The sequence below is a fragment of the Sminthopsis crassicaudata genome, chromosome 4, assembly GCF_048593235.1.
Source record: "Sminthopsis crassicaudata isolate SCR6 chromosome 4, ASM4859323v1, whole genome shotgun sequence".
In the NCBI taxonomy this organism is placed as follows: domain Eukaryota; kingdom Metazoa; phylum Chordata; class Mammalia; order Dasyuromorphia; family Dasyuridae; genus Sminthopsis; species Sminthopsis crassicaudata.
The window spans coordinates 1,851,179-1,995,357 of record NC_133620.1 but is presented as its reverse complement, the minus strand read 5'-3'; positions in this window follow the sequence as shown (position 1 = coordinate 1,995,357).

Here is a 144,179-nt window from a genome sequence, read left to right as displayed (position 1 = left end):
TTATTCTGAGCCCTTCAGAGGAGCTAGATCGGACCATTGCATTTGTAATGTAGTTTCTACTCCCTGAGATCTTTGAGCATTTCTCCATGGAGCTTCACATCTTAGTTCTTCTTCATGATCAATCTCTTCTCAGATTTGCTCTCAGCTTCCCATCAAGAACCCTCCTTCTGTAAAATAAGGACTATTGAGAACTTTATGTCATCAAAGAACACATGGCAAAAATAATACACACACTCAAGGCAAAAGAATGGTGAATAAAGATGGACATCATAGCCCCTGTAATTCAGAAGCCTCATTTCTGCTTTACAGAGTAATTAGTGCAATCAGCTGTATTAAGAAGCACAATCATATATTAGCAAGCTTTGGATAATCCATCCCAGAATTAAGAATAAGGTTTGGACATTTTATTGAAAGCAGGTCAGAATCAGAATGTCAGATTTTTAGTACTGAGGGCAAGTGGACAAGGAGAAAGAGGAGGAGTTATATAGCACAATCAATACCTAAACAAATGTCCTTACTGCACCATTTCCTTCAATCTAGCCTTTGGTTAGGGACCACTAGGTTAGGAATCTCACCACCTTCCAAGATAAAACACATGTTCTTTGAGTGGCATTTAATTATTGGAATTTTCCCTCAATATTCAACTAAAGTTTACTCCACTGAAATTTGTATACATTGTCCCCAGTGCTTCTCTCTTAGACTGAAAAGAAAAAAAACCCTCTTATTAGAAATAGTTTTTTTTAAAATGCTTTTAATTATCAATTATCCCTGCTGCATTCTTCTCTTCTTCAAACCAGACATCAGTAGATCAACAACAAATATTTTTACACATCTACTACGTAGTGGGCACTATGCCAAGTAGTTAACAGAAACAATTTTCCCCTCAATTACATGACTTCAAATGATGACATGACTTTATAGAAACCATATTTTTACCCAAATGAAGGTATAAAATATGTGCAAAACAAATAAATAAGTTAAAGTGGTAATGAATTACCATCACCTCAGGGGAACAAAATGACTAAAATTCAAATCTAATTTTGGATATTTGCTAGTTAGAAGATCCTGGACAAGTCACAAATCACTTCACTGCTAAATACATTTATTTTCCTGGGGAATCTTTGAGTTCGAATTTGATGCCCTTCCCTAACTTACTATAAGATTTTGCATTTCAGAACAGGTGGCAATGTGCATTGGTGAATAGTTTTCTCAATAGACTATCTTAACAGAAAATAAATCACATATTTCACTAAAAATACTAGAAGCTTACCTATCAGATTAATGGGGAGGGGAAGTATTTGTGACCAAAAAAGAGAAAGAAAACATTACAAAATACAAAGTGGACAATTTTTGATTACATTAAATTTAAATAAGATGTGCTCAAACAAAACCAATGCAGCCAAAATGAGAAAGAACACAGAAAGATAGGAAACATTTTTTACAGCAAGCATTTCTGTTAAAGACCTCATTACTCACATATAGAGAAAGAATTGATTAAAATTCATAAGAACACAAGTTATTCCCCAAGTCAAAGGATATGAACAGTTTCCAGATGAAGAAATTAAAGCTATTTATACTCAGATGGGGAAAATGCTCTAAATCACAATTGATTAGAGAAATGCAAATTAAAACAACTCTGAGGTACCACCGTACAGCTGTCAGATTCAGCAATATGACAGAAAAGGAAAATTATAAATATTGCAGAATGTGTGGGAAAATTTGGACCTTAATTCCTTGTTATGAAGTTGTGAACTAATCCAAACATTAGAATTATGCCCAAAGAGTAAATACACACACATACACACACACACACACACACACACACACACACACACACACACACCCTTTGACTAGCAATATCAGAACTAGGTTTATATTGCAAAGATATCATTAAATAAGGAAAAAGGTCCTATAAGTACAACAATACCAGTTTATTTTTGTGGTTGTGAAGAACTGGAAATTGAAAAAAATACCATCAATTGGGTTGTGATATATGGATGTAATAGAATATTATTGTCCTATAAGAAATGATGAGTAGTTGGATTCCAGAAGGAAAAAGAACTGGAAAGTTACATGAATTGATACTGAGTAAAGTGAACAGAACTAGAAGAACTTGGTACATAGTAGCAGTAACATTTTGTAATGACTAATTACAATTGACTTAGCACTTCTCAGCAATAAAATGATCCAGGACAATTACAAAAGATTCATGATGGAAAATGCTATTCACATTCAGAAAAGTAACTATGGAGTCTGAATGCAGTTCAAATATATTATTTTCACTTTTGAGGGAGATGTCTTTTCCCTTCTGTTCTGTTTCTTCTTTTACAACATGACTACTGTGAAAATATGTTTCCATGATTTCAGATTTATGACCTATATCTTATTCCTTGCCACCTTGGGTAGGGGAGAGGAAAGAAATCTGAAGGAGAGAAAAAAATCTTATAAAAATAAATGCTAATTATACTTTAACATATTTAACATATATTGGTCAACCTGCCATCTGAGGGAGAGGGGGGTAGGGGGAAGAAGGAGAAAAGTTGGAACAAAAGGTTTTGCAACTGTCAGTGCTGAAAAATTACCCATGCAGATATCTTGTAAATAAAAAGCTATAATAAAAAAAATGTTAAAAAGTATCTTTATATATAATTGGGAAAAATTAAATGCTATTTGATAAAAAAAATTGTAAGTCTGTCACAGAAGTTTGTCATAAATGATTTTTGAATGACATGAGTTAAACTCAATTGAATGAAACAAGCGTGGGTTTCTGTTTGAATCTATAATGTGAATTATTTAGAGGTTTCCCCCTCTTTTTCCTTGTGAAAGGAAGCTAAATTGTTGGAAATCTGAAAGCAATAATGAATATATCCATCATTTCCAAATTCAACTATGTTCCAATGTGGCCAAAAATCAGGAAAACTGATATCTGGAATATATATATATATATATATATATATATATATATATATATATATATATATATATTTGTCATTTCTATAGGAAAATCAGGGGGTTTGCTTATCACCCAAATAGACAAATAGCTTGTTATTCTGGTGCAGTACCTGATTTGAATTTCTAGTTGACTGTGTATGCTCTATAGTACATAAGGTCACTAAGAAAGTAAATAGTCATCAAATTTACATAGTGGAGCATTGCCTTTTTCCTGATGAATAGATGAGAAAAGAAAAAACTGACACTATACCTAGTTTCTTTATCTAGTGAGTATTATAATCTGAAATGAAGTGCAAGCACTGCAACAAATACCCCTTCCGTCTTTCAACCATCATTGTTCTTTTTTTTATGTTAAGCATGGCAAAATAAATGTTAGATGCAATAGATGGATATGTATTTATCTTGCTACACAAGAAAAATCAAATCAAAAAGGAAAAGAATGAGAAAGAAAATAAAATGTAAATAAACAACAACAAAATAGAAAGAGTGAAAATGCTAGGTTGTGATCCACACTCAATTCCCACAGTCTCTCTCTGGCTGCAGATGACTCTTTTCATTACAAGATTTTTGTAACTAGCTGGAATCATCTCATTGTTGAAGAGAGTCACAGCCATCAGAATGGAACCTCATATAGTATTATTGTTGCCATGTACAATGATCTTCTGTTCTACTCATTTCACTTAGCATCAGTTCATGTAGGTCTCTTCAGGACTCTCTGAAATTATCCTTCTGGTCATTTCTTACAGAACAATAATAATTCCCCAACTGATGGACACCTACTAAGTTTCCAGTTTCTTGCCACTACAAAAAGGGCTGCCACAAACATTTTTGCACATGGCCTCCTTTAAAATCTCTTTAGGATATAGGCCCAACAGAGACACTGCTGGATCAAAAGATATGAACAGTTTGATAGCCTTTTGAGCATAGTTCCAAACTGTTTTCCAAAATGGTTAGAACTGTTCACAGTTCCACCAACAATGTATCAGTGTCCCAGTTTTCTTATATCCCCTCCAACATTCATCATTATCTTTTCCCATCATTTTACCCAATGAGAAGTATGTAGTAGTATCTCAGAGTTGTATTAATTTGCATTTCTCTAATAGTGATTTAGAGAACCTTTTCATATTACTAGAAATGGTTTTAATTCTTCATCTGATAATTGTCTGTTCATATCCTTTGACCAATTATCCATTGGAAAATGCCTTGAATTTTTTATAAATTTGAGTCAATTCTCTATATATTTTAAAAATGAGGCCTTTATTAGAAACTTTAAATATAAAAAAAAATGTTTTCCTAGTTTATTGCTTCCCTTCTAATCTTGTCTTCATTAATTTTGTTTAAATAAAAACTTTTTAATTTAATATAATCAAAATTATCTATTTTGTGTTCAATAATGTACTCTATGTCTTCTTTGGTCATAAATTCCTTCCTTTTCCACAGACTGGAGAGGTAAACTATCCTATGTTCTTCTAATTTGCTTATAATATTACTATGTCTAAATCATGACCTCATTTCGACCTTATCTTGACATGTGGTATTAGGGGTGGGTCAATCCCTAGTTTCTGCCATACTAATTTTCAATTTTCCCCAGAAGTTTATGTCAGATAGTGAGTTCTTATTCCAAAAGCTGAGGTCTTTGGGTTTGTCATACACTAGATTACTATAGTCATTGACTATTTTGTTCTGTGAACCTAACCTATGCCATTGATCAACAGCTCTATTTCTTTTTTTTATTTTATTTTTATTTTATTTTTATTCATTTTTCCAAATTATCCCCTCCCTCCCTCCACTCCCTCCCCCGATGGCAGGCAATCCCATACATTTTACATGTGTTACAATATAACCTAGATACAATATATGTGTGTAAATACCATTTTCTTGTTGCACATTAATTATTAGATTCCGAAGGTATAAGTAACCTGGGTAGATAGACAGTAGTGCTAACAATTTACATTCGCTTCCCAGTGTTCCTTCTCTGGGTGTAGTTATTTCTGTCCATCATTGATCAACTGGAAGTAAGTTGGCTTTTCTTTATGTTGAAGATTTCCACTTCCATCAGAATACATCCTAATACAGTATTGTTGTTGAAGTGTAAAGTGATCTTCTGGTTCTGCTCATTTCACTCAGCAACAGTTGATTTAAGTCTCTCCAAGCTCCAACAGCTCTATTTCTTAGCCAGTATCAAATGATTTTGATGAAAGCTGCTTTATAATCTATTTTTAGGCCTGGTATAGCTACCTTAATTTGCATTTTTTTTCATTAATTTCCTTGAAATTCTTGACCTTTTGTTCTTCCAGATGGACTTTGTTATTCTTTTTTCTAGATCTTTCAAATGCTTTCTTGAGAGTTCCTTAGTACAACACTAAAGTAGATTAATTTAGGTAGTATTGTCATTTTTTATTATATTCACTTAGCCTAACCTTGGGTACTTAGATATTTTTTTCCACCTGCTTATATTTGATTTTATTTGTGTGGAAAGTTTTTGTATGTATATTCGTATAGTTCCTGACTGCCTTGGCATGTAGATATCCACATATTTTATATTATCAACAGTTATTTTAAATGCAATTTCTCTTTATATTTCTTGTTGCTAGACTTTGTTGGTAAGATATAAAAATGCTGATGATAAATTGCCTTAAGAAGATTCAAAAGATCCCCTGGTGGGATGAGTTACCAGACACTAAGCTCTTTTCTGAAACTTAACTGCCAAGCACCGAAACTTTACTACAGAAAATGCAACTCTGTTGGGCTGGCAACATTATTCAAATCCCAAATGTACTCTTCCTAAAAGAAAAAAAAAAAAAACTCACACAGGACATTCATAAAGTAACCAGAAAAAGTGATACAAGGACACTGTCAAAGTCTCTCTTAACATTAAAGTTGATTTTTTGGCATAGGAGACACTGGAACAGGACAACCCAGAATCTTTTGCCTCAGATAAGCTGCTATACTCTATAGAAAAGCAGAATTGAAGTCGCTCAGAAGAAACACAAGATACACAAAGTTAGAGAATTCACCCCAAATGTTCATAGAACTATTGTGTACCAAACTCATATTTGTCTGATCAGCTACAGTAAATTGACTAACATGATTAGAGCCATTTTGGTCCTCTTTGACCATTAAAAAAAGGACAATAAACAGATCATAGCCTTGAGAGAATTCATCTAAATCTACTTCAATAGTTCATTGATCACGGAGTCTTTTATAAAATCAAATTTTAACTCATTAATTGTCACTCAAATTCTATCAATCATGAAATTTGGCAGGAAATTGATTCATAGGAAAAAATGATTTCAATGAGAATTTGTGTCAGATTAAACTGGATCACCATTGTAATTGCACAATGTCTAAACAAAATAGATCTTCTTGGTACATCGCTTAGTGATTTGTGGAGAATGAAAGGAATAATAATTGGTTGGTATATTGATTCAAATTGTTTTTGTCTTGGTTTATTCTTCACAAATTTATGTGATATGTAATACACACATTATAATCCCCAGATAGAATTGAGGCAAAACAAGTTATCTGACTTTAATACTCGGCAACCAATAGAGCCAGGATTGAAACCCAGACTTAGTGACTTAAAATAAAGAATTCCTTCCACTTCTCCTATCTCTCTGCTGACATATCACCTAATGCCCCCAGTAGTCAGTGGGTTTGGGAAAAATGAAGCTACACATGAAGAATGGAAAGACAAATCATATAGAATATTTCCTTACATTCTACCTTAAAACAAAATGAAATAAGATTTTATATATTTATATGTATATATGTTTTGCTAATTTGAAAGTGGTCTTTATATATTAGCTATGATGATAACGATGACGAAGACTTTAGAATTTGGAAAGAAGGTTAATACTGTATGAAATATGAATTCCAGAACAAGACCAAATAATAAATACTTTATTGATTTTCATTCATGCATACAAGTGATTGCATCAGTGTGGAAAATGACAGCATGGCAATGCTGTGTAATTATTCACTAACAACTTACCTATAATTTATAAATTTAGAGAAATGTCCAGAGCACTGAGAGATTATATGATTTGTCTATATCACTTAGATGTAATATATCAAACGCAGATTGAATTCCTGATTCCAAGACTGATCTTTTCTCCATTATAGCTATTATACCTCACTAGCACCATTGTATAAATAAGGAAACTGAAGTTCAAAAATGAAGATATTAGATAGATAGATAGATAGATAGATAGATAGATAGATAGATATAATAAGAGACAGAATTAAAACCTAGGGATTTCTAACTGCAAATACTCTCAATATATGATTCTACTTTGCAGCTCAAAAAATAAAACAGGGAAAATCAAACAGTGATATACTTTCTACCCAAGATCTGTTCACAGAATCTTGGCGTTCTTTGCTATGACAGCTGACATGTACACAAGAAAAGTGACTTTGCTAATTAAGATCTTTGAGTTCTTAGTGTCCTGTTGCTCCTGAAATGATCTTGCGATTATTTGATTATGTGATTTTTCCCAGTATAATGAAGCTCTGTGAAGGCAGACATGATTCCATTTTGTTATCTTTTTTATCCTCAGTGATTTTCACATAATAAGCGTGATGGAAGATTGACCAAAAAGAGCTCAGTCATAGAAGCATGTGCAAGAGGTCCATGTAGATAAATGCATAATTAATAAGTCTACTTCTGGCCATGTGTCATGGAAAGACTTTATTTCAGAGCATATTTTAAAAGCCTATGATTGCCTTGGCCTTATTTTGAGAGTCTGGTTTATGGACTCTGTTAAACTGCTTATGTAGAAGAAAGTTCACCTATGAAAGGCACTAATTGACCAAATCCATGGCTCTCCTTCCTCCCTGGCTGGGTTGTCTGAGGAGAATGAGCCACTATGAACCCTCTCTCACTCTGCACCACTATGAATCTCCTTAGCACAGGGTATCTTGGGTCAGCCTGTATCTGGTTTGGGGCTCACTACTGTGCTTTTAATTCACTTAATACAGAGCTTTGTAAAACTTTGAAAGGAAAGAGTCACAGAGCTCTAAACGTGGGAATTCACGACAGTTTTCTTGTGGTCAAGCCCAGTGAGACAAGACCTTGAATTAAATCATTAAACTGTTTTAGAGTCCCCCTAAAACATGTTTAGTCCTTTGTGAAGGGCCAGGTCAATTCTCCGAGAGCCTCCACAGCTGTGGATCATAGCGTCTGAAGAAGTTGCAGGGCAGCCTTTGCTGACATAGGTATTATGGACTGGGAATGAGAAAAATTGGAGTCAGAGGTAAGAGGAGAGAGGTCAGAAAACACAACAGCCTCTCAGTGAGAGAGATCAGAGAACAACTGTCTCTCAGTCTCCTTGTATCATCCTCTCACATGAGGAGATCCATTCTGCATTGGATCTCCAGCAGCCACTGTCAGATGGCTCCCATGTGTTTTAACAGTCTCCTGTGTATTCCAACTGTCCTTGGCTTATTAAATAGCCTGGCAAACTCTGCACTGCAATCACTGCACTGCAATCTTTCCATTATTCTATGCACATGGGATGACCTAGGAATTATGCATATAAATAGGGTAATTCCATCTCAGGTAGAAGGGATCTCTATGTGCATCTAGTTTGACCAGTGTCTGAACAAGAATCCCCTTTAAAACAAAAATGGCAAGTGATGACTGCACTATTGCTGGAAGACCTATTTTCCCCTCTGAAATCTCATTCCACTTTTGAGCAATTTAAATTACAAAAAGTCTTTTTAGTTTTTTTTTTTCTTATATCAAACCGAATTTGATTTTCTGATTATGTCCCCAGTTGGTCTTTGTTTTTTCCCTCTGAGTTCAAAGAGAGCAAGTTTCTCTTTCTTCCATAAGACAGTCCCTTAAATCAGAGAATAGGTTTAGAGTGAAAAGGGATGTTAAAGTCAATTTTACACATGAAGAAACTTGGACCTGGATATGTTAAGTTACTTGTTCAGGACCACAAAATAGAGAGGAGCAAATGCGGGATCCAGTATAATATGTCAAATCCCTCATAAGAACATTCAGAATATTTCCAACACTGACACAATCAGTTCTGGGTCAAACCAAACCAAGGCTCTGACAGTAGCCAGATGGCAAAATAGATGGTTACTCACCTCAATTGAACCTGTCCTCTGTCAAACACCCAAATCATTGTTACCATTAATATTACACTATAGCTGTTCCAGTAATTGTAGGAGAATTATTATTATCTTGCTGTCTAATAACTGACATTTGGGAAATCCCAGTTATTCAGACATATAACATCAACTCAGCACATAGACATGTCCATTTGTGGGTGCTGGGTCCACTTCTGTAACAACCCCGGCTATAAACTTGAGCAATAGAAAACCTGTTGAGCTTTGGTACAATCAAATTTCTCTCCTGTGAATTTTATCCAGTTTCTAACCACGCCTGAGCATTTTGATCAAAGAATTATATTAGCAAAGATGGCTATTTTAGAGAGCATCATAATGGATCTGAAATCCAGACGGCTAAAATGTCGACCATCTGGATTTTTTTTCCTATTCATTGATCAGGACATGCTTGAATATTTTCCTGGAATTTTATGCAGCTAAAATGTTTCTACTCAGTGATGCATGTACCCAAGAAAGATCCCACACCCAAATGAAGAAGAGCCATTTCAAATTGTGGCTTGTCTATTTGAACAGGCCGTAGATCTGGTTCTCCCTTACATCCCCCAAGACCAAGTGGCTTAGAAGGCCTGAAATAATTTCACTAATTCCTCCTTTTTTCCATTTAACCATTCCTTCGTTCATTCATTTACATTTGTCTTTAATGGTCACTTGTCTGTGAACAAGCAAACAGATCACAATGATGATCCTGGAGAAAAGAGTACTGATCACACTCTATGACCTATTAGGATCTGCCCATTGCAAAGCTGCCAGAAGAAAAAATGATACAAAACAAAATCAAACAAAAACAACTTGTCTTCTTTTTTTGTGGAGTTGCCCAGGCTCAGCCTCTTCCCCATAAGCTGCCAGGATCAAAATCAAGACCCAAGTCAGGATTCTTTGAGCTCATTACATTGTTGAGGTAAACACATTTGTGGAGCTCATTACAGGGAACAGAGAGGAGATCATTAAATCCTTCCCAAAAAAACGTATCCATTTATAGATGACTCCATCTGTACTGATGGCCACTCAGCTATGTGTTTTTCCATCAACATGTGTAAATGTAGTGGGATTTAAATTGCTTCTCTACAATGCGACCACAATTTGGTTCTAGTTCCCTGATTGTATATTATATTCTTTAGGAGTATTTTTGTTGGGTCCCTTGAGCGGTAATTGGCATTCATCTCTCACATGTTGCTTTGTCATGTGCTTTTCTCCCTGGATTCTGATTTTGGCTGTGAAAAATAGAGGACTCTGAGTCCCCGGTATTTGTATTTAGGGAGATCTATTCTGCTTAAAGAGGAAAAGAAGGAGAAGAAATTTAGAAAGAGAAGAAAATTCACTTCACAAGGAAAAGAAAGATTTTCTATTTTGTAGCTCACCATGGTAATTCATTTTTCTCAAGTAATGTTTTGAATTTTTTAGAGATTCTTTTCTTTCTGGAATACAAAGTACTTCACACTACAGGTGGAGGAGTGCAGGTAAGAATATTCCCATGTGTTGCAGCTATTTAATGAATAGAGGTTCAGCTCTGGAATTAGAACCAAAGGCTCTAAACTGAAAGGTCATCTCATCTAACCCTTTGTTTTCTCAAAGAAACAAAAGGGCCAGTGACTTTAAGTGGTTTCCTAAGGTCTCACATTTTTGTTTAATCATTTCAGTTGTGTCTAACTCTTTTTGTGATCCCCTTCAGGGCTTTCCTGGCAAAGATACTGGAACCTTTTGTCATTTTCTTCTCTGACTGATTTTACAGAGGAGTCAACTGAGGCTAAAGAAGTTAAATAGCCTGCCCAGGCTCACTGAGGCCAGATTTAAATGTAGGTCTTCCTGTATCCAGTCTTTGCTTTATCCACTGCATCACCAACTGTCCTCAAGGTCACGTACAAAGCTTTGGCACAGCCAGGATTTGAGGCAATTTCTCTGACTTCAATGCAGAGCTTTCTATTAGTTTCACAATCTGCCTTCCATATATACTCTCTTTGGATGATCAGGGGCAAACTGCCCTTTGAGGGTCCTGAGGAAGCACCGGAAAGAGAGCATTGGGATTGGATCCAGAAGAACTAAATTTAAATGCTACAACTGGAGTTTGCCAAAGATTTTGGGCTATGGGGGTGTGGGTTGTGTGTCAGCTCTGAAATTATGCAGGCTCAAACTGTCTCCAAATCAAGGATGGGCATTTATTTGGGCATTTACTTAGGGGGAAGAATGATGTACTCTGCAAGCCTCCTCCTAGAGGGAATGGAGCAGCCCACTAAAGTGAGACAGGTATAAGTAGGAAAAGGAAAATAATGAAAAAAAAAAAACAGGAGAATTGAACAGAGTGAAAAAACTGATGATCTTAGAAGAGATTTTGCATATTCTTGGGCAATCTTAGAAAAGTTCCTGTGATTGGATAAGGGATGACTAGGAAAAGAGAAAATAATTTTTTTGTTCTAGTGAAGTCCACAAGAGATTATGGGGCTGGGACAGCAGCTAAAATTCCATCTCTAGCTCAGCCATGTGGCACTTGGATTATCAAATTGAACTCTCTAACCCTCAGTTTCCTCAGGATAATAATAGCATATGCTTTCCAGGATACTTATAAAAATTTTAAATGAGTGCATTCATATATATTTGTGTAATACAGACATATACACCTGAGAAGCTTCAGGTGTATCAGGATTTAAATAGCAAAATCCCTGAGCCTTTTCATTGGCTAGACTAAAAGGAAGTAATCATCCTTGACCAATGGTCACCAAGGTCTGCTTCCTGTGGGTCAAGTCACTTTCTTTAACTTCACTGACTTAGGGTATGACCTTTGTGATCTGGGAATAGTGATCATGGAAAGAAGGAAGAGAGGGAGAGAGGGAAGGAGGGAGGAAGAAAGTGAGGGAGAGCGGGAGGGAGACATATATTGACCTCTTTGGATCCTATGTCATTGCCCATTCCAATCCATTGTCATTCCCGTGCAAATACATAAATTTCACAATCCAGATTTTGCCAACTACATTCTATCTCGGTTTTCATCTGCTCGATAACATTTTTAACTTGACATTTTGATTGCTAAGAAGAAATAATTCCTTTTCAGATGTAACCCAATGTAACCAAAGGCATGAAATTATATGAGCATGGAGATAAGACACATTAAGCTATTAGAGAGGTTCACATTCACATGAGGTATCCTGTCCCCCAAACTGAGAATTCTACTCACCAAGAAGCTCATAGGCTGATGCTACAAGCTTTGATGAGACTATTGAATCAGACCGGGAGCTTATAGGTATATTTGTGAGGCTTATCTGCCAAAGTTTCCCAGAGGTTATCCTCCTTCTCATTCCTCACTCAGGAAACTACCTCAGAGAAGGATAGGATTCTTTCATACAATACTGACATAAGTCAACCATGATAAATGCTAGATAGACAGACATATAAACAGACAAAGGGAGGTCATCCAACTAAAACAGCTAGGGTCCAATTTTGTTCCATCCCTTCTTAATTCCTGAATCCTTTGATGATGTTCAATTAATTATATATGATTGTAGCCTTAAAAAGTATCCATTATGAATAAAAAAAGAACCTAAGACCCCTGAATAGTAATTCAGTAACTCAATTCTATATTTTACTTACACGGGCTCAAGTTAACTCATGTAAACTTATCCCTAGAAATTCCTACTTATATACTTATCCCCAGTTAGGTCACTCCATCATCCCATGTGGCACCATTTCTATAATTATATTCATTTCTGTATAGGCATATAGAGAAATAAATATATACACATGTGGCTATGACTAGACAGCTATATTTACATATGTAATGGGCTTTTTTCTATTCTCTTGCTAGACTACCTCATCCATATGGATATATACTCAGTTAAGGACAAATCCAATCTCATATGGATGTGTGTATATCGCTATCTGCATGTGTATCTACATATGTGTGTGTGCGTAGACATACACAGAGATTTATGATAGGGGAAGATACTTGCCAGATTTCATCCATCTAGGGCACTCCCAGTGTAGGAATTCCCTTTTCTAATGGAGTTAAGCAATTTCTTTGTACAATCTGAAAGAGGGGACAGCTATATGACAGCTAGATGCTACAGTGGCTGGAGGCCCAGGTCTGAGTCTCAGGCACTTACTAGCTATGTGAGCCTGGGCAAGTCACTTCACCCTATTTGTCTCTGTTCCTCATCTGTAAAATGAGATGGACAAGGATATGGCCAACCAGTATCCATGTCAAGAAAACCCCAATTAGAGTCTTAAAGAGTCAAACGCAACTAAAAAGAACTACACAATGATAATCTCAAAGAAAGACCTGTCACAACTACATTTTGAAGTTGTACCCACTGCTAAAGTTCTAGATCAATTAGAAACTGATTCATTGAGGCTTCCAATAGTCATCATGTGAAATGCCAGTCCTATTCCTCCTTTCCTTTATTTTTTTTATTTACATGTACATGTGCCATTTGTGGTGCAAGATGATGCAAAGGATATTCTTTGTATTTGGAGTTAGAAAGACTTGAGTTTGAAGCTAGACTCATATTACTAGTTATTATGACAATGGGCAAGTCACTGAAGCTCTGACAACAACAGTGTCCATATCTGTAAAATAAGTACAGAAATATAATCCAATTCCAGGTATTGCTATGAGGATATAATGCAATGATTGTTTTAAAGAATTTTGCAAACTTATATATATATATATATATATATATATATATATATATATTTATATATATATATATATTTATATATATATATACATGTATATACACACATACAGCACACACACATATATATATACATGCACATGTAGATACATATTTGTATATATATAAACAATTGTAAAAATAATAATAAATATTATTTTTATTGTTTTTACATCTGACTACCTCAGGAAAAGATCACTTATTTATCTTATCTATGAATAACAGAGATACTTTTAATGGCAGGAAAAAATGCTGAATAAATATGTGAAAATGATTTTAAAAATAACCAAGTGGATGCCCATCAGTTGGAGAATGGCTGAACAAGCTATGGTATATGAATGTTATGGAATATTATTGTTCTATAAGAAAGAACCAGCAGGATAATTTCAGATAGGCCTGGAGAGACTTACAGGAACTGATGCTGAGTGAAATGAGCAGAACCAGGAGATCATTGTACACAACAGTAAAGTTATACAATGAGAAATTCTGATGGACGTGGCTCTCATCAGCAATGAGATGATTCGGACCAGCTCTAATTGTTCAGTTCTGAAGAGAACCATCTACACCCAGAGAGAGCATTGTGGGAACTGAATGTGAATCACAACATAGCATTTTCACTCTTTATGTTATGGTTGGCTTGCATTTTATTTTCTTTATTTTTTTTATTTTTGATCTGATTTTTCTGGAGCAGATTGATATTTGGTAATATGTATATAAGAATTGCACATATTCAACATATATTGGATCACTTGTTGACTGGGGGAAGGAGTGGGGGAAGGGAGAAAAAAATTAGAAGACAGGGTTTTGTAGGGGTGAATGTTGAAAATTATTCACGTATATATTTTGAAAATAAAAAGCTTTAATTAAAAAAAAAGAAAAAAGATAATTACCTACTCAGAGTAATATAGATTTATTTCACAAATAAATCAGTAATATCTGTGTGCCTATGGTATGTCTATCTATACACACATATACATACATATTTGTCTATTGAGAGCAAGTGTGCGGTAGAGAGCTGGTGTTTGAGTGAAAAAGTTCTGGGTTCAAAGTCCTTATTCTCACACATTCATTCTAGTTAGGAGTAAGAAGTTCGGTTAATTTTCAAGGCCTAAGCAAACTTTTAAAACAAAAAAAATTGTGCTATAGATACTTATGTCTAAAACTGTGTTTCAGATAGATCACATCATTTCTGTAGATGCTATATGATGTTCCTGAACCCATGAAATCACATGAGATAATATTTGCAAAACATGCTTATTATAATTCCCGAAACATAATAGGTATTAACCACGTGCTGATTCCCCTTTACTTTCCTCATCTTTCTTTTCCTTTTTCTGAGTGTATATTGTATATTTTAGTTAGAATCCTCATTTCCATTCCTAGCATGAAGGCATATCTCTTTTATTTGGGAGGATTCAACCCTTTGCAATGTTCTATTAGGCACATAATTCAAAATCCTGAGAACTGTTGGTTGAGAAAGTAATTGATTCCTGGAGCAGTGTTCATAACAGTTCTTTATTCTAACAACATTCTTATAGGTAAGAAAAGGTCAGGTCATCCGCTCCATTCTGCATACAGAAAACTTCTAGGAACAAGGTGACCTGTTCAAGTTCTCACCAAAACCTAGACATTGGAGCTAATAATAGTGGCTCTTTTTTTCTGACTCCAAAAATTTTGCTACAGAAAATCCTATAAGTACAATGAAAGTTGAATTCATTTAAGGAAAGATTTTGTCATTAGTAATATATGAGTGTTTTTTTTAAACTTTTGTCGGTATTTTTTCCTTCAATTCCAATAAAACACCTAAGACATAGCTGCTGCAATAATAGCGTTAAGAATACTGCTTCCTCAGTATATCTGCTAGAAAAAAAAAAATAATGAGCCTACCAGACCTATTGGGATTTAAACTGTAGATATGATGAGTGAAGAGTCAGAATAAGTATTGAAGAAAAGAAGATATGAAAAAGAAGGTAGATTAAAATATATATTTATCATGTCATTGAAATTCTTCATTTTACTGTCATATAATTTTGTACATCACTTTCTGATAATTCTCTTTATATATTCTATGTTCATTACAAACTCAATCTTTTTTATAATTTTATTCTCTCTCTCTCTCTTTCTTTTAGTCTCTATCTGCTGCTTCCCTCATCTCTTTTTGGAAAAGAAGATAACTAATCTTGTATTGGTTCTATTCCTCCTTTTAAAAAAAATTCAGTAAGCATTTATTAAGCTCTTACCTCCATGAGCAATGTATTGCCCTAAAAGCTAGGACATCAGAGAGGCAAATCAGTTAATCCTGACCCACAAGGAATTCATGAGCATGAAAAGCAGAGCATGTAAAAGGGAGAGCAACATGTACACAGAAAAAAATAAAATTTAAATAATCTGAAGAAAGAAGAGTAGGATCAGGATTGACTACCTGAGCTAAACTTCAGATGTCTTGACACAATTTTACTCGAGACTGGCAAGTTAGCTGAACTTCTATGGAAGCTGAAGCTGTAACTGGAGTCAGGATTTTATTCCCAGTAAGAGGAGCCCCATTAAGAATTTTCTCTGATGTAGGTGTTCTTAACTGTTAGGTTCTTACTAAGTGCTAATGAGATAATGAGATGATAGGTTCTTACTAAGTGCTAAGTTGGTACTTAACAATTCTCTAGTGCCAGCCTTTAGGGGTATATTACCCCTGTGAACTCCTGGGAGGAGCTTGCATGCTTAGGAGGAGCAAGTTCATTGGTTGACATAATTTTTCCCAGAAGCCCTTGCGTTATCCCATGCCTATTCTCTGGGAGGATAAAAGAAGACACCATTGAGCAAGGAGAGAGTCTTGTCTGGGCCAGACCCAGGGCAGCTCTTTGAAGGAAAAAAGAGTCTCTACAAGAGGTCACAGTTAGCGGAAGTTGAGACAGCAGATCTCCTCCCAGAGAGCAATGGGCAGTTTCTGGAGACAACAGCACATTACACTTAACCATGTCTATCAACTTGGAAGAGAGATAAGAGGGGAGAGAAGAAAGAGACAGAGAGATAGGTTTGAATAGTGACAGATAATTATTGCAATATAATTAGCTTCCTTTGGAATCTATCTGTATATATCTATTTACATATCTATTCACATAACTACAGTTATAGAGATATACACACATATTTACATATACATACACATATATGTGTATAATTATATGCACTTAAAATAATTCTTTAAAAAAGAGGTCCATAGATTTCATCCGATTGTATGCATAGATTGTATGCATTGTATCCATTGTATCCATGACCCAAAAAAAACCCTTGATTCGTCTAGAGAATGAGTCTTAGGTCTTTTGTGAAGTATCCCTAGACATTGTCATTTTATTATGTTTTTAAAAGCCCAAATAAATTATTGTTTCATATACATAGTAGAACCAAAATAGAAGATATTATAAGAAACCAAATCTGTACTATATTTAGCATCTTTGTACAAAATTATGTTATAAACTTAACATGTAATTTTCAAATACATCCTGCTTATATAACTAACTCATCTTCCTATATCTTTTGACCTTTTTTGTGGATAAATTTACAGTGAAGACTCTCCTCAACTGTATTTCCTCTAAACATCTTCTTAATTCATTTTTTTTTGCCCCAGAACACTACTACACACTGTACCACAAACTGCCTTTTATTCTACAATCACAATTTTCCCAAAACCCAATATATTCCTCCTAGCAGAAGAAGGTCAAAGAAGACAGGAAAAAAAAAAAAAGTTCTCAATTTCCTCAAACCCAAGTCAGGAAAGGGTGTCACTCAGTCTCCTTCATACTTTCTTTCTCTTTTATCCAACAAAAGAATCTTCTCTGCACTTTTCTTTCCCTAAATATAGTTAAATTGTCCTTCTCTCCTTCCAATTTATTTGCTTTGTTTTGAAGTTTGTTCATAAATGGTATTTGTTGCTGCATTTATGTCCCTCCAATAAGGTGAGGTTTATTTTTAATAACCTTATCTAGCAAAAGAAGACTTAAAGTATTACCTTGATTGTTGAATATTCTCTCATTAATGGTGCCTATTTACATTTCTTATAAATTTTTTTTCTTTTTTTTTTTTATTATATATATATATATTATAATATTATCCCTTGTATTCATTTTTCCAAATTACCCCCACTCCCTTTATTCCCTCCCCCCGACGACAGGCAATACCATACATTTTACATGTGTTACAATATAGTCTAGGTACAATACATGTGTGCGAATATCATTTTCTTGTTGCACAATAAACATTAGAATCCTAAGGTACATGCAACCTGGGCAGACAGATATTAGTGCTAACAATTTTCATTCCCCTCCCAGTGTTTCTTCTCTGGGTGCAGCTACCCCTGTCCATCATTGATCAACTGGAAGTGAGTTGGATCTTCTTTATGTTGAAGATTTCCACTTCCATCAGAATACATCCCCATACAATATTGTTGTTGAAGTGTACAGTGATCTTCTGGTTCTGCTCATTTCACTCAGCATCAGTTGATTTAAGTCTCTCCAGGCCTCTCTATATTCCTCCTGCTGGTCATTTCTTACCGAGCAATAATATTCCATAACCTTCATATACCACAATTTACCCAACCATTCTCCAACTGATGGACATCCATTCATCTTCCAGTTTCTAGCTACAACAAAAAGAGCTGCCACAAACATTTTGGCACATATATGTCTCTTTCCGCTCTTTAGTATTTCTTTGGGATATAATCCCAGTAGTAGCGCTGCTGGGTCAAAGGGTATGCACAGTTTGATAACTTTTTGGGCATAATTCCAGATTGCTCTCCAGAATGGCTGGATTCTTTCACAACTCCACCAGCAATGTATTAGTGCCCCAATTTCCCCACATCCCCTCCAACATTTGTCATTATTTGTTCCTGTCATCTTAGCCAATCTGACAGGTGTGTAGTGGTATCTCAGAGTGGTCTTAATTTGCATTTCTCTGATCAGTAGTGATTTGGAACACTCTTTCATGTGAGTGGATATAGTTTCAATTTCTTCCTCTGAGAATTGTCTGTTCAAATCCTTTGACCATTTATCAATTGGAGAATGGTTCGGTTTCTTATAAATTATGGTCAGTTCTCTATATATTTTGGAAATGAGACCTTTGTCAGAACCTTTGTTTTTAAAAATATTTTCCCAATTTGTTACTTCCCTTCTAATCTTGTTTGCATTAGTATTATTTGTACAGAAACTTTTTAGTTTGATGTAATCAAAATCTTCTATTTTGTGATCAATAATGATCTCTAGTTCTCCTCTGGTCATAAATTCCTTCCTCCTCCACAAGTCTGAGAGGTAGATTATCCTCTCTTCCTCTAATCTATTTATTATCTCCCTCTTTATGCCTAAATCATGGACCCATTTTGATCTTATCTTGGTATATGGTGTTAAGTGTGGATCCATATCTAATTTCTGCCATACTAATTTCCAGTTTTCCCAACAGTTTTTTCCGAATAATGAATTTTTATCCCTAATGTTGGAATCTTTGGGTTTGTCAAAGATTAGATTGCTATAGATGTACCCTTTTTTGTCCTTTGTATCTAATCTGTTCCACTGATCTACTGGTCTATTTCGTAGCCAATACCAAATGGTTTTGGTGACTGCTGCTATATAATATAGCTTTAGATCAGGTACACTTAGACCACCTTCCTCTGAGTTTTTTTTCATTAGTTCCCTTGCAATTCTTGACCTTTTATTCTTCCATATGAATTTTGTTGTTATTTTTTCTAGGTCATTAAAATAGTTTCTTGGGAGTCTGATTGGTATAGCACTAAATAAATAGATTAGTTTGGGGAGTATTGTCATCTTTATTATATTCGCTCGGCCTATCCAAGAGCACTGAATGTCTTTCCAATTATTTAAATCTGATTTTATTTTTGTGGCAAGTGTTTTGTAATTTTTCTCATATAATTCCTGACTTTTCTTTGGTAGATGGATTCCCAAATATTTTATACTATCAACATTTGTTTGGAATGGAATTTCTCTTTGTATCTCTTGCTGTTGCATTTTGTTAGTGATATATAAAAATGCCGAGGATTTATGTGGATTTATTTTGTATCCTGCCACTTTGCTGAAATTTTGAATTATTTCTAGTAGCTTTTTAGCAGAGTCTTTGGGGTTCTCTAAGTATACCATCATGTCATCTGCAAAAAGTGATAGTTTAATTTCCTCATTTTCTACTCTAATTCCTTGAATCTCTTTCTCGGCTCTTATTGCCGAGGCTAGCGTTTCTAGTACTATATTGAATAGTAATGGTGATAGTGGGCAACCTTGTTTCACTCCTGATCTTACTGGGAAAGGTTGCAGTTTATTTCTATTGCATATTATGCTTACTGACGGTCTTAAATATATACTCCTGATTATTCTAAGGAATAATCCATTTATTCCTATACTCTCAAGAGTTTTTAGTAGGAATGGATGTTGGATTTTGTCAAATGCTTTTTCTGCATCTATTGAGATGATCATATGGTTCTTATTAATTTGATTATTAATATGGTCAATTATATTAATAGTTTTCCTAATATTAAACCAGCCCTGCATTCCTGGAATAAATCCTACTTGATCATAGTGTATTATCTTGGAGATGATTTTCTGAAGTCTTTTTGCTAATATCTTATTTAAGATTTTAGCATCAATATTCATTAAGGAGATTGGTCTATAATTTTCTTTCTCAGTATTCGATCTACCAGGTTTAGGTATCAGTACCATGTCTGTGTCATAAAAGGAATTTGGTAGGACTCCTTCATCCCCTATTTTTTCAAATAATTTATATAACATTGGGGCTAATTGTTCTTTAAATGTTTGGTAGAATTCACATGTGAATCCATCTGGCCCTGGGGATTTTTTCCTGGGGAGTTGATTAATAGCTTGTTCTATTTCTTTTTCTGAAATGGGACTATTTAAGCAATTTATCTCCTCCTCTGTTAATCTAGGGAGCCTATATTTTTGGAGAAAGTCATCCATTTCACTTAAGTTATCAAATTTATTGGCATAAAGTTGGGCAAAGTAACTCCTTATTATTTCTCTAATTTCCTCTTCATTGGTGGAAAGATCCCCCTTTTCATTTGTAAGACTATCAATTTGATTTTCCTCTTTCTTTTTTTTGATCAAATTTACCAAAGGTTTATCTATTTTATTGGCTTTTTCATAAAACCAACTCTTGGTTTTATTTATTAATTCAATAGTTTTTTTACTTTCAATTTTATTGATTTCTCCTTTTAATTTTTGTATTTCGAGTTTAATTTTTGGTTGGGGGTTTATAATTTGGTCTTTTTCTAGCCTTTTAAGTTGTAAGCCCAATTCGTTAATCTTCTCTTTCTCAATTTTCTTCAAATAAGCCTCTAAAGATATAAAATTTCCCCTTATTACTGCTTTAGCTGCATCCCAAAGATTTTGATATGATGTCTCATCATTATCATTATCTTGGGTGAAATTGTTAATTGTTTCTATAATTTGCTCTTTCACCCAGTCATTCTTTAAGATGAGATTATTCAGTTTCCAATTACTTTTTGGTCTATTTACCCCTAACTTTTTACTGAATGTAGCTTTTATTGCATTGTGATCTGAGAAGAAGGCATTTATTATTTCTGCCTTCCTACATTTAATTTTGAGATCTTTATGTCCTAATATATGGTCAATTTTTGTATAGGATCCATGAACTGCTGAGAAGAAAGTATATTCCTTCCTATTGCCATTCAGTTTTCTCCAAAGGTCTATCATACCTAGTTTTTCTAATGTTCTATTTACTTTTTTAATTTCTTTCTTGTTTGTTTTGTGGTTTGATTTGTCTAAATCTGAGAGTGCAAGGTTGAGATCTCCCACTATTATAGTTTTACTGTCTATTTCTTCTTGCAGTTCTCTTAACTTTTCCTTTAGAAAGTTAGATGCTATACCACTTGGTGCATATATGTTTAGTATTGATATGGCTTCATTATTTATACTACCTTTCAGCAGGATATAGTTTCCTTCCTTATCTTTTTTTAACGAGATCTACTTCTGCTTTTGCTTGATCTGAGATAAGGATAGCTACCCCTGCTTTTTTGGCTTTACCTGAAGCATAATAGGCTCTGTTCCAACCTTTTACCTTTACTCTGTATGTATCTCCCTGCTTTAAGTGTGTTTCCTGTAGACAACATATTGTAGGGTTCTGCTTTTTGATCCAATCTGCTATCCGTCTCCGTTTGATGGGATCGTTCATCCCATTTACATTTACAGTTAAAATTACTAATTCTGTATTTCCTGCCATCGTATTATCCCCAGATTATACTTTTTTCCCTTGACCCCCCTGATCCCCCTCCCCGATATTTAATTTACAGACCCCCCTTGTGACGCGCAACCCTCCCTCTTTTTTTTTTTTTTTTTTTTTAGGATCCCTCCCCCCTCCCTCCAAGTCCCTTCACTTATTCTCCTTTTCCTTTCCCCTTTTCCTCTCCCCCCTTTTAATGAGGTGAGAGAAAATTCTCTGAAAAACAAATATGTTAATTATTTACTCTTTGAGCCTCTTCTGATGAGAGTAAGATTCACACAATGATTCTCCCCCTCACTAAGTTCCCTCAGATATGGTGTATTTTCTATGTCTCTTCCTGGGATGTAGTTTCCCTCTTTTTATCACTCCTTCCCCTTTTTCTGAACCGACCTCCTTCCCTTTACCACACCCCCCTTTTTTTCTTTTATATCAGTAAAATCAAATTATCCTTGAGTATTTTTTATATACCCACAACAGAGTTACAGTTCTCAAGGGTTCTGTGTACCTTTTTCTGTTTCTCTTCAGTCTTGTGGATGTAGATCAAATTTTTTGTTTAAGTCTGGTTTTTTTCTTAGAAACATATAGAATTCCTCTGTTTCATTGAATGACCATCTTCTTCCATGGAAAAAGATGCTAAACTTAGCTGGGTAGTTCATTCTTGGTTGCAGTCCTTGATCTTTTGCCTTACGGAATATCAGGTTCCAGGCCCTTCTATCTTTTAATGTGGAGGCAGCCAGATCTTGGGTGACCCTTATTGTGGCACCTTGGTATTTAAATTGTTTTTTTCTAGCTGCTTGCAGGATTTTCTCCTTTGTGTGGTAATTCTGCAGCTTAGCCACAATATTCTGTGGTGTTCTTTTTTTAGGGTCTATTTCAGAAGGAGTTCGATGAATTCTTTCCACATCTACTTTCCCTTCTGTTTCTATTATCTCTGGACAGTTCTCTTTGATAATTTCCTGTAAAATAGAATCTAAGCTCTTTTTTTGGTCATAGTTTTCTGGAAGTCCAATAATCCGCAGATTATCTCTCCTAGATCTATTTTCCAGGTCTATAGATTTTCCCAGTAAGTATTTATCGTTGTTCTCCAGCTTCTCATTTTTTTTTGTTTTGTTTGACTGATTCTTGGGTTCTCTGTGAATCATTCATTTCTATTAGTTCTATCCTGACTTTTAAGGAGTTATTTTCTTCTTTCACAGTTTTTAGTTCTTTTTGTAAATGCCCAATTTCGTTTTTAAATGAATTATTTTGCTCTATTGAGTTTTTTTTCCATTTCCCTAATTTTTTTTTTTGAGAATTATTTTCTTTTTCCAATTCAGAAATTCTATTTTCTTGAGACTTTTTTATCTTTTCCAATTCAGAAATCCTACTTTCCTGTGTTTTTTTAACCTTTTCTAATTCACTAATTTTGTTTCCCTGCATGTCCTGTGAATTCTTTATTTTTTCCAACTCCAATTTCAGGACGTTGTTATTCTCTATCATAACTTCCCTTTCTTTTCCCCATTTTTCTTCGATCTCCCTCAATTTTTTAAGAGCTTCTTCTAGGAGAGAGTTATGTGATGGGGGGCAGGAATCGTTCCCCTTTAGGTTGTTGTCTATTGATTCTCTGCTGTCAACTTCCTCGGGGTTGGATACCCGCTCTTTCTCTGTATAGAAGGAATCTATGGTTTTTCTAGCTTTTTTGCTCATACTTAAAAAAATCTTTTGGGGTCTGTCTCTGGGGTAGGAAATTATTTACTTCTTTACCAGCTTCCTCCCAGACCGGATGGATGCAGCGGCTCCTGAGCCTGAGCTAAGAGAGAGCTCTGGGAGAGAGTTCCCCACCCCCTCCCTGGAAGTGCCTCAGAGGTGATTAGCACTGCTGTGCTTTGAGGGCGTAGAATAGTGAAGACAGCAAGAAGCTCAGCCTATGTGTCCGGGTGGGGAGTGGATGTCTGCAGCAGGTGACGTGAGAAGCCCCTGTGCTCAAACTGGAAGTGTCTGCCAGAAACCGAGGTCCCTAGTTCAAAGGTTCCACTTCTCTGGGACTTCCTGGAGCTGAGTTCCACTCCCTCCAGCTAAGCTAGGCAGTGTGTGTTGCCTTGGGCCGTATCCACCCACTTGTCAGTCTCTTAACTATTCTCAGGAGGTAGCTGAGGCCACACCCCCTGGTGCCGAGTCTGCCGAGTCACCCCCAGGGTGGGGGGGGGGAATCTAATCTGAGTTTTAAAATATTTTGGCTTTCTCTTCTGAACTGCTAAATAATTAGCAGAGAAGAGCTAACAGCCTGTGCCAGATTCCTTTACCTCAGTGGCTTCTCTGATCCCAGAGCCCTTCCCAGTGCAATGGGCGCAGTGTGCCCCTACCCCACCGTCTGTGCTGGTCTTTCTTATTCCTCCCCTGAGAACTGACCTTTCCTGTTGAAACTCCAGATTCTCTTCAGCTGGTAAGTCGTGCTTCCAGTCCTTGTGGTATCTATCAGTCCTGAGCTAATTTTGAGACTTAATTTATCTAATTGGTTGTGAGGGAGTGAGGACGTTCACTGAGTCGTGTGTTTCTTCTCCGCCATCTTCAAATTTTTTTTTTCTTTAATGAATCAGTCAGCCACATACTCTTTTCATTCCTGATACTTTTGAAAGAATTCTTGAAACATCATTTTTAATTTTTGTAATTCTTCTTATTTTTAATTGATGATTAAGCTCACCTTTATAGCATGTGTAATATTGGAGGTGGTGAATGATTTATTTTATTTTTAAATATATAATGTTTTAATCTCCTCTTAAATTTATCATAGCATAAAATTCTTCTGGCAACTCAGATTTTTTTTCTGCAGCAGGTATGTGGAATTTTTATTTTTCCTGGAGGTTTATGATATTTTTGTTTTTAAATTAAAAATTTGGAGCTTTGATCATTATATTTATATATCTCCTAGTGATTTAAATATCAAAATTCTCTCAGTCCTTTTTATTTTAGTTATAAGTTTGCTAGCCCTTGATTTCCAACAATCATTTACCTGTGTAATTTCCTTTAGTGTTCTTAGCCTTTTATGTTTTTTTTTTTTTTTTTTCTTTTCTGTGAGCAGCATCCACACAGAGATACGTGTGTCTAGGCCATGGGTATCTACCCTATGTGAGATTACTAAGGATGCTATCTCCATATTAAAAAGACTAGAGAGAAAAAGTATCCACATGTAAGAAGCTAGGAAGTTTATTTTCTAGATATGACACGCTTTTTCATATTTGAAAAATATTTCATATTTGGTGCACATGAAAATATGAATGTACTCAATTTCACTTGTCACGGAGTGTGGCCACTGGGCTAGCACCCTGGATACCTTAGAATCAGCCCGAGTCAGGATAAGCAAACATCTTTATTCTTGGTCTTTAGCAGTAAAAGAGAAGAGAGTAGGGTAGGATCTCTGTGACCTCACCTCCTCTCTCTCTCCCAGAAGTGACCCTGACACCTCCTCATCCCTCCCATGAGTCTCTGTATATACCAAATGATTGGACCAGCACAATACAGTGGATAGGCCCATTTTGCAAGCATATTCTTAGAGTATTGTCCAATTGGTAATTAGCCTCAAGTGCTCTATTGTCCAACCTCAGTGCAATGACTCAAGAGTTTCAGCCCCTTACAATGGAGGACATTAAGGATTCCTGATGGGAGTATTAAAAAAACAAAAAAACAAACAAACAAACAAAAAACATGTAAGGGGCAGGCCTTTGTTAGAATTACTAGGTGCTAACTCCGTTGTCTAATTTAGTGTGGTACTTAACAATTCTCTAGCTCAGAATTCACACCTTTAGTTCAAACTTTTAAAAGAAGCTTGCTCATTAGTCCTTAAGGTCCCACAAGCACATGGGAGTACCCACAAGCTCATTCTCTGGGAGGATAAAAGTCTAGAAGACAGTCTGGATGGAGACAGTCTGGACTGGGGCCAGAACTTTTGCTTATCCTGATTCTGGATGATTCTGAGCCCTTCAGACTTGGGACTAACCCAAACTTGACAGGTCTTGGACAAGTTTCCCCTTGACCCTACTTTTCTCCATAGAAAAACATGATATGATGTACTCTGGGCATAGGCAAGACCCCCCCATTAAACTTGAACTATCATTTCTCTGTCTTCAAGTTGAAAATCACTGTCTTAATGAGAAGTTCCTATTTTTCTACTATTCTTCTCATGTGATTTTGCCTAATTAATTTTATCCATTCCTTTATATCTAAGTTCTAGAAATGTCCTGATTTATTTTCTCCTAAGGAGTATAATTTTTGAGAGAATTTCTCAGTTGGTTTCACCAAATAGCCTACTATCTTGTCATTTTTGAATATTTAATAAAGTATGATAATCATTTTTTCATCATTTTTCTGCCAGACCTATAAGTATTTTTCATCTTTAATTACAATTCTACTTTATATTTCCAATTCTGTTTTAAATTCTTCACTTGACGTTATGCAACAAGACTAGGCAATTCAACTATCATTTATAATTGTAATTGTATTTTTAATTAGTAAAAATGTATCTTTTCCCTTTCCCATGGAAATCCTCCAAACCACCCTCTTGAGAATGATCAAAAATAAAACTCTTGTTAAAATTATATACAATCAAACAAAACAAATTCCTATACTAGTATATGAAATAAATATGTGTATCATTCTGAGCTCTGGATCTTCCATATCACTATTATAAATTGAACAATTAGCTTTCTAGATTTGGTGGTGGCTATTACCAATCAGAAATCCTTTTTTTCAAATTAGTCTGCCTTTACCATGGTGTTGTCATTGTAAATTGTGTTCCTGATCATTTTCTCTTCATTATTCAACAGTTGATATAAGTTAAGAGTTTCTCTAGAACAATCCTTCTTTCTTATCGTTCTACTGTTAAATTCAAACAAAAACAGGACCTACTAAGTCATACATTTGGATTCTATGGACTGAATATCAAATAATCATAGAATATTTATTAAAAGTTCATGATGTTCCAGGAATTGTGCTAAACACTGGTATACAAAAAAAGTAAAAAAACAATTCAGGTCTTTGAAAAGTTTACAGCATCACAGGAGAGACAAGAGGAAAGCAAATAAATATAAAGCAAAATGTACACAAGATAGGAAATAATTAAGAAAATGCTGGAATTAAGAGGGTATGGAGAAAACTTTCTGAAGAAAGTAGGATATTTTTGAAACTTAAAAGGAAGTCAGAGGTATCAGTAGAGCTGGAGTGGAGGAAGGAAATGATTTGAGGAATGGGGGACAGCCAGAGAAAATGCCTAAAATCAAGAAATGAATTATCTTCTTTATTAACCTGACAGGAGGTGAGTGTTATTAGTTGAAGAAAACATATTGGAAAGTACTTGGTTATAAAAACCCTCAAAAGGAAGAAAGAATATAGATTATAGTGTCTTTGAATACAAAGAATTTTGTATTTCCTTCTGGAGGCCATTAGTATTTAATGTTAAGGAGTGACATGATTAACTAATTAATTAAAATTAATTAAATTAAATTAAAAAAAAAAAACTCACTTTGGTGACTAAACACAATTGGGAGTTGGGATTGGAGTTGAGAAAGATTTGAAGCAAGCAGATCTACCATAGGTGTGTTGCAAGGATCAACATATGAAGTGATGAGGAACTGAATTAGAGAGATGATAGTGTCAGAGGTGAGAAACTATATTCTAGAGAACTTACAAAGATGAAATTGGCTGACTTTCATAAGAACTTTAATATGGAGACAGGAAGAAGAAAGATGGTAAGAAATCTAGGATGACTCTAGTGTTTTGAGCCAGATGGCCTTGAAGATGGTATTGTTCTCTACATTAATAAAAAGGAATGGGTTGAGAGAAAGAAAATAAGTTATGTTTGGGATATATTGAGTATATCTAGTACATATCCACTTCAAGATGTCTAAAAGATGATTGGAGATTCAAGATTGGAGGTCAGTAGAGAGACTGGAACAAGAAGGTAAGTTTGAGAATATTAAGATATATCTCATAGTTGAATGGAAACAACATGGGAGCTGCTGGGTTAACTGAGTAAATGAGTATGGAAGAAGAAAAGGGATCCCAGGACAGAATCCTGAGAGAAACCTATGGTTAGACATTATGATCTGGAGAGGGATCAAGCAAAAAGGAAAAAAAAAAGGAGCAATCACATAAATAAGGAAAAAGGAAAATAGCAAGAGAAGTATTGGTCTGAACATCTAGAGGAAATAACATAAAGGAAAAGAAAGTGACTGTCCTGTGCAAAAATCTACAGAGACAAAGAGAATGAGGAGAGGAAAAAAAAGCTACAGGATTTAGCAGCTAGGGGATCTTTGGAGAGAGTAGTTTCAGTTGTAAGATACTAAATAAAATACCAAGAAGGGAGTGAAAAGAAAGAAAGTAGAAGCAACTATATTGTAGCCAAACTTTTGCAACAGTTTAGCTACAAAGAACAGGAAAAAATGTAAGGTGACAGCACAGATGGAAGGACCAATTGAAAGGTGTTTCTTTTTGTTTGTTTTTGTTTTTCAGGATAAAGACATATATGTGTGTGTGTGTGTGTGTGTGTGTGTGTGTGTGTGTGTGTGTGTATGAGCAGTAGGAAATGATCCAATTGATAGGAACAGATTGAAAATAAGTGATGAGGTAAAGATGGCAGAGAGGGCAATCTATTAGAGGGGATAGGGCATGAGGAACAGGGGAGGTCAAAGTCAATGGCTTAATTTTTTTTTCAGTAAACCGAGGCAATATACTCAGCTGAGAGACTGGGGAAGGGGAAGCCATGGTAGACTTAGGGAAGGATGGAAAGTTTTGGAAAAGCTTCTGTAGAAAGTAGAAAAGTGACTTGATAAGTAAAGTATAGTAGCATTGTTGAGCAGCAGCGAAGGCCCAGTTGAGGTGTATATAATATACACATATATGTGTATAACAAATTTGTAGTGGACACAATCAGAAGACTTGTATGATTTTCTCCCCCATTAAACAGCTTGAATGTTGGCAGAGATATTAAGCCAGAAAACCATCTATAATCATTATATATGTATATATCTATTTTATTTATTCATATTATTAATCTTCCAATGACATTGTCATCTTCTTTGGACCTCACTCTTATTTCAGATTGCATGTGGCCCATAGACCATATATTTGATATGTCTCTTTTAAAACACGATAGTATTCTATCACATTTCTATACTATATCTTGTTTAGCCATTCTTCAGTTGACATCTCTCTGATTTCCATTTTCTACCAAAACAAAAGAGAATATGAATATCTTTGCCCTTCCTTAGGTAGATCACATTCTGCTTAGAACTAGTATCTCTCTTAATCTGCCCTCCCTTTCATTCCCCCTTCTGTTCTTTCCCCCCTTTCGTTCTTACTTTCCTGATGAGTAAAATGGATTTTTTACCAAACTGGTTTGTGTTCTATCTTCCTTTAACAATTTTCAATATTAATAAGATTCAATCTGCTCCCCCCACATATCCCACATCTTTTTTCTTAGTTTTAGATTTTTAGTTATACATCCTGATTTATGTGAGGTTATTTTTCTTAACCTTCATTTCCCTCATCCCAAAAGTGCATTAATCTGCTCAGTTGGTCTCTTAAGGTTATCTTAAGACAAAACCCCAACCAGCTCTCTATGAACACTGGTCATAATAGGCTTCAGAGAAGACAAGTCTTATGTGCATATATCATAATATATTCAGTTGACCATTTTTAATCTTTTTTGTCATTATTCAATTTCATTTACCTTTTAGGATTCTCTTAAAATAATTTTCAAATTTCAAAGTTTCTCCACAAGCAATACTTGGAAACATTGTACTTTGTTCAATATCTATCTTCTCTTTTAGGATTGAATTCAGATTTATTTGTTATTTTTTAGCTATAACCCCATGTTCTTTGCCTTCTAGAATATTTCATTCCAAAATATCTGTTCTTTTATGCTTCTGATTGCTAAATCATGTGTTATTTTGAAAGTATCTCTTTATTGTTTGTCTTCTTTCTTTGTGACTACTGGCAGTCTTTTTTCTTTGAAAAGAAAACTCCAGCATTTGACTACAATATTCTTGAAAGTTTGCACTGGGGACTTTTTTTTTTAGGAGGCAATCTTTCTGTTTTCACATTGCTTCTCTTTCTGGTTCTGAAAAATGTTTTTAGATTTTTGAAAAATGATTATCTAGATTTTTGCTTCTATCATGGTGTTTTGTGGTAGTCTGATGATTCTTAAATTTATTCTTCTTTAATCTGTTGCTTTTCCCATATTCACTCTAAAGAGGTCACAGCCAAGGATGAGGACGAACATGAGCGCACCAGAACTTGCAGCCAGAGTAGAGGAGGTCCCTTCTGCTTTGACTTTAATATCTTCTTCTAAAGGTGTCTTTTGAACTTCTGTCACCATAATGATTTTCTATAACCTGTTTTTGTTTGCTAATCTCCAGCTTATTTCCTCATTTTAACTTCATGCTAAAATTGGATTTTGATCCTTTGAAGGAAGTATCATAGTTCCAAACTTCAGAATGTATATTCTAATGATTTTAGAGCTAGTTCTGGGGTTCTACAAACTTTCCATTTTTTAAAGTTGGTATAATCGATGGAGAGATGTTACTGCCTTCCTGGACTGCAAACAGGTGTGTTAGTGACCCTCTTTTCCACCCTACAACCACAACTAAGGTCCCTCCTCTTGACATTGGGATTATGACCCAGAATAGAATGTGGACAGTTCAACAGAGTCCTATTCACAGTGCCAGCAAAATTTCCTCTATCATCTCCTTTTAAGCAGTTGTCAAAGTTCTTTCCCTTTTCTGGGCTAGGATCTCTAGCAAAAGCTGCCCATTAAATCACCTCTAAGTTCTATTTCTGGTTTGCCAAATCAGTCCGTCTTGGATGTCGCTCTTCTCTCACTCTAGCAATACATACATTTCCTGATGATGTTCCAAATTGTCTTGGGCTGAAAAATAGTTTCAAGTCATTCTTTTGTTTATTCTGCCATTGCAAAATTCATTTTGAGGTATACATTTAAAATAGTAAACACTTTTTTAAAAGTTCAGGTGAATCCCTGCCTTTATGCTTCCATTTTGGCTTTGCACATTTTCAACCCTTTTCTAAATTTTTTTTTCCCAGTAATTCTGGTTGAATTTAAGCTCTAGCTGTGTTTCTTTTTTAGTCTTCAATTAGAGATTTTAGATTGTCATTATTTCCTTTTTCGTGCATTTGACATTTCTATATGTACAGATATAGATAGACAGGAAGATATATGTATGGGTTTAGGTATATATGTATATGTACATATGCATATGTACATATACATATATATTTCCACATAGACATATAATCAATATATAAATATATAAACACTTGTATATTCTTTGCCTTTTTTTGTCTAATAATCATTATCCATCTTTCTGAGTTTGGACTTTATTTTAGACCTGGACTTTGTGTACTTCTGGAGAGAAGTTCTATGCTGGTCTTGAACCTGTTTTCTTAGGGTATTAATTGTCTCTTTTCTCCCTAAGATATTGGACAGTTCCAACTAGGGATCTGAAAGCTTCTAGAGCTCCAAAAGAGGCTGATATAAGATAAAGGTTGTACCTCTGATCTCAGTTTTGCCAGTTTCTGGCATGAATTTGGATCTGAGCAAGAGCAGATGCTGCTGGGCTCAGTCAGTATCAGAAAGCTAGCTACTGGACTCTAGTGACTCAAAAGGAAAGAATTACAGCTCTCCTTTGGTCTAAGATTCCTAATTTGGTTTTTCCTCAGCTGCCACTTGATTCTGAACCTGCCCTTCTCTTGCTATGGAAACTACCATCCACAGTTATGAGTATCAAATGAGGAAGGATTTGTATATCCCTTAGCACAGTGCCTCTTTGGGCCCAGTAAACACTTAATAAATGCTTGTTTCTTTCATTCCCTATTCTTTCCTCTCTACATAGCCCAAGATCTGTTCTATTGGGCGGGGAAAGAACAAAAAGAAAATTTGGAGGGATGGAATGATCCCTATGTAAGTCTACTCTTCATCTGTGACCAAAATTATGTACTAGCCTGCAGTTGGCACTTTTTTCCATTAAGGTGTATTAGCATGAGATGATTAGAACACTTTGTCTGGTTCTCCATTTGCCTTGTAAACCTCATACTGCCCTTCAAGGCTCCTGGTCATATCCTCTTTCTTATAACACCAGTCAAGGCTAACAAAATGATTCACTGTATCTTTATTTTGAATTTATAAATAAGGATTCTGGTTCATTTTCTAAATCTACTTGGAGGAAGTTCTTTTGAGAGTGGGGAAGAAATCACTCACTGTCTAATTTCCAACTATTTCATCAATTTTTCTCCATCACTGATGAATCTTTTGTTTTGAGGACTGTCACTTTATATTTTTAATATAGTTGACAATTATCTGGCTATGACATAAGTAAAAATACCTTACATTTTGCAGCTCACTGTGATATTTTTATTATTGTCTATATTTATTGGAAATTATATCCGCAGTCCTTATCTTAATTATCAGCAGCTCCCTCAGAAAATATTTGTGGCATTTGTTTTAGATTAAAATTAGAGAAAAATAATTTGGTTTTAAAATGTTGTTGATTCCACATATATAAATTTTAACAATGTTCACTTTAAATGAACTTGATATACATAAAGAAATGTAGAAGTTCTACTAGAAAGGAAACTTATTTCATAGAGATGATTATAAATTTTCAAAGTCTTTGCCAGCAGAGTCTAAACTACAGAGGATTCTACCAGGGTATTATAAGTATTGTTAAGTCATTTTCAGTTTTATCTAATTCTTTATGACCCCTTTGTTTGTTGGTTTATTTTTTTTTTCTTGGAAAGATACTGGATTGCTTTACTATTGCCTCCTCCAATGAATTTTACAGATAAGGAAACTGAGTCAAACTGGATGAAGTGATTTGCCCAGGATCACACAGAAAATAAGTGTCTGAGCAAGATTTGAACTCAGGGTTTCCTGCCTCCAAGGGCAAGAATCCTTCTACTACATCACATCAATACCATCTACCATTATAGCATTGAGTATAGTTCTTGGGAAAGATGGTGCCTTATATCAAACAACAACAAAAAGCAAATTTGAATTGGCTCTTTGCCAGAAAGTGGGATATTAATCAATAAATATTTTAATCTTATAAATGCATGAAAGATAAAAACAGAAAAATAATTTATGTCTCTTTCCTAATGAGTGCCAAATTAGCAGAAGTAGGAAAAAAACATGCATAAGAATGGCAATATCTTAGAATATCTCCAGTCAACCAATTTCAGTAATAACTAATCAATAACTAATTAATAAACATTTAAAATGTCTACTATGTGATAGTAATAATGAGTTATATTTTCCCAAAGATCAGTGAGATGATACAATTCTTCAAGAAATCTTCCTTCTATATATCCTTCTGTTATTGGATGTTTCAATTCTAAATAAAACTAGATGATATATTATGATTTGCAGCTTAATTGACAAACTTCAAATCCACTGATGATAAAATAGAGTCATTGCTAAAGCTGCTTTCATCATCTACATGAAAGAGAACATCAAAGACATTTCCCAAGACATATTACTATCTTGATAGAAGTTCTAGTTCTATCAGCAAACAAACCATCAGGAAAATAATTGCTGTTAGTGAACCAAAATATTTTACCAGGGAAGAAGCTGAGGTCGTGTTTTTGTTGTTGTTGTCCCCGTTGTTGTTGTTTTGTAATGAACTTGAAAAGATCATACATCCCAAGAAAACCTATAATTTGAAATTAAATAACCTAATACAATCAGGGGCACATTAAAGAATATCCAAAGGTACAAAATATCATTTTGATAACATTAAAGAAAGCAAATATATGTACACTTCCTGGAACCTCAACTCTGTATATTACAAATGTTTTCATTTATAAATTTAGGAAATAATAATATGTTATCACATGAAAAACAAGATGGCAGAGTAGTTACTTACACAATCCTCAGGAATATAAAAATTATAGTGTTAATATAAAGAATTGCACTATATAGAAGAACTAACCAGCTTGATTCACAAGATGAATAGCCACAAACATAATATGCACAAAAAGAATTCCTAAAATATCATAAAATTTATATACTTTGAACACTCACTCAAAATTCCAATCTTAGATCTACTTACTGTATATACAGTTAGTAATATTAGTTGATATATAGGCTTGAATAGAATATAAACTGAGTAAATTGCCATATTTTGGGTATCATCTGAGTTGACCCTTCCCTTTATCTTAGAATATGTTCTCCCCTCTCCCAAGAGGGACAGCTCATTTAGCCAATGCCTTCTGTAAGCCTTTTCTTTAGTTGCTCCATACTTTGTTCATTGTGACCTCTATCCCATAACAGTGATTCAGTCTAAATCCCTTTCTCAATCTCCCCCAAAAATATAAGCGTTAATAAGAGCCTAATTCATAGGCAGGCTAACAAGAAAGGAGATCACAAATTCCTATTATTATTAGTCTTTCATTTTCAAAAGAAAATTACAGAGTGATATATTGAATCATACATGAATTAGATTTAACTATTGCAGAATTGCACAGAGTCACCACTTTCAGGCTCTCTGCCAGTCATCAAAATTCAGTGGCAAGACAAAAGTCAAGATAAGTGATGATAGCCTAAAGTACAGTAGATAAATTTTGGATTTGTGATGTCTGACCAAGCTCTAAGTACTCCACAGAATCTGCTTCAGTTATCTTCAGGACCATTGAAGTAAATTATTCTGATCCAACCAAGGAAAATTGCCTTATCTTTGGGATAAATATGCCCCTACCTCACTGACACATTTTAGGCCTGTCAATTACTCTCAACCTAGTTTAACTTATTTATTGAGACAATTTTACCAGAGTTTGACAGTTGTCAGTACAACAGCTTTTTGGAACACAGGTAAGAGTTAGGTGTCAGGTAGACATGAAAACTAGATGAGCAACAATTAAAAGAGCTGGACAAGTAGCCTCTATGACTCAAATCATTACAAGAAGAAGAAAAAGGAGGAAGAGAAAATGGAGGAGGAAGAAGAAGAAGAGAAAGAAAATAAAAGATATAGAGGAGGAGGAGGAAGAGAAAGAAAATAAGAAAAGATACGTAATAGAAGAATGAAGAAAAGGAAAAAGATGAGGAGGAGGAGGAAGAGAAGGAAAAAGAGGAGGAGGAGGAAGAGGGAAAAAGAGGGGAAGAAGAGGAGGAGGAAAAGAAAAGGAGGAGGAAGAGTAGGGAAAGAAAGGGAGGAGGAGGAAAAAATAGGAGGAAGAGGAGTGTAACATTTTAGCATATTAAGTGTCAAATATGAAATCAATAAATTAACAAATTATAAAGAAAAAGAAGCAAATATTGAAGATTGGAGGGAAAATAGATTTGAAATATTTTTTACTTCTATAGGATTGCTAAACATAAAAGACAGTTTTTTTCTTGGAAAATAATAACAAATCTGTCTAAACAAAAAGAAAGAGGGGAATGCAATTAAAAAACTTAAGGAATGATGAAATTGCAAAGAAAAAGAATTAAAATACCCACTACTTGTACATAATTGTATGAAACTTTAAAAGAATTAGGTGATTCCCTACAAAAATAAAATGTTCAAACTGAAAGAACATGGAAGAAATTGAACTATCCACTAAAGAAAAGCAAAAAAAAGAAAAAGAAAAAGCATTCAATTCATTATTTCCAATGGATTTCTGGGTCAATTACATGGTCTTATTTTAAAACTGAGAAAGAAAACTTTCCAAATATAATATTGATATACAATATTTTACCCTAATACCTAAGGCAAGTAAGAATTAAGGAACAAATGAAATACACATCAATTACAAATTTTAATATTGAGTAAAATGAGTTGAATCAGTTATAGTTTTGTAGCAATATACTACCAAATCCTTGTTATCACCTTGTTCAATTTACACCAGAGATCTGAGAACAGTTTAAGTTTAACAAAACATTTAATATAATAGATCCTATTGAAAAGAAAAATGTCTCAAGCCATGTGGTTATAGCAATATAAGCAGAAAAAGCTTGCTGAACAAAGGAAAATTCATTTATACTAATTACATAAGTTTGGAAAATCATTTACAAATGCTATAAAAAACATACCTCTAAAAGCACCAATGAGTGGTTATCTTTTGCAACAGAGAACCACTAGAGTCTTTGTTATTTTTAATTTGTGTTTATTTTTTAGTCTGAATGTAACAATTAACAATAAAATGAACATTATAAACATGAAGCATTATAGAAAAAGGGAGAATTGTATATGAAACTGAGTGGATCTGCTTTATAAGGTTCACCTTTTTTTAGAAGCATAAGAAAAATAGTAGGAAAGAAGGAAAAAAGAGAAGGAGAGAGAGAGAGAAGGAGGAAGGAAGAGGAAGATTATCATCTATCTATCTCTATATCTATATTGCCCTAGAAATATTATCATAATAATTTGAAAAGATTTATTTTTGACAAGCTGTTGTCTTTTAAAATTTTAACTACATTAATTTTGTTTGACTTTCTTTTTTTTTTTTTTTTATTATATATATATTTTATAATATTATCCCTTGTATTCATTTTTCCAAATTGCCCCCCCTCCCTCTATTCCCTCCCCCCGACGACAGGCAATACCATACATTTTACATGTGTTACAATATAGTCTAAGTACAATACATGTGTGTGAATATCATTTTCTTGTTGCACAATAAACATTAGAATCCGAAGGTACATGCAACCTGGGCAGACAGATATTAGTGCTAACAATTTACATTCGCTTCCCAGTGTTCCTTCTCTGGGTATAGTTATTTCTGTCCATCATTGATCAACTGGAAGTGAGTTGGATCTTCTTTATGTTGAAGATTTCCACTTCCATCAGAATACATCCTCATACAGTATTGTTGTTGAAGTATACAGTGATCTTCTGGTTCTGCTCATTTCACTCAGCATCAGTTGATTTAAGTCTCTCCAACCCTCTCTGTATTCCTCCTGCTGGTCATTTCTTACAGAGCAATAATATTCCATAACCTTCATATACCACAATTTACCCAACCATTCTCCAACTGATGGACATCCATTCATCTTCCAGTTTCTAGCTACAACAAAAAGAGCTGCCACAAACATTTTGGCACATATATGTTTCTTTCCGCTCTTTAGTATTTCTTTGGGATATAATCCCAGTAGTAGCGCTGCTGGGTCAAAGGGTATGCACAGTTTGATAACTTTTTGGGCATAATTCCAGATTGCTCTCCAGAATGGCTGGATTCTTTCACAACTCCACCAGCAATGTATTAGTGTCCCAATTTCCCCACATCCCCTCCAACATTTATCATTATTTGTTCCTGTCATCTTAGCCAATCTGACAGGTGTGTAGTGGTATCTCAGAGTGGTCTTAATTTGCATTTCTCTGATCAGTAGTGATTTGGAACACTCTTTCATGTGAGTGGATATAGTTTCAATTTCTTCCTCTGAGAATTGTCTGTTCATATCCTTTGACCATTTATCAATTGGAGAATGGTTCGGTTTCTTATAAATTATGGTCAGTTCTCTATATATTTTGGAAATGAGACCTTTGTCAGAACCTTTGTTTTTAAAAATATTTTCCCAATTTGTTACTTCCCTTCTAATCTTGTTTGCATTAGTATTATTTGTACAGAATCTTTTTAGTTTGATGTAATCAAAATCTTCTATTTTGTGATCAATAATGATCTCTAGTTCTCCTCTGGTCATAAATTCCTTCCTCCTCCACAAGTCTGAGAGGTAGATTATCCTCTGTTCCTCTAATCTATTTATTATCTCCCTCTTTATGCCTAAATCATGGACCCATTTTGATCTTATCTTGGTATATGGTGTTAAGTGTGGATCCATATCTAATTTCTGCCATACTAATTTCCAGTTTTCCCAACAGTTTTTTCCGAATAATGAATTTTTATCCCTAATGTTGGAATCTTTGGGTTTGTCAAAGATTAGATTGCTATAGATGTACCCTTTTTTGTCCTTTGTATCTAATCTGTTCCACTGATCTACCGGTCTATTTTGTAGCCAATACCAAATGGTTTTGGTGACTGCTGCTATATAATATAGCTTTAGATCAGGTACACTTAGACCACCTTCCTCTGAGTTTTTTTTCATTAGTTCCCTTGCAATTCTTGACCTTTTATTCTTCCATATGAATTTTGTTGTTATTTTTTCTAGGTCATTAAAATAGTTTCTTGGGAGTCTGATTGGTATAGCACTAAATAAATAGATTAGTTTGGGGAGTATTGTCATCTTTATTATATTAGCTCGGCCTATCCAAGAGCACTGAATGTCTTTCCAATTATTTAAATCTGATTTTATTTTTGTGGCAAGTGTTTTGTAATTTTTCTCATATAATTCCTGACTTTTCTTTGGTAGATGGATTCCCAAATATTTTATACTCTCAACATTTGTTTGGAATGGAATTTCTCTTTGTATCTCTTGCTGTTGCATTTTGTTAGTGATATATAAAAATGCCGAGGATTTATGTGGATTTATTTTGTATCCTGCCACTTTGCTGAAATTTTGAATTATTTCTAGTAGCTTTTTAGCAGAGTCTTTGGGGTTCTCTAAGTATACCATCATGTCATCTGCAAAAAGTGATAGTTTGATTTCCTCATTTCCTACTCTAATTCCTTGAATCTCTTTCTCGGCTCTTATTGCCGAGGCTAGCGTTTCTAGTACTATATTGAATAGTAATGGTGATAGTGGGCAACCTTGTTTCACTCCTGATCTTACTGGGAAAGGTTGCAGTTTATTTCTATTGCATATTATGCTTACTGACGGTCTTAAATATATACTCCTGATTATTCTAAGGAATAATCCATTTATTCCTATACTCTCAAGAGTTTTTAGTAGGAATGGATGTTGGATTTTGTCAAATGCTTTTTCTGCATCTATTGAGATGATCATATGGTTCTTATTAATTTGATTATTAATATGGTCAATTATATTAATAGTTTTCCTAATATTAAACCAGCCCTGCATTCCTGGAATAAATCCTACTTGATCATAGTGTATTATCTTGGAGATGATTTTCTGAAGTCTTTTTGCTAATATCTTATTTAAGATTTTAGCATCAATATTCATTAAGGAGATTGGTCTATAATTTTCTTTCTCAGTTTTCGATCTACCAGGTTTAGGTATCAGTACCATGTCTGTGTCATAAAAGGAATTTGGTAGGACTCCTTCATCCCCTATTTTTTCAAATAATTTATATAACATTGGGGCTAATTGTTCTTTAAATGTTTGGTAGAATTCACATGTGAATCCATCTGGCCCTGGGGATTTTTTCCTGGGGAGTTGATTAATAGCTTGTTCTATTTCTTTTTCTGAAATGGGACTATTTAAGCAATTTATCTCCTCCTCTGTTAATCTAGGGAGCCTATATTTTTGGAGGAAGTCATCCATTTCACTTAAGTTATCAAATTTATTGGCATAAAGTTGGGCAAAGTAACTCCTTATTATTTCTCTAATTTCCTCTTCATTGGTGGAAAGATCCCCCTTTTCATTTGTAAGACTATCAATTTGATTTTCCTCTTTCTTTTTTTTGATCAAATTTACCAAAGGTTTATCTATTTTATTGGCTTTTACATAAAACCAACTCTTGGTTTTATTTATTAATTCAATAGTTTTTTTACTTTCAATTTTATTGATTTCTCCTTTTAATTTTTGTATTTCGAGTTTAATTTTTGGTTGGGGGTTTATAATTTGGTCTTTTTCTAGCCTTTTAAGTTGTAAGCCCAATTCGTTAATCTTCTCTTTCTCAATTTTCTTCAAATAAGCCTCTAAAGATATAAAATTTCCCCTTATTACCGCTTTAGCTGCATCCCAAAGATTTTGATATGATGTCTCATCATTATCATTATCTTGGGTGAAATTGTTAATTGTTTCTATAATTTGCTCTTTCACCCAGTCATTCTTTAAGATGAGATTATTCAGTTTCCAATTACTTTTTGGTCTATTTACCCCTAACTTTTTACTGAATGTAGCTTTTATTGCATTGTGATCTGAGAAGAAGGCATTTATTATTTCTGCCTTCCTACATTTAATTTTGAGATCTTTATGTCCTAGTATATGGTCAATTTTTGTATAGGATCCATGAACTGCTGAGAAGAAAGTATATTCCTTCCTATTGCCATTCAGTTTTCTCCAAAGGTCTATCATACCTAGTTTTTCTAATGTTCTATTTACTTTTTTAATTTCTTTCTTGTTTGTTTTGTGGTTTGATTTGTCTAAATCTGAGAGTGCAAGGTTGAGATCTCCCACTATTATAGTTTTACTGTCTATTTCTTCTTGCAGTTCTCCTAACTTTTCCTTTAGAAAGTTAGATGCTATACCACTTGGTGCATATATGTTTAGTATTGATATGGCTTCATTATTTATGCTACCTTTCAGCAGGATATAGTTTCCTTCCTTATCTTTTTTAACAAGATCTACTTCTGCTTTTGCTTGATCTGAGATAAGGATAGCTACCCCTGCTTTTTTGGCTTTACCTGAAGCATAATAGGCTCTGTTCCAACCTTTTACCTTTACTCTGTATGTATCTCCCTGCTTTAAGTGTGTTTCCTGTAGGCAACATATTGTAGGGTTCTGCTTTTTGATCCAATCTACTATCCGTCTCCGTTTGATGGGATCGTTCATCCCATTTACATTTACAGTTAAAATTACTAATTCTGTATTTCCTGCCATCGTATTATCCCCAGCTTATGCTTTTTTCCCTTGACCCCCCTGATCCCCCTCCCCGATATTTAATTTACAGACCCCCCTTGTGCCGCACAACCCTCCCTCTTTTTTTTTTGGATCCCTCCCCCCTCCCTCCAAGTCCCTTCACTTATTCTCCTTTTCCTTTTCCCTTTTCCTCTCCCCCCTTTTAATGAGGTGAGAGAAAATTCTCTGAAAAACAAATATGTTAATTATTTACTCTTTGAGCCTCTTCTGATGAGAGTAAGATTCACACAATGATTCTCCCCCTCACTAAGTTCCCTCAGATATGGTGTATTTTCTATGTCTCTTCCTAGGATGTAGTTTCCCTCTTTTTATCACTCCTTCCCCTTTTTCTGAAACGACCTCCTTCCCTTTACTACACCCCCCTTTTTTTCTTTTATATCAGTAAAATCAAATTATCCTTGAGTATTTTTTATATACCCACAACAGAGTTACAGTTCTCAAGGGTTCTGTGTACCTTTTTCTGTTTCTCTTCAGTCTTGTGGATGTAGATCAAATTTTTTGTTTAAGTCTGGTTTTTTTCTTAGAAACATATAGAATTCCTCTGTTTCATTGAATGACCATCTTCTTCCATGGAAAAAGATGCTAAACTTAGCTGGGTAGTTCATTCTTGGTTGCAGTCCTTGATCTTTTGCCTTTCGGAATATCAGGTTCCAGGCCCTTCTATCTTTTAATGTGGAGGCAGCCAGATCTTGGGTGACCCTTATTGTGGCACCTTGGTATTTAAATTGTTTTTTTCTAGCTGCTTGCAGGATTTTCTCCTTTGTGTGGTAATTCTGCAGCTTAGCCACAATATTCCGTGGTGTTCTTTTTTTAGGGTCTATTTCAGAAGGAGTTCGATGAATTCTTTCCACATCTACTTTCCCTTCTGTTTCTATTATCTCTGGACAGTTCTCTTTGATAATTTCCTGTAAAATAGAATCTAGGCTCTTTTTTTGGTCATAGTTTTCGGGAAGTCCAATAATCCGCAGATTATCTCTCCTAGATCTATTTTCCAGGTCTATAGATTTTCCCAGTAAGTATTTGACGTTGTTCTCCAGCTTCTCATTTTTTTTGTTTTGTTTGACTGATTCTTGGGTTCTCTGTGAATCATTCATTTCTATTTATTCCATCCTGACTTTTAAGGAGTTATTTTCTTCTTTCACCGTTTTTAGTTCTTTTTGTAAATGCCCAATTTCGTTTTTAAATGAGTTATTTTGCTCTATTGAATTTTTTTCCATTTCCCTAATTTTTTTTTTTTGAGAATTATTTTCTTTTTCCAATTCAGAAATTCTATTTTCTTGAGACTTTTTTATCTTTTCCAATTCAGAAATCCTACTTTCCTGTGTTTTTTTAACCTTTTCTAATTCACTAATTTTGTTTCCCTGCATCTCCTGTGAATTCTTTATTTTTTCCAACTCCAATTTCAGGACATTGTTATTCTCTATCATAACTTCTCTTTCCTTTCCCCATTTTTCTTCGATCTCCCTCAATTTTTTAAGAGCTTCTTCTAGGAGAGAGTTATGTGATGGGGGGCAGGAATCGTTCCCCTTTAGGTTGTTATCTTCTGAATCTTTGCTGTTAACTTCCTCGGGGTTGGATACCCGCTCTTTCTCTGTATAGAAGGAATCTATAGTTTTTCTAGCTTTTTTGCTCATACTTAAAAAAAAATCTTTTGGGGTCTGTCCCTGGGGTAGGAAATTATTTACTTCTTTACCAGCTTCCTCCCAGACCGGATGGATGCAGCGGCCCCTGCGCCCGCACTAAGATAGAGCTCTGGGAGAGAGTTCCCCACCCCCTCCCTGGAAGTGCCTCAGAGGTGATTAGCACTACTGTGCTTCCAGGGCGTAGAATAGTGAAGACAGCAGGAAGCCCAGTCTATGTGTCCGGGTGGGGAGTGGATGTTTGCAGCAGGTGACGTGAGAAGCCCCTGCGCTCAAACTGGAAGTGTCTGCCAGAAACCGCGGTCCCTAGTTCAAAGGTTCCGCTTCTCTGGGACTTCCTGGAGCTGAGTTCCACTCCCTCCAGCTAAGCTAGGCAGTGTGTGTTGCCTTGGGCTGTATCCACCCACTTGTCAATCTCTTAACTATTCTCAGGAGGTAGCTGAGGCCACACCCCCTGGTGCCGATTCTCTGCTGAGTCACCCCCAGGGTGGGGGGGGGGGGGGAATCTAATCTGAGTTTTAAAATATTTTGGCTTTCTCTTCTGAACTGCTAAATAATTAGCAGAGAAGAGCTAACAGCCTGTGCCAGATTCCTTTACCTCAGTGGCTTCTCTGATCCCAGAGCCCTTCCCAGCGCAATGGGCGCAGTGTGCCACTACCCCACCGTCTGTGCTGGTCTTTCTTATTCCTCCCCTGAGAACTGACCTTTCCTGCTGAAACTCCAGATTCTCTTCAGCTGGTAAGTCGTGCTTCCAGTCCTTGTGGTATCTATCAGTCCTGAGCTAATTCTGAGACTTAATTTATCTAATTGGTTGTGAGGGAGTGAGGACGTTCACTGAGTCGTGTGTTTCTTCTCCGCCATCTTGGCTCCGCCCCCCAATTTTGTTTGACTTTCACTGAATTAACATCTTATTGTAAGAATCCTTGTTTCAAGTCCATTTCTCCAGAACTCTGGCCTATTATACCAAATGCATGAAAAAACTCAACTGGTGCCCTTTTAATGGTTTCAAATAATTGATTCAAAAGTTAATGCTAAATAATGACAAAATAGCCCAAGATATTTAGAATCATGAATGTAAAAATATTGTTGTACCATTAGAAATAACTAATATGAAAAGTTTCAAAAAAACCTGGAAGATTTATGAGTTGACACAGAATAAAGCAAGTAGAAACAACCAATCAAATGAAAAATATGCAGCTAGAAAAATTGCTTCTTGGAGACCCATAAGGGCATTTAATGGGATTTAATCAGAGAGATTTGGGCAATACTGACCAATTCTTTAAGTGATTCAGTCAACAAATTCACCCTTTAAGTGGATGCTATCACCAAAATAGAATAAGGGGAGAAGCATGAAAAAGGGACCAGTTTTTTTTTTCCTTTTACTTATTTCAACCCTTTTCTTTAGGTATCTGCTTCCCACTTAGAAGTATCTGTGAGATGAGGAAAAAAATGTTTTGAAAAAGAGTAGACTTGGGATCTTCCCATCTCAATGTGACATGAGGCCTGTAACTATGAGTGTCTGTTATTTGCTTTAGTACTCACTCATTCATTTTTCACTGAAGAGATTCCTAACACACTCCTTCAATGAAAATACCAAATATAGATTACTTCTGGGGATGGAGCCAATATACAAGACAATATAAGAGTCAGGAAGCTGCTATGTAAATTTGGAAAAATAGGTAAAGAAGGAGTCTTGCCAAAGTCCTTCTGTGACACAAATATGGTACTGATATCTAAACTAGGAACAACCAAAATAAAGCAAATTATAAACCAATCCCCCTAATGAACATTGACGCAAAAATTTTAAATAAAATATTATCAAAGAGATTATACCAACTTATCATCAGGATATACTATGAGCAAGTAATATTTTCACCAGGAATGCAGGACTATTTCAATATCAGGGAAACTGTTATCATAATCAATATATCAATAACAAAACCAACAGAAATCATGATAATCATCGCAGAATCCTATTAAAAACATTGGAGTCTATGGGAATAGAAGTTTTCCTTAAAATGATAAACAGTATCTCTCTGAAACCTGCAGCTGTAATATGCCCTCCTGGCAGTTACTATTACCAGTCTGTCCTAGGCCCAAAAGAGTACCTTTGACCACTGACCTTTGCATTGTCAACTCTACCCGGCTCGCCTCCTCTGAGGCCTTCAAAGGTCTCTGGCCATGATTTCTTGAATCTATAGTTTGATAACTGGTAGCACACTCAAGAACAGCCACATGTAATCTTAAAAGCCTTTATTATACCTACTCACATAATGCCCTGACTTGTTAGTTCCCTAGTGAACACCTGGTCTGAAGACCCATGTGTAGACTACCAAATTTCTTACCTCTCTGCTATCTATCAGCTTGGCTTGGCTTGGCTACCCCGGGCTATGGAGCCAGGTTAAAGAGCACCAGGTTAAAGAGAGTGACTGCTGTCTGCAGTGGGCTTATAAAGGGCTTGTGAGGTCACACACACAGCCAACCAGCAAGAGAGCCATTATGAAGCTATCTCAATATGGCCAGGATCCCACCCACAGGGCAGTGCTATATCCACAGAGATTACTTCTGGGCCACTCAAATCCCCTGTTGAGCTGTGGCCGCCCTTTAAATCCCCTTTTCTTGTTTTGCAGGAACTGCATCCTTACATGCAGCAAGCATTATTTGTAATTAGAAAAATTGGAAGTATTCCCAATAAGATCAGGGGGTGAAACAAGGATGCCCATTGTCACCACTATTATTCAACATTGCACGAGAAATGTTGGCTTTAGCAGTAAGAAAAGAAAAAAAAATAATAAATAAAGGGATTAGAATAAATAAAGGAGGAAATAAAACTCTTACTCTTTGCAGATGATATGATGATATTCTTAGAAAATCCTAGAAAACTATCCAAAAACCTACTGGAAACAATCACTTTAGAAAACTTGCACTATATAAAATAAATCTACACAAATCTTCAATATTTCTATATATACTAACAAAGCCCATCATCAAGAGATAGGAAGAGAAATTCTATTAAAATAGTTAGACACCCAAATATTTTACTTTGTTTTTATCTGCTAAGATAAATCCAAGAACTTTATGAACATAATTACAAAACAATTTCACACTAATAAAGTCACATCTAAACAATTGGTGAAACATCAATTGCTCATGGGTAGGCTGAGCTAATATGATAAAAATGACAATTCTGTCTAAATTGATATACTTGTTGAGAACCATACCAATCAAACAGCCAAAAAATATTTTTAGAACTAGAAAAAATAATCACAGGATTGGTCTGGAAGAACAAAAGATGAAGAATATCAAGTGAATTAATGAAGAATATAAAGAATTGTAGTTTAGCAATCCCAAACCTAAAAATATATTATAAAGCATCAGACATCAAAACTATTTGGAACTGTTAGATTAGTGGAATAAATTAGAAACACAACACAATAATCAAAGCCTATAGCAATCTAGTGTTTGCTAAACATCCTACTTTACCTTCTGGAATAAGAACTCACTGTTTGACAAAAAAAAATGGTGAGAAAACTGGAAAACAAATATGTCAGAATCTCAGACCTCATATCAAAATATTGTCAAAATGGACACATGATTTGAGTATAACAGATGATATTGAAAGCAAATTAGGAGTGCAAGAGATAATTTATCTGTCAGATCTTTGGAGAAGGGAGGAATTTGTGACCAAAGAAGGCAAAATAGTCGTCTTAGATTACATTAAATTAAAAAGGTTTTGCACAAATAAAACCAATACAAACAAAATTAAAAGGGAAATATGAAGCTGGGGAAAAAAATACAGTCAGTGTTTCTGATAAAGTTCAATTTTTTAATGTATAAAGAAATGTGTCAAATTTATAAGAATACAATTCAATTCTCAGTTAATAAATGGTCAAAAGATATGAACAGACAACTTCAGGTGACAAAATTAAAGCCATAAGTTGGGAACACAATATGTGACTTTGCTTTACTTCTGGTAGACCTTTTCTTCTCTTCCTGTGAGAGGATGATGATGATACAAGGAAACGGAAGCAGTTGCTATTCTTTGACCTCCCCACTGAGAGGTAGTTGCACTGTCTGAAATGCCTGTACTCTTCCCTTTGCCCCCAATTTATTTGATTCCCAGTCCACAAGCAACCATTGTGTCAGTAAAGGCTGCTTTGAAACTTCTTCAGATGTTATGATCCACAGTTATGGAGGTTCTCAGAGAATTAACATGTCCCTTCACCCAGGAGGTCCTTAACATCCATCTATAGTCATATTAACAAATACTCTAAATCACTATTGATTAGAGAAATGCAAATTAAAACATCTCTGAGGTACCACCTCACATCTCTTAGATTGGCTAAGATGACAAGAAAAGATAATGTACAAAAATATTTTTAGCAGCTCTTTTTGTAGTGACAAGAAACTGGAAACTGAGTGGATGCCCATTAATTGAGAAATGCTTGAACAAACTGTGGTACATGAAGGTAGTGGAATATTATTTTTCTATGAAAATGATGAACAAGTTGACTTTAGAAAGACCTGGAAAGGATTACACAAACTGATGCTGAGCAAAATATGTAGAATCAGGAACACATTGTACAATAACAGCAAGAATGCGCAATGAATCACCAATGAAAGTCTTATGTCTTCTTAGTGTTCAGTGATCTGAAACAATCTCTAGATTTTGAATACAAAATATCATCTGCATCCAAAAAAAGAATTATGAAGATCAAATGTAAATCACCACATGCTATGTTCACTTCTTTTTTCTGTTTTTTTTTTTTCTTCCCCCATGGTTTTTCCCTTTGATTCTGATTTTTCCTTCCCAACATAATTCATAAAGCAATGTATATGAAAAATTAATAAATTAAAAAGAAAGTGCCAAATATAAGGTAGACACAATAGCAAAGGAAACTATAGCCTAATGACACTGATTAATATATCTGTTCTAAATAAAACTATTAGCAAGTAGCTTATACAATAAATTTTAATATATTAACTATAATGAAGTAATTTTATTTAAGGAAAATTAAGTTATTTTATTCCAGGAAAATAAGAATAGCTTAATGGGAAAAAAATCAGCACCAATGATTATATATGTTTTAAATTGATTATATTACTAGAGAAAAAATTTTCCAAATGCACCTTTTTCATTTATTAAAAAATAAAAAATCACAATGAAGTTGAATTTAAATAAATGTAAAACTTTTACCTAAAATCAAAATCTATAATTTAATAACTATGAAACCTTTCTCAATATAATTAGATGTGAATCAAAAGTACATGTTGCCTCAACTATCATTTGACATAATGATAAAATTGCTAATTATATCAATAGAATTGAGGGGGGGAGTACTTTAAAAGAATAAACAAGGGGAAAAAGGTAAATTACTTCTATTTGCAGGTGATATGATAGGTACTGTAGGAATAACAATAACAATAATTACAGTTATTATTATGTTAACTAGTATTTATAGAGAACTATAAGGTTTTCAAGGTGTTGCATATAATCTCTGAAGTAATAGTCATTTAATTGCTTTAGAAAAGTACAAAGATATAAACTCCAAAAAAGAATAATTATTGCTTCTGTTCAATACTAACAAAATCCAGGAGGAAGAAATATAAAGAAATAATTCTTTTTAAACTACTATAATAAAAGGATTGAATTCCTGTGGGTAAAACAAAGACACAAGAAAAATAGAAAATTTATTTTGATAGATACAAATGATGACCTAATCAGCATTCATATCTGGAACAAGCTAATAAGATAATAACGATAATGGTACCTAAATGTTGATAAAATTCTCACTCTATAATAATCAAATTATCACATAAATACTTTATAAAATTAAAAAAAAAGATATTAAATTCATGTGGAGGAACAAAATATGAGGAATATCAAAGGAAATTTTTTATTAAATATGGATTTTGATGCTTAATCATATTACATTTCAAATTATGCTACTAAGACACAATTACAAAATGTTTGCCATTGAATTAAAAAATAGAAAAATAAATTATAAGATAATTATAATAGATCTAGAAAGAAAACATTTATTATAATCCAGAAATCAATTAACATAGGGCAACACTGTCTTATGAAACCCCTTCTTTATTAAAAAAAAAAAAAATCTAGGAACAAAATAAAATGTCTTTGTAGGAAATGGCTTTAGAGCAGTATTAATACAATATTCAAAAAAAATGTAAAGTTTATGAATAATTAAATATTTTAAAAACCACTATAATAATTCATATTTAAATATATTTATATGTGCATGCATATGTGCATATGTGTGATGCATATCTTTGTGTCCATATATCATCTATCAATGTTAACAGAATCTGTAATGATAATGGAATAGAAAGACTACAAAAGACAAAATAAATGTGTCTGTATGTGTATGATTTTCACAGAAATTAAATCAAGAAACCTAGAATCAGAGAAAAGTATTGATTATTGAAATAGGTTTAATAAATTCTGACAATATTCTGACATTCAAAACTATAGCAAATTGACCAAAATTTATAATATTAAAAACTCTTTCCCTATACATACAGTTTAAAGCCTGGATTTTTTCAAAATTAGTAAATCAAACTACCATCACTCACCAGAGAAAAAAAAGATGTTCAAAATCAGTAATTACCAAAGATAATTTAAACTATTCAGTAGTGTCACTTCATATCCCTAAAATGTACATTAAACAATAATGATATTAAATGTTGGAAGTGCCATAGGAAGACAGATGAACTAATTTATCACTAGTAGAACTGAGAATAAATTCAACCATTCTGGAGGAAATAGTAATAAATTGTGTTGGATTGCCCTTTCTTTTTTTTTTAATCTCAAGATTAATTTCCAAGTTTTAGATTCAGAGGATGTCAAAAACAAAAAGACCAATATAGATTTAAAATCATAAAAGAATAATTTTTATAATAATGACTTACAAAAATAAAAGTTTGTACCTGTGATGTTCTCTTTTTTTCTAAATTGTGATCCTTCTCTTGGGGGCAGGTTTCTTGGAGAGCTTCTGGAGGTAGCCTTAGTTTCAGTTCAGTTTCAATAATCACCTCAAATGCAGTCAGGAATTAAAGCCTGGATCCTTTATTGTGTCCTTCAAAATCCTGAATCTTTTCCTCGGGCCTGGTTCTTAGAGGTCTTTCTCTCTCTCCTGTTCCCCCCATTAGCTCTTGACAGAATGTCTCCAGCCAGCTTCAGTCTCTAGCTCTCTCTGAATCCAAAGCCTCCAGCCAGTGCGATGGAAGATGTTGGAATGAAATGAGAGTGTGGGATTGTGGGATTGTGGGCTTCCCAGAAGTCAATCCTAGTTTTGAATCTCCTGGAAGTACATGAGCAGGCTTTTCCTTTAGACTTGTGAATCTGCTAGACTTTCGAATCCACTGAATCCTGGCTTTCTGAATCTCCTCAAACTTCCCTGAAGTTCTCCCAGGAAGTTCTCTCCTTGCCCAATCCAGACTGACTCTTCTCACTGAATCTTGGCTCCTTATATCCTCCCAGAGAATGGGCTTGTGGGTACTCCCTGGGCTTGTGGGAGCTCCTTAAAGATGTGAACTCAATACATAAGTACCTTCTAAGAATCCTAACAATTTCCCATAGTTAAGGTATACTAAGTCAGAAACATCCCCAGCCAGGTTGCCCTTCTGGGCAAGAAGAAGCTAGTACATAAGTGTTAGCAGAAGAAAAGGGACTGCGCCACCTGCAGGAGAAGAGAGTTCCTGATTTACTTCTGGAAAGAGAATATTCTAGTTTGTAGCCACTTGAGGGACCAGAGGGACCAAGATGATATATGAGTAAACACAACTGAGGGCTCTAATCATGGTTTAGGTGTGGAGAAGATTGTACTCTGAGACAAATGCCAGAAAATAATAGTAAGAAAGATCTAAGGCTTGGGTCATTATTCCCTATACCTCAGGACTAGAACTTGATGATAGTAACAGCGGCTGAAAATAAAATAAAACTAAATACCTAACTAAATATGTGATTTAATCAATTAAAATGAGCTAGAAAAGGAGAAAGAACCCAACCATAGGTAGCTAATATGTGGATAGAGAAAATCTGGGTTCATTTTCAGAGGAAGATAACGACTAAAAAAAGCCATTCATTTTTTGCAATAACAAACATCAAAAACTCCCAAACACAAAAATAATTCTTAGAAGAGCTTTTAAAAGACTATAAGAATCAAATAAAAGACACTCAACCAAAAACAGAGAAAAAATAAGTGCAATCCAATAAAAACATGAAAAGAAATTCAACTAGATTGAAATAGAGAACAAAAACTAAAGGAAGAAAATGATTTCTTGAAAATTAGGTTTGGCTTTGTAGCAGCCCTTTTTGTAGTTGCAAGAAATTTAAAACTGAGTGAATGCCCATCAGTTAGAGAATGGCTGAATAAGTTACAGTATATGAATGCTATGGAATATTATTACTGTATAAGAAACGATCAGCAGGATGATTTCAGAGAGGCCTAGAGAGAATTACATGAACTGATGCTAAGTGAAATGAGCTGAACCAGGAGATAATTGTACATGGCAACATTGTTTTTCAGTGATTGATTCTGGTGAATGTGATTCTTTCCAACAGTGAGATGATTGAGGCCAGTTTCAATGATTGCATGGTATGGAAACTTAGTGTGGATCACAATATAACGTTCTCATTCTTTCTGTTTTGTTCATTTGCATTTTGTTTTCTTATCCATTTTCTTTCCTTTTTGATCTGATCGTTTTTTTGTGCAGCAAGATAATTGTACAAATATGTTTACATATATTGGATTTAACTTATATTTTAACATGTATAACATATATTAAATTACCTACATCTAGGGGAGGGGTGGGGGAAGGAAGGGAAAATTTGTAAGAAAAGGCTACACGAGGGTCAATGTTGAAAAATTATCTGTGCATATGTTTTGAAGATAAAAAAGCTTTAATAAAAAAAGAAAACTAATTTTGATGAAGCAGAGATGGTGAAGTTTTAAGATCTAAAGAAATAATATAACAATCTCAAAAGGATGAAAAAAATAGAAGACTGAAATATCTCATCAGAAGAAAACTTATCTGGAGAACAGATTGAGAAGAAATTATATAAGAATAATTGAACTGCCTAGAAATTATGATTTATAAAAAGAAGCTTTACATAAGATGACAAGAAATAATCAGGGAAAATTGCCTGAAGTTCGAGAACAAGAAGGCAAAGTAGAAATAGAGAAAAAAAGCAAACAATCTCCTGATCACAACCTGAAAGATATTTCAGGAGGAAAATTTAGAGTCATGTTTCAAAGCTCCAAATTTAAGGAGTGATTAATAGAAGTAACAAGAAAAAATAATTGAAATATTATGTAGCTACAATAAGGATTAACCAAAACCTAGCAGTTACTACATCGAAGGACAAAAAGGATTGGAATATTATATTTTGTATAAAAAGAATTAGGGTTGTAACCAAAGGCAATTTGCCTAGTAAACCCTTAAAAAAATAGACATACAATAAACTGAAAGACTTTCAAGTATTAGTTACAAAAACAGCTGGACTTAGGGAAACTGTGACATATGATATCCAGGAGAAATATAAACATTAAGGATCAATTATACGAGAAGCAATAAAATCAAATCACTTACTTATGAAAATATTGTCAGTTTTTTAATGACTGCTATTTTTATTTGGGTAGTTTTAAAGAGTTGGGATGAGCTGAATTTGATACAATGAGCCTAATAATAATAATAATAAAACTGCACAGGAAAAGATAAAAAGGAGCAATTATTTAATTATTTCATACAAATGAGTCAAAAAGAAAGAAAATAATATAGAGGAATTAGTACAGGATATGCCAGACAGTGTTGAAATATTAAAGATAAATAAATATATATATATATATATAAATAAAAATCTTCTAAATTCAGAAATAAAGGCCAAGAGAATGTGAATCGGGGAGAAGAGAAGGGAGAGTTTCTTGAATGGGTGAGTAAGTAAGGAACAGAATGGAAGAATAGAAGGTAGAAGCAAGAAGAAGTGTAAGGAAGATTAAGGATAGACAGAGAAGGAGAGTAAGGAAAAATAGAAAGGAAGAAAATATATAATTATAAGTTACATATATATAGTTTAAATATATAAAAAATATATATATAATATATAAAATATAAAATATATATATATATAATACATAGGTTAAAATATATAATTATAGGTTAGACTATTAATGCAATAAATTTATCCATAAAATGAAAAGTAATGGCAGCTTAAGAATTTGAATTCAACAATATGGTGCTTTTAGGAAATGCCATAAAAATGAGAGAAACACACAAACCTAAAATAAATATCAGACATAAAATTTATTATATAAAAAGCAGGAGTAGTAGTCATGGTTTCAGACAAAGTTAAAGCTAAAATAGATTTAATCAAAACAGAAAAATAGGGAAAGTACATTTTGTGTCAGCCATATTATTCAATATGTTTGTAGACCATTTAAAAGAACTTGACAGTATAAAATACCCGAGAGTATACCTGCCAAAACAAACACAAGAACCATACAAATATAAACATAGTATAGTTTTTTAATACAAATAAAGTTAGGTCTAAATAATTGAAGTAATATTTTTTCCTGAGTATGAAAAGTCAATATAATAAACAAACAAACAAATAACCAAAAGGATTTCATCCAACCACTCAATTTATGTAAAAACATCCTAATTAAAATACTTTACTAATTTATAAAGAAATGAAAACAAATTATTTTAGAAGAGCAAAAGGTCAGGAACTTCAAAGAAACCAGAGTGGGGGAACAAATAGAAAGTAACCAGATTCAGTATTATCATATCTTAAACCATAGTATAAGGTGAAAGCATTTTGAATTTTGAAATGGATTATTTGATGATTCCTTATTTTTTTTTTCTTAAACAAAACCTATGTAGCTAAGCAAGAATATAAAATATAAGGAATGCAGAAAATCGAGTTGGAAGGTGGCAGAGACTTTCATAGACAATCTCTCAGATAGAATGTGATTGACTTGAAATATTCTGGTGGTAGAGGAAGAAAGCTGGTTGATTTCGGAAAAAAAAAGACATACAAAGACTTGAATTTATAGAAAATGCTTTTTGCCTTCAAAGTATCAAATGACAAGCGATAATAAGTATAGTATGATCATCTCTTCATCCATCCATCCATGGGTATATGCATACATATATACACAAATACATATATATATATATATATATATATATATATATATATATATATGTATACACATGTATAAGTATATATGTGTGTATATATATACATGTATAAGTATATATGTGTGTATATATATATACATGTATAAGTATATATGTGTGTATATATATGCATATATATATATGTTTTATATTTATATTTGTGTATCTATATCGGAACTTAACTATAGTCTACCATGAGAGGGGGATGAAGGACAAAGTAAAAAGTGCACAATAAAGAACAAGAATGCAAAGAAAAGGTAGACATCTTTGAAAACCTGTAGTACTTATTATATAGCTTTTCTTGAAATGGAAATTTAGTGCTTTTTACTGAATTCTCTCTTTTGTTCTTCTGTGAACATGCCTTTTTTCTTTTCTTATTCTGTACTTAAATTTATTTTTCTTACTTTAAAAAATAAATTACAAACAAAAAATGAAACAAAATTTAAATTCAAAAATTAAATTAAAAACTAAAAAGGGAAGTGGCTAAAAGTAAAAACAAAACAATACATATCAAGAAATGCTGATCCATATTCCTTTTATCATACTTGAACAATAATGTGCCTAATCAATGAGAACAAGATTTAAGAATTTACAATTAGGTGAGAACCTCATATTTTACAGAGAAAAACAAGACCATTCACTGTGAGCTCCTTCTTTCTTCTTCCTCATCTTTCATCACTTGATGACTTCTACCACTCTCTTTTCATTTTCTTCTTAAGCATTTGAATGTTCCTCCTCTTTTTCATTTGTTGAATTCTCCTCCAGATCATGTGTTCTAACCTTACATGTTTATCAGGGTTATTTCTTGGGCCCTCTTTTCTTCTCATTCAATATTACTTCACTTGATAATCTTTTCAGCACCCATGAAATTAATTACCATCTATATATTAATGATTCTTAAATCTATCTTTTATACCCTAGTTTCTCTCTGATTTCCAGTCTTAAATCTCTAACTTACTTATAGACATCTTGAACTGGATGTCTAGTAGACATCTTAAAGTCATGCCTGTGAAGCAGAACTTATTATGTCAATCCCTAAACCTTTGCCCACCTAGCTTTTTGTTTGTTTGTTTGTTTTGTTTTGTTTTGTTATCATTGATGGCAACACACTCCCCTTATTCCTCAAACTCACAAGTTGAGTCACCTTGGATATTCCAATTTTTCTAAGTTCCCACAGCCAAGCTGCTGCCAAAGTTTGTTGATCCCACCTTCACATTTCCTGACTATCCCCCTTTCCTCCTCTGACACTGTCATGACACTGAACAGTTGGTGCCTACCTCACACCTTGATTATTGAAATAGCATGCTATTCAGTCAGTCTCCCTGCCTTATTTCTCTTTCTATTTTAATCTCATCTTCACTAAGTAATTCAAAGCCATTTATAATCTATCTCCAACCCACCTTTCCAGTCTTCTTAAATAGAGGGCTGGAACTCTGGAAAAGTATACTTGAAACAAGGATACTTACAACAGGGTGTTTATTCAGATGAGATAATGGTTCTCTGGTTTACATATATTTAATAAGGTGATAAATTGGTTCTACAGTTGGCACATGCTCAGTGTGCTGTAGTGATATAATTGTACTAAGGTATATAAGGGCTGGGAGGACTTGAAATAAGTAGATTTGAGAGAGACTCAAGTGAGAGTGTGCTCCAGCTTGATCTCAGATTCCAGACTCCAGAAAGATCCTTGAGAAAGCTATTCCAGACATTACATTTTTATACTTTTACTCCTCAACATATACTCTTAATTCAATGAAACTGGCCTCTCTATTCCATAAACAAAACCCTTCAGTCTTGACTTGAGCCATTCTCCCTTGTTGTCTCCCATGACTAAAAAGTTCTCTCTTCTCTTTTGACTACTAGCCTACTTAGTTTTCTTTAGGTATCAAATAAAATCCCATCTTCTATTTCTCTAAATCCTTTTAATTCTTGTGACTTCCCTCTGTCCATAACTTTTTTTTTTTTAATATATCCTGTATGTAGTTTGCATTGCATGTATTTGTTTGCTTGTTGTCTTGCCAATTAGATGTTAAGATCCATGAGGTCAAAGGTTGTATTTTATTCCTCTCTTTTTTATACCCATAGTTTATCATTGTAACTAGCAAATAGTAGGTACTTAATAAATGTTTTTATTGGATTCATTGAATTAAACTCAAGCACTATCTTTTGTCTTCATTTTTATACTCAGTGCTTAGCATAGTGCCTAGCATATAATAAGCATTTAATAAATAATTGTTGTTTGATTAATTATATAGGTCCTGTGGGACTTTCCCGAGTGATTTCCTAAATAGAATATAAAGTCACATTGCACATATTATCTGTTGACTGTGCTTTTTTTAATGGTGTCAGAAGAGGAAAAGCTCACTTGAATCCCTCCTACAGTAATATCTCACATGCATATGTCAAACTCACATTAAATTACTTGAAAGATCTATAATGAAGGCAGCTTTATTCAAGGATTCTTTGATGATTGACATCAAATAAAGAATAAAACAGAGAAATGTATATTTACCAAAAGTATTTTCAACTCTTAGCAGGATATTCAGCACTAAATCCAAAACTAAGAGAATTTCATATATCTAGTGAGAACTTACAGATATGTCTCCTAATGGAAATTAGACTAAAACATCAAACTCAATGCATGTTATACAATATTCATCATAAGAGCCATGATCTTCCAAAATGTTGACCTAACAACACATATTTTAAAAAATCCACAACTTAATGGAAGAGGCATAATTGCTGTTTAAACCATAATGTACAATTTTATGGCAACTGTTAAAATGTCACCTATAATTACATATATATTGTCATGGATGTTTGTGTTTCCTTCTCAAAGAGAGCCATGCTATTATAAAGCTGATACCATGACATTCAAGTATATTGGACTGAAGTGAGGAAAGGCCGTGCAAAATCACTAGTCTCATTTTCTCCTCCAAAGCTATGTGGCAAGGTATAGATCAGGACAATGCTCTAGATGTGGTGGGAGACCTAGATCTTTTTAAGCTAAGTTCTTTAGCAGATCTTTAATTGTGAAACCCATACAGTTTACCAGCACCCTGCCAGAAAACTGAATCTCTTCCATTTGAATTGTCATAAAATAATTCTGAAGATCCCTGGCAGGATAAGATGTCAGACACCGAGGTCCTGTCTTGAATTAAACTGCCAAACATTCCAGGTCTACTGCAGAGAGCACAAGTCCATTGGGCTGGTGACGCTGTTTGAATGTCAATTATATTCTTGCCCAAAAAACATATTTTATTGAGAACTTACACAGGACAAGTCCTTCCAAAGTGGTCAGAAAAAGAAATGTATCTCTTAAAAACTTTAGCATCAATTATATAACATGGGAAACATTGACATAGAACCATCAAGCATAGATCAAGATAATTGTACTTGGTCCAGCATATGCCTATTAAGTAGATGCTTTGAACATATAAATAATTGTTTCTATAATTTTAAAAAAGAAGATTAATAGGAAAAAAATAAATCAAAAGTTGCTCTTTTTTTAGCTGTAACCAACTCCTCATGATCCCATTTAGATTTTTCTTGGCAAAGATATTAAAATAGTTTCACATTTCCTTCTCTAGCTTATTTTTACAGATGAGAAACCTGAAGCAAGCTGAGATAAGTGATTTACCCAGGAGCAAATAGCTAGTAACTGTTGGAAACCAAATTTGAATCCAGTTCTTCCTAATTCTGTGCTTATGTATCCACTGCACCATATAGCCACCCCAAACTAAGAGTTATGGAGATGTATAATGAAATGTTTAAATGTGATGATGTTTTAATCCAGTTGGATATTTAATCCAGTTATAACTACATAGACACATCTATCTATCCAATTGAAACCTTGACCATGTTCTCCTATAATTTGTCTACAGATTGTTAACTGATGTGCTGGAGGCATTCCTTATTTTCTCCTGACTTTATAAACATACAAATTTATCATTATTTCTTATCTTTGAGTTCTGATTATCCCATATCTGTATAAAATGTCTTGGTATTTTGGGCCCACCACTTGCCTCTTCATTGTTCTGTGTTTAAAACCCATTTTCAGTTTTTCAGAAATTACTGACTTGTATGCTTTATAATCATATAAAATTTGTGGTAGAACAATTATGAATAAGCTCAGATTTTTGTTTCCAGAAATTTGAGAAGCATTAAAATTAGAGTAAATTGATGATAGTTACCTCAAAGTCACATACTATAAAACTTCAGTGGACCCATAGAAACTGCATGAAATAGTGGATGCAGATATTGACTCTGTTGTGAAGCAACGATAAAGGGGACATAAATGGGAATCACATTAAATGAAGAAGCATGGATGGAATACAATCTCTTCTGTTAGAATATCACATTGATGAAATCTTTATTTCAGTGAATCCTGATAGTAAATGTAAAGAATTACATTGAGATAAAAAAAAATCAACTTCATATAGATAAGATTTTGGAGAGGAAGTGTATGTATGCTTAGCCAATTGGTTATAAAGAAAAGAAAAAGGAGTGATTATAGTGAGTCACAAACTTAATATAAGGCAAAAGAGTGATAAGGCAATCAAAAATGTTTAAATGGGTATGCATTGAGAAAGAATGTTCAGAAATAAGGAGGTGACCACCTGCTCTCTACTCTGTCCTTGTTAGATATCAACTTAGTTCTGAGCATGATATTAATAAAAAAGGGACATTGGTAGTCTTAATGAAATTTAGAAGGAGAAAACCATGATAGTGAAAATCCTCAAGAGCACAATATATGGACATTGGGAGAGTAAACTGGATGTATCATCATCATTATCATCATTCTAGTATGTCTAGAGCACTTTAAGATTGCAAAGCATTTTCCATATATATATATATATACATAATATATCTATATTGCATATAGATATATTATATATATGTATGTTTTGATTTTCTTATTTGTAAAGTGGATACTATATGTGTTCTCATTTTACAAATGAATAATAAGTTAGAACAAATAATTGTCACAGAGTTACACAATTCAAAAGAATCAGAAGAAAATTGAAGTCTTGCATCCCTGCCTTTGCATCTAGCACTCTAACCACTGTGCCACTTAGCTCGCTGCTGAAGCTTAATTAAGACACCAATTTTGAGAATGATGATGACAGCTGTCTTCAAATGTTCAAAGACTGTCGTGTGGAATTATCATGATATTTCTTGACCTCAGAAGGTGGAAGAATAGAGAATGAATAAATACTGTAAGAAATGACCAACAGGAAGAATATAGAGAGGCTTGGAGAGACTTACATCAACTGATGCTGAGTGAAATGAGCAGAACTAGGAGATCATTATACACTTCAACAATGATACTGTATGAAGATGTATTCTGATGGAAGTGGATATCTTCAACATAGAGAAGAGCTAATCCAGTCCCAATTGATCAGTGATGAACAGAATCAGCTACACCCAGAAAAGGAACACTGGGAAATGAGTGTAAACTGTGAGCATTTTTTGTTTTTCTCCCCAGGTTATTTTTACCTTCCGAATCAATTCTTCCTTTGCAACAACAACAACAACAACAAAATTCAGTTCTGCACATATATATTGTACATAGGATATACTAGGTACATATTTAATACATATGGGACTGCCTGCCATCTAGGGGAGGGGGTGGAGGGAAGGAGGGGAAAAATTCGGAATCGAAGGGAGTACAAGGGATAATGTTGCAAAAAATTACCTAGGCATATGTACTGTCAAAAAAAGTTATAATTATAAAATTAATTTAAAAAAAATAAAATATCTGAAAAAAATAAAGTAAAAAAAAAAGATAATGAATAAACAGCAAGAAAGAACAAGATTTCTATTTGAGTTATCGTAAAGTGGGAAAGTCTTTCTCTGGAGACAGTGTGACATTCTTTACTCCATCAAAAGAGGTTTTCAAAAGTAAAATTTAAGGAGATGACAATTCCAGATGACTCATCATCATCACAAAAAAATCTCCCCATCTCCACAGAGAGAACTGATAAAATCTGAATGAAGATTGAAGCTTTTTTTTTTCACTTTATTTTTCTCACTTTTTTTGCAACATGGCTGTGGAAGCATATTTTTCATAATTTCACATGTAAAATGAGTATCCTGTTGTTTGATTTCTCAATGAGTGAGAAAGGGTGAAGATACAGAGAGGATTCAGAATCAAAAATTGAAATTAAAAGGCTAAACGACCAGTTTGGGAGTATGGTAGAGAAGGGATTAAATTCAGGTACATGGTGGATTTGATGTAAATGCACATAGATTATAATAGATTTTCATCAATGAGAAGTGTGTATGAGTAGTTCGAATAATAGAGAAATATGTATGCTCACAAAGTAGAGGGAGGGCAACATCCAAATAGCAAAAATGTAGCACATATAGTAGACAGTTTATCCATAAAAGACATAGAAGAAGTCCTTGAGTGCAATAATGTCTCATAAATAGGGGAAGAAGAAAAACACATGGACAATCATTTCATTGGACATTTTGGCTTAGTAGGCCCTTTTTATGGAGTTGTATGAAAGGCTCCTACAGATTGGAATTCTGGATTAATAAAAGGGATCAAAGAAGGAAACATTGTTTTACAAAATTAAAAGCCTTGCGACTACACATTTTCCATAGCTTGATTAGATATGCCTCTATAATTAAATTTTATATAATATATATTATATATAATTGTAAATATAATTATATGTCATTTGAACATATATAAAATTTTCAAATGAATGTTTATTCATGCAATGCTGTAGAATTCTTGCATTTCATCATCTTTTAACTCTGGATTTCTTGACATGCTTTCTATACCTCTGATTTCCTTCCATTTTCCATTGATTGCTCACCAAGTCTCTCTCCCAGGAATGAACAATCCTTCTCATGAATATCAGTAGCTTGCAAGTTGGTTGAGTAAAGCAGGTTCCAGAAATTGCCCGTATAAATTATACATCAGGATTTTTTCCAAGGTAGCAAAATTTTCAGAACTCTCAGGCCATTGATATTGAGATGTGCCTGACACATTTCCACCTGCTAGAAGAAATCATTTGAAAAGTGTTCCTAAAACTTATGTTTCCTGAGTTACCTAACCCAAGAAATCATTTCAGGGGATCTTCCTTCAGGTGTCAGCTTTGGCAGAAAGAGAGCTATTGCACTGAAAATCATTTTATGTTTTATTAATGGACATAATTATAGCTTACAACTTTATTACTCAGAAATATGTGGACATATGTTTGGGTAGACCTCCCATTTTTTTTCTTTCTCTCATATTCAAATTATATACATGTATGTATGTTTCAGAAAATAACCAGATTATATTATGATGAATTTTTAAAAATTAAGAATTTTTCTGATAATAGAAAAAAAAAACTTACTATGCAAAAAGCTTCAAAGCAAGCTCCATTTCTCTTCTTGGCTAACCTTAGTTGATTGTTTCATACATTGACCAAAAATAACTGAATTTAGTGTGATTTCTTTCCAATGAAATTGTTTAGTATCTAATTATAATAATTAAGTGGCATTTAATTAAAACACTTCTCCTAAGTGGGTCTTTGCTGCTTCACATTAACTGCCTCATTTGGATCATCACATATTGTTTCAGTCCATGTTATCATGCATAGGGGAAGTAGTCTTGGGTTTAGAATGTTAATATGCATTGATACAGCTGTTCACTGAACACCAAGTTGCTGATGAGCAAACATTAGCAAGAGTAGCTTATGAATTAAAGAGTAAAGTGCACTCTGGAATTCATATTTTCTAATATCTATTCACCTGCTAGCCTTTTTTCCCCAAATATTCTGTGATATTTAAAAAACAAAAAGCTCATTTTAAAAGTTAAAGATGATAGCCACGTTGGGAATTGCTTCATTTTATGGATTTGACCTCCCATGGAAAATTTTTTCATACTCAATCCTTTGAAAACTTTATATCTTCATCAAGTAGATTTCTGAAAAGTATCCCTTGCAGGATAACTTATTTTGGAGGGCATTACTAATACTGATGGGGGTTGAGATCCCTTTAAGATTCCTTTCTGATTCCCCAATCCCCACGGATGGCCTTTAATTTACAAATCCTGGTCACCTGAGCTGTCCCATCCCCCACCAGATCTGAATAACTTGAGTTTTCCCAACCCCCACAGTTTAAACCCATTAAATTCTATTCAATGCTGACCCTGGCTGAAAGCCTGCCAGGAACTTGGGGAATTACCCACAAGCCCCCTTTAGGTGTAAAAAGAGCCAAACTGGAGCTCTCTCTTTGCAGGAGTCCTTTCTCCCAAAACATGGTATCCTTCCGGCCATGTAAGGGTTCCTGTCCGTCCAGCGACTACCTTTGGCCCTGGTGACTTTCTACCTTTAACTTTACTTCTAAAATCCTTTTTTTTAATCATTCTAGGTTTTCAGGCCTGTAAATTCATTTACAGGGGACACTGTGCCATCATGGGACTATCTTACTATCTTTGCACTGACCAAAACAGGGTTCCCCCTTTCCTATCTCTCATCAATTCTACTACTATTACTATTACTCCTCCTCCTCTTCCTTCCATACTACTACTACTGTTTCCATGACAACTATCAATACTCCTCAATGCCATTATTATTCTACTGCTGCTGCTACTACTACTACTTCTACACTAATAATTATAATGAAAATGTTAGTTGCTTTAAACTTTGCATTTGTAATTTTGTTTGATCTTCATAAAATCTCTTGAAGGTTGCTGCTATTATTATCCTTATTCCACAGACAAGGAAACTAAGGTTGAGACAGGAAAGCTAGAAAGAGTCTGGGTCAAGATCTGAATTCATGCTTTCTAGGACTTTATCTATTATGGCATATAGATGCCCATTTATTTTTGTGGTTGTAATCATTGCACAATTTTTTTTATGTCACATTAAATTGATTTCATCCATGTAGGAAGTTTTAGCTTTCTTCAAACTTCTTTGCTTTACATTAACTACCTCATTTGCATTCATAATGGACTTGGGGCCCAGAGGAGGTAATGAGACTGGCCAAGATCAAAGAGCAAATGTGTCAGAGACAGGATCTTCCTAGCTTAGAGGTCAGTATTCTTAAGCATGCTTCTCTGTACCAACAACAGAAGCATTCCTTAAAATTTGCAAATACTTTGCAAATATAAGGAAAAACAAAACTAATTAGCAAATTAAATTTTGCAAAAGGCTTTTCTCATGCTAATTCATGTGATTATCAAAGAGGTACTGCTTTTATTTTTTTTTTTTTCTATTTTACAACTAAAGAAACTGAGAGCTCAGAGATCCAATAGAATTTGCTTATTGTCTTAATGTTGTAAATGTGGAAGACAGGTTTTAACTTGTTTTCCTTTCCCAGTTTGTCCCTTGGTTTAAAGTGCCACCTCAGTACTTCTTAGATGACCTCCCTACTACTCTTTGAAGTAGCTACTTTCAATACCCATAATTTTTGAGTGAGGAATCTGATTGAAAAGGTTATTTGTGCATGGTTATGAGTGCAGATGGTTTCAGACCTCCAAATCCACTGCTCCATATGGCTTTGTTGTGACTAATATCTAAATGTTGTCTTTACATTCTTGAAATTAAAATATAAGCCTGACCCGTGACATCAATCCAAATTAAAATTAAATGTTTTTTGTCCTAACGATTTAAATCATGGTATTTTGTCTCTTAATTTTGTTTCAGAATCCAGCTGGTATATAATGAATGGCCTAACTTTAAGCTCTCTTAAATACTGATCTATTTTTACCTCAAAAATTTTACTAACCTTGGGGAATGTTTGTGAGCACAGCTGATTTCTGATATTTTTCTCCAGAAAGCTATCCTTCAACTACATCTGGTTCAGGTTATAAAAGTTTGCATCACTAACTTGTACTTGAATTTGAACAAAGATCACTTCTTAGTCTCCTGAGAAGAGAAGAAGGTTTGTTGTTCACTCCCAATACCAAAATTCTAGCCCGTTATGTTGCTCTTAATTTCCATGATATCCAATACTCTATTCTGTTTTTTTGTTTTTTTTGGGGTTTTTTTTTTGTTTTGTTTTATTTTGTTTTTCCAAAATCTGTATGTGTAAAAGTGTTCTTGCTCAGAGCATTTGACATAAATGGAGGAAAACCAATGAACCATTTATTGTTAGGTAGAGGTCCCTATAACAAGTGGTATTGTGAGGAATTAAATAAATAATGACCCTCATGGGAATAAAGCCTCAAACTATACTTTAATTGTGACTTGAGGCTTTATAACAGGCATTGTCCCCTCCTTCTTCTCCCTTAAATATTAGCATATCAATACTTCTTTTAAAGATGATGATAGTTTGAATTATATCTGCATGTGTATCAGTTCTCTAGGGAAGCAAATGAAGAGTTTATTATTATCAATTTGTATTCTTTTGTTTCTGGGTTCCATTTCCAATGCTATTAAAATGTAAGACTGGACACCCCAAACAATGGAAGAATTAAGGCCAGCCTGACGGCTAGGGGGATTTTGAGGCTTCTGTGTTCAGGGACCTATTTAAACTTGTTTGCTAGTTTATATTTTGCACTTGCTCCATTAACAAACACTTTGTCAGATGGGAGAAGCCCTTTCTTTTGAGATCTTAATAATTCCATTTTTGCTTTTTCTTACTCTGAGAGTCTCTGATTGTTTTTGTGGACATTACTGTCCCATATAATATCTTATTTAGATATCTCTTTTAACTTATCCTTTTTTATTAAAATGCAATTGTGACACAATGAAAAAATCTTGTGTAATAATAATAATGAATGAATCAAATATTTGATTTTTCTAGCATCATATAGCTATTAAGTGTCTTCCTGGCTCCAGGAACATGCTATCTATTTTTTAAAAAGAAAAATTTAATGAATTATAAAAGAAAATAGAAAATAAAATTATAATGATGGTTACCTCAAATTACTTCTCTCAGAACTAGATAAATCTTAAAATAAAATAAAATAAAATAAACAAAAAAGAAGATGAATAGATTTAAAAAAAATGCATATGAGAAAATGGAATGAGAAAATGAAATATTTATTTCTTTTCAGATATATATATATAGATTCATCATAAAAAAACTGTCTTAGGTTAGAAAAACCTCACAAACAGCTATAAAAACATAACTATTAAATACACTATTTTTAGATGGTTATGCAACAAATGCACATATAATAAAATGTCTTGGAAGCATAAACATAAAAAATAATTATGTGTGGTACGGAAATGGTGAGGGAACACCATTTAATAAAAAAGCTGGAGAGATCTCTAGAGTAAAGCAAAGTTTATTGTACATTCTCCCTAGAAGGGTATCCCAGCCTTTGAGCAGACAATCAAAGAGATGAAGAGCCTCCTGTGAGCAGGACAGCACCTTTAATCCCTAATGCAAAACACCCCCTCTCACCACTGACCCTCATCCTCATTGGTTGAGTCTACCCATGAAATTGAACTTGACTAATAAGTACATAGTTGCCCATATTTGACTGAAATAGGGAGGAAATTTTGTCGTGGGAGGATAGCAGGTAGGGGACTCAATCATGCCCTTGAATCTATGCTCAAACTTTGAAGTAGATGAAGTAGATGAAGCCTTACTGTCTTGAAAGATCTCACCTCATCTCATTCAATTAGAAAGTAAATAATCTAACACTAAAGAATGAATGAGTCAAATACCAAAGCATAGAAATAACCAATTTAATTAAACAAGATACAACATACCGACATTATGGGATGCAGCCAAAGCAGTAATTAGAAGAAAATGTATAACTCTAAGAGTTTAAAACAAAAAAAAAAAAAGAGAAAGAACAGATCAATAAATTTGGTATTCAATTAAAACTAGCAAAAGGACAAATTTAAAATCTCCAATTAATTACAAAATTAAACATTTAGAAAACAAAAAAAAAATGGATTAATAAAATCGGAGACTTAGAAAAACAATCTAATAAATAAAATTAGAAGTTCCTTTCATATGTGTATACATATATGTGTGAATATGTATGTATATATCATTAGTTATTTTGATTTTTTTAAAAGAGAAAGAAGATAGCCAAATTATAAGTATCAAAAATGTAAATGGTGAATGTGCCACCAATGGAAATTAAAGCAATTATTAGAAACTATTTTGTTCAATTATAAAACAATGGAACTACCAATCTTAGTGAAATGGATGAATATTTTAAAAATTGACCGAAATAATAGAAATGTAAATGAATACTTAAATATCCTCATCTGAGACAAAGAAATTGAATAAACCAAGAGAAATTGAGAAGCATCATAATGAGGATAAAAGGAAAGATAATAAAAGCTGGCTTGAAGCTTAACCAAAAAACCCAAAGCAAAACAACAAGAAAAAAAAAAAAAAACAATTAGTTCGATCAGTTCCTCCCAAATAAATGGATGAGAAATAGAAGCATTATTGGATTTTGTATTTTTGGGCTCAAAGATCACTATAGATAGTGACTGCAGTCATAAAATTAAAAGATGCTTTCCCCTTGAAAGAAAAGCTATGGCAAATCCAGACAACATACTAAAAAGTAGAGATGTTACCTTGCTAATAAATGTCAATATAGTCAAAATTGTTGTTGTTGTCCCCCTTCTCCCCCCCCCCCCAGTACAATGTATTCTATGAGAGTTGTTACTCTAAGGAAAACTGAATGCTGCAGAAGTCATACTTTTGAATTGTGGTGCTGGAAAAATCCTTGAAAAGGCCCTTGCACACCAAGGAGATCAAATCAATTGCTACATAAATTAATAATAACAATAGCAATGTGATTGTCTATTCACTGGAAGTATCACATATTAAAGATAAAGCTTAAATTCTTTGGACAAAAAATGAGAAGATGAAACTTATTGGGGAAAAAGTTCATTTTGGGGCAGATTGAATGGAGAAAGGAAAAGAGACAATAAAGGATAAGATGATAGTGTGTTAGAAACAACAAAACATGAACTTAGTTAGATTTCAAGAGATTGTGAAGAAGGGCTTTGGAATTACCTATAGAGTGATCCAAGGGGTTATAAAAATTTGACACAATTGAATAACTAAACAAACAAGAAGAAAGAGGAAAAGGGAGGGAGAGGGGAAGTGGTCAAGGGAATTTACAAGTGAATTATAATACCTATTCCTATTAAAAAAAAAAAAAAGCAAAGCATAGCAATAAATAGTCTTTCTTAAAATAATAAGTATTATCTATGTAAAACCAAAGACAAGCATTTTGTATAATGAGAATTAGCTTAAAACTTTCCCAATAAATCCAGAGGCATAAAAGGATGTCAATTAATACCAATTGTTTATTGTACTTCTGTTTGTGATAGCCATGTAGCACAATGCATTGAGTGCCAGTCCTGGAGTCAGTAGGATAAAACTGCAAATTGGCCTCAAGTAATTACTAGCTATATGATCTCCAAGTCCCTTTTCCCTATTGCCTCAATTTCCTCATCTTTTAAATGAGCTGGAGAAGAAAATGGCAAGCATTCCAGTATTTTTGGCAAGAAAACCCTAAATGGGTTATAAAGAGTCAGTCACATCTAAAATTATTGATCAACTATTGTTCATCCTTCATATGTGAAGGGAGCATTGCAATAACTTGATTTGACCATGAATTGGATTTAAGACAGAGATGTATAAACTCATCAACTTTACTTTCTCTTTTAGAGTCATAGAAATCCGGGGATATCTTGATAAATGTCAAGATGACTGTAGATGGCCCAGGATACAATGGATGACCTGGATGTTGTCAATGTTTCAACAACCTCTAAATACTTCACAGTACCTTCACAGTCTCCTTGGTCATTGGAACAAATTGTTCCCATTTGTTCATTCTAACATAAAAAGTATTCACAAGCTTATGGTAGTCCTCTCTCTAACAGCAACAGGTTTGTGGATTGTAATTTACTCTCAACATGGTTTATCCTGTCTACTGAGATGGTTTACATGGGTATTAGTTTCTTGGAGCCACAAGATGAACAAAAAAAAGATGGTTGAGCACTATTGAACATGGATCAGCAAGCCCTCAAAGTAGAAGTGATAGGTTTTGCTAAACCCCCACATAATGTAAAATATTGTACTAAAATTGTATACACGCACACACACACACACACACACACACACACACACACACACACACACATATATATATATATATATATATATATATACTACTATATATATCTACTATCATCATCTAAAAAACACATTACTGTAACCCCAAGCCCAACATTGGCCAATGGCACACAGTACAACTCATCATTTCTCAATATTCTCGTAATGGTTCTTCTTAGAGAACCCTAGAGAATCAGCTAAAAATTAAGTAAATGTTGTTGGATATAAAATAAATCACCTACAAGTTATGAATGAACTATTTTTTCCAGAGTGTAGGAAATGCACAATTTTACTACTATATGCACTTAACCTTGAAAATTCAGGATCAAGAAAAAAAAAGGAATGCTCAATTGAATATTTGTATTCAATGGAAATTTTTTACTGAAAATTACTTATTTCAAAAAATAGATCTTTAGAATCAAGTAAAGTTAAAGAAAGGGAAGTGAACTATGGATTAAAATGGAAAAGAACAAGAGCAATCTAGTGGGGTTGTTTAATTTCACCAATTGCTAAAGCCAAAAAAGCCACAAAATATGTACCAATTTTCCTAAGGATAAGATTTAAAAAGAAAAAGGAGAAAAAAAAAAAGGATTAATAGAAAAAGATAGGGTTTGATCTTACCAGCCAAAGTTGTTTCTGTCTAAACAATCATTTCAAAGTAATAGTTCCATGTATAACTACTTGTCTATACAATAGCAAATAAATGATGTTAACTATGGAATGGAAACCTGTAATCAAATGTCCTTTGGGATTTTTTTTCATGGTTTATTTGAAAATAATGAATGATAATAATAATGTAATATCAGAGAAACTGAGATAAGATTGAGATTAGTTTTTAATATTTTAATAATAGAGAATTTAGACTAGCTGAAGCCAGCCAGCTGAATTGAACTCTTGTCTCAAAGCATCCAGGAAGGAGTGATTAATTCCAGAGATTTTTATAGGGCTCCAGCTATCAGGGTAACAAAGGCAAGGGGTGGAGGGTGAGGGTAAAGCACTGGGTAAGCCATAACTTAATCCTGACAGGTTGAAGTCAAGAAGGTCGGGAACAGGAGACATAGATTCTAGGGCAAGAGAGAATGAATAATACTCAGACATTTGAGATAAGCGATGTGGACCTTTACGACTTTTTGAAATGTGAGAGTGGTCAGAGCTTAATGGTGTAAGGAAAGGTGGAAGGGAGAGTGGCCATAATAATTCAGGGCATAGCATAATAATTCAGGGAAATGGAGGCACAACAATAAAGGAAAACTGAGCCAGGGAAATGGAGCCATGACAATAAATCCAATTGTTATTATCATTAAAATATCAAAAATAATAATCTTGTAACCATCTTGGATACTCAAATCAATCATGCTTTTTTCATTGCTTTTCCTGTCACTACCTCAGCTAGGTAATAAGCAGCTCACATGTGTAGGGATACTATCTCCTAAAATAAACATTATTGTCATATTTTGGGAAATAGTTTTGAACAGAGTCTAGCATTCCAACTGTTGACTAAAAAAATTAAAATAAAATGCCAAATTCTTCCAAATTTCTTCCTTTTTCATAGTTTTTCTCATGAAAATAGGTGATATGAAGATTATATTAAAATATTAGCTGACCTTTATCTTTCTAATTTTTATAGGTCAACTTAAGCACTGCAGGATATCTAATTATATTGAATTTTCTGTTAGAAAAAAGAGACTATCTCTCTTACTCAGAGCCTATGTCATTAGTACAACTTTTATGGTTGCAATAGATTGATAGCTACATTTGTAATGGAGTTTGAGCTCACTCATAGAAGAGAATAGGTTCAATTAGATGTCAGGAATAATTAATCCACCAAAAATGATGCATTCAATTCCCAATAACTATTAATTTATAAAGAACACTAGACAATGGAAATTAACATAAACTAAAAGGTCAGAGATCTAGACATAAAAGTCATAGATGCAGAGACTTAGAGATGGAAGGGAATTTAAAGACTATATGCCCCAATACTGCCATTTTACCAATGACCAAACAATGATCCAGATACTTTAAGTGATATTCTCAAGATCACAGAGTTAATGAGTGATTAAGCTGGGGTTTGAACCCAGCGTCTCTGAATCCAATTAAATAATTCTTTCAACTGAATTATACAGTAAGATACAAATTGGAATCATACCTCACTTAAAGTAGCTATGCAAACCTGACCAATAACTTCTCTGAGTCTTAGTTGGAGCAGCAAGGTGACATAGAATATAAAGTTTTGGAGCTGGAAAAAGAAGACTCATATTCCTGAGTTCAAATCTGGCCTCAGTTATTTATGAGTTGCATGACCCCAGAAAAATCACTTCTCCTTGTTTGTCTTAGTTCCTATCTACAAAGTGAACTAGAGAAGGAAATGGCAAACCACTTGAGTATCTTTGCCAAGATAAACTTGAAATAAGATAAAAAAGCATCATGTAGAATTGAAACAATTTACCAACAACAACAGCATCAAGAAAATTGAGTTTTCCTAGTCTATCTTGAAATGATATTTCCTATATGTCATGGTCTGGGGAAGGATCCAACAATCTCAAATATTTTAAAATGTATTGTAGTTCTCAAGACACAGTAAATACATCAGAAATTATCTGTTACTGTTTAGTGTATAAAATCTATATAAAACTTATCTTCTAAGAAGGAATTAGCCAAGTACCATACAATTAACAATAGTTAAGTTTTGTGCAGTGTTTTAGGGCTTGCAAAGTACTTTAGAAATATCATCATATGTTATTCTCATAATACCCCTAAAAGATAGTGGCTATGCTATTTCCATTTTACAGATGATCTAAAATAGAGGTAAAGTGGCTGACCAATGTTCATATAACTATATGTCAGTCACCAGATTTTAACTCATCTCCTGATTTCAAATCTAGAACTACAACTACTATTCCATCTAGCTACCAATAAAAGAAAATGTATAAATAGTGGACATATAATGGGGAGTAAATGATCACAGTGAAGATTAAGAAGAGAGAAAAGAGACTTCCAAGGATTAGAGTTATAACATAGGGACGGAATCTTGATTGATACATAAGATTTCCATATGTAAAGGGTAAAGAATGGAGTTGGAGGAGTCACAAAGTAATATTCACTTCAAGATTAAATATATTTTCTGATACTACCATCTCCTGAAGTAGTGATCAATTATTGGCCATAACTGAATTTAAAGGATAATTTAAAGTAAGCATTTTCATGAGGAGGCTTTACATAGAGACAGTTGTCCAGGGAACTTTTGTTGTCAAATTCAAGTACAAAAGGTAACTTCATGGTTTAACTGATTCCTAGCAGATACCTCTAAATTTCTTCTTCCCATTGGGAGAAGCATCCAATTCATTCAAAGAATAACTGTTCCTATGATCAGCAAATTTGAACAATGAAAATGTGCATCATAAAACAAATGTGTAAATTATTCCCTAAACATGACTATAATATTGCATGCTTAATAATACGGGGAAAATACAGTTTCCAAAAGACTCCTCTGGGATAGATCATCCTCCTGCAAAAGAAGACATACTTCTATTTGTATTTCAAAAAGTAAATGTGAATCTTAGTTATATAGAGAAAGCCAAAAGGGCACAGCCATGGTGATACTTAAAAAAATTGGTGAAATTAGCTGAATAACAACAAAAAAAGTAAACCTTTTCAAAGTTACTGATTTTTTAATTGTCATACCTAGTTCCTTTTTCTTAATCCTTGTCTTTGCTCCTTTTACACTTTTAATCATCCTCTTTTTTTTTTCTTTTTGCCTATCTTGCTTTCCTTGTCATTAATATGTTTTAGTTGTCTTTCATTTCTGGTTATACTTGTCAGGGTTTTTCCCTGTATTTTCATCTTTAAGTAATGTCCACTTAGGGTCAATAACTCCTTTTGAAATCCGGTCTACCACTTCATTCCCAAGGATTGAATTGTCATCTGTACACTAATGATTCTCAGATCTAACTGCTGCCTAACCTTCTGTTTCATTTCTCTGTCTATTTAACATCTTAAATTGAATATCTTAAATTCAATAAGGCTAAAACTGAATTTCATTTCACCCAAACTCCCTTCTTATCTTGTCTCTGTTATAATCAAGGTAAACGGTTCTCCCCCAGACACCCAGGCTCATAACATAAGTATTATCCTTGATTCTTCATTTTTTACCCCTTCCATATTTTGTTGTCAAGTCCTCTCAATTTTACTAGGGTAATATCTATCTTATCTACCCTCTTCTCTTCTCTGACAATGCCATTACTCTGATGTAGGTTGTTAACATTTTAGCACTGGACCCTTGAGTACCCTGATGGTGGATTGGCCTTTTCAAATCTCTTCCCTTTCTAGTTCTTCATCCCCTCAGCTGTATAACTGATCTCTCTAAATTTCAGGTCTGATTGTATCAAAACATTTCTTTTACTCAATAAACTCCAGTGGCCATGAATCCTCTCTGGGATCAAATATGCCATCCTCTGTTGGGAATTATCTAGTTGTCTTCTCCTTTCCCAAACTTCTTCACCATCCAGCCTCCCACAATCCACTCTGTGATCTAATGATATTGATCTCTCAGCTGTTCCTCAGATAAAATGCTTAGTTTCCTCATCTCTATTTCCTTTCCTACATGACTTCTGCCAAGTAGTGGCCAGTCCCTACATTCTATCAGAAGATTTTCTTAATCCCTCTTAGTGCTAATACTCTCTAGCTATTAATTTCTCTGCATTTTCCTATTCATAACTTGTCTGTACATTGTGTCCCCCATGAGTTGCTGGGCTTCTTGAGACATGATTTGTCTTTGGGGGAATAGGGAAAAATTTTGTTTTACACAGTACCTAATGTAGTAGGTGTTTAATAAATTCTTGTTGACTTTAGAGAGAAAAGATTATTCACTTTCATATTTGTATCTCCAATGTCTAGCAACACAAATAACACATAGTAGGTCATGAATACATTTTATTGATTCATTAATAAATTATAAATATACATCATCTGTTCAAATAATTTAAAATGTTTCATTGTATCTTCAGTCTTAGACATAATTAAGTAATTTAAGAAATGATATACATTATATATGTATATATACACACATATGTGTGTATATATGTGTATATATACATATATATATATGTATATATTTTTTTTTTCAAGTAAAATGTCATTCCCCTTATACCATTTCCATCTCTTAGCCCAAGAATCAATGTAAAAAGTGAAGGATAAAATGTTAGATAAATGCCAGCATACATTTTTATGTATTTTATGATTTTTAGGAAATATCAATATTACATGGATTGTTTTCAGTTTCATTATTTACCATTACTTTCCTCACATTCTCTGTTCCAGTCGAATAGCCCTGCTAACTGTACCCTGTATATGATATCCATATCTGTACCACTAGCAAAGGTACACGTGCTTGGCAAGAAATATCTCTTCATCTCTCCTCAGACATTGTATCCTCTTTTAGAACACAATCTATGTTCCACCTCCAATAGGAGGGTTTTTTTAAAAATCCCTTTAATTTCTAATCTTTTGGAAATTTCTACGCAAAAACAATATTTATATTTATGTGGGTTAGTTCTATATTGTGTCCAACCAAAGGTAAACCCATTGAAGGCAAGGTGGTTCACTTGGCTTTGTCTCTACTATACCTGCAGAATGGCTGGTAAATAGTGGTAATAGTGGTAAATAGTATTTAATAATTCAGTTGAATTGAATAAAATAATGACTATTCTTGTACTGTTCTTTATTATATTACTTCTTATCTTTGCATTCTTTGTTCAAATTCAAACCACACAGAAAAAAATATTGAAGTTAAAAAGAAAACACAGGAGGAATGAAAGAATGGAGGACAAGGAAGAGAAAATAGGAGAGAAGGAAGGAAGGAAAAAAAAGAAGGAAAGAAGAAAGGAAGGACTCGTTTCTCTTATTTTTCACATAGGACATATTCTCAAAGAACCACTAACAGAATACAGATTTTTTTTTTAACTTTTGCTGACTGCTAAATAAAATGACCAGCAAAACAGAAAGATCAGCTTGACCTAGACACATGTTCATACTCTATGACTAAATTATGACATCTTTCCTTGGGGAGAGCATTGCCTTGTTTCAGTCATTTTCCCTCCATCAAAAGAGATCTGTATCTCTCTGGAGTCAGATGAAAAGACTGCCAGTATCAAATTAGAGAAACTCTATCCAGCTAATGAAACTTCAGGGAACTTTGAGGAAGTGGGGACTTAGTCAAAGACTCTGCTTTTCATTATGGATCAGGGAAAGCAGGCTGTTCCAAGGCAAAGGATTAAAATGACATGGTGAAGTGGAAACATGATTAGGCTCTGGAATTGAAGAGAAAACATGGCAAAATATGCTTGTCAAAATGTGGAACTCCTCTATTGATTCATTTCAGTGTAATATTGTTTTTTCTATCAGACTTGTTTAAAAATATATATTCACTTGATTCTTTTCAACTAGACCAAATAATTGCGCTTGCTTTAGATCTAAATTATTTATCAAGAACAGAAAACAAGGAATAAGATGGTTGTCCTGGAAGACTCCTTTCCATCCTAGGACTTTTTTTGGTCACATTTTACCTGCCTACATTGGGTACTGCTTATTACTGCCAGTCGCAGGAAATGCACACATGTTAAAATGCCTCGAGCTAGCAAATATATTTCTGGGAGACAGAAAGTTTTCAACATGAAAACACAAGCACAAGTGTGCAAGCCAATCTAGCAATAGCTAATGAGATATTCACATGATACAACTCCAGCAAAAGTTTGAAAGGATGTCGTTTTATATACCTCCAGAAAACTTTTATTTAAGTTTGAGGCACACATTATTTTTCATTATTAAGAAAAAAAATTCAAAAAGTTGAGCTAATTACTGATAATTCGCATATATATGCATGCATGTGTGTCTATTTCTTTTCATAAATATCTAAACATATGTGCTACATGCATGCACATTTTGTGAATATGTGCACATCAATATATATCTAATTATTGTCTCATTTTCTTTGTAGGTCAGCTCTTCTAACAGTATTTTTTGGCCTTTCCTGTGTTGGTAACACAGTGAATATGAAGATAAAGTAGGATTCCTTACAATTTAGGAGTCTGCTGAGGACTTTCCAAAAGGTAGATCACCTTAGCCCCCAAACTGTTAAACATTTCATTCTTATCTTTTCAGAACTGGGTTCATAGATCTCAGGATTAGTCTAAGCAAGACCAGTGTAATAATCATGTACAAGCTCCCTCGTAAGCATTTCTGCTAGATGTTGACACCTGGATTTTTTACTAATAAGATTTCTATCATTTGATGTCTGAGCAGAAGTCACTGTGGATAAACTTCTTTAAACCTTGATATGATTGAGTGAGAAGGAGGATGTGAATTTGGCAATATTTCTACTGCATTATGGAGTGGGATCAACTGCAGTCAGTGCTCTGAGATTGATGGACTTAGGGGTCTGGGTTCTGAACCAAACTAGTATATTTTTACTGGGAAAAAGAAGAAATGATATTTTCATAAAACTTGAGAAGACAGCTAGTGTGATAAACAGAGTATTGGGAAGCAAGCTACTAGCTTAACTGCCCTACTAGACCCTGAATTTCTTCTAGGTCCCAGTTTAATTATTTGTAAAAGTCGGGGGATTTGACTCTTGGCTCTGGCACTTATTAGCTTTGAGGCCAAGGGTAAGTTGTTTAAATTTCTCACATCTCAATTTCCTCACTTTTAAAATGAAGGTTGTTACTACCAGAATTGTCATAAGGAGAGAATTTTAGAAACCATGACATATTGCAAAGATTTTTTGAATAGTTAACTAGTGTAAATTATCCAAAGAGGGCATTTCAGATATATTGTTGATCCCGGACCATCCCAATATGACCTCCTTTGGTATAGTTATCATCATCAAGCATGTATAAGTACTTAAAAATACTGGGGATATAGAAAACATGAGGTATTTGGGATGCTCATCATTTGGAAAAACAGATGATTTGGGTCATCAGAAAAACAGATGATTTGGGTCATCAGACTTGAAAATAGAGAGGGAAAGGTGAAGATTTGACTATATGTATCTGGGCTTTTCTTCCCTTTACTTTTTTCATGGACTTACAATGAGCTAGCAAATGCTGTTCGAAGCTTGTTCTGATCTTGCTGAGGTAGACTGACAAAGCAATGTGTCTTCTGACTACAAAGAATACAAAACAAATGAGACCTTCAAAAGACAAAATGTATGGGTGATCCAGCTTTGAGACACAGTGCCCTTAGTTTCTGGAGGCAGAAATAAAGTGCCCCATAAACAAAATTAAAAAAAAATCAATTTATTGGGGAATATCGAAATTAATTTTTCTTGGGGTTGGTCATGTTTACTCTTCATGTAAAGTGTTCATCCTTTGGTCCAATTAGAGAAAATGGTCTTTATTTTAAATTAAAATAATGAAATTATATTAAAATATACCCCATTCTTCAGAATTGAAAATGTATTTTAAATAAGCATTTAGAAATCCAGATCCAGCTGTGATATTCCCAATGCCAAAAAAAGAATTCATTTATGACACTGAATAGTTTTGACATGATTTATGCAAATGAAAAATGTCCATGTACAAAAAACATTGTGATGAGCACATAGAAAACTGTATGAAAGGATGTGGCAGTGAAGTTTAAGCTACAAAAAGAGAGAGAGAGAGAGAGAGAGAGAGAGAGAGAGAGAGAGAGAGAGAGAAACAACCTTTCAGATTGGAGCCATAATTACACCTTTATTTTTTTAATTGGAGAAACTGAAGGAAAATATAACAAGTATCTTGGATAAAGGCCTCATTTTTCAAATATATAAAGAACTGAATCAAATTTATTTTTAAAAAATACAAATAATTTGCCACTTGATAAATGGCCAAAGGATATGAAATGGCAGTTCAGAAAAAATAAATAAATTTATAGACATATAAAAATGCTCTAAATAAGTATTGGTCAGAGAAATGCTTATAAAACAACTCTGCAGTATCACCTCACATCTATCAAGATGGCTGCTAATAGGAAAAAACAGAAAGTATTAGATGATGGAAAAGATGCGGGAAAATTGTGTGATACTAACACACCTGGTGGAGTTGTGAACTGGTCCAACTATTCTGTGGAGCAATCTGGAACAATGCTCAAAGGACAATTTAACTATCTACCTTTTGATCCAGCAACTGTATCCCAAAGACATAAAATAAAGGATGGGGAAAGGGGAGAAGACCTATTTGTTATAAAATGTAACAACTCTTTTAATGATGGCTAAAAATTGGAAAACAAAGAATATCCATCAATTGGGGAATGGCTAAACAAGCTATGGTATATTGTTGTAATGGAATAATATTGTTCTATAAAAAATGACAAACAGGATTATTTCAGAAAAAAAAAACTGGAAAGACTTAACATGAACTGATGAATGGTGAAGTGAACACCACCAGGAGAATAGTACACACAGTAGCAGCAATATTGTATGATGAAGAATTGAAAATGACAGCTATTCTCAGCAATACAATGATCCAGACTAACCCAAAGAACTTATAATGAAGTATACTGACTCCAGAGGGGAAAAAAAAAAAAAAAAAACTGATATGATTGAATACAGGCTGAACCGTACCATCTTTCACTTTGCTTCTTTCATTTTAAAATTTTATTTAAGTATTTTCTATAAATAATATGGCTAATATTAATAAATATTAATTTATTAAAATTAATAAAATAATAATAATAAATAATATGGAAATGTTTTACACAATTGAACATATATAATGTATATCTGATTGTATATCTGATCTCAGGGAGAAGACAAAGGAAGGGACAGAAAGAGAAAGAGAATTTGGAACTCAAAATTTAAAGGAAAAATGTTAAAAATTGGGAATAAAATTCCTTATTTCCTATGACTTCTAACTGGCAGCAGAAAAAGTGGAATTGTAAATTTAGCTGTAAGGTTGATAAAATTTAAGATATTTACTTATTAATATTTCTGAGAAATTTATCATTTTTTTCCATTTCCCCCCTCAGTAACAACTTTTCCCCCATGCAATATATTTTCTAATATGGTTATTATATCATCCATTAACATATTGTTTAAAAAATGTCAGTCCCAGGAATGAAATCTGCCAATGAAATCAAATAGAGCTTTTCTTAACACAAAAGCAAAGATTTCTTTAAAAACTGGCTTCAAATGACTGCTGAATATTGAAAGCCTTTACAAGCCTATTGAACTTAAATTTAATTTAAAATTCAGGACATGAATGGAAAAATCTGGAATGGAAGAAATACAATTGATAAACATTCCCTTTCTCCCTCCAAAAAATAGAATTTTCTAATCACCAAATACATAGAGTGGCTCTCATGTGTATACAAGTCTATGTTGCAGTTCTTGCCCTCACAGAACGGATAATCACATAGAGAAGGCAAGTCATAAATATCAGAGAAGTTAAATGACAATAAAATACTCAAATACAGGGAAAGTCAGCAGCATCATAAATCTAGATGTGATCTCCCACAAAATGAACTTCATAGACTATCAAAGACAATAGAGGAGGAGGTAGGGAAAAACTTTAAACAGGGTTATTAGGGCTCATTTATTCAATGTATCAAAATTTTAATGAATCCTTTAACTCAGCACTATGGTGTTCTCCATCTGACAATGTATATGACTTATTTGGTTATTAGAAAACATTGGTTTTGGTATCATTCCTTCAGAATGGGGCACAATACTGGCTATCCATTAGCTGTTTTATTGTGGGTAAAACCCTTCATCTTTCTGCTCAAATTTCCTCCTCAGTAAGAGGAGTGGATTGGAGGACCAGTCAAGATGGAGGAGTAAGAGGAAATAACACACCTCATTTCTCCCCATAACTCCTCAACAAGGATTTAACGTGATCATTGGACCAAAAAGTGGTAGCGAAATCTATAGTGTGTCATTTTTTCACCCCAAGATCAAAGTCAAATGAGCAAGGCAAAGAGTGTGTAATGAAGGGAGTAAGATGGGTAAGGGAGGGAAGAAGAGATAATTCACAGCCATTGCTCTTTAGAATAGGATTATGGATTCACCTCCTGAGGTCAGACCAGAAATATGTTTAGCAACAGTCTCCATCTAAACCTGAAACATAATCTAAGACTCTGCCTAAATACATGTGAACAAGACAGGGGGTACCAAGGGTCTAGATTTATCACTTTGAAATCATCGAGATTACCAAGAAAGGGAGAAGCACTTCAGACCAGCAAGCTTCTTTCTCTGAAAAGTCCACAGAGAAGTAAAGCTTCTTTTCAGTTGTGTAAATTTAAATTAGTCTTGAGACTGAAAAGTTTAGAGGATATCAGGGAAGTAAACATGATTAGACTTGATGATTAAATAATAACATCTAGTATTTATATAATGTCTTAAAGTTTACACACTTCACATAGTATATGTAATGTAAGTCAAACTGTTATTTGTCTGCTAGAAGTGTAGTTCCCTAGTCTGAACTGCTTTGGGGATCTTTGAATAAAATAAAATTCAATAAGCATAGAACTGTTTAAATTTTTTCTACTCACATTCTCTTTTCGTTCAAGAAATTGTTATAGGACTCCAAGTATATAAAACAGGCATAGAAATCAAACATTCACTGATAATAAATCATTACTTTGTGACACCCACATTTATATATGAGACCCCACATGAGGTTGTGAATCATATTTTAAGGATCTGAGAAGTTAAAAGGAAAATACAAACCTCAAGATGATACAGTATAGGGCCATTCAATGTCCCAGAAGTGTGCAAAGCATGTCTTTTCCATTTTACTTGTTTAAAAAAATCATTTTATTTTTAATTTATGAAGAAAAACAAACATTTCCTTAATGTGGTATATTTTTTTAAAAGATAATTACACACAAAACTGAAAATCGTATTCATTTTAAATATATGATAAAGTTAATAAGTAATTTTTAGATAAACGGGCTTTTAGATTTAGCTTATTTTTGAATAAAAAAGGTATTATTATTGAGCAACACTACATAATAGATACTGTACTAAGTGCTTCAGACATAAACATATAAAAAATAGATATTTACAGAACTTAAGAAACTTATTTCTTTATAAGGGACAGTAAAACATTCATGGTAATGGTGGCCAAGGAAGGCTTTGCCAATTGGTGAATTCACAGGAATGGTTAGTAGTGCTGTTGGACAGCTAATTAATTGTTTTGATTTGAGAGAGAATAATGGTATCCCTTTGATTTCTATTCCAAATTTAATTAGGAAACTCTGAGATGGTGGAAGGGAGCCCAGATGACATCACCCAAAGAGTATGGCAAAATTCGGGTTAGGATTATGATAAAATATAGGTCTATAACCAACTGGCCAAACAGGCCAGTGGTTGGTGTTTTAAAAGTGAGTGATCTTTCTCATTGTGATGACAGTCTTAGGTGGTCCAGTAAGTGCAATAGCAGTGGGTCTTCTAAAAGTGAGTCATCTTTCTCATTGTGATGACAGTCTTAGGTGCTTTTCAATTTATCAATTTCAATAGTAGCAGGGCAGATGGAAAGAATACGGCTGCTGTGAAGCATGATAAATTCCAGTTCTGGAAAGATATAACAGGTTCCCAACAATTAGTACAATACTTAACTTCCTATCCCAATGGAATGTAAGCTTACTAAAGTCAGAAATTTTTTTTCTTTTTCTTTTTAAACTTTGGAATTGAATTTACAGTGTTTAATAAAATGCTTTGTGTGGGGCAGGTGCTGAATAATTGCACTTTCAATTGAAATGAAACAATATTTCTCTTCTTTCATTTCAAAGCAAAGAAATAGATTTTTTAAAGCATTCAACCCTGATTATTGTATTTATTCATTCATTCATTCATTTGTTTGTTTGTTATATGTTATTATAATGACACAAAAGAGTTCTATAGTAAGAAATTTTCCCACCTCAGGATTTGCTCCTTAACATGTCATCCAAATGATAATGATATGTTGTCTTCATTTTCTGTTAGTTTTCTCCTCAATTTTGCTGACCGGCAAGACAAGACAAATCACAAATGTACAGGCTAATATATTATAATTAGAGATGATTACTCACATCCACCAACAGGTAATTCACCAATTACCCAGTGATTAATAAAGAAATGCAACTTAATTCTTCACTAATTACATTGATTTTGAAGATGGAAGACTGAAGAAGAGAAATATAACTGATACCAAAACAATACAGGGTCCATTTTACCTCCTTTCTAGGTCTAGAAATAGTCTTGCTTAGCAGGAATCTCTCCATTTGCCTGCTGGAGACCTCATTCTATTGAAAACATAGCATAACTTCTTGCCTTGACTTTTGATATTTTTAACTTTAGAAAGTAGAGATAGCAACTCTAAAATTGCTACTATGGACCTAATCCTTACCAAATACAAGTAGCTACTAGATGGTATAAGCTGTCAGAAACTTTAAGAGAGAACAAACATTTTTATCTTTTTTTTATAGTAAATGCAGAAATATCAAGTACATGTACCCAATCTTTTGAAAATCAAATTTTGAAAAATTCAGAGGGAAAAATAAATGTGATATTATGACCAGAATTTCTATAATAGAACGTTGCTCATGATGAATAGAATACTCTAAAGCATAACTGTGACTATTCAGCAATAAGGAATTTGACTTAATCCATTTCTCAAGTATTTAATAAATTCCTAAAAAATACCATACAATAGAGATAAAAATGTGGAAATCAAAACTATTCTTGCTTTCAAGAAACTTATAATCGAATAAGTATATATCCAATGATATACAAAGTAAAAAACCAAAAAATGGGAATATAGAGGAAAAAAAAAACATTAAATTTTTATCCTTTAGAACACAAATTCTAATGGAGCTGACAACATGAGCATGCATATGAGATAAAGATACACAATGTAACTACATACCATATGACTTATAATATAATTTAAGAAGCAATGACAATAGCCTCTAAATAGATTGCAAAATTCCTCCTGCAGAAGATTACTCAAGTTAAATGTCAAGTAAACCAGGAACTATTGGAGGCTCAGATGAAAAGCAAGAATATTCCAGTAATAGATTTCCATTTATGGAGAGGGTAGGGAATAAGAAAGGAGAAGTTGTTTTTGAGGGATAATGATGGCTGGATTTTAGTTTATGAAAGAAAGAAATTTGTAAAAAAAACAAAACAAAAAAAAAAACAAGATGTAAAAAGATTTTAATTTTTTCTTTACTTGTAGGAATAGGATATGTATAAAAATGATTTCCTTTTAGGGACAACTATGATATCAGAAAGGTGTAACATGCTAGTGGAATGGATATGAAGTAGGGAAGGTTGTGCATGATCGTGTGTCTCACTTTACCCTCAGGAAATATCTGGGTCTAGTGGCCAGATATAGATGGCCCTGGATGCAGTAGGGAACCTTGGTCTTTTTAAGGTAAAATCTTTAGTTTGATTGAGGCAACCTCCTATTTAGTGATTAAACTAGCTAAGAAAGAAATGAGGCAAAGAATAGACTTTTTATATAGTTATAAATGATAATGGTACAAAGTAGAATGCTGAGCTAAAAAGAAAGGTCAGGTAATTTGAATAGAGAATCAAATAAAGTAGAGTGAGATAGAGAGGATAATTTTTATGAAATGACTGTCACCTACTAAATGGCTTCTTTTCTAGGGAACTATGCTGTACTAAGGAAGGAATGCCATATTCAATGTCAGATTGAATAAATTCCAAGCTTTACCACTTCTTTGTGATTTGATCTGATAAAAATCATTTAGCATCTCTTTGACCCTTTTAAAAATTAATAGATTGGAATCATTCAAAGGAAGCAACATTAAATAAGGAAAAGAGAAATTAGCCTTGAATTCAGAGTCAATCAGTCAATAAAAATTTATCAAACACCTACTATGTGCAAAGTACTATACTGAATTCCAGGATGCCATTGTTGCTACTGTTGTTGAGTCATTCAGTCATTGTAAAGTTCTGTTGTCTCCAGAAACTGCAGATCGCTCTGTAGTCTAAAAGAGAGACTTCTTCCTCTAAAGAGCCGCCTCAAGTCTGGCCCAGACAAGAGACTCTCCCTCCTCCAGAGAGCCACTCCAACTCTGACCTCTTAGAGCAGAGACTCTTCTCCAACTCTCAAGTGCCTCCTTCTTTTATCCTCCCAGAGAATGGGCATGGGATAACGCAAGGGATTCTGGGAAAAATACTTTAACCAATGAACTTGCTCCTCCTAAGCGTGCAAGCTCCTCCCCAGGAGTTCACAGGGGTAAGACTCCTCTAAAGGCCAGAACTAGAGAATTGTGAAGTACCAACTTAGCACTTAGTAAGAACTTATCATCTCATTATCTCATTAGCACTTAGTAAGAACCTAACAAGTCATGTCCAACTTTCTTTGACCACAGATTGCCAGTTCCTTTTAACCTCCAATATCTCTTGAAATCCGCCCAGGGATTCATCATTTCCATGACATTATCAATCACATCCTGTATTTCATCATTCCTTTTTGCCATCAATCTTTTACAACATCAGGGTCTTTCTGAATGAGTCTCCCACTTTCATTATGTAGACAAAGAATTTTAGCTTCAGCTTCAGTATTTGACCTTGATTCTGTGTGAAACCATTTTGGAATGTTCTTGTTAAGATCACTTTACAAATGAGGAACTGAAGCAAACATGGTTAAATATCTTTTCTAGGGTCACATTCATAAGTTACATGAAATATCTGATTTGGGATCTGAATTTATAAAGAAGATACTTCCTGATTTCAAATCCAATGCTATATTCATTGAACCACTTAGCACCTTTCCAGTGAATAGTCTGAATTAGTTTCTTTAACTTATTTGACTTCTTTTCAGTCTAAGGGACTCTCAAAAGTCTTCTCAAGCACCACAATTCAAAAGCATTGATTCTGTGATGTTCAGCTTTCACAGCCATATTAAACAGTGGGTTTAACTATAGAGGCTTTTGTCAGCAGAGTGATATTTCTGCCTTTTAGGATGCTGTCCAGATTTACCACAGCTTTCTATTCAGCTAGTGTTTTTTGTTTTTTTTTAATCCCATGGCTACAATGACGACCTTCAACTTTTAGCCCAAACATGTAAAATCTTACAAAACTTATAACTCTCCTTATTTCCCAGGAAGTGATGGGATCTGTTGCCAAGGTCTTACATTTTTAAATGTTAAGCATAAAGTCAGTTATTAAACTCTCCTCTTTCACACTCATCAAGAAGCTTATTAATTATTCTTTACTTTCTGCTATCAGAGTGGTATCATCTGCATTTTTGAAATTTTTGAAATTTCTTCCAACAACTTTTAAATTCAGTTTTTGATTCCTGTAACATGGCACTTTGCTAGATGGAATCTGCCTATAGGTTAAAAAATGACATGATAATATAAAAATTTATCAATCTTCTTTTCCATTCTTAAAAGAATCAATTTTTACTGTTTGATTCTATTTTTTCATGGCTCTCATACAAATTCTTCAGGAGCTAAGTAAGATGATTTAGTATTTCTATCTCTTTGAGGACTTGACCCATTATGTTGTGATCCACACAAAGGCTTTATGAAGTGAGAGTAAACAAAGGAGAATTTCTTTTTTTTTTTCCTTCTGGAACTCCCTTGTTTTTTTTTTTCTTAATCCAATCAATGTTGGCAATTTGGTCTCCAATTCCTCTGCCTCTTTGAAAATCAACCTAGTCTTTTGGTAATTCTCAGTTCACATTTTCCTTAAATTTAACTTGTAAAATCTTAAGCATAACTTTGCTGGCATTTGGAATGAGCATTATCACTTGATAATTTGAACATTTTTAGTATTACCCTTCTTTAGGATTGGAAAATAAACTGATCTTTTCTAATAAAGAGAATATTTTTGTTTTTATTCATTCGTTTGTTTCCCCAAAATTACCTATCATTTTGAGTTCAACTTTGTAAAAAGCATCATCTCTGGGTAAGAGGGGATTAAATAGCTCAGATGGGATTTTATCATCTCTACAAGGTGATCCAATGGGTTATCACTCTAGTATTATTTTTATTTTATTTTTTTCCTTTTTTTTGTTTGTTTTTTTTTTAATTTAATTTTTATTTTATTTTATGATTATAACTTTTTTTTGACAGTACATATGCATGGGTAATTTTTCACAACATTATCCCTTGCACTTACTTCTGTTCAGATTTTTTTCCCTTCCTCCCCCAACCCCCTCCCCCAGATGGCAAGCAGTCTTATATATGTTAAATATATTACAGTATATTCTAGATACAATATATGTGTGTAGAACCGAATTTCTTGTTGCACAGGAAGAATTGGATTCAGAAGGTAAAAATAACAATTTACACTCATTTCCCAGTGTTCCTTTTCTGGATGTAGCTGATTCTGTCCATCATTAATCAATAGGAATTGGATCAGCTCTTCTCTATGTTGAAGAAATCCACTTCCATCAGCATACATCCTCGTACAGTATCATTGTTGAAGTGTATAATGATCTTCTGGTTCTGTTCATTTCACTTAGCATCAGTTGATGTAAGTCTCTCCAAGCCTCTCTGTATTTCTCCTGTTGGTCATTTCTTACAGAACAATAATATTCCATAACCTTCATATACCATAATTTACCCAACCATTCTCCAATTGATGGACATCCATTCATCTTCCAGCTTCTAGCCACTATGAAAAGGGCTGCCACAAACATTTTGGCACATACAGGTCCCTTTCCCTTCTTTAGTATTTCCTTGGGATATAAGCCCAGTAGTAGTATGGCTGGGTCAAAGGGTATGCACATTTTGATAACTTTTTGGGCATAATTCCAGATTGCTCTCCAGAATGGTTGGATTCTTTCACAACTCCATCAACAATGCATCAGTGTCCCAGTTTTCCCACAGCCCCTCCAACATTTATCGTTATTTGTTCCTGTCATCTTAGCCAATCTGACAGGTGTGTAATGATGTCTCAGAGTTGTCTTAATTTGCATTTCTCTGATCAATAGTGATTTGGAACTCTCTTTCATATGAGTGGAAATAGTTTCAATTTCATCATCTGAAAATTGTCTGTTCATATCCTTTGACCATTTATCAATTGGAGAATGGCTTGATTTCTTATAAATTAAAGTCAATTCTCTGTATATTTTGGAGATGAGGCCTTTATCAGAACCTTTAACTGTAAAAATGTTTTCCCAATTTGTTACTTCCCTTCTAATCTTGTTTGCATTAGTTTTGTTTGTGCAGAAACTTTTTAATTTGGTGTAATCAAAATTTTCTATTTTGTGATCAATAATGGTCTCTAGTTCTCCCTTGGACACAAACTCCTTCCTCCTCCACAAGTCTGAGAGGTAAACCATCCCATGTTCCTCCAATTTATTTATGATTTCGTTCTTTATGCCTAAATCTTGGACCCATTTTGATCTAATCTTAGTATGTGGTGTTAAATGTGGGTCCATGCCTAGTTTCTGCCATACTAATTTCCAGTTTTCCCAGCAGTTTTTGTCAAATAATGAATTCTTATCCCAAAATTTGGGATCTTTGGGTTTGTCAAACACTAGATTGCTATTTTTATTCACTATCTTGCCCTGTGAACCTAACCTATGCCACTGATCAACTAGTCTATTTCTTAGCCAATACCAAATGGTTTTGGTGACTGTTGCTTTATAATATAGTTCTAGATCAGGTACAGCTAGACCTTCACTTAATTTTTTTTTTCATTACTTCCCTTGAAATTCTTGACCTTTTGTTGTTCTATATGAATTCTGTTGTTATTTTTTCTAGGTTACTAAAATAGTTTCTTGGAAGTCTGATCAGTATAGCACTAAATAAATAGATTAGTTTAGGGAGTATTGTCATCTTAATTATATTCACTCGGCCTATCTAAGAGCACTGAATGTCTTTCCAATTATTTAAATCTGACTTTATTTTTGTGGCAAGTGTTTTGTAATTTTGCTCATATAATTCCTGACTCTCCTTTGGTAGATATATTCCCAAATATTTTATACTATCGACCATTATTTTGAATGGAATTTCTCTTTGTAGCTCTTGCTGTTGGATTGTGTTGGTACAGTATAAAAATGCTGAGGATTTATGTGGATTTATTTTATATCCTGCAACTTTGCTAAAATTCTGAATTATTTCTAATAGTATTATTTTTCAAGAACCACTGTTCCCATGTTCAATATGAAAAAAAAAAATAGAGATGACATTGGAAGAAGAGTCCTTCAGGTCAGAAAGTGTCCAACATACTACTTTGGAAGAGAAGAGGACAACAAAAAGCAGCATTAGATATAAAGAAATGGCTCTACCAAAATTAAGAAGAAACTAAAACCTGGATGTATCTGATGACAAAAGAAAAAAAAATATGATGCTTTAAATATAAACATTACATAGTAATCTTGAATGTAAGATTAATGAATCAAAGTAAATTAGATGTAGTAAAACAGAAAAAGAAAAAATTAAGCATTGACATTGTGGATATTGAAATTTTGCCTCAGACACTTACTACCTGCATAACCCCAGGAAAGTCACTTAATGTGTTCCTCAGTTTTCTCAACTAGAAATAGCACTTACATTTTTGGGTGTTTATGAGTGTCAAAAGAATAGTATTATAGTGGTAATGTTTAGCACAGTGGCCCTGTTCCTGATCATTTTCTTTTCTTTTTCTTGTTTAACATTTTACTTTTCCCAATTACATATAAACCCAATTTTAATATTGAGTTCTTAATTCTCTCCCTCTTTCTCAGCCCTGAGAAGGCAAGAAATTTAACAGAAGTTTTATATATATATATATATATATATATATATATATATATATATATACATATATATATATATATATATATCTTCATGCAAAACATATTTTCATATAATTTATTCTATGAAAGAAAACAGATAAAACAACAGAAATAAAGGAAAGGCAAAAGTATCTATATCTGCATTCAGGCTCTTTCTCTGGAAATGAACAGTACCTCTAATGGCAAATCCTACTTAATAGTATTAGATTATTGCTGAATTTTCTGAGAACACCCTGCTCAGCTTTTCTTAAAACACAAGTAATATTCCATCATAACAATATATAGCCATTTGTTCAACCATTCAGCCATTAATGGACATCCCTTCAATTTCCAATCCTTTGCCTCCCAAAAAGGGCTATTGTAAGTATTTTTGTGCTCATAGGTTTCAGGTACACACACGCGCACGCGCGCACACACACACGCGCACGCGCACACACACTTAAAAAAAAAAAATCTCTTTGGGATACAGATCTCATAATGGTATTGCTTAGTCAAAGGATATGCATGGTTTTATAGTCCTTTATAATCCATTGGATAGTTCCAAATTGTTCTCCAGAAAAGCTGAATTAGTATACAGCCTATTATATTTTTGTTTGTACTTTCCTACATCTCCTCCAACATTTGCCATTTTACTTTTCTGTCATATTAGCCTATCTGAAAGGTGTTAGGTTGTACTTCAGGGTTGTTGTTGTTGTTTTTTTTTTTTAATTTCTCTCAATAATTACTGAGAGCATTTTTAAATAAGCAGAGGTAGCTTTGATCATTTTAAAAAGTTCCTTTTTATAGCCATTGACCATTTGACAATTGAGAGGCAACAAGATGCTCAGAAAAGAGTGAAATAACACTATCAAGTGTCTCTTTAAGAACTGTAGAATTGATGATATGTCATAGGAGATCCTGGAACCATCCAGCATGATATGCCCTCATTAGAGAAGGTAAGGTACTCTGTATTCAGAATAGAATTAGTTCAGATAAGATGATCAAAATCAGAGAACCTGCCCTAAATGTTCATAGGTACTATTTGTGTGTGATCTGTGGCAGAAAGTTCCAAGTTCTTATTGACCTGATCAGCCACAGTCAGATATCACTATAATGAGACTGTAACACCATTATGCCATTTTGATTGTCTTTGAAAATGAAGGGCAACAACCAATCAACCAATTACCAACCAACATTAGAGTGAATGGCTATTAATTCTAAAAATTTGACTCCATTTTCTATGTTTGAAAAATGAAATCTTTATCAGATAAACTCACTCGATTGGTAAAAATGATTATCAATAATTTATTGATAATTATAAATATTTTCCTTTATTTTATCCTTCACCCCTCAATTTTTGTCATTCTCTGAAATGTTTTAATTATGACTTTTATCCCCCCAAAAACTTTCTTTCTTTCCAACTCCCTCTTTTCTTTTATCCAGTTTGCTTCTGAATTTCCTGTATGAGAAGATAAATTTCTATACTGAATTGAGAATGTATGTTATTCCCATTTAGATCCAATTCCAATGAGGGTAGATTCATGTTCTTCTCTTTCCTCTTCCCTTCCTCTTTTATTCCTCTTTTATGTCACTTAACACTTTCTCCTTCTCTCAATGCATTATTTTTTCTCATCCAATAATTTATTTTTGATAATCATGCCATAACATTGAACTGACATCTTTGCTTTCTATTTATCTATATTCTTTCTAATTGCCCTAACAATAAGAAGTTTTTAGGAGTTACAACTATCATTTACCCTAGTAGAAATATAAATAGTTTAAACTTACTGAATTCTTTACTATTTCTCTATCCTGTTTACCTTCTTGTGCTTATTTTGCATCTATTATTTGAAGGTTAAATTTTCTCTTCATCTCTATTTCATGTTTTTTAATCACGAATGCTTGAATGTTCTGTATTCCATTGAAAGGTCATTTTTCCCCTGAAGGATTATCCTCAGTTTTGCTGGTTATATGATTCTACTAGCTCTTTTGACCTAGAAAAGAACATATTCCAAGCCCTCAAAACTTTTAATACTGAAGTTGCTAAATCTTGCGTTATCCTGTCTGTGGGGCCATGACATTTAAATTGTTTCTTTTTGGCTGCTTGCAATATTTTCTCCTTGATTTGAGAAGTATGAAATTTGGCTATAATATTCCTAAAAGAGGTCTAATTTTTTTTTTTATCATGACATTCAGGAAGTCCAGTAATTCATAAATTATCTCTCCTGGATTGATTTTCCAGGTCAATTGTTTTTCCAGTGAGATATTTCACATTTTGTTCTATTTTTTCCCATTCTTTTGATTTTGTTAGATTGTTTTTTGGTATCTCAAAAAGTCAGTAACTTCCGCTTGTCAGATAATAACTTTTAAGGGTTCTTCTATTCAGTGATCTTTTTAACCTTTTTTACCATTTGGTAAATTCTACTTTTTGAGGAGTCCTTTTTTTCAATGATTTTTTTTTAAATTTTTCTCCAATTGGCCAATTCTTCTTTTTAGGCATTCTTCATTGGATTTTGTGCTTCTTTTGCCATTTGGTCGATTTTGGTTTTAAAAGGGTTATTTTCTGTACTATTGTTTTTTTTTTTTTTTTTTTTTTTTCTGCCTCTTTTACCAAGTTGTTCATTCTTTTCATGATTTCCTGCCATCAATCTCATTTCTCCTCCCAACTTTTTTTCTACATTCTTTACTTGATTTTAAAAATCTTTTCTTAGATCTTCTATAGTCTGAGAACAAATTCATATTTTTTTAGGTTTTGGGTACAATAATTTTGACTTCTTTGAATACTATCTTCTTCTGGGTCTGAATTTTGATCTTCCTTGTCACTAAAGAAACTTTCTATGGTCATATTCTTTTCTTGTTTGCTCATTTTCCAGGCTTTTTCTTGACTTTAAACTCTATGCTAAAATGGGATTTCACTTCCCAAATGGAGTGGGCACTTTCCCAAATGTCAGGTTTTGTATGCAAATGTTTCCAGATGAAATTCTTGGGACGTATGAATATTTGAGTCTTCCAAGGAGGTATGATCTAGGGCAGGGATTCTTAAACATTTCCTACTCATGATTCTTTTTCACCTGGAGAATTTTTACATGACTCAGGGTATAGAGATATATAAAATAGTTACAAAAATTAAACATTTACTAAAACAAATCATAATTTCACAATCCCTACATTCAATTATAACACCCATATTGACTCACAAATCATAGTTTAGGAAGCTGAGATCTACTCAAAGATGTCTTTACTACTCTTGTATACCATGCACTCATTTATGAGTGACCACAAGCACTCTTTTCAACCCTAGAACTCTCACCATGGTCCCAACTTCTCTGGTACCAAAATCTCAGCTGTGCTAATGCTCACACTGGCACTAAAACCCAAGACTGGGATTTGGATCCAAATATAGGTGACAGAAGAGTTTCATGCCTGGTACCAGCAAAAGGTCCTCTGTAAAATTCCTTCTGACCTATTGTCTGATTCCCTTACCATCTGTGGGCTGAGAGATCAGGGAGTTGCCACTGCTGTCACTGATTCAGTCACCCAAAGGTCTCTTTCTAATTTGCTGAAATTGCACTAGAATAAGTTTCACTCTCATCCTGAGTTCAATAGACCTTTCTTGCTGACCTTATAACTTGCCTTGGGCAGGAATATTGTTTCACTCTATCTTTTTATGGGTTCTGCTACTCTATAATTTGTTTAGAATCTTTATTTAAAGATATTTGGAGGGGTTTGTTGGAGAATTCAGGTGAGCCCCTCTCCTGGATATTTTCTATTTTATTGTTCTTCCTTCACTTTCCATACTGGATCTGCTAAAACAACTCTTTAGGGGATTTAAGCCACCAGAGAACTTTGGAGCCAAATACTTTGGGACTATATTTGCCACAGTATTTCTAACTGCAAAGATTTCACCAAGTCCCTCATCAGCCCTCTATTCTTTACTACGGTATATTCCGAAAGTGGCTTTCAGTTGCATATTCCTTTGCCTTTTCAAAGGGCATATCAGTATTACTGTCCATTAGTCCCATGCATGAGTCATGAGTCTCCATAGACAAAACTATTCTGCCTTGTTTAATACTCAGGCACAGTCAATCAATAAGCATTTATTAGGTGTCATTATGTGTCAAGTACTGCAGTAAGCACATGATATAAAAAGAGGCAAAAGAAAATTCATTCCATGTTTTTCCCCTCTTTATTAAATATTAAGATCATTGATGGCATGAACTAGATATGTAGCACATTTTTGTATTGGATCCTGAGTATTTGGAACACAGTAACTACTTAATATTTTTTAATGTATTCATTTATTCTGAAAGTCTATTTAATACTTTCTTCATATAAGACATCTCAATTCCAAGACACAATATATTGAATGACAAAATCAGGTAGAATCAGGACCCCTGAGGTCTTCAGATTGACTTAGAAAATCATTATCCATGTCCTATTGTATTTTGATTAAATATTTTGTAATTACTTTTTAATCTGGTACTACCTGTTGGATCCCAGTATATTTGATACATCTCTTCTAGACAATGTAGCTAGACCCATTTCTTTTTTATCATTTTTTAAGCTTTCATGAAGTCTTTTAGCCTTTCCATTTGTACTTATGTTACATATTTTCCCCTCATCTGTCATTTCTCTGAGGAGGACTGAATTGGCATTAAGAGGCAACTTTGTTCTTGTTAATAGTGGCCAATCACTTTCAGTCAGAAAAGAGAAAAGTCTGAACTTTTGCATTATGTTCTTTCCTTTACCATTGTCACTAACAAAGCTTACCTTACACATATATTTCTTTACCTTCTCTCTCTCTCTTTCTCTCTCTCTCTCTCTCTTTTTTTTTTTTTTTTTTTTGAGGCTGGGGTTAAGTGACTTGCTCAGGGTCACACAGCTAGGAAGTGTTAAGTATCTGAGATCAGATTTGAACTCAGGTCCTCCTGAATTCAAGGCTGGTGCTCTATCCATTGTACCACCTAGCTGCCCCCTTTCTTTATCTTCTTTATAATTTCATGCATGGAGTAGGACCTTGGTGGGCATGAGCACAGCCATTTTAGAGCCTCATACAGGTTCAAACTATGGTCATTTTCAATGTCAGATCTCAAATTATGACTTATCAGTCTTTAGGAGTGGGCTCATTCACTGAGGTACATTGCTTCCCTGATTACGGTTTCAAAGATACTCATATTTAGAATAGATTTATGAAGACACTTATCTCTTCTTGCCAACCACAGATTCCTGGGATCATTATTTTTTATATGCCTACCAGATGAATTTTGGTCATAAAAATGTTGTCCTAGAAAGTGTCACACGGTAGCTGTGGGATGCTTACCTCCCTAGTATAGTGATAAATCAATGGTAGCCAAATTGAAGGAGGAAGATGGTGGCAGTTTCTCTTTTCACTTCTTCTTTTTCAGTTTTCTTCTTGAAAATGAAACTATTGGAGGAACAAGAATGAATTTTGCCTGCATATTAATTGTCTAGGAGCATCTAAGAGAACCTGGCAAGACAAGAACATTGGAAAAAATAAAAATAAAAAAATTGGATTTTCATTTGTGGCAAATGAAGCATTGGAAACCGGATAGAAAGAAATAAAACAAATAGAAAGTTTTCAGTGTGTAATTTCCGAGTGAAACTGATCTACATTATATATTTTCTTTTCCCTTCTCTGAAATGAAGTAGTTGTTTAAAATTGAAGAAGTGACTGTTTTTAGTCCAAGATTCAAAAGTGATTTTTAGGCCAATAAAAAGAGAGAAATCTATGAAGTCCAATTAGCATCATGTTTGATTTTACTCATATCTACTTGACTTTCTTGTATACCTACCAGAAGACAGCTCAAGGACAAGAGGTAAATTATAAATCTCTTTTTCAAAGGATCAATTTCCTATCTGCACCAGAAGGAAAATCATAAACCTTTTTAGGTAAGTACACAATTCTTGCCCTGATTCAATTCAAAATGGTTTGTTTGAAATGTTGCCTCTTGTAGTCAATAAATTCCTACTTGTTACACATAGGAAAAAAAATTAAAAATGAAGAAATACTAATTTCAACTGAAGTTTTTGGTGACATTTGAAGTGGAGGGTATATGTCCTATGTTTAATGGTAGGGGAGTTTCCTCAAAACTTCATTTCTTTCGATATTTACATTTTCTGGTTTAGAGTGGAATAGTTCTTCTGAAATTAGGATCTGACAGCTTAATTATAGATGATTGATCCGCCTTGTGTAGAAGTGCCACTACTAGAATAAAAATCCCTACCTTCATTCTTATTTTTTTTTATTTATCAATCTCAACATAATATCAATATGAACTGGAAATATGTTTTTATTGGTGTTTAAAACATGAATTGGCAAATTCCTGATAAAGGTAGAATCCTATCGAAATAAATATAATGGCAATTTCTAGTGAAATTTAATGAATCTATCTTTATTCATGATCAGATACTTATAATAATGTTTGTATTTTTATGTAAAATAAAATAAACTTTATTTGAACAACAAACCCTGGGCAGTAAGTACTCAGATCAGCAGAGTCCCCTATCATTTTATAGTTTTCTTGCTTTTAAAAAGATGCTATCATTTGAGTAAGGTTGTTTTGTAAGAGACCAGTATTTTGAAATCGTTAAATTTGATGTTTTTCAAAATATCGTATACTGGTGGTGTTTTTGGAACGCTTTCTTTTGTTTGTTTGTTAATGGATTTGCAGTGAATCCTTTGTACTGCTCACAGGATTAGACTTTTTTCTTCTTGTTCCCAAAAGTCAAAACTAGGAGTAATGAGCAGTATTAGCAAAGAAGCAAATTTAGCCTTCTAAAAGGAACAAAAACATTCTGAACAATTAGAGTTATCCCAAAGTAATGAATCTGCCTTAGAAGATTGTGAGGTGCCCTCGAGGGATGTCCTCAAGCAACTTCTCTATGACACTTATTCTGTTTCATATATGTCAGAATGAAGGGCCTTTACAGATATATTTGATTATGAAATGCTGTAAGTCTATGATTCTGTGCTGCTCAATCTGATGATGCTATATAGATAGAAAAGTAGATAAATAGATCTAGATATATAAAAAAATGAATTATCTATGTATATACACACATTAAAATAACATTATAAAGCCACAGTGTTTATACACATTGTTCATTCATTCGTGTCCAACTCTTCATGTAGGACATAGAACACCGGGTCTGTCAAATCCCATGTTTGCTGCATCCATCTCTATCTATGTCTTCCTCTGCCATCTTTCTCTCTTTTTGCCTTTAATCTTTCTTACTATCAGGGTCTTTTCCAATGAGTAGGCTTAATTACTTTCTTTAAGGATTGACCTATCTTATATTCTTTCTGTCTGAGGAATTCTCAAAAGTCTTCTCCATCATCAAAATTTGAAAGAATTCATTCTGATGTTCAGTTTTCCATATAGTTCCATTCTCTACATTGAACTATAATTTTAGTTAGGTAAAAACTATAGTTAATACTGAAAAAAGCATAGCTTTGAGTATATATGGACCTATATCAACAATGTGATGTCTTAACTTTTTAGAGTACAGTCCAGATAGACCATAACTTTGGTCTATGAGTGTCATTTAAGGAGTGAGTGTTTTTAATTACTGTAATTGCCAAATCCTGTGATCTTTGAACCCAAGGATATAAAATCTGACACTAATTCCATTTTTTTTGTTCCTATTTGTCAGGATGTGATGGAAACAATTCAATGATCTTAGTTTTTCTATCCTTTTCTGTTCTGTTCTTTTTCTTCCATTAGTTGTCTCCTCTTTCTTTTTTAATGTTAAACTTTAATCCAGCTTTTATACTTTTTTTTTTATTTCACACTTGTCAAGAGGCTTCTTAATTCTTATTTACTTTCTAGCATCAGAGTGGGATTATCTGCACATGAGATATTCCTCCCAGAAAGCTTAATTCCAATTTTAATTCATCCAGCCTAGAATTTCTCATGATGCATTCTGCATATGTTATAAAAGTAAGGTGAAAGGATATAGTTTTCTTATATTTATTTACAATCTTTAATTCGTTATTTCACATTTGATCCTGTTACTTCTTGATCTACATACAGTTTCTTAAGGAAACAAGTAAAATAATCTGATATTCTCATTTCTTTGAGGATTTAACACATTGTGTTATAACTTACACAGCCAAAGGCTTTAAAACCGCCAATGGAGCAGTATTTTTCTTTGTTTCTTGAACTACCTTGCTTTCTCAATAATCCAGTGAATGTTGGCAATTTTGTCTTGTGTACCTCTGATTCTTTGAGTAGCCTGAAGGTCTCATATTTCTTGTTCCTATATTGATCAAGTTAAACTTGAAGAATCTAAATCATAACATGACTGATATGTGAAATGAGTTCAATTGTTCAGGAATCTGGATATTTTTGATATTGCCCTCCTTTAGGTTTGGGACATAAACTGATCTTTTCCAATCCACTGGGCATTTCCCAAATTTACTGGCATTATGAGTGCAGCATTTTAACGGCATCATATTTTAGTCTGTTATATATACATATGTGTATATGCATATGTATGACTGTGGATTTGTAATGTGATTATACTATTTGTGTATATGTGTGATATATGTGTGTTGTCAGACATTAGATTTCTAATGTTATAGTCATCCCATATATGTATTTAGTTTAACAGGTAAAATTTCCCAAAATACTTTTTTGTGTGTTGTTATGTATATGACTGTAAAGTGCTTTCATCTCCAGAAACTGCCAATCACTCTCTGGTCTAGAGGAGAGACTTCTTCTTCCAGAGAGCCACCTCAACTCTGGCCTAGAGCAGAGACTCTTCTTTCCTCCAGAGAGCCACCTCAAGTGTAGTCCAGACAAGACTATCTATCTCTCAAGTTCCGCCCTCTTTTATCCTCCCAGAGAATGGGTGTGGGATGACACAAGGGATTCTGGGAAAAATTACTTCAACCAATGAACTTGATCCTCCTAAGCATGCAAGCTCCTCCCCAGGAGTTCACAGATGTAAAACTCCCAGTAAAGACCAGAACTAGAGAATTGTTAAGTACCAATTTAGCACTTAGTAAGAACCTAATATCTCATTATCTCATTAGCACTTAGTAAGAACCTAACATATCACTATGTGAATATGTGTGTGTGTGTGTGTTTGTGTTTGTAAGGAAGAGGTATAGTGAACTTAGTCACTTTGCCTTCAGTTAAAATTAGCTGTTGATACCAGATGGCAATGAATTGTCGATCAGGAACATCACAGTACTTTGAACTATGTATGGCTTCTCCAAGCTATGAATAATCACATTTTTCCTATTCTAAATAAAATATAAATTTTTATTAAAATTATTGAAATTGTGTAGCAAGTAATATTGCTCAAAAGATTAAAATACTATAGAACACATTTTAAAACCCTTTATATAATATGGTACCTTTCCCACTACATCTTAAATGGCCCCCCAATAATTCAATCTTTTGTCTGATTCAGATAGTCATATTACAATGGGAATTTATTTATTTTTAATTTTGTTGTTTTCCTCCTGCAACAACTAAAATCTGTCTCATGGGATATGACAAAAATTACTTAGAGTTTTAAATATTCCTTAGATATGTATCCATAAGAAAAATCTAAGCTATTCTAGACTTCTTGTATACATGTAAATTGTGAATTTAATAAATGTAGTTTAATCTTTAACCTTACTTAGTTCACTTTTAAGGTTGGTTTCACAAAATTTGTTTTCACAAGAGATGTTTGAGATAATGATTCAACTTAACTAAAGTTGTTCTACTTTTATCACATTAAAGGAAGTATGTCATTACTAAATCACATTTTAAAAAAATATGGCCAAAGAAATATGTATAAGATTGCAATATGCAAATGAATTATTTCTTTTCCATCACTCCGATACAATTTTGAGTAGGTCTTGTTAGCATCCTAATCTTGGTTTAGATTTTCTCAGGTCTAATCCTGTCCTTTAAAATACCAATAAATCCTAGAGTTTTACTTCTACAATATCTATGCTGTGGTAAATATTATTTTGGCAACTGTTATCTACCGCATAAACGCAGGAAGTGTTCTCCCACAAGAATATTAAAAAATCTTTGTTATTTACTTTCCTCATGGCTTTAAACTTGCTCTGCATCAAAAAACATGACTGGTTTTACCAAACTTACCTGTAATTTCATTTAACCCAATGAGAAAAATCCATCTTTGCTTTTGCTCAAATAATTAAAAATAAGTACTTGAGTTTCCTTTTTCTATCACAGTTCTTACTTTTGACTATTGTTTCTGCATCTAATAGGGGTGTCATAGGTATTTGTATTATTTGAATTATTATTTTTTATGAATGATTTATGTAAAGCCTCAGTTTTGATAAGGAGAAGAAGACAGAAAAGAAATACTTACCTTTTCCCTTGTAGTCTTTGCCTTCTAATGTTCATGTGAAGTGAAACTAACAACTGGAAGTCAGAAGTCAGAAATTCGTTTCCAGTTACATCCAGGTACACATTAAATACTTCTCAGCTTACTCTTCTGAGCAATAACTCTAACATAGAAAGGTGATCTTTTTAACTAAAGAATGACTTTTGTAGAGACAATATCAATCAGTAACTTTATATGTCTATTTTCTCTCAACATAACTTTGCATAAGGATATTTAAAGACAAAAAATAAGGGCTCAAACTTAGGTATGATTTTTTAAATAGTGTTTTGTAGTTTAAAAAACCAATCAGGGCAGAGTCAAGATGGAGGAGAGAACAAATGCTTCATTCTGATCTTATCTTACAACTCTCAGACTAATTACAAAATCCAGCCTCTGAATTATTTCTGCACTGGGAGAATCCGCAAATATTGGCAGTGCAACAAATTACCAACAGAAGATAATTTCACAGATCGCCAATAAAAGTTCTGTTTCAATCAGGCATGGAGGGAGATAGCCAAGTTCAAGCAGGCCGAGCACAGACACTGGGGAGTAGGCAGTGCAGACCAGGACAGTGAACACTGTAGAATCTATGGGGAGGAATCTACTGTACTGTTAGCTACTATGGCCTGGTACAAGCCAGATCAGCAGAGAAGTAATAAAACATCCAACACAAACACAAAAGTAAATAGTAAATCCTGAAATTTCAGAATCTCATGGCGCCTCACCATGTCCACCCAGCACCTGAAGTCAGTAAACACTGACCCAGCATAGCTGCTGCCTCCAAGAGAAAGTTTGGATGACCCTCCCTTTTTCCCTAAAAACAGACCTCAACTTTAAAAAAAAATGAATAAAAAAGTAAAAGTTAGTTTTTATGGTGAAAGAAAAGAGCAGGTTTCAAACCTAAGAAGACTTTTGCACATTGTTCAAAGGTATCACCTTTTAAGGCTATTAAAAGGTAATATAAGTTGGTCCCCAGCACACAAGGTTCTCCTAGAAGAAATTAAAAAGGATCTTAAAAGAGAGCTAGAAGAAAAATGGGGAAAGGAAATAAAAAATTTGAAAGAGTGTTTGGAAAAGACAACACAAAATAGACTTAGTGAAATGGAAAAAGCACATAACTTATTAAAAGTCAGATTTGGGGAGCCAAGATGGCGGAGAAGAAACACACGACTCAGTGAACGTCCTCACTCCCTCACAACCAATTAGATAAATTAAGTCTCAGAATTAGCTCAGGACTGATAGATACCACAAGGACTGGAAGCACGACTTACCAGCTGAAGAGAATCTGGAGTTTCAACAGGAAAGGTCAGTTCTCAGGGGAGGAATAAGAAAGACCAGCACAGACGGTGGGGTAGGGGCACACTGCGCCCATTGCGCTGGGAAGGGCTCTGGGATCAGAGAAGCCACTGAGGTAAAGGAATCTGGCACAGGCTGTTAGCTCTTCTCTGCTAATTATTTAGCAGTTCAGAAGAGAAAGCCAAAATATTTTAAAACTCAGATTAGATTTTCCCCGGATCCTGGGGGTGACTCAGGCACAGATCTCGGCACCAGGGGGTGTGGCCTCAGCTACCTCCTGAGAATAGTTGAGAGACTGACAAGTGGGTGGATACGGCCCAAGGCAACACACACTGCCTAGCTTAGCTGGAGGGAGTGGAACTCAGCTCCAGGAAGTCCCAGAGAAGCGGAACCTTTGAACTGGGGACCGCGGTTTCTGGCAGACACTTCCAGTTTGAGCGCAGGGGCTTCTCACGTCACCTGCTGCAGACATCCACTCCCCACCCGGACACATAGGCTGGGCTTCTTGCTGTCTTCACTATTCTACGCCCTCGAAGCACAGTAGTTCTAATCACCTCTGAGGCACTTCCAGGGAGGGGGTGGGGAACTCTCTCCCAGAGCTCTCTCTTAGCTCAGGCGCAGGGGCCGCTGCATCCATCCGGTCTGGGAGGAAGCTGGTAAAGAAGTAAATAATTTCCTACCCCAGAGACAGACCCCAAAAGATTTTTTTAAGTATGAGCAAAAAAGCTAGAAAAAACATAGATTCCTTCTATACAGAGAAAGAGCGGGTGTCCAACCCCGAGGAAGTTGACAGCAGAGAATCAGATAACAACCTAAAGGGGAACGATTCCTGCCCCCCATCACATAACTCTCTCCTAGAAGAAGCTCTTAAAAAATTGAGGGAGATCGAAGAAAAATGGGGAAAAGAAAGGGAAGTTATGATAGAGAATAACAACGTCCTGAAATTGGAGTTGGAAAAAATAAAGAATTCACAGGAGATGCAGGGAAACAAAATTAGTGAATTAGAAAAGGTTAAAAAAACACAGGAAAGTAGGATTTCTGAATTGGAAAAGATAAAAAAGTCTCAAGAAAATAGAATTTCTGAATTGGAAAAAGAAAATAATTCTCAAAAAAAAAAATTAGGGAAATGGAAAAAAACTCAATAGAGAAAAATAATTCATTTAAAAACGAAATTGGGCATTTACAAAAAGAACTAAAAACTGTGAAAGAAGAAAATAACTCCTTAAAAGTCAGGATGGAACAAATAGAAATGAATGATTCACAGAGAACCCAAGAATCAGTCAAACAAAACAAAAAAAATGAGAAGCTGGAGAACAACGTCAAATACTTACTGGGAAAATCTATAGACCTGGAAAATAGATCTAGGAGAGATAATCTGCGGATTATTGGACTTCCAGAAAACTATGACCAAAAAAAGAGCCTAGATTCTATTTTACAGGAAATTATCAAAGAGAACTGTCCAGAGATAATAGAAACAGAAGGGAAAGTAGATGTGGAAAGAATTCATCGAACTCCTTCTGAAATAGACCCTAAAAAAAGAACACCACGGAATATTGTGGCTAAGCTGCAGAATTACCACACAAAGGAGAAAATCCTGCAAGCAGCTAGAAAAAAACAATTTAAATACCAAGGTGCCACAATAAGGGTCACCCAAGATCTGGCTGCCTCCACATTAAAAGATAGAAGGGCCTGGAACCTGATATTCCGAAAGGCAAAAGATCAAGGACTGCAACCAAGAATGAACTACCCAGCTAAGTTTAGCATCTTTTTCCATGGAAGAAGATGGTCATTCAATGAAACAGAGGAATTCTATATGTTTCTAAGAAAAAAACCAGACTTAAACAAAAAATTTGATCTACATCCACAAGACTGAAGAGAAACAGAAAAAGGTACACAGAACCCTTGAGAACTGTAACTCTGTTGTGGGTATATAAAAAATACTCAAGGATAATTTGATTTTACTGATATAAAAGAAAAAAAGGGGGGTGTGGTAAAGGGAAGGAGGTCGGTTCAGAAAAAGGGGAAGGAGTGATAAAAAGAGGGAAACTACATCCCAGGAAGAGACATAGAAAATACACCATATCTGAGGGAACTTAGTGAGGGGGAGAATCATTGTGTGAATCTTACTCTCATCAGAAGAGGCCCAAAGAGTAAATAATTAACATATTTGTTTTTCAGAGAATTTTCTCTCACCTCATTAAAAGGGGGGAGAGGAAAAGGGGAAAGGAAAAGGAGAATAAGTGAAGGGACTTGGAGGGAGGGGGGAGGGATCCTAAAAAAAAAAAAAAAAAAGAGGGAGGGTTGCGCGTCACAAGGGGGGTCTGTAAATTAAATATCGGGGAGGGGGATCAGGGGGGTCAAGGGAAAAAAGTATAATCTGGGGATAATACGATGGCAGGAAATACAGAATTAGTAATTTTAACTGTAAATGTAAATGGGATGAACGATCCCATCAAACGGAGACGGATAGCAGATTGGATCAAAAAGCAGAACCCTACAATATGTTGTCTACAGGAAACACACTTAAAGCAGGGAGATACATACAGAGTAAAGGTAAAAGGTTGGAACAGAGCCTATTATGCTTCAGGTAAAGCCAAAAAAGCAGGGGTAGCTATCCTTATCTCAGATCAAGCAAAAGCAGAAGTAGATCTCGTTAAAAAAGATAAGGAAGGAAACTATATCCTGCTGAAAGGTAGCATAAATAATGAAGCCATATCAATACTAAACATATATGCACCAAGTGGTATAGCATCTAACTTTCTAAAGGAAAAGTTAAGAGAACTGCAAGAAGAAATAGACAGTAAAACTATAATAGTGGGAGATCTCAACCTTGCACTCTCAGATTTAGACAAATCAAACCACAAAACAAACAAGAAAGAAATTAAAAAAGTAAATAGAACATTAGAAAAACTAGGTATGATAGACCTTTGGAGAAAACTGAATGGCAATAGGAAGGAATATACTTTCTTCTCAGCAGTTCATGGATCCTATACAAAAATTGACCATATATTAGGACATAAAGATCTCAAAATTAAATGTAGGAAGGCAGAAATAATAAATGCCTTCTTCTCAGATCACAATGCAATAAAAGCTACATTCAGTAAAAAGTTAGGGGTAAATAGACCAAAAAGTAATTGGAAACTGAATAATCTCATCTTAAAGAATGACTGGGTGAAAGAGCAAATTATAGAAACAATTAACAATTTCACCCAAGATAATGATAATGATGAGACATCATATCAAAATCTTTGGGATGCAGCTAAAGCAGTAATAAGGGGAAATTTTATATCTTTAGAGGCTTATTTGAAGAAAATTGAGAAAGAGAAGATTAACGAATTGGGCTTACAACTTAAAAGGCTAGAAAAAGACCAAATTATAAACCCCCAACCAAAAATTAAACTCAAAATACAAAAATTAAAAGGAGAAATCAATAAAATTGAAAGTAAAAAAAACTATTGAATTAATAAATAAAACCAAGAGTTGGTTTTATGAAAAAGCCAATAAAATAGATAAGCCTTTGGTAAATTTGATCAAAAAAAAAAGAAAGAGGAAAATCAAATTGATAGTCTTACAAATGAAAAGGGGGATCTTTCCACCAATGAAGAGGAAATTAGAGAAATAATAAGGAGTTACTTTGCCCAACTTTATGCCAATAAATTTGATAACTTAAGTGAAATGGATGACTTTCTCCAAAAATATAGGCTCCCTAGATTAACAGAGGAGGAGATAAATTGCTTAAATAGTCCCATTTCAGAAAAAGAAATAGAACAAGCTATTAATCAACTCCCCAGGAAAAAATCCCCAGGGCCAGATGGATTCACATGTGAATTCTACCAAACATTTAAAGAACAATTAGCCCCAATGTTATATAAATTATTTGAAAAAATAGGGGATGAAGGAGTCCTACCAAACTCCTTTTATGACACAGACATGGTACTGATACCTAAACCTGGTAGATCGAAAACTGAGAAAGAAAATTATAGACCAATCTCCTTAATAAATATTGATGCTAAAATCTTAAATAAGATATTAGCAAAAAGACTTCAGAAAATCATCTCCAAGATAATACACTATGATCAAGTAGGATTTATTCCAGGAATGCAGGGCTGGTTTAATATTAGGAAAACTATTAATATAATTGACCATATTGATAATCAAATTAATAAGAACCATATGATCATCTCAATAGATGCAGAAAAAGCATTTGACAAAATCCAACATCCATTCCTACTAAAAACTCTTGAGAGTATAGGAATAAATGGATTATTCCTTAGAATAATCAGGAGTATATATTTAAGACCGTCAGTAAGCATAATATGCAATAGAAATAAACTGCAACCTTTCCCAGTAAGATCAGGAGTGAAACAAGGTTGCCCACTATCACCATTACTATTCAATATAGTACTAGAAATGCTAGCCTCGGCAATAAGAGCCGAGAAAGAGATTCAAGGAATTAGAGTAGGAAATGAGGAAATCAAACTATCACTTTTTGCAGATGACATGATGTTATACTTAGAGAACCCCAAAGACTCTGCTAAAAAGCTACTAGAAATAATTCAAAATTTCAGCAAAGTGGCAGGATACAAAATAAATCCACATAAATCCTCGGCATTTTTATATATCACTAACAAAATGCAACAGCAAGAGATACAAAGAGAAATTCCATTCCAAACAAATGTTGAGAGTATAAAATATTTGGGAATCCATCTACCAAAGAAAAGTCAGGAATTATATGAGAAAAATTACAAAACACTTGCCACAAAAATAAAATCAGATTTAAATAATTGGAAAGACATTCAGTGTTCTTGGATAGGCCGAGCGAATATAATGAAGATGACAATACTCCCCAAACTAATCTATTTATTTAGTGCTATACCAATCAGACTCCCAAGAAACTATTTTAATGACCTAGAAAAAATAACAACAAAATTCATATGGAAGAATAAAAGGTCAAGAATTTCAAGGGAACTAATGAAAAAAAAACTCAGAGGAAGGTGGTCTAAGTGTACCTGATCTAAAGCTATATTATATAGCAGCAGTCACCAAAACCATTTGGTATTGGCTACGAAATAGACCGGTAGATCAGTGGAACAGATTAGATACAAAGGACAAAAAAGGGTACATCTATAGCAATCTAATCTTTGACAAACCCAAAGATTCCAACATTAGGGATAAAAATTCATTATTCGGAAAAAACTGTTGGGAAAACTGGAAATTAGTATGGCAGAAATTAGATATGGATCCACACTTAACACCATATACCAAGATAAGATCAAAATGGGTCCATGATTTAGGCATAAAGAGGGAGATAATAAATAGATTAGAGGAACAGAGGATAATCTACCTCTCAGACTTGTGGAGGAGGAAGGAATTTATGACCAGAGGAGAACTAGAGATCATTATTGATCACAAAATAGAAGATTTTGATTACATCAAACTAAAAAGTTTCTGTACAAATAATACTAATGCAAACAAGATTAGAAGGGAAGTAACAAATTGGGAAAATATTTTTAAAAACAAAGGTTCTGACAAAGGTCTCATTTCCAAAATATATAGAGAACTGACCCTAATTTATAAGAAACCGAACCATTCTCCAATTGATAAATGGTCAAAGGATATGAACAGACAATTCTCAGAGGAAGAAATTGAAACTATATCCACTCACATGAAAGAGTGTTCCAAATCACTACTGATCAGAGAAATGCAAATTAAGACCACTCTGAGATACCACTACACACCTGTCAGATTGGCTAAGATGACAGGAACAAATAATGACAAATGTTGGAGGGGATGTGGGGAAACTGGGACACTAATACATTGCTGGTGGAGTTGTGAAAGAATCCAGCCATTCTGGAGAGCAATCTGGAATTATGCCCAAAAAGTTATCAAACTGTGCATACCCTTTGACCCAGCAGCGCTACTACTGGGATTATATCCCAAGGAAATACTAAAGAGCGGAAAGAGACATATATGTGCCAAAATGTTTGTAGCAGCTCTTTTTGTTGTAGCTAGAAACTGGAGGATGAATGGATGTCCATCAGTTGGAGAATGGTTGGGTAAATTGTGGTATATGAAGGTTATGGAATATTATTGCTCGGTAAGAAATGACCAGCAGGAGGAATATAGAGAGGCCTGGAGAGACTTAAATCAACTGATGCTGAGTGAAATGAGCAGAACCAGAAGATCACTGTACACTTCAACAACAATACTGTATGAGGATGTATTCTGATGGAAGTGGAAATCTTCAACATAAAGAAGATCCAACTCACTTCCAGTTGATCAATGATGGACAGAGGTAGCTGCACCCAGAGAAGAAACACTGGGAGGGGAATGAAAATTGTTAGCACTAATATCTGTCTGCCCAGGTTGCATGTACCTTCGGATTCTAATGTTTATTGTGCAACAAGAAAATGATATTCGCACACATGTATTGTACCTAGACTATATTGTAACACATGTAAAATGTATGGTATTGCCTGTCGTCGGGGGGAGGGAATAGAGGGAGGGGGGGTAAATTGGAAAAATGAATACAAGGGATAATATTATAAAATATATATATATATATATATATAATAAAAAAAAAGTCAGATTTGACAAAATGGAAAAAGAAAACAACTTCTAGAAAAACAAAATTTGTGAAATGTAAAAAGAAAATATTTAAAAAAAAACAGAATTTTTGAAATGGAAAAAAATTCATATAAAACAACTCACTTAAAAATTCAATTGGAGAAATACAAAAAGAAGAAAAAAAGTAAATGAAGAAAATAATTCACTGAAAATAAGAACTGAACAAATGAAAATGAATGATTCAATGAGACAACAAGAATCAATCCAGCAAAACAAAAAAAAATTTAACAAAAATAGAAAAAATAGGAAAAAATGCAAAATATTTAATTGAGAAAACAAATGACCTAGAAAACAGATCTAGGTGAGACAATATGATGATTATTGGACTCCCTGTAAACCAAGATGAAAAAAAAATGCCTAGATATTATTTTTCAGGAAATTATCAAAGAGAACTGCCCAGATGTCATAATATCCGAAGGTAAAATAGCCAGTGAAAGAATTAACTGAACAACTCCTAAAAGAGGTTCCAAAATTAAAACTCCAAGGAATATCATAGCTAAATTTCAGAACTATCATACCAAATTAAACATATTAAAAGCAGTTGTAAAAAAAATAATAATAATTCAAATATCAAGAAGGGACAATAAGGATTACCCAGGATCTAACAACTTCCACCTTAAAGGATCAAAAATCCTGGAGTCTGATATACCAAAAGGCAAAGGAACTTGGAATTCAGCCAAGAATAAACTGCCCTCCTAAACTGAGCATTTTCTTCCAGGGAAGAAGATGGGCATTCAATGAAACAGGTGAATTCCTTTTATTTCTGATGAAAAGACCAGAACTAAACAGAAAAAAAAAAAAAAATTGTCCTCCAAATATGGGACTTAAGAGAAGCATAAAAAGGTAAAAAGAACTCTTGAAAACTGTATTTCTGTCTATACATGCGTAACATAGTGCATGCATAATTCGATTTTACTGTTATAATATAAACCACAAACTAGAAGTGGGAAGGGGATTGTATTGGAAAAAGGGGAAGGTGGAAGTAAAATGAGGGAAATTTCATCTTAGGAATCATATATTATAACATAAAGATCTCAAAATCAAATGCAGAAAGGCATAAATAGAAAATGCATTTTTTCTGATCATGATGCAATAAAAATTACAATCAATAAAAGGCCAGGGAAAAATAGACCAAAAAGTAATTGGAAACTAAATAATCTCATCCTAAATACTGAATGGGTGAAACACCAAAGCATTGAAACATTTAGCATTTTAATAAAAGCAATAGGTGTTATTTATGTCACATTTTAAGGCTTTCAAAGTACCACCAAACCTTATCTCATTGGCCATATTCAACAACAACTAGACCAAACAATAAGGCAATAAGCATTTATTAAGCACCTGCTTTGTGCCAGAAACAGTTTTCAGCACTGAGGAGGCAAAGACAATGAAAAGATAGTCTCTACTTAAAAAAATAAAACAAAACAAAAACAAAAACAAAAAAACAAAAACAAAAACAAAACAAAACAACAACAAAAAAAAACAACAACAATCTACTGGGGAAAATGACAAGGAAAAAAAACAGGCAAGATATGCAGAGGAAATATTAGATATAATCACTACAAGGAAGGTAATAGCAAGTGGGAGGTGGGGAGGGTGCCAGGAAAGATTTCTGGTAAAATATGAGATTTTTAGATAGGATTCCATTGGTTGGTAGTTGTCTTTTATTCTTGAAGAAGAGCAAAATGACAATTACGATAGTCTTAACTTATAGTATGTCCAATATGTGACTGATCAGAACTAAATGAACTTGGAAAGGTCTGCTACAGGTGGAACACAAATATTCTCTATGAACATTTATGGTGGCTTCTCTAACTTTGAATTTTGCATTTTTTCCTAAGCTAATTCAATCCTTTTTGCTTATAGAGCATACCACCTTCTCTTATGAGAGCAAACCACTGTGGGTGGTCCTGTCCAAGTGTCTCCCATGTCATATAATAAGTTCTAAAGTTCTTATGAGAGACTTTGAGAATATCTTTGTGTCATTTTACTGACCACCTGGTGAGCACTATTTGAAGGAAGCCTGGAAAACCATGATGTAAAGATATAAAGGGAGTGGCATTGTTGCGGGCTGTGGCCCCTTTAAGATTCCTTTCTGATTCTCAACCCCCATCCCCTTTAAGATTCCTTTCTGATCCCTAACCCCCATGATTGACCTTCAATATACAAGATCTGGTCAAAAGCACCCTTTTGACTTCCAAAGGGAGATATACGGATCTTAGCTAATTTGGGCTGTCCCCAGCCCCCATTCTAATGATCTGCTCAGGTTTCCCAACCCCCACCTGGAGGGTTCTGGCCCTTGCCGGGTTCAGCAAGCAACCAACCTGGGACTCCACCCATCGGCCCCTTTTACCAAATAAAAGAGCCAAGCTGGAATCATCTCTTTGCAGAGGGTTGAAACATGCAAGCAACATGCTTTGCATCAAAGACTCTCTGTCCACCACTTAAGATATATTTTTTTCTCTGTCTAACTCCTTTTACTAACCAGACTTTAACTTTACTTCCAAACCCTACAATAAATCTTTTGTTATCAATCTAGGTTTTCGGGCCTGTAAATTCCTTTACAGGGGACACTGCGCCGCCACTAGAACTCATTTAACTTTGTATCTTTACACTGAATCCATTTGACTCCTTGTACTCCAAAGCTGCCACTAGACCTCAATTAACCCTAATTTTATTTAGGTATACCTTATCTAGACCTCATCAGTGTGCTACATGTTCTCTCAATCTACAAAGTTTCCATAATGAGACCACCAATCTACAAAACAATGTGATCCTGAGTATATTTTTCACTATATGAAATACAGAATTTGAGATGCAAGGCTCTGGAAAGTCAAAACATTAGGTCAAGGTCTCAATAAACAAATAAGTAAAGCACATGGACTAAGTAAATGAAAAGCCTAAATGCAAGCATTGGGCTATAAATCAAAAAGCAGATATGACTAAAGTCTTTTACTCATCACTCATTGCCTACATACATCTTTCTCTTTAGACCCAGCATAGGAGCATAAAATAATTAAATTAGGTTAGATGTTGATGATTTGGCAATATTTTACTCAATTTGAAACCTCTTATGAAGAGAAATGTGGCTGGGAAAAGAAGGAACAAATACTAGCCGTTGAAATTTTGAGCATGTGGCAATCAATCAATCATGAAACATTTATTAAGTGCCAGAAACTGTTAAAATCTGGGAAAATGAAAAAGGGCAAGAGGCAGTCCTTGCTCACAAGGAGCTCACTATGTGGGTTCAAAATTTCATGAAGTAAATCACTACAGCTATGATTTAAAGACCACAATTCCTGCCATTCTCATCCTTCTCTTAGTTAGTGTCTATTCTCTGAATCTACCTTTCTTCTTTCCTCCACTTGTCTGAACATAGTTGTTTAATATCTTTTACATTAAGACCATGAACATTTTGAGAGTAGGTGTTAGTTTGGGCTCTATGTTTGTCTTCAGCTCTTAGTGCAGTGTCTGGAATATGGTATGTACTTATTATTTGACTGATGGTATGGGAAGAACACGTTCTTTAGAGTATCTAGGTTAAATAGAAACAGACTTCTTTTCATATAACCTTTTCTGGCTCCATGGATTGAGGGAAGAAAAGAGAAGAATTTTGGATTATGTAATTGTTGATCACAATTCTTCAGTAATCCTTGAGTGTTTTCTGAGAATCACAATACTGTGCCCATTATTGCATGTTAGTGCAACTGCAGAATCTAAAGCCAGGTCTTCTTGACTCCATGTATAGCACTCTAACCTCCAGATCTCACTGCCCTTTCCCAATAAGGGAAATGTGACTCAAAATTAGCATATTTATTCATGCTCCGACTAATACATCAGATTAAAAAAAATTTGTCAGAAGATTATTATTCTTTATGCTACACTTTTCTTTGCTTATTTTTTTTAGTAAAGACATTTTAAAAAGAAAAGGATAATAAGATGTCTTAAGTCCAATATAAACTTTTGAATAGATTTCTCATTACAGTGATCATTGGACCTTTTAGCTGTATACTTTTAAATTCCCATAACTCTCCACTAAATTAGACATAATCCAAATCTTTGGGTACTTTCCTACACATGCTGTGAAATTTAGTAACAATGGATAGCAAATGCATACCTTAACCATAATCTATTTACTTTCGAAAAGCAGTTGTCTATAATGAGGAACAATCTGACATTTTTTCATAGGTTTCACTTTTTAATTTCTTTATTTTACATTAAGAGCTTTAAGATAAATAAGCACCATACCACAGTATCAAGCCTTTAATTAAGCTCATTAATATTAATAATTTTCATGAATATTTTTAAGTTAATCACATAATCATCTTTACAATATTGTTTCCTGTGTAAGGAGTTCTCTAATACAATACTGAACAGTAATGGTGATAAAAGACATCTTTGTTTTGCCCTTTGTCCTACTTCTACGGCTTCTAATTTAAGTCACTGTAATGATAATCTGCTTTATAGACTTTTTTGTGTTATTGAGAATTAAAACAAGAAGATCTCCCTTACCACATATAAATATCATGGATATATATTCCATATGCAATTTATAATTTCAGCCATGAAATGTTGCTTGAATTTTGATTCAAGTCCAAAAGCAAGTGCTTTTTTTCCCCCAAAAAAATTCATTGAATTGGACATTGAAATAAATGCCACCTAATAGTCTATTAAAATGATTAACCTTTAGTGTAATCACATGCTAAATGTCAAAAAAATCAACAATATAATTTTATGAAAGGCTATACTCGCTTTCCATGAGATAAGTATATTTAACTTTATACACTCATAGATTGATAATGATATATCATAATATTTATCTGAGTGAAAAGACATTTTCAAAGATGAAATTGTATAACCTCTTTACAGAAAGCATTAATAGCTGAAGATATGCAATGGATTTTGACAATAAAAATGATCAGGTTTTAACCCCTTTTTAGTAAAAATGTTATCTTTCCCAAAGGAGTTTTATTACAATATATTATTTTCCAGAAATGCTGTAAGAATGAGATAGATACAAACATAAAATAAAGGTAAGGAGTAGAATTAGTTACGTTAAAAAGTTGGACTAATAATTATGATTCAGACAAAGTTAAAGCTAAAATCAATTTAAGGAAAAGAGAAAAAAAAACATAAAACTATACTGTCAGCCATATTATTCAATATGTTGCAGACCTTTTAGAATGATTACATTGTATAAAATACCTGAGATTATATATGTCAAAACAGATATAGGAACTTTACAGATATAAAAATAAAATAATTTATACAAATAAAATTAAATCTAGATAACTGAAGTAATCATTTATTGTTCATGGTTAGGTAAAGCCAATAGAATGTTATTTTTAATGGCAAATTTGCCTATGATATTTATATAACACAATTCTACTTAAATTACTAAAATAATCTTACTGGGTTACAAAATATATATGTATATATATATATACACACACACACACACACACACACATACACACACATATATATATATATATATATGTGTGTGTGTGTATATCAACCAAGTGTGTTTAAAAGAACAAAAGGCCAGAAACTTCAAAGAAAACCGAGTGGAGGGACAGAATCAAGATTGGGGAGAGTAGGCACATCTTTTTCTGACAGCTGTTTGGAGCTTCTCTCAGATCAACACCAGATCAAGCCTCTGGACTGGTTTTGGAGTGACGGAACAAACAAATATTTATAGTTTAACAAATTTCCAGCAGAAGATACTTTGGAAAGACTTCAGAATACATCTATTTCTATTTGGTAGCAGAGGGGGAGTGTAAGAGGGAGAACGAGGTGGGTGGGATCATTGTGTGGGGAAATGAAGGCAGTGCAGTGCAGAAGCAAGGACACAGGGCAGTGTGGTGTCCCAGTGCCAGGGAATCTAGCAGGAGGCTCTTAGCCAAAAACAAACAAACAAACAAACAAACAAACAAACAAACAACAACAACAACAACAACAAACAAACAAACAAACAAACAAAAAAAAAAAAAAAAAAAAAAAAACAGCAACACTGTCTACTCAGTTCTGGTTCAGTAGCCAGTAGATCAGCAGATTAGGTGTGAGACTTCCAACAAAAATACAAAATATTTGGCTATGCCCACTCAGCACCAGAAGGAAATCAACAGTAGTGGGGCACAGGGTAGCTTTCTTGTCCCTTAGAGGAAGCTTGGAGGAATCTCCCCTTTCCCTTAGGAGCAGACTTCAACCTTTAAAAACTAGCAAAAAATCAAAAAGAACTCTGAACATAGCTTTTATGGAGACAGAAAAGAACAGAACTGAAACTCTGAATACACTAAAAACAAATCATCCTCAAATGAAGCCTCAAAGAGTGATATGAGTTGCTCTCCAAATCAAAAGACTTTCTTGGAAGAATTCAAAAAGTATCTTAAAAGAGAGTTAGAAGAAAAATGGGGAAAAGAAATGAGAACTTTGCAGTAGCATTTGGAAAAGGAACAACAAAAGTTATCTGAAAAAAAAAAACTCTTTAAAAGTAGACTTATCAAATGTTAAAAGCACACAATTCCTTACCAAAAAATATTTGACATAATGGGAAAATAAAACAATGCACTGAAAAACAGAATTTGTGAAATGGAAAAAAAAAATCACTGAACAAAAAACTCATTTAATAATTCAATTGGCCAAATGCAAAAGGAGATTTAAAAAAAAAAAACTAACTGAAGAAAATAATTTACTAAAAATTAGATTTCAAAAAAAAATACAAGTGGATGACTCAATGAGACATCAATAATCAGTTAAGCAATTATTTTTAATTTTAAAATAGAAGAAAATGTAAAATATCTCATTAGAAAAAGCAAAATAAAACAAAACAAACAAAAAACAAATGACCTATAAAATAGATCCAGGAGAGACAATCTAAGAAATATTGGACATACTGAAAACCATTATGAGAAAAAAAGCCTAGACAGCATCTTTCCAAAAATCACCAAGAAAAACTTCTCTGATGTCCTAGAACCATAAAAAATAAAATAACTATTGAAATAATTCACCAATCACCTGCTGAAAAAGATCCCAAAATGAAAACTCCAAGGAATATTGTATCTAAATTTCAGAATTATCAAACCAAGGAGAAAATATTGCAAGCAAGTAAAAAGAAACAATATAAATATCAAGGAGCCACAATCAGAATTGCTCAGGACCCAGCAGCTTTTGCTTTAAATTATCAAAGGGCTTGGAATATAATATTCTGAAGGGCAGAAAAATTTGGACTGCAGGCAAGAATCAACTATCCATAAAATTATCTATTATCTTCCAGGGGGAAAAACATGGATATTTAATGCAATAGGTGAATTTCGTCTATTTCTGATGAAAAGACCAGAACTGGTCAAAAATTTGATCTTCAAATAGATAACTCAAGAGGCATAAAAAGGTAAAAAGGAAAGAAAAAAATTACTTTCTTTTAAAAGCTAAAAAGTTTACATCCCTATATGTGAAGATGTTTAACTCTTGAAAACTATGTCTCTGTTATGGATATATTTAGCAGGTGTAGTTATAATTTGATTTTATTGTGATGCTATAAAAAGAAACTAGAGATGTAAATGGAATTGTACTGGAAGAAAAGGAAAAGGAAGGTAAGATGGGATAAATTATATCTCAGAATAAGCAAAAAAGACCTATTACAATTCTTAAAAATAAAAGGAAATGGGATGAACATTTTGTGAACCTTACTCTCATTGGATTTGGATCACAGAGAAAATATTATACGTATTTTGCTCACAGAGAAATTTGTCTCACCCTATAAAGAAGTAGGAGAGGAGAGGATAGGGGAAAAGAAAGGAGAGGCTATTAGATTCAATAATAGAAGTAGAAGAGGAAAAGTATAAGAAAAGGGGAGAGTCTGTAAAAGGAGAGGGTTATTTGAGGGAGGGATGGTTCAAATCAAAATAGTGGGGAGGAGGGAAAGGAGGAAAAGAAAGAGAAAAGTGTAATGTGAAGAAAATAAGATGGCAGGAAATACAGTTACAAATTTTAGCTGTGAATATGAATAGGATGAATTCGCTCATAAAATGGAAGCAGATAGACTGGATTAGAAAGCACAATTCTACTATATGTTTACAAGAAACACATTTAAAGCAGAGTGATCCATATAAAGTAAAGGTAAAAGGTTGGAGCAGAATCTATTATGCTTCAGCTGAAGTTTAAAAAAAAAAAAAAAGCAGAGATAGAGATTTTGATCTCAGATCAAGCAAAAGCAAAAATACATCTAATTTAAAGAGGTAAGGAAGGAAACTACATTTTACTTAAAGGTATCATAGATTATGAAGTAATATTAATGCTAAATATATAGGCACCAAGTGATATAGCATCCAAATTCCTAGTGTAGAAATTAAGAGAGCTGCTAAAAGAATTAGACAGAAAAATTACAATATTGGGGGATCTCAATATTGCTCTCTCAAAACTAGATAAATAGAACAACAAAATAAATATGAAAAAAGTTAAGGAAGCAAATAGAATTTTAGAAAATTTAATTATGAAAGAACTTTAGAGAAAGTTGAAAGAAGGTAGAAAGGAATACACTTTTTCTCAGTGGTACATGGAACCTACACACACATAACCACACACACACACACACACACACACACACACACACATACACACACAAATTGACTGTATATTAAGGCAAAATCAAATGCAGAAAGGCAGAAATAGTAAATGTATTTTTTTGTGGTCATGATGAAATAAAAATTACATGTATTAAAGGGCCAGAGGAAAAAGACAAAAATTAATTGAAAACAAAATATTCTAATTCTAAAGAATAAGTTAAACAACACATCATAGACATAATCAATAATTTCATCCAAAAGAAACTGTATAAAATCTGCTTGGTCCACAAAGCCTAAAGTATTTATTATCTGGCCTTTTACAGAAAGTTTCCCAACTCCTGCTTTAAATGATAAGTTTTTATTTATGGTATTTTATAAAATAGATGCCTAAGTTGGGATCTTTAAAAACAAAAGAGATACACACGCTGACAAGATAATCAATCAACCAAAGTTATCAATTTTAATGCTAAAATTTTATAATAACCTTTAACAATGAACATATCATACATGTATTCACATATGAAAACATCAAGTGTATATTATATATATGCATAAGTGCATATATATATATATATATATATACATATATATATATATGTAAACCTGGGTACATTTGAATAAAAATTATGATTGCATTTGAAGATTAAGAACAAATTAAAATTGACTAAATATATAATTTAACTTATACCTTTTATTGCTTAAATATTTAATATCCAATTTCTTAATATTTTCACTAGAAGTACATGCTTTATGGTAACTGTTTTCTACAAGGTCTATAAACTAAGTGTCTAAGATGGAACTTGAGTGAAATGTTTATATATCCACAAACAGAAAATTTCTACTTAAGCATACTGGAATTGTCTAGATATTAATAATATCATCAATTCATATTAATAATATCAGGTTTCTAGACAATTATATAAGGTAGTCTACTTCATCCCACAAAAAGGAGGGAAAGCTTGTAAACTAAAATATATCATGATGTGCAGATAAATGTGGAGAAAATGAAAAGTTTAATTTATTGGTATATAAAATGAATCTATCAATATTTTATAAGTTAAAATATTTCTTAATATAAAATATGTTCTTTTTTGCAGCAATCACTTTTTTTTTACTTTACTTGGAACTAAATTGGCATGATAATTCAATTATTGATGACAAAACAGCATTTATCACAATGGATATAATTTCCATTTGACAAATAAATCATTACCAGTCTAGACCTCATTGAAGCCAATAGATTTCCAATGCAGTTTAAATTAGGCAGATCCCAAGTTATTCAGGGATGTTTATTTCCACTTCTCAGATAAATTTCTTAACTTTTTATGATGTGTGATTTGGGACTAAGGTACGTGAAATATTTTACTTTTTGAAATTTTGTAATTTCTATAATTTGAGAACAAATAGACTTTTCAGGGTATCAGTTAGTACATTTATTTAAGGTCATTGTCCTCCAATGGGAGTAAGACTTCTTAGAACAGAGAAAGTAAAAATTTCATAAAGCTATACATACATACATAAAAATATATAGTTTATTGATTTTATACTTTTTTTGTATGTATGAGTATGTTGTGTTTTATGTAAAATTTTCTTTTTGGTGCTCTTATTTTTGTATTATGCTGATTACAAGTATTTCATTTTGCAATGTCTGGGCTGGCTTTTGGAGGGCCTTGGGACCAGCCTTAGTCTCAGCAGAATAATCACCATGAGAATAGTCAGAAATAAAGTCCAAAGTCTTTATTGCCCCTTCACAATCTGTGTCTGTCATAGTTTGACCCAGTGTGACCCAGATTGCCAGTCTTACTTCTATCTGACTTCCTGTCCCTGGTTTTTATATACCCTATTACAATTACATCATTACAGCATACTGAATATGTGTGAACTAGAGAACTATTACATCACCATGCTAAGTGCTAAGTATATGTAAACTAGATAACCATTGTCTCATCAATTTCTCTTAGTCAACACCTTGTTTCATGTATACTGCTCTAGCGTTCTGGCTCTCTACATCTTTTGTTTTGTTTTTCACAGAAACCCTATGTTAAATGGTTTATAAAGGTATCGATATATACACTTAAGCAATTGTATTTATATATGTATAAACTCATCAGACATTTATATTTATTTTAGTATTTCAACAATGCTTTATTGTTAAGATAATCTCACTCTTGGCTCTTTCTCTCTCTCTCTCTCTCTCTCTCTCTCTCTCTCTCTCTCTCTCTCTCTCTCTCTCTCTCTCTCTCTCTTCTCTCTCTCTCTCTCGGTTTCTTTATATCCTTGTGCTTTCCTCTAACTTCAATAAACCTTTATCATACTGTAAAGGAACCAGGATCATCAACAACACAACTATGAAGTTGTATAATAGACATATTAATATAATAATATAATATAATATAGACATCTTTATGTCTGCTTTTTATAGCAATATTGTGATTTTTTTTCTTTTTTTTTTCTATCACACTTTGCTTTTTACTTCCATTTGACTAGTCTTATTATGTCCTTGAATAATCTTTGAATAATATCATTCCTCTACAAGTACCCACTGCAACAACTCAATTTTCTTTTGTATAATCCCCATCTATACTATTCAAAATGATAATTACACTAGAACGAATCATGAAACAATTGTCCATGCCTTGAAATCCATCACTGAACTATCAACTAATGAGAAATAGGAAAACTTGTTCCATCCAGTTTTATCTGATAAGGATCGTGGGTTTTCTTTCTCTGTCTAGGTAGTATTTGAATTCAAAAACTGAGTTCTAGAACTTATTTTCTTTTCTTTTTACTCTACTATTACTTGAGGTCTTCAAACAATGACTGGATGAAACTATTAGTTATTTTGTAGTAGAGATTCATTTTTTCCTATATGAAAAGATAAGGATATAAAATTTAAATTACCCATTCCAAGCTGCTTCTTTTACAGATGAAGTTTAGGGAGATTGAATGATTTTTCCAAGATCGCAAAGGTTGTATATATCATAGACAGAATTTAACTTTTTTGATGAATTTTCTTGTTTTTTTTTCTCTTTTTTATTAAATCTTTTTATTTTCCAAACATATGCATATAACATTTTCAACATTAACCCTTGCAAAACCTTGTGTTTCAAAAAATTTTCTCCCTCACTTATATGCATCCCTTCCCTTAGATGGCAAGTAATATAATATATATTAAACATATATCATTCTTCTATGCATATTTCCACAATTATCATGCTACACATACAAAAAAAATCAGATCACAAAAGAAAAAAATAAGAAAGAAAATAAAATGCATGCAGACAACAACAAAAACAGTGAAAATACTAATTTGTGATCCACACTCTCCACATTCCTCTCTGTGGGTGTAGATAGCTCTCTTTATTACAAGACCATTGGAACTGGCCTGAATCATATTGTTATTGCAAAGAGTCATATCCACCATACTGATCATTGTATAATCTTGCTGTTGCTGTGTGCATATTGCAGTTTTAGAATTGAACAATTCTATAATTCTGATTAGGTCATCCCACTTTAGATGAAAGGAACAAATGATGATTCCTATTCATTTCTGTGATAAAGGGAGAGATAGATGATACATATACATAGATGTAAAGATAAATACATTGAGAGAGAAAGAGTAAGAGATAAATAGATAAATAAATGGTATGAGATTAACATCCTTCTATTCATTCACTATGTAGTTAACCTTTCTCGGAATTAAGTTTCCATATCAAGGGTTCCCTTGATAATTCATCTTAATTTAATTTCACTGATATTAAATGTTGAGACAAGAGTTTAAATGACATTGTTTCCTGGGTCCTCTATATCTTATGTCATATTTATATGAACGCAGAACTAAGGAGAATGTAATGTTATTAAATGAAGTTGTCTTTCATTTGCCAAAGGAGAATGCAATTTATAATAGTTCAAACTTTAACACATCTAGTTGTGAACTATTCATATTTATTCCAATATTTAAAAAAGACTTCATTGTTTATGAAATCTCATTTCTCCTTGTATTTTTTTCCAAAACATTATTTTTTTCTCTTTTAAACATGGGTTAACTTGGAGTTTTGCTTTAAAAATAACTTTGCTTTTGTGATTTTAAGAGTGATCAGTCAGTAAAGTGAATCAGTTCCATATTTTTGAGACATTATCATGGGCCATTTTTATCTGTGTTCTTTTCAAGGAAAAAATGGCTTTTTGAGAAAGCACATTTCTTTATAGCTCTGGCAAAATTCTTCCCTACACCTTTTGCTCTCAACACTATTCATGCAAAGTAAGCCTTTTCTTTGCTTGTATTTTCCTCCAATCTCTTCTGGATACAGGAATTCCATTGCAAAAATATATTTTTTTTTCATTTAGGTAGGGAATATTTTCAGCTCTGATTCAGGGTCCTAGAAACCTACCTATATGGTCACATCTATCCTGTCCTCTCTTTTCTTTCTACAGAATTGACTTGTTTGGGGTTCTCAAGGTGAAAAACAAGTAGCATATGATTGGGGGGGGGAATCAAAATAAGTTAATGCTGGAATTTTGGATTTCCAAATCCATGATCTGATAATACTTTCTGATTGGGATAGTAACAGTTTAATGTCTTTTTTTTTAAATTTCTTTAATTTGTTTGTTTTGGAGGGGAGAGAGAAAGAAGCACAGAGGAAAGGTTTCAAAATGGTTACTGACATTTTATCATTATGCAGATTTCTAAAACAAACAAAACTCTTTTGTCCTTCTACTGTCTACTTTACATAAATGATTCCTGAGAATCCTGGTCTCTGTATTTATAAAAAATATGTTAGTTTTCAACTTCTAAAGGGAAAAAAAACTTTATCTTATACTGAAGAAACAAATGCATAATAGAATGAAAATATTGTATTTCATGAATATCCCAGAAAACATATCTTAACTCAGTGAAATTAATTGCTTAGATGCACACTTTTTCCCCCAAAAAAATTAGCATTATTGAAATGTCAAGTGTTTCTATTATAAAGCAGAATTCGTCTGTTTCTACTTAGAAAAAATCATCATATTTTGGGAGAGACATTATGTACTTGGACCAACTGTGATACTTTCTTCTATGCTGTGACTCAAGAGTGATATCGAAACGTAGACAGAAGTTCATTAAAAATTATAAGGCTAGGCTTTGGGCATTATGAATTGCTGGGAAGGAAAAAAATAGTTTGTTGATTCAAACGCAATCCATCATTTTTCCTACCCTCTCAAATTATACTTGATAATTATTTACTCTTTTATCAATGATTTTTTGCACCACTGAGCAAAAGCTCTAAGTAGACTAAATGAACTAGAAAGTAACAGGGAGTTAGAGATGAAGTCCAACCTGGGTCAGCAATTCTTAGAAGTCATTAGCATAAATGCATGTCAGATGGTCATACAAACAAACACACTTGGTGATTATTGCTCAGGACTTAATAGAGAAACATCCCAGCTTGTAGTCTCTCTTTCTCCAGGTGTGGCACTGTGGCATTGCGATTGGGGTTATGGTTATTGGAGGGGTAAATAATCCTGAGTTCATCAATCTTAGTAGCTAAATGGGAACATGAAAAGTTGTCCCTATTATTACCATATTATTCTTTATGGAGCCCTACTCTGCCCTAGAAGTAGTTCATTGCAATCAACTTGACCTCATGAGCATCAAAAGGGAAGAAGGATCTTTCCCTTGCTCTTGCTCTTGCAACATCCAGATTCTGTGCTAAAGTGAAATAATTAGTTGCTTCCATTTAAAGAATTGTTTAGTTTCCCTTTAATTTTAATTATTTAGTTTACAATTAAATAATTATTTAAGTTTAATAATTTAGTTTCCATATATATATATATAATTTAAGAAAGAGAAGGGAAAAATTCTTTGAATTCGCTAATAGAATAAAACAAGGATGCGATGGTGGTCAAGTAATCAATATAAGTAGCATACCACTCTCTCTTGATCGCTTTTCCAATTTATTCTTCTTTATGAGTTGTAGGTTCCCATAGGAAGGCTACAAGGGATCTACTGCAAGTTTTATAGATTATAATCCCCGACCAGTGAGCTTCTTCTATAGTCAGCCGATAGACACATGTAATTTAAAGCAAATACATTCATTAAAATGTATGTCAGGGTATGAACAAAAGCAACAAGAACATTCTCTTGCCATGTAAATCTGAACCACACTTTCCTACAAATATCTACAGTCTGTGAGTCTGGGGGAAGAGGAGCACAGAATTACAATACATATAATGGCTGTGAGGCTCTTTATATTCGTCCCCTTCATATCTTTCCAGTCTTCATGCATTTCCCTTCTCACCAATGACACTTCATTCTAGTAACAGTGTCCTCCTGGCTGTTTCAGAAACAAGGCATTCCATTTCCTGGCCCTTATGTATGCTTGGAATTCTCTCTTTCCTCATTTCTTACTCCTGACCTGTGTAACTTCCTTAAAGTTTCAAATAAAATTCCACCCTGGATGCAGATCAATCAAGGAAAGAAATTAAAGCTGGTGATTTTGCATAGCCCTCCTTCGCTTTAATCCAATTCACTTACATGTCATAGTATCATATCCTTGATAGCATGGTTCTCTTCAAGAATGAAGTGCAAATTATTACTATTACTATTACTACTACTACTACTACTACTACTACTACTAATAATAATAATAATAATAATAATAATAATAATAATAATAATAATAATAATAATATTACTACTACTACTACTCTTACTACTACTACTACTACTACTACTACTACTACTACTATTACTATTACTACTACTACCACTACTACTACTACTACTACTACTACTACTACTACTACTACTACTACTACTACTAATATTAGTACTATTACTACTACTCCTCTTACTACTAGTACTACTATTACTATTACTACTACTACCACTACGCTGCTGCTGCTGCTTCTCCACCATCACTACCACCACCACTATTGCAACAATTGCTACTACTTCTAAACTACTACCACAATATTCCACCTTCTATAAGATGTTTTTTCCCTCCTCTTTTAATGGTACTGCCTTTCCTGTTGATTATTTTATATTTGTCATGTTTATATATTTTGTATATATTGTCTGCATATTGTTATCCCATTAGATAAAGAATTCCTTAAAAATAAGAAGTCTTTTTTTAACTTAAAATATTATTTAATGTATTAAAGTAAGATAATTTGCTTCAAGTATACCCCCTATACACACATAGTCTGTGACATCCTTTCTATGAGTATATGCATGAAAGTGATAAGTTACACCTCTCTTAATGCCAATATGGTAAACCCTGTAATATGGATGGAGTAGGAAACCAGATTATCTAAAAAGAAACAACCAGAACTGAATGAGAATTAGGGCAGATCAAAGGTTTTATGCCAATCTGGAGTGGTTTCATCTCCATGGGTAGCTGCTGGATTTCCAGCCTAGTTAGATAGGGATATCTAATCTGAAAAAATATAAAAACATAAAATATGTATCATTATATGCATTCACATACATGTGTGTCCATGTTTGTGTGTTAAGGGGAAATAGATTTCTCCATGAAGCCTTCATTACTTCTTTTTCTCTCAGTTAATAAGCTACTAGTATCCTTCCCTCCAAAACCACCTTGTCTATGTGTGTGTATATATGTATATAAATATGTACATATTAAATTGTGTATGTATATATATATAGGTATATGTATATATATATACATGTATATATATGCACATATATGCACATATACACATATATACACACATATATACATATACATATACATATACATATACATATATATATATATATACTTACACATATGTGTGTATACACATATCCTCATGGATAGAAAATGTTTTTCTGCCAAGGACCATTTGGAAATTTATGACATCATCCATGGACCATACCCAATTATCCACTAAAAGAACTCAAACAGGGCAAGATTGTTATCTCCTGCAGTTGCCTTGGCAGGGCCAGCCAAATAATTTTGCAAGCCTCATACAGCTTCAGGGAGATGTTCCCACCCCTGATATATACATATACATATGTGTGTGTGTGTGTGTGTGTGTGTGTGTGTGTGTGTGTGTAATACTTTGTCTCTTGTCTCTCCATATTTGTATTATATATATTATATAATACAGGTCAATTATATAGGTAAATTTAGCCATCTAGCTGTTTACACACCTATCTATCCATCTATCTATTTATCTATCTGTCTGTCTTTCTACCATCCTTCTCTCTATGTGTCTATCTATCTACACAAACATATTCACACACAGTTATATACATTTTATCTCCCCTAACAAAAATTAAGTTCCTTGAGGGCTGAGACATTTTTGTTACTTTTTTTAGAACACTTTGTATTAAGCACTTAACAAATACTTGTTGATTAATTGGCTAGAAACAATTCATATAAATTTTTGTTAATTTTTTTTATTTTTTTAAAGTTCATTTTATCTTTAAAAAAGCAGAGTGAGAAAAAAGATAAACAGAAAAGAAATACAAAGCAAAATAAAGTGAAACAAAAGAGATCATTGTCATGTGCCCAGCAGAACATCAGGGAGGATTCAAAATATATAACAACAAATTACTAGACCACAAAAGTATATATGTGTGTGTCTGTGTTTGTGTGTGTGTGTGTGTGTGTGTATAGGTGTATATATAGGTGTATATATATATATATATATATATATATATATACACACTCACTCGGCTACTAATATATATATATATATAATATATATATATACACCTATATACATATATATATAATAGTAGCCGAGTGAGTATATATATATATATATATATATATATATATATATATATATATACACCTATATATACATATATATATGTGTGTGTGTGTGTGCACGCATATATAGGTGTGTGTATATATATAGGTGTGTATATAGACGGGTGTCTATATATAGGTGTATGTATTTATATATATATATATATATATATATATTAGTAGCCAAGTGAGTATCCATCTTTTCTTTACTTTCTTGTAAATTATTGTTTCTCTGCTGTGTATATTATTTATTTTATTATTTTTTCTCCTTTTCCCCCTCTCCACTAGCCACATGCAAACTACACTTAAGAAAAAATATATTTATGTATGCATATGTAAATATTCACATACATGCACACACTCAGACCCACATACATACTACATACACTTGTCTTTCTTATCCCTGCTGAATCTTTAATTAAATTCTGCTCCATAATTTGTGTTACTATTAACTTCCCCCCCAGCCAAGGAGCCCTTCTTTGCCTTCTCTAATCCTTTATTTCCCTCTCTGTCCAGTCCTCCTTCCTTGTTTCTTTATAGATTTGGGAGGATGTTACACCCTTCGTGGTATATATGTAGTGTTGCCTATTGAACCCATTCCGGATGTGAATAAGTTTTCAGAACTACTAGCCCTCTTCCCTCTCTAATACTTCCGTATCTATTCTTCCTCTGCGCTTCATTTGTATAACCTGATTACTATTTTTTCCTTAATTCTGTCATTCTTTCTTTGAGCAACCCTATTGTTAAAGTGAATCTTAAACTATAATATACATTTTTCTATAAAAAGCAATAAATAATTTGTATATGTTTAAACAGTTTGTCCATTTCTTTCAAAATTTTCTCTTTGATCTGTGGGTTTCAAAATTTGGCAATAATATTCCTCTTATGTTTTCCAAAAGGATCCCTTTGAAGTGATGATCAGTGGATTTTTTTGATTTTTATTTTCCCCTCATATTCCATCAATCCAGGATAATTTTCTAGGATTATTTCCTTCATTATTCTGTCAAGGTTCCCTTTTTGGTCATGAGTTTCTGGCAGTCCAATTATTCTCATGTTTTCTCTATCTGTTCTCCAGATCTGTCATTTTTCTTTTGAGATCTTTCACATTCTGTTCTTTCTTCTCATTCTTTATAATCTGTATTGTTATTTCTTGACCTCTCATAGCTTCACTGGCTTTCCCTTGCCAAGCTAATTTTCAAAAAAATGATTTTCATCTTTGAGACACTATATTTCCTTATCTCCTTGGTTACTTTTTTCATAAACATCTTGTTTTTCTTGGATAGTTTTTATTTTACATTTTTAAAAATTTGGTCAATGTCTCTCATTTGATTTTTGAATTCTTTTCTAAATTCTCTCTGGGCAGGAGGCCATTTCACATTACTCTTTTTTTTTTTAAGTATCCTCTTCTGAAGATGAATTCTGGTCTAAAGTTGTATGCAGAGATGCCATTTCTGCCTCAAATCTTCAGGATTTTTTATCAGTCTATCTTCACCGTAAGTTTGTTCTATGTGGGGGAGATTGGGAGAACTTGAAATTTACCCACCTACTCTGCTTTCTTCCCAGAATTCTCTCTCTTCATATAAGATTTTTAAGCAGCTTACACAAGGGGAATGAAAAGTTATAGCACAATACTATAGGCAGTGGGTTCAGCACCCTTTTACAGAGTGCCTCTCTTTTAAACTTCACAACAATCCTCTGTGGCAGATAGAAATATTAACCCCATATTGTAGTTGAGGCAACTGAGGCAAATGACTTTGCCAGAGTCATACAACTAGAAACAAACTGTTCCAAACAAACATTGCTTTAAATTTCTGTAAGATCTCAGTTGTTTGAATTGCTATTCTTTTGATTACCCAAAGCATTATCAGTTCTCTCCAGATATAGCTGGTATAGGAAGAAGTGCAAATCCTATATGGATTTAGGAAAGGAGAAAGCTCATGGGCTGTCTCTGAAGAAAGCTTAAGGACATCTGGACATATTCCAGACAGGGGATACAGTGTTTAAAAAAAATAGATGGATGAGGGATGAGATTGTGCATGGAAAATGGAGCTAAGACAGTTTGGATAGAATAGAACATGTGTGAAGAATAATGTTTTGCAATCAGCCTAGAACTCAAACTTGGAGTTAAGTTTTTGAAAGGTAAATATACAAAGATTATGAATTGTTCCTAGAGACTATAGAGAGTCATTGAAGCTTCTTGAGCAAGACAGGTACTTATTGGGTTGTTCTTGAAGAATATCACTTAATATATTTACAAAAAGTAGGTCCAAAAGACTAACAGCCAAATGAAGGAAGACTAAAAGGGAAAATAAGCCTCTATAATAGTCCTGACGAAAAGTGCTAAGGGTCTGATTAGGGTGTTATGTTATAAGTAAAGTTAAAAGGCTATGTGCTAAACAGGAGAAATCTTCAAGTCTTGGCAACAGACTATATATTCAGAGTGAATAAGGTAAAGAAGAGTCAGGGTTGATATCTAGTTTTTAATCATAGGACACTGAAAAAAGTGTTGTCCTTGACAGAAAGAAAGATGTTTTAAGGAAAGAAAATTAACTGTTGTTTAAACTTTTTGGATTTAAGCTGTGTTGAGAATATTTCATTGAACACCTCCAACAGGCAGAGACAGGAGAGCTGGGAATGATCAGAATGGATATAATCATTGAATTGTTTTGCATTTGATGCTATGACTAACTTAAAGAATTGAGAAGGAAAAGGAAAGGGTTCAGGGCACCCATACATAGGAGTAGGACATTAATGATGATCCTGAAAATGCATTGAAGAGTGACAAAACAAATGGGAGAAAAAACAAAAGGAATATGTGTGTGTGTGTGTGTGTGTGTGTGTGTGTGTGTGTGTGTGTGTATAAGAAAATCTCAGGGATGAAAAAGACTATTTGGGAAGAGGAGGTTGTCAATAATGTTGAATACTGCCATGATATAAACAGAGAAAATTCATTAGATTTAGAAATGAGGCGATTGACTGGTGAGTTGGGATAAAGCAGCACCAGTCAAATTTGTGGTTTGAAGTCAGATTATAAGGTTTTGAAATTTGAATTGAGCATTAATAGCTAACAGAAATAACAGCTAACATTTACATAGCACTTTCTACTGTGTTAAGTGCTTGAAAATATTATCTCATTTAATACTTTTAATAAATCAAGATTCAGTGCTTAGTATTTTATTCTTCCAGTTGATGTTCAACATCTTCCTGGGACTCACTTTGCTGGCATGGCACTGGTAGACTATTCAAGTTTCATAGAAATACAACAATGATGTCAGCACAATGGCTCTTTAGATCTTCAGTTTGGTGGTCAGTCTAATACCTCTTCTCTCCCAAACTTTTTTTAAGACTCCCAAATACTGAGTTACCTCTGGCAACATGTATGTCAATCTCATTATCAATGTGGATGGGCTGGAAAGTATACTGTCATACTAATACAGTAGAATCAAAGCAGCAAAATTTACAAAATAATATAAATAAATTGAAAAAAAAGATATAAGCTGTTGATAGTAGAATTCCAGTCTTGGAGTGAGAAAGAACTGAAATAAAATCTGATATTAGAATCTAAATATAATGTTCCAATTGGTTTTCTGGAGGTCTCTGATCCAGCCTTCTTTTCAGCTGAGTAATCACCACGAGAATAACCAGAAATAAAGTCCAAATTTGTTATTGTCTCCTTTAGAGTCTAGTTCCTTGCCTGAGGGCTGGGTCACCTTTCTTGAGGTCTTGATTTCTGTGGGGGAGGAAGGAAATCACCACCACAGTCTCTGTCTTGAAGTCTATCTCAATCTGAGAGCTTGTGCTCTAGTCTCTAGCCACCACAAAGGTGGAGATGAAATGAATCTGGCTGAGATTGTCCCAGCTTAAATGAAGTATACTGAGTATAAACCAATCATTATATCACTAGGAAACCATTATTTATTGTAAGATTAAATCAATTTATTATAAGATTCAATTAATCATCGTTCTAAACTAGATAACCATTGTCTTATCAATTCCACTGACTTAACACCTTATAAGAATCCTTGTTTCAAGTACAGAGTTCCGGCCCATAACAGAATCTCTTAGTTGTGGTCTTGGGGAAGTCAATCAACATCTGGTTTGTCTTAGTTTTCATAGCCGTAAAATGGAGACAATAATATTTCACCTACTCCCCACCATTGTTGTGCAAAATACAGCATGCTGCCTGTAACATAATGAAACTATATTAATATTAGCTATTGTTGATATATTATCTGATAACGCCATGTTGATGATAAGGATGCTTAATGTTCCCATCTCAGACCTGATCAAATAGGTGATTAAAAAGAAAAATATATAATTGGATAAACTGTTAGGAAAAACAATTATTGAATAATAATTTAATGTAAAAAGAATTTTCAGTACCACATGGTACTTTTACAAAATTTGACTTTGTGCAAAGCCATCAATTAAATTTAAAAAAGAAGAGATAATAACAGGCCCTTAAAGACAAAATAAATACAGCTAATAATAACAAGAATGAAAGCAAATATATATTAATCTAAATAGAGAATAAATAATATTATCCTAATCTATGTGTGGTTCAAAGAATAAATTGCAGAAAAATATTAACTGTAGAAAATAATGTGAACAATAAGATAGTATGCTAAAATATTAATGAAGCAAAAGAAATTATGAAAAGTCCAGAGTAAGATGAAAAAGCATATGAATTGAGTCTGAGATTAGTAAAGAGAATTAATAAATCAATAATCGTATTGATTATTACAATGTAAACAGAAAGAAAAATCAAACAAAACTGAATGTTTCATAGCTATAGGGACTGAACTTGGCCCCATAAAAGAGCTGACACAAACTCATTACAGAATTGGAGTTCAGTGGATGTAGAATACTGCATATACAATCATTTTGTCTACCTTTTTCTCCCTGTCCAAAATCCTCCACAGCCTATTTGTTTAAGAGTACTTGTCACATAATTTTGCAGATATGTAAAAAATCCTTGAGGATTGGAAATTGTATTCTCTGCAAAGTGATGGTACATGAACAAATTTATTTCTAGTGAAAAGACATCAACATGTGACAGTATCACTTTTGTTTCAGCTATTTGTCCATACTGGAATTCAGATTTTGAGTGGTATCTCAAGATATTGTGTAAGATGATTTGGATTTAAGTCATTTAGTTGTTTGTCATTTAGTTGTTTGCTTATCAGCATTTTATGCTTCACATCAGCACTTAGAAGCCCATTTCCTATGGTGTTTCCACAGTGCAATAAACATGGTATACATTATCATTTCCTGGGGTTTCATCAAGCTTTATTTCAACAGTGGTTTACTAAGCTATTTACTAATCTCAACTTGCTTGAGGTTTTCAAGGGGAAATCAGAGTCTCTGTGTGTGAATCCTACTCATGGATAACTTTGCTTACGTGGGGGGTCCCACTGATTGATAGCATTATGTCTTAATTACACACACACACACACACACACACACACACACAAGTTTTAAGGATTTGAAAAAGTGAAGTTCTATTTTTATAGTATTTTCCCTGAAGTTACATGTTAGGATAATTTTTAGCATTCATCTTTCCAAGAATTTGAGTTTCAAGTTTTTCTCCCTCATAGTCTTCCTCCATTCTTCATAAAATTAAAGGCAATTTGATAAAGACTATACATGTATTCACATGTAAATGTAAATTAAATGTAAATCATATAGCCATATTATCACAGTTGTAAAAGAAGTAACATGAAAAAGAATAAGATAATTAAAAAAACTATTTGCATTCAGAAGTCATCAGTGTTTTATCTGAAAGTGGATATTTCTTTTTGTGAATCCTTTGTACTTGTCTTATAGCATAGTTTTCCTGAGAAGAGATGAGTTTTTCATGATTGATCATCACACAGGGTTGCTGATACTGTGAACAGTATTTTACTGGTTCTGCTTATTTCACTTTGCATCAATTCATACAAGTGCTTCCAGTTTTTTTCTGAAATCTGCCTGTTGATCATTTCTTAGTCATAGTTCACTTTCCTTTTTTTTTTTTTTTTTTTTTTTTCAGGCTGAGATGTTTAAAATCTTTTGTATGTTCTCTCAATTTGATTATGTTATTTTTTTGTAGATAATCCTCTAATTCTTTTGTTTTCAGATTTTTCTTTCATAAAATTGCATATAGCAAGCAGTATTTTTTCTTTTCTTTTACAAAGTGAAAAACCATGTGAAACATTGCTTTTGTTGGCATATTGACACCCTAGCTATGTAGAGAGAATGGTCACCAGTTCAGGTCTTTGACCTAAGATATCATTAATTGATCACAATATGGATAATCACAATTTATTTTGGCATTTACTAATTAATGAACATTTAATCAGGTATCAAAAAAAAGCAAACAAATAAACAAAAAAATAACAAAAAAGTGCTGATGTGAATAGGTTATTGTTATTTTTACCTTTTTAGGCAAAGTTGTAGGAATGTTATGTATGGGTAATATATTGATTTTGATCCCATATATGTATATATATACATATATGGGATCAATATATATATATATATATATATATATATATATATATATATATATATACACACCAAAGAAAAGCTTTTAAAGAGATTTGTTCTATCAATATACATTTATAAAGAAAAAAAGTTTCATATGCATTTGGAAAATTTTGACAGAGGATGCCTGATCTGTAGAATAAATGGAGGTTCTCAGATATCTTTGTCAACTTGTGGAAACATATTTCATTTGGGTGGAAAAAACTAATTTTATAATTAATATGATATAATATATATATATATATATAATATAATGAAAAAAATATTTTATTTTTTAAAAAGTTAGAGAAACATGAATATAAAGCAAGTTTTATATGCACTAAAAAGATGGAAAATTTTTTTAAAGTATTCAGAGTGCAAAGTAGTAGGGAAACAATGTAATTTAGATAAATAAATAAAATAGAAAACACAGATATAGCTGTTTTCTGTCTGAAGAGAATGAGTCATTTTAAGGTGAGTCATTTTAAAAATCATGTGGAGATTTAGGTATGTTTAAAAAGTACTACCAATTTGATAGGGGAAATTTGGGCTTTTGAGATTTTTTTTTTCAAAGTCAAAGGGAAATCAGAAGTCTCTTAAGCTAGAACACAGCTTATATTTCAAAGATTCTTAAGATTTTTCTCATATTATCAAAGGGAGATGAAAGCATAGGGACTTGGTATGTGAAATTGAGAACTGAAGACACAGTAGGAGGTATGGGGATGTAAAATTGAAAACCATGGAAGTTAAAAGCACTCAGGAATTAGAAGATTTCAACTGAAAGATTCTTAACTGGTGAGAGAGAAATTTGATTTTCTATAGCAAGAATTTCTGTGGCCAAAAGTTATTGCCACCAAGAATGGCAAAGAGATAAATCATCTCATAAAGTCTTGTTCTTCCTTCCCACCTTCCTCTTAAGAATAGCTGATGCATTTTGCAGGTCATTTTAACATTATTATCAGTTAACTTAAAGGGTCAAGCTGAATTATAGTCATGTAAAATCTCTTCTGATTAGACAAAACAGTGTCTGGATGAATGAAAAACTGGGTAGACCATTGTGTAGAGCCCAGAAGTAGAAAATTTGATGAGCTTTGCAATTCTCTAGTTTAAAAATAACTGCTATTCTTATTAAGAACACATTAAGGGGCAGCTAGGAGGTGCAGTGAATAGAGCACCAGCCCTGAAAAAAAAAAAAAAAAAAAAAAAAAAACAAAACATTAAATGTCCTTTTTAAAGGTGGCAATTGAAAGAACTTGAAAAGTCTATATTTGATTAGAGATGGGGTATATAGGATATATAAATACACACACATATTTATGCATGCATATAAATACATATATAGGTATAGTTGTAAATATATTTCTCTTACTGTAAAATCAGGCATTTCAACTTCCAAATGTTGCAGAGAACCAGTTTTGTATATGTTTGTGATTGTTGTCTTTTGCTCTCGGAGCACCAAAATGGCATCATGATGAGAATTAAATTATATTGTGACCGAATATAGCTGTTCTGACCAATCAAAGCTTAGAATGTTCTACTACAGATTGGACACAGAGAGTTCACAGGAAGATTTGGGATAGATTCTCTAAATTTGCCCATTTCACATTTTTGTGGGCTCATAGAGTACAGTACCTTCTTTGATGCAGATATGCCATTCTGAGTAGTCCTTTGCCATCATATCCGGTTTCCTGTCATCAATTCCAAAATTTGTCAGAGATCTTGAGATTGTTTTTACAGTCCTTCTTCTGACCATCCTGTGAGCATTATATATGTGTATGTATGCATGGTGTGTGTGTGGGGGGGGCATATATATAATTCATGAATTGTTTTAATATATAAGTATATATATATATATTATTCCTTTTGACTTATTAAGTTATTGCATTGGAATCTAAATATACCATTATTTGAATAGATAGTAGTATAGATGGAGATGCATTTGGAGGGGGCTCAAGACTTAAAGGGGTGACTATATGTCAGGCATCCTCCACTTCCCTTCAATAGGGCTCTCCCATGGCCCCGATAGAGTTTGAATGTATCCATATGGTTGTGGTCTCTTTCTGGGAATTTTTTCTGGTCAGGATGATGTCAGTTTGGAATGACCCAGTCAAACTCCAGGAAAACATCTCACATAAGTGAGTAAACAGTGTCAGGAGTCTCCAGACTGCAGGTTTACATGTATTCAGATGAGTACTCCAGTTATTCCTATCATCTTTCCTATCATAAACTTGATGTGACTGAGTTTATGTAAAAACTGGCCATTTTCCCTTTAGATCAAGTAGGACAGGGGCTAGTATAACAGGGGAAGTATTGATATTTTGTTCTTGCTATATGTTTGAAGAAATAGTCCTTTGCAAAAACTAACTAATGGTGGAATTCTCATTTCTGGCAGTTCTAAGTGAAGAACACAGGTAGCTGGTGCATGAAGTGAGAGAACAGAAATCCTCTATCCTCTCAGAATATCTCTCCAACATTAAAGTGGAAATAGAGCCTGCCTACCTCTGAGAGAATGAGGGCAGGATAAGCACTACATTAATAAATGCTTCTTCAATTGAATTATGAGTCAAGTGTGATGTAACATCTCGAATAATGTAATCATAGGCTGTATTATTGTAGGAGAGGAAAATCACCCAGGACTAGAAAGGCAATAGTTTCATTACTTTCTGAACTATTCAGATTATATCTATAGTAAGTCGTGAGCATCACTGTTTGGAAAGGGCTTTTAAAAACTGGAGAACATTTATTGAATGGCAAGCAAGATGGTGAAAAAATGGACAGAAAATTTCATTTAACAAGATATGCAGCTGCAACCTATAAAAAAAGTCTCAACTCTCTCTATAAGCATCCACTGCACAAAGTAGAAGATTGGACTAGAATTTTACATTCTCTCTCATGGGCTAGAAAAAAAAAAAAAAAAGAGAGTGATTCTCTGGAGATTTGGACAGAAGGTAAGAAGAGTGAAGGTAATAAGCAGTTATAAAACACCTAATAAGTTTATGCCAGGCAATGTGCTTAATACTTTTGCAAATATTTTATTATTTGATTCTTACAATAGCTCCATGAGGTAAATGATATTATTATCCGTTATTACGGTCGAAGAAACTGAGGCAATTAATAATTAAATGACTTGGAAAATATCACATAACTAAAAATGTCTAAAGGGAGATTTGACCAGGTCTTTGTATGTCCAGGTCTATTGCACTATCCACTACATTACTAACTGTCTCTAGAGACCGGAGGATGAGAAAGGTTTGCATTAGACATCTGGAGATTTCTTTTTAAAGTCTGCTACAAATTTCACTATTTTTTTTCCTTTCCATCTGTCCAATTTATCAATTATTTCTCTGATTCAGACTCTTATTACTAAAACCATTGAATCAATACCATAATGACTGTGCCTTGAGCACATTTGGGGAAAAACTCAAGCCTAACTTTGATTTATGCATTGCCTCGGATCATTGTTCTCTCCCCACATCTTTTATGTCAGGTGGTGCTGGAAGGGGCTCATTTATTCTCAATATCTCTAAAGTGTCGCTTCAGTGAGGGCTGGATTTTTAGAAAAATAGTCAAATAGATCAAGTTTATCTTTAGCACCGTTCCCTCACGCACTTTGAGGAGCCCTTTCTTTCAGTTCAACTTATTCATGGAACACTTCACTTTGTAGAAGAACTAGGGAGCATTTAAAGGATGGGCACACAGGGTTCTAAGTGTTCTAAGTGTGACTCTTCCTTGGTGGCAAAAAAATAACAAAGCAAAAACAAACAAACAAACAAAAAATACTGGATGCACCAAGGGAGATGCAGGAGCCTGGACTAGAGGGCTTAGTTCTGCCGTGCTTTACTACAGTCAGAAAACAACTGGATCAAAACAGTTTCCATAAGAGAGAGGAGAGAATTCAGAGGTACAAATTATTACAGAATATTTGTTCTATACAAGCAACTGCCAACAACACAAGCAACTGTGTTAAGCAATTGCCAAGTTTCTTTGTTAACTTTTCAATAAATTGTGATTGCCTCACTTCATACCCAAATGGAAGCTGAATTAAGAGGGGGCTGTCACTGGAACTGCCTCAAACAGCCTCTTCTGCAGTATATCTACAGCATTTCACCAGGCCTTTCCTTTGACTATATTAAATGCTATGTTTTGTCATTCCTAATGATATACGTGGCATGTCTCCAACATTAGTTAGGAAGTTCTTTTCGCACCGGGACTTTATTTTTTTTTCATCTTCATATCTTTTTTTTTTTTTGGTTGTTATTCATTCATTCAGTCATGTCCAACTCTTCACAAAATGATAGACCAAAGCACACTGTGCCCTTCCATTCTATACAATCTCCAAACATCTGTCAAGCTCATGTTCATTGATTCCATGACACTATCAATCCATCTTATCTCTTCTCTCCGCTTTTCCTCTTACCTTAAATCTTCCCCCAAATCAGGGTCTTTTCAAAGAAGAGGCCCACCTTCTCTTTCTCAGACTAGAGCATTTAAGCTTCAGCTTCAGTATTTGACCTTCCAGTATAGTCTGAATTAAGTTCTTTACATACAGACTGATTTTTATCTCTTTGCTGTCTAGGGGAATCTCAAAAGTCTTCAGCACCAAAATTTGAAAGTGATTTTTTTTTTTTAAGCTAACACAATGTTTTGAATTTAATAGTTGTTGTGAGCATTGCTTTTTTGTTTATTTGTTTGTTTGTTTGCTTGTTCTGTTTTGTTTCTCTTCCCAGATTATTTTTACCTTCCGAATACAATTCTTCCTTTGCAACAATAACAACAACAAAATTCTGTTCTGCACATAGATATTATATACTATAAGATATTTAATATGTATGGGAATGCCCACCCTCCAGGGGAGGGGGTGGAAGGAAGGAGGGGAAAAACTCACAACAGAAGGGAGTACAAGGGATAATGGTAAAAAAAAATAAAATAAAATAAAATAAAATAAAATAAAAAAAAAAATTACCTATGCATATGTACTGCTGAAGAAAATGTTATAGTTATAAAAATAAATAAATAAATAAATAAATGAATAATGAATAAATAAATTAATTAATTAATTAATGGATTCTCCTTAATTGAAAAAAAAAAGAATTTAATAGTTGTTTCTTTCATGTTTGTGGAATTTAATTTAATGTAAATTGTAAAGGACTAGAACTGAGCAGATGTACTTGACCTAGATGCAAGGTAATCCAGCACTTAGGGCTAATTACCAATTGGACAATTCTCTGTTAACATGTTTGGAGGATGACCCTACTCAACTCTAAGCTGGCTGGATCTGTGGGTGTGGTGAGAGAAGGGAGGAGAGATCAGAGGGTAGAGCTGGAGAAGGAGGATCATTCTTTGTCAGTGGAGAGGGGGAAAGGAGGTGTGGAGATTCCTAAATCTAATCCCCTGAAGGCAACCCCAAAAGACCCAGAATAAAGACTTTTGCTTATCCTGACTCAGGCTGATTCTAAGATATCCAGAGTCTCAACAGTAAATGAATTATCCTTTGTCACAGGGTCCCCAATTTTATTCCTATGCTCTAGAGAATTTTTTATATTTTTATTGACTTCAGTATGAGAATCCTGTCCCATTTCCTATTCCCAAAATTCCATTTAGTCTGTAACAGAAATTACCCCTTCCAGTTTACCACTTTACCATGAGTAAGGGTTCTCCACTTTCTGACTGCCAAATTTCCATAGCTTCAGATGCCTAAACATGCAGGACTATATAGTTCATGACTCTAAAGTTGTTGTCAATAGCAAGCTATTCTCATGGCAAAATTTCAGCATCATTCAAATTATTAGTGTTAGCTGTTTCCAAGATCTCAAGTTGCCTGCAGCATATGGATTGGCACTCAAGATTTCCTCAGGGACACAACAGATGCAAAAGGAAAACTACCCAGGGATACCTGCATGGTGTACACAGAATTAAATGTGGTCTGAGCAGGAAAGAGTTCTCCAAGACTAACACTTTTTTTTTCTTTCGTGACCTTATGGGTCTCTTATTGAATCTTCAAATTAAATTAATTTTCTTTACTCTCTTGCCAAATTCCTGAGCTCAATATATCAGAATTCTGTTAATAACTGGATTTTTTATTCATGCATTTCCTTTCAACCAAAATAAATAAATAAATAATAAGAAGAAAACAAATGGGTAATAGGGACTTGTTTTTAAAGGATTTTTTTTCAGCACATTCTGGGATGAATACAGATCTGATCTAGTCTACAAAATTTTCTTTATCTGCATCCGTACATGTGCAGATGTATGATGCCAAGGCCCTAAGAGATTATTCCACAAATAAATATTTAATGGTGTTCACTACATAGTAAAAATAAGAACAAAAATAACTGATACATGGAGAGAACTTTAAATTTTGCCTGGTGAACTTATGCTAACCTCCTAACTATACTGTGAGAAAAGTTCTGCAGATATCATTCTCCTGAATTTACAGAATAGAAAACTAAATGTTTGAGAAATGAAGACACTTGGTCTAAGTCAAATAATTCTTGTTGTCCTTCGGTTTTGAAGACTACCATAATATACTCAGTTTTGAAGATTAAAGCAACATAATATACTCAGTTTTGAAGACTACCAAAATGACATCAGTAGAGTGAAGACTCAAGTTACAGTGTGACTAACTATGTCTGATTGGACCTATATGAGCTTGGGATACTTTGCCACAGGTTGAACACAAATAGTTCATATGAATATTTGGGGTAGTTTCTCAATTTTTTTGGGGGGGTTTCTTTGGCCTAATCCAATTCAGCTTTGTTTATAGAGCACAACACCTTTGGTCCTGTGCCAATGCCTCCCCTGTCAGATATCATTTCTAAAGTTTTTAAGAGAGATCTTGAGAGTGTCCTTGCATTGCCTTTTTCTGATCATCTTATGAGCACTTGCCCTGTGTGAGTTCTCCATAAAATAGTCTTTTGGGCAAGTGTACATTTGACATTCAAACAACGTGGTCAGACCAACAGAGTTGTACTCTCTTTAATAGAACTGGAAAGCTTGGCAGTTTAGCTCAAGAAAGGACCTCGGTGTCTGGCACCTTATCCATCCAGATGATCTTTAAAATCTTCCCAAGACAATTCATATGGAAGCGCTTCCATTTCCTGACATGGCACTGGTAGACTGCCCAGGTTTCACAAGCATGCAACGATGAAGTTAGAACAATGGCTCCACAGCCCTTCACTTTGCTGGTCAGTCTAATAGCTCTCCTCTCCCACACTTTCCTTTGGAGCCTCCCAAAGACTGATCTAGCTCTGGAAATGTGTGTCAATCTCATTACCAATTTATTCACCCCTGGAAAGTATATTAGCAAGATAAATGAACTTATCCATAATGTTCAAAACATCACCATTTACTGTAATTGATAGTTCCACATATGGATGGTGTGGTGCTGCCTGATGGAGGATCTGTTTAGGAATTAGGACCTAGTTCATGTTCTTAGATTCAAGAAAGTGAACGCTTAGTGAACTTGCTTCAGTAATTCCGTTTCTACTAGTGGCCCAAACTATTAGTGATGGCTCTTTAGAAGATAAACCTGAGAATAAAGTGATGTATAGAACTCAGGACTTAGAAATTGTGTGCAACTGAAGCTAGCACCAGACAGAAAAAGAACACCCAAGTCACTAGTTCCAAGAAAAAACTGGTTAAATCTTCTGGGCATGTGTTCAGGTCCTGCGGCATTTAGAAACACTCAAGTCTACAGCCAAACTCAGAAGAGAATATTTCTAGAGTCCAGCAAAAGTCATCAACAATGCCTTTCTGTCTCTGTGAGAAGGGGACCAAATGAAGCAAAAGCATGAGTCAGTCTCTATAGTTTTGTCTTTCTTTCTTTCTCCTTTACCCTGTCAACCAATTCCTACCTTCTGTGGCACACAATCATATGGAGAGAGAGAGAGAGAGAGAGAGAGAGAGAGAGAGAGAGAGAGAGAGAGACAGACAGACAGACAGACAGACAGACAGAAACGGAGACATGGAAAGAGAGAGAGAAAGAGAGAGAGAGAGAGAGAGAGAGAGAGAGAGAGAGAGAGAGAGAGAGAGAGAGACAGACAGACAGACAGACAGACAGAAACGGAGACATGGAAAGAGAGAGAGAAAGAGAGAGAGAGAGAGAGAGAGAGAGAGAGAGAGAGAGAGAGAGAGAGAGAGAGAAAGAGAGAGAGACAGAGAGAGACAGAGAGAGAGAGAGAGAGAGAGAAAGAGGAGAGAGAGAGAGAGAGAGAGAGAGAGAGAGAGAGACAGACAGACAGACAGACAGACAGACAGACAGAAACGGAGACATGGAAAGAGAGAGAGAAAGAGAGAGAGAGAGAGAGAGAGAGAGAGAGAGAGAGAAAGAGAGAGAGACAGAGAGAGACAGAGAGAGAGAGAGAGAGAGAGAGGAGAGAGAGAGAGAGAAGAGAGAGAGAGAGAGACAGAGAGAGAAAGAGAGAGAGAGAGAGAGAGAGAGAGAGAGAGAGAGAGAGAGAGAAGAGAGAGAGGAGAGAGAGAGAAAGAGAGAGAGACAGAGAGAGAAAGAGAGAGAGAGAGAGAGAGAGAGAGAGACAGAGAGAGAAAGAGAGAGAGAGAGAGAGAGAGAGAGAGAGAGAGAGAGAGAGAGAGAGAGAGAGAGAGAGAGAGAGAGGAGTATTAAAGGAAGCATAAGCTCTACCAATTACTGTTTTAGATTCCCCAGAAAATGTCCTGACAATAACCAGGTGAACATTTGAATCTGAAATCCAGATATCAGAGGTGAAACCATTTCTCTATAAAAGCAGAGAACCAGGGATCTGAATTTGGAGGTATTATTCTTGTCTTCTATGAATTATGCCACACACAGGCTCAATGCTTTGAAGTGCCCTGACTCCAGACTTCTTAAGGTCTTGGTGGCATGCAAAGATTTTTTTTAATATCTCAGTTATATACCTGAATCCACTAAGTGTGATTTACTTCTTTCCTTTTTTCTCTCCAATATGAACACTGATTTCCCAGAGAATCACTCATTTGGAAAGGTTTTGCTGCTGAATGTAGAAATTGAAATGATTAAGAGAATTGATCTATTCACCTTTCTACCTTAAAGGAGGGGAAATCTTATGAACCTAGAATAATAGTTGCAATTCAGTTACTTTTCACTGAAAAACTTTAAGAGAAAGCTACAGAAGCTAGAAACTGGAAGTTGAATGGATGCCCATCCATTGGAGAACGGTTGGGTAAATTATGGTATATGAAGGTTATGGAATATTATTGCTCTGTAAGAAATGACCAGCAGGAGGAATACAGAGAGGCCTGGAGAGACTTACATCAACTGATGCTAAGTGAAATGAGCAGAACCAGAAGATCACTATACACTTCAACAACAATACTGTATGAGGATGTATCCTGATGGAAGTGGAAATCTTCAACATAAAGAAAATCCAACTCACTTCCAGCTGATCAATGATGGACAGAAACAACTACACCCAGAGAAGGAACACTGGGAAGTGAATGTAAATTGTTAGCACTACTGTCTATCTACCCAGGTTACTTATACCTTCGGAATCTAATACTTAATGTGCAACAAGAAAATGGTATTTACAAACATATATTGTATCTAGGTTATATTGTAACACATGTAAAATGTATGGGATTGCCTGCCATCGGGGGGAGGGAGTGGAGGGAGGGAGGGGATAATTTGGAAACATGAATACAAGGGATAATATTATAAAAAAAAATTACTCATGCATATATACTGTGGGGAAAAATTCTAAATAAAAAAGAAAAGAAAAAAAAGAGAAAGCTACAGATCTGTTTACTTGATTTTTAAACTTATCTTTTTTTTTTAATTTACAAATTTGTCCTTAATATTTATATTTGAAACTTTGAATTCCAAATTCCATCCCTCCCCTATCCCAATCTGAGATGATATGATATAATATTATATGTATGTAATTACGTAAAACATTTCCACATTAGTCATTTTGTACAAGAAGATGAAAGTTTTTAAAAAGTGAATGATAGTATGCTTCAATCTATATTCAATCAATATCTATTCTTTCTTTCTAAGCAGATAGTATGCTTTGTCATTAATCTTTTGGAATCATCTTAGATGACTATTTCTGACAAATGTCATTCCCAATTCTTCATTGAAAAACATTGTTGTTGTTATGTACCATGGTCTGGTTCCGTTCACTTCACTACATTACTCATTATACTACACTTCACTAATTCCAGGTTTTTCTGAAACCATTTTGCTTGTCATTCCATTACAATCGTATATTTGATAATTGATGGCCATCCCCTTGATTTTCAATTCTTAACTCTTTTTAAGCACTGCTGTAAATATTTTTTGTACAAATAAGTACTTTTCTTTTTTTTGGGATATAGAACTAGCAATGTTACTGTTGGATCAAAGGGTATACACAATTGTATAATCCTGTAGACGTAGTTTGAAATTGCTGTCCAGAATGGTTGGATGAGTTCCCAATTTTCTCACACACCTTCTAATAGCTAACATTTCCCCCTTTTGTCATATTATCCATTATGACAATTATGAAAAGACATCTCAACATTGTTTTAATTTGCATTTACCTCATCAATAGTGATTTAGGGAATTGTTTTCATATTACCATAGATGACTAATTTATCTGTCTGAAAAATGCATGTTTATATATTTTGACCATTTATAAATTGGGAAATGATTTGCATTTTTTTTCTTATAAATTTGATTTAGTTCTCTACATATTTAAGAGATGAGGTCTTTATCAGAAATATTTGTTGCAAATTTCCCCTCCCCGGTTTTTTCTTTTAAATTTTTGTGGCATTGGTTTTGTTTGTGCAAAAGCTTTTTAATTGTGCATATCAAAATTATCTATCTTGTATAATGCTCTCTACAACGTCTTTGGTCCTAAATTCTTCACTTACCCACAAATATTACAGATAAATGGCTCCATAGTATCTTAACTTGCTTATGGTATGAACCTTTTTTATTTTCTTTTGAAATGGGTTATGAGTTATTTTTATCTAAATCTCCTTTTTGCCATACTATTGTCCAGTTTTACCATCAGTTTTTCATCAAATTCTGTTTTATCCCAAAAGCTTGAAACTTTGGGTTTATTATATACTAGGTTACTATGTTCACTTACTATAACGTAATTTATACCTAATCTACTTCATTGATTCAGCATATTCTTTAGTCCCACATTGTTTTTGATAATTACTTCTTTCTAATGTGGTTTAAAATTTGGCACACCTCAAACATCATTCCCCCCCTCATTTTTTATTGATTTTTTTGATATCTTTGAGTATTTCTTCTTCCAGATAAATTTTATTACATTTTTTTTTCTAGCTTTATAAAATATGTCTGGTAATTTGATAGGTATGACAATGAATAAATAGATTGACTTAGGTAGAAATATTGTCTTTATTATATTGAATTTTTTATTCATATGCAATTAATAAATTCTTTATTCTTTATATTCTTGTTATTCTTTATATATGATTTTATATTCTTTAATTGTTCTTTAAATGTTTAATACACTTCTTTCTGAATCCATTTGATCCTGGGGATTTGTTCTAAGGTAGTTATTTGATGACTTCTTCAGTTTCTTTTTTTTTTTTGTGACACTGGATTATTTAAGTATTTTGTTTCTTCTTCTGTTAATCTGTGTAATTTATAGTTTTCTAGGTATTCATATATTTCATTTGCATTGTGAATTATATTGGCACATAATTAGGCAAAATAGCTCCTATTCATTATCTTAATTTTTTCTTCATTAGTGTTGAATTCATTTTTTAAATGTTTTTATAAAACTCCTTGGTTTTGTTTCTTCTTTCTTTTATAAAGAATCAAATTAACCAATGGTTTATCTATTTATTTGTTTGTTTTTCATAAAATGGCTTCTAGTTTTATTTATTAATTCAATGGTTTTCTTACTTTGAATTTTCTTAATCTTATTTGATTTTCAGTATTTATAATTTAATGTTTAATTGAGGATTTACACATTTTTTCTAATTTCTTAGTTGTATTCCCCTATCCATTATTCTTTTTTTTCACCTCTCTTTTGTTCATGTAAGCAATTAGAGATATAAATATTCCACAAAGTACCACTTTGCTTGCTTATCATAAAGTTTGAGTTTTTGTCTTATTTTCTTTAATGAAATTACAAGTTGTTTCTATGATTTGCTCTTTTAACACTTTTTTACTAGATTGTTTAATTTCCATTTAATAATCTCTCCATTGTGAATTTCTGAATGTAATTTTTATTGCATTGTGATCTAAAAATGATGCATTTATTATTTCTGCTTTTATGTTTTTGGTTTTGTGGTTTTAATATCTTTGTACATTTTCAAATTTTGTGTAGGTGCCATATACTGCTGGGAAAAAAGTATATTCCTTTCCATTCTCATTCAATTTTCTCCAGACATCTATCATCTCTAAATTTTCCAGAATTTTATTTACCTCCTTAATTGTTTTTGTTAGATTTGTCAAATTCTGAAAAGGAAATTGAAGTTCCCCATGTGTATAGTTTTATAATTAATCTCTTCCTTTAACTCATTCGACTTATCATTCACAGATTCAGCTTCTATACCATTTAGTTCATATATGTTTAGATTGATATGACTTCATTGACTTTGGTAACTTTCAGCAAAAGTTTCCTTCTTTTCTTTGTCAGAGATTATGTTTGCTATCTCTCATTTCTTTGCTTCAGCTGAAACTTAATAGATTCTATTCCTGTTTCTTTACTCTGGTTGTATCTTTCCATAAACAACATATTGTAGCATTCTGATTTTTACTCCATTCTACTATCCACTTCTATTTTATAAAGATCTTCATCCATTCACATTTATAATTATGATAATTGTTTATTTGTGTCTAAGCAATTTTTTTCTTGTTTATCCATGTCTCTCTTACCTCTTACCCTTTCCCTACTCACAATTGCTTTACTTCTAAACACCAAATCCCCCAATATATCCTCCCTTTTATCAGTCCCTGTAACTTTAAAATCCACATCCCTTTTTGCTTTTTTCATAGTATAAGATAGATTTCCATCTCTAATTAAATGTGTACATTATTCCCAGACAATTTTTATTAGAATAAGGTTTAAATTTTGCCACCCATCTTCCCCTCCATTAAAATATATTTTAATGCCTCTTTTATGTGCATAATATACCCCATTTAATCTCCTGTAGAGGGCCCAAAGATAGTGGGGGGACTCTTTGTAATGTATACTTGAAGCAAGGATACTTACAGCAGGGTGTTTACTCAGTGTGACTGATGGAATAACGGTTCTCTAGGTTACATAGACTTAGTGTGATATAATGATGCAATTACTCTAGTTGGCATATACTTAGTGTGATGTAATGATGTAATCAAACTGAGGTATTTAAGGGCTGAGAGGACTGGAGAAGAGAGCTTGTGCTCGATCTCAAACTCAGACTCATACTCAGATGAGGACTGAGACAGGGGAGACACGGAAGACAGAGACAGAAAGAAAGATCCTCCCGGTAGGTCTCTTCCCTTCATCACTCCTCTGCCTAAGACCCAGGCTGGTCCAGAGATCCTCCAGAAAACTAGCCCGGGCATTACAATCTCCAACATTCCTCATGTTTCCAGGGCAATTTTCTCACCTCTTTTTTTTGTGGTATCATCCTATAAAAAATCACCTTAAACTATACCTCTGTCTATGTTTATTGCTTCTAATTGCTGTTATTGTGATAAATTTGTGAAAACTTCTTTAAAGAAAATACTTACACCAAAATATTTGTAGCAGCCCTCTTTGTAGTGGCAAGAAACTGGAAACTGAGCCCATCAAATGGCTGAATAAGTTATGGAACATAAATGTTATGGAATATTATTTCTCTATAAGAAATGATCAGCAGGATGATTTCAGGGAGGCCTGGAGAGACTTAAATGAACTGATGCTAAGTAAGATCACTGTACACAACAATAGTAAGATTATTCGATTATCAACTATGATGGATGCGGCTCTTCTCAACAGGAAGATGATCCAGGCCAGTTCCAGTGATCTTATGATGAACAGAGCCATCGACATCCTGAGAGAGGACTGTGAGAACCGAGTGTGGACCACAGTTTTTGCTGATGTTTGCTTACTTTTTTTTTTTTCTGATTTTTTTTTCCTTTTAGATCTGACTTTTTTTGTGCAGCAAAAATAATTGAGGAAATATGTATAGAAAAATTGCATATGTTTAACATATATTGTATTACTTGCAGTCTAGGAGAGGGGATGGGGAGAAGGGAGGTGAAATTTTGGAACAAAAGATTTGGAAAGAGTAAATATTGAAAATGATCTATGCGTAAGGTTTTTTAAATAAAATGCTTTAATAAACAACAAAATACCTGCATTAGAGGTGGGGCCTTGCTGCTCTTTTGTGACAGGTCCTAAGGGTGGGGAGATCTTGCTATTGACTAGCCCTGGGGTAGGGCTTCACTACTGCTAAGCAATAAATAAGGTCAAGGCCTTCCTGTTAACTTGTGCTGGGGGGAATGAGATCACTGTGGTTGGGCCTTTTTGAGGCACACTGGCTGCTCCCTTGCCTTCAGGGCTGCTGGTTTGCTGGAGATCAGGGTATCTCTGGCAGAGTTTACCAGTTATGAAATTTTGTTCCCCTCCCACCCCACTGTGAAAGTCTTTTCATGATATGCTAGGAAGCTATTTTCCTGCTCCTTGATTGATTCTGAAATGGTTTCCCAGTTGTTTAAAGGATAATTTGGGAGGGTTTCAGATAAATCCTTCCTCTCTTCAGATACTGGCACTGGGAGTCTGTTTTGTTTTGTTTGTTTGTTTGTTTGTTTTATTTTTTATGAGGATTGCTCTTTAGAAACATATTATACTC